Source organism: Siphateles boraxobius, unplaced genomic scaffold (assembly GCF_051911475.1).
Source record: "Siphateles boraxobius isolate OS27281-9 unplaced genomic scaffold, OSU_SipBor_1 3, whole genome shotgun sequence".
Classification (NCBI taxonomy): Eukaryota; Metazoa; Chordata; class Actinopteri; order Cypriniformes; family Leuciscidae; genus Siphateles; species Siphateles boraxobius.
Window position 1 is genome coordinate 11,435,848 of NW_027508919.1, and position 124,087 is coordinate 11,559,934.

The window sequence follows — 124,087 nt, forward strand, 5'->3', positions numbered from 1 at the left end:
AATGCAGAGAAAGAAGGACATCATGTCAATTACAGTTACTGTGACTAATACTGAATATGTAATGCAAATGTAAAAATAAAATGGAAATGCAAATACATTGTTGAATGATTATAAACATGGTATTTTGCCTGTTAATGCCTGCAGTGCAGTGCAGAAAATTATATGACAACAATAAGGTCTATATGTAACTGGCCCCTCTAACAGTACAACTGGCCCCAGCTTGGCCCCCCCAGTTGAAATGGTCTAGAACCGCCACTGGTAAGAACGCGCTGGCAGATGCGGGTGAACGCTGGCCAGTAATCGGATCCGCAGCACGGGTTGTGAGTAACCGTACGGCGCCGCGTTTGATCGTGATTCAATCTAAACCGTAAGTCACCTCTCCCTTGTTCACATTCGGGGTTCGGGACATTTAAATTCACTGGTGTCTCGTTATTGAAGGTCAATGGAGAATGGATCATCGCGGTTTCTCTAGCCAGAGTGGGGAATGCTGCACGTGACGCCGCTGCTGTTTTGCTTCCCGGCAACGTCTCCTTTGTTTAATTGGTTTACTTTTGATCAGTGTATTTATGCTACTGGATTAACGCCTGGTTGCCTACCAGGGTTATTTGGTTTTGTTTGCATGTATAGTTTGTTCTTTTTTTTGTTTTGTTTTGCCGGGTTGGTTTCTATTGGTTCTTGTGAATTTTGTTTTGTTTAACAGTGGGTTTATTTTGTGGGAAATTCTGTGGGAAATTCGGTCTTGCCTGATTACTGGTGGGCATTTCTCATGTTTGTATCCCATAATTTCAGTTTGTGAGTGTTGTTTCTCCTGCATCCCCGGTCCTGTTCGTTTGGTGCTACTAGTCGCTGATTGTCAGCCCTAGCGGCAGAAGGTACCGGTCGGGGGCTGCAGTATTATAGCTGCCATATTTGGTGGCTGTATTCTAGCTTCCCTTTTTTTATTATCTTTTGTGATTTTGTGTGATTGTTAATGCGAGTCCCTTTCTTTTCTCTCCAGGAGCCAGTGAGGATTTGGTGTGGAACGGGGGAGGCTAGCCGCTTCACTTGAGTGGCGTGCGACACCGTGGGCTGGTGGTGTTTCTCGGGTGCTGACGAAGCATCCTTATGGTGTGGGTGTGCTGGTTTGATTTGCTGTGAGTTGAGGTGGGTTTGGACCACCTCTGGAATTGCAGCCGGCCTGCCCTGTTCCCGCCAACCTTGGCTCGGAGGAAGTATTTTGTTATGGTGTGAGTTTTATGAGTGTGGATCAATTTTTAATAAAGTATTTTTGTATTGCCCCTCACGTCTCCAGTTATCTATCTGTCCAACTGGTAGCACTTACCTGTGTGTCTTTCTTGGGAGTTGTTTCCCTGGCGCCCCCCAGGGTGGCGTAGTCGGAGTAAGTTATTAGGGGTGAGCTGCATAAATCAATCTGGTCGTATTGCCACATTTGGCGTAGTCGGCAGGATGGCTATCGGGTCTGGCAGGGATTTAAGAGAGACGAGGGGGGTAATTTGGTGTTTAATGTGATATTGGTTGTTTTTTTGTTTTTTCTCTTTTTTTTCAGAAGCAAAGCAGCAGCGTGAGTCCCGACCCTTTGGGCAAGTGGTACTTCTTTATCGTGGCCCTTTTCTATCTGTGGGGTGAGTGTAGCTATGACCAGTATGGAGGATGAAATGCGGGAGTTGCGAGAAATAGTGGCGCAGTTGAGAGCAGATAATGAACGTTTGCGTCATGAAAGGGAGCAGAGGCTAGGTGAGTTGCCTGGTCCTAGCTCCTTTCCCGTGGTTGCCCCTGCAGCAGTGCCTGACCCTCCTCAGCCAGTCGAAACTAGTTTTGTCATGCCGGAGCGGTTGGTTTGCGTGCCCAGGGACAGACGATGCCCGAAATTTAGTGGCAAGTCCGGCACCAGTATTGACGAGTGGGTAGAGGAGGCTGAGGCCTGCATGAGGATTTGTTATTTGTCTAAAATAGATAAAGCATTTTTCCTTTTTGACCACTTGGAAGGTGAAGCGCGGGAGGAGATTAGACATCGCCCCAGTGAAGAGCGGGGAGACCCGGATAGGGTTATTACAATTTTGCGGGAGTTGTACGGTTGCTCTCAATCATATGTAGCTCTTCAGGAAGCCTTTTTCTCCAGGAGGCAGCAAGACGGGGAATCTCTCTTAGAGTTTTCCCTGGGCTTGATGACCCTCCTGGAGAGGGTTAAACAACAATCACCCAATGCCATCCCTAACGCTGAAATCGTGTTACGCAATCAGTTTGTAGAGTATGTTGCCGATAGTGCCCTCCGCCGGGAGCTGAAGCAGTTCGTTCGCCACCGGCCCGCCTCCAGCCTTTTGGTAGTGCGTGGGGAAGCAATTAGGTGGGAGCGGGAGGGAACACCAGGAGGGGCAAGAGGTAGGAGTCAGTCTGTTCCAATGGCCTACGGTATCCAGTATGGAGTACAAGGGCATTCTCAGTTAGAGTTGAGTGAGCTGTGGGAGATGTTAAAATCACAGCAGAAACAGCTAGATCAACTCACTCAGAGTGTTGCAGGTATGCGTTTTCCCCCGAGTGCCCGTCGACCTTCCCTGACCGAGGCATTACTCTGTCGTCGGTGTCAACAACCAGGTCATTTCACCCATGAATGTGATGGAGAACGTGTTCCCCCTTCTACCTTAGGTCGGCGAGATTCGCATCCTGGTAGGAGGGCTGGTCAGACTTCTTCCCGGCCGACGGAAAACTAGGTCCCGCCGAACTGCAGAGTCATAGTTCGGTAGGGAAAGCTCAAGACTCTATGATGTTGGGCCCCCTACCTCGTTTGATGGCTTCATGTCCTCACCTCGTGGGTTTGTATGGGGGGTGTGCGGGTGCCCTGTTTGATTGATACTGGCTCCATGGTGTCTACCATTACGGAGAGTTGTTTTTTAGAACGGTTCGCACCATGTGGCCAGGGTCATCTCAGGGCATGTCAGTGGTTGCAGCTACAAGCGGCCAACGGGTCGTTGATACCGTACGTGGGCTATGTTGAGCTGGACGTGGAGCTGTGTGGTCAGGTAGTTCCAGGGTGTGGCGTGCTGGTTGTCAGAGATCCTCCTGGTGGCACCGGGGCTCAAGTCCCTGGTATTTTGGGGATGAATGTGTTGAGCCGTTGCTATAAGGAACTCTTTGGGCAGCATGGTCCGGCCCTTTTTGATGCACCATCGTGTCCGAGGCCTCAAGGCAGGTGTTTCAGGCTTTGAAACACTGTCGTCGGGTGAGTGCTATCCCGCAAGATGGCCAGATAGGCAAGGTCCGGTTGAGGGGCCGTAGGGCATGTCGTATTCCGGGCGGCACCAGGAAAATCGTGTCCGCCACTTGTTCAGGACACTTCGCGGGGGAAGCAGTGCTTTTTGAACCTCCGGAAATTGGTTTACCTGCGGGTCTTTTGGCGTCATCTGCATTGATGCGGGTAACCCGAGGCACTGTGTACGTACCCGTCGTCAACGTAGGTAAAACCGATATAATGCTCTTTCGTAACTCTGTTCTGGGCACTTTGCACCGGGTATTCATCGTGAGCCTGCCCCAGGGTGTCTCGGAAGTTAAATCTGTTTCGGCGTCCGTGAACCTTCAGATTCCCACCGTTCTCCCTTCAGTGCAGGAACAAATCAAGCATTTTGATTTGTCTGTGTTGACAGCGACTGAACAAGAACAGGTGAGGTCTCTGTTGTTAACCCTCTGAGGTCTAAGGTGTTTTCTGTTTCCTGGAGGTGTTCTGACATGCTCTGACATCTGTGCTTTTTTCAGTTATTTATAAACATGTTAATGGCAAAGGTGTAAATTCACTCTATATGGCACAAACGGGGCTACCGTAATATGTGAGCAACATGTATGTACATGTTTGTATTTTTAAGATAATAATGTTTATGCATGGTTTGTGAAAAAACAAAAAACAAATGTCCCTGAAATAAGGTCATAAAACCCATAGTGATTATTTCTTCACAAGACTTTTGAAAATTGTATCATGTAGCCTAGAATATTTGCTCCAAAACTATGTGAAAATCATCCTGCATACTCATTTAGATAAGACAATATATTGATTTAAAATTTGTATGACGTGTTTTGTGTGAGAAAGCTTTATGCGAGGAGGCGTGGATCTCTCATTAATATGAATGCATTTTACACCTGAGAAAGACAAAGACCCTCCACTAATGGCCCTATTAGGGGCTATCAGGCCCTATCATCATGAGACGCCTTGCACAAAGAATGAGGAGAAATTAAAAAAAGATTTGTCTGGATTTATTTACAACACAACATACTCCAAAGATACACAACAAAGGACAAAAAGCACATTAGTAAACACACTGATGTAAAGACAAAGACTTAAACAGTCACACACCTTTGTGCCATTCCTGAAACATAGTAGCCTACCTACCTGTCATGTCCAAGGTGTTTGACTTTTCATTTAACCATGTTCATGTACAGAGACTCATGTGAATGTTGAAGTCAGCAGGACTCATCCAGTGGCATCTGGTCCCTTTCTGAAAAATAAATAAATAAACACCTGTAAACATGTTGATATCAAGACAAACTATAGGGCTGCACGATTCTGGGAATACATTTTAGATTTTTCACTCACACACACACACACACACATACATATATATATATATATATATATATATATATATATATATATATATATATATATACACACACACTGCCATTCAAAAGTTTGGGGTCGGTATGATTTTTAATGTTTTTAAAAGAAGTCACGTATGCTCACAAAGGCTGCATTTATTTGAGTAAAAATACAAAACAAACCCAGTAATATTGTGAAATAATATTTCAATGTTAATCAGCTGTTTTCTATGTAAATATATAGTAAAGTGTAATTTATTCCTGTGATAATTACTCCAGTCTTCAGTGTCACATGATCCTTCAGAAATCAGTATAATATGATGATTTGATGCTCAAGAAACATTTTTCATTATCATCAATGTTGAAAACAGTTATTTACATTTTTATTTCAGGATTCTTTGATGAATAGAAAGTTCAAAAGAACAGCATTTATCTGAAAAATAATCTAATCATAAGTGACTTCTTTTAAAAACATTAAAAATCTTACCGACCCCAAACTTTTGAACGGCAGTGTATATATGTATATGTATTTTGTAAATATATATACGAACACCTAGTTTGTTGTGCCTTGTATATAGGCATGTGTAGGGCTGCATAAAATAATAACAATAGCCTAGATAGCAGGCAGCCTATAAATCATTAAAAATGAACACTTTTCAGTAACACTACACTAGACAAACATATATTGTTTAACATATGTCACTTCAAATATTTCTATTCGTTATGAAATGAGATGAGTTTGTCATGAAGCCTAATGTGTGGCGTGTTTTGCTTTTCAAACACACAGCGCGATTCAGACCCAAACTCAGCGCGTGCAGCGATCGAGCCACTCCAAACTATGAAACATTGTTGTTACATTATACATCTACGTTTGAGCAGATATCCACAAACACAGTATTTAACAGTAAACACAGGTCTAAACATTAAAATATTCACCATATTAGAATAAACACTCATACTAGCATTAGGGATGGGCATTCGATTAAATTTTCTTAGTCGATCGTCGGGAGAATTAACGATCGACTATCGATTAATCATTAATATTTTTATATTCAAATTCATTATTTATTTTTATATTATATACTTTTTATAAATTAAAAATGCAATGAAAATACACAAATACAGCGCGTTTTTTCCTCGATTAGATCTTTATTACAAGATGATCAACTTGTGGCAGTAAAACTGGACGTTCGGTTAGGCTAAACTTGAAGATATATGCGCTGCGGTCCTCGGAAGCAACGGAACCTGCAGCTGCGAGTTGGCGTTCTTAAACAGAGACCCTCGTTTGTTCCAAAATAATAAATAATAAAAAAAATCATGTTAAACAATAACTTAACCAAAAACATAATAATACTTAGATATGACAGGTTTTGTCAAAATGTAACTCAGAACTATCCAAGAACGGAGTCGAGAAAGAGGGTGAGAGAGATTAGCCTACTTACTGTAACAATCAATTCGGCTAGGCTACTTAACAAAGCCTCATAAAAAATAACTAGTAACTCACATACAACTTCTACACCAGTCTACTGATTTTTGTTGAGAAAGATAAGCATGTTGATGACATGATCTGAGGTCAGACGCGACCGCAACCTGACCGTCAAGCCTCGTTTACACCTTCGCCTGGCTCTGCAGCGCGAGTCTCCACAGACTGCGCGCGCACCTCCCCAAACAGACGAGGCGTTTTTACTCGACGCGCTCGCCTGTGAAACACCGAATACCGCAATGACGTCATTTTTGCCGCGCTCACCTTCGCGCTCGAGCGGACGCGTCGAGTGTTAACAAGGCTTCAGTCCAGCCGCTGAAAACACCCGCTCTGAGGGGACTGACGTTGCCGGGATGCACAGGTACCTCCGCGCTAACTTGACCAACCAGCCCGGGGAACACGTTCACTTTCCACTCACACTACGCAACGCAGCAGCATTAGTTTAATGATAATCGATAACAAATTAACGTGATCGACGAAATTCTTAATGATCAATAATCGATCGTCGATTAATCATGCCCATCCCTAACTAGCATAGGCCTACTTGTATCTCATTTCATAACATTTTAGGCTGCACAAGTTTGAGTTTAGTAGCTACAATGTAAAGTTTATGCAACAATAAAACACTTACTATTATGTCTCTTACCTTAAAAATTGTTCTCATAATAAAAATGTGTCCTTCTTAGGTAAATCCAAGGTAAATCCACAGCACAAACTGATGAAAAGCAGAGAAATACTGGAGTCGCTGATTCTTTGTTTAGAGCTGATGAGGGCGTTAACAGCTCTGCGTTCCTTCACGTGGATCATTTGAATGAGAACAGCTGCGCGCGTGGGGGTGTGGTCAAATTAAAGTTAATGAGCTCGGGCTGGAGAAACTGTACATGTCGTTGCTTTCATACGGATTTCTTAAACCGAGAATATTTGTTTTTGATATGATTTACTTCATTTAAAAAAGGAGACTTCGAACTTTGTAAAGACATTACTTTCATGTGTGGGTGGCAAGTATTGGCTGAGTTACAGATCAAATTCTGTCGCGTTTCAGAATGAACTTCACATTGAGAGAGAAGAGAGAACGTGCATCATGTTTTTTTTCTTTATTTTACGAAAAACACAACTTTTTGTTTTTATTATTAGTGTACACACAAAAAAAGAAGACATTTAACAGTTTTTAAAAATGTATAACATGTACTTGTCTCTATGACAAAAATCGACTGAGTTATTTGAGTTTCTTTTGCACTGATAAGAAAAAAAGTGATACTATCGCACCGGCGCGATAGCCGACCTCAGAGGGTTAAAGTTTCATACAGTATTCTCTGCGTACGACGGCGAGTTGGGATGTACCCAACTCCTCTCTCACGACATCCCTTTGACCGATTCGGTCCCAGTTCGGCAACGGTATCGACGTATACCTCCGTCGGAGTACGATGTGGTAAAAACGCATATAAATCAGCTGCTTGATACTAGCATTATTAGGGAAAGTTGTAGTCCTTACGCCTCCCCCATCGTGTTAGCAAAAAAAAAAGGATGGTACGTTACGTATGTGCGTAGACTATCGCCAGCTGAACATAAAAACCCGAAAAGATGCTTTCCCTCTGCCGCGTATAGAGGAAACCTTGGACTCACTGGCAGGGGCCCGGTGGTTTTCAACCATGGACCTCACCAGCGGGTACAACCAGGTCCCGGTTACGGAGGGGGATAAACACAAAACCGCCTTTTGTACCCCTTTCGGCCTTTTCGAATGGAACCGTATGCCATTCGGGCTCTGCAATGCCCCAAGCACCTTTCAGAGGTTGATGGAGAGGTTGTTTGGGGACCAGCAGTGTCAGTCCCTTCTCTTGTACTTGGACGATATAGTGGTGTTTTCATCCTCGGTGGAACAACATCTAGAGCGGTTAGAGGTAGTTCTGAGTCGGCTAGAGCGAGATGGGGTTGAAGGCCAAATTATCTAAATGTGCGTTTTTCCGACAGGAGGTAAGTTATCTGGGACACATAATCTCTGCCAAAGGAGTATCGACAGACCCAAGCAAGATAGAGGCAGTGAAGCAATGGCCGTGCCCTAAAGGGGTGACGGAGCTCCGTTCGTTCCTGGGTTTCGCCAGTTATTATAGGCGTTTTGTAGAAGGTTTCGCCAAGTTGGCGGCTCCCCTGCACCGGCTGGTAGCGTGGTTTGCTGGTCGTAAGCCCAGGGCCCGAGCAGCGTTAAGTTTTGGTGCAGCATGGATCGAGCAGTGTCAGGTGAGCTTTGAGGAATTGAAGACTAGGCTCACCTCTGCCCCGGTATTAGCCTATGCTGACTTCTCCCTTCCTTTTATCTTGGAAGTAGACGCTAGCCATGGAGGTTTGGGAGCGGTGCTGTCCCAGGAACAGGGAGGGAAGGTGCGTCCCATAGCTTATGCTAGTCGCAGTCTTAGGCCCACGGAACGAAACATGTCAAATTACAGCTCCATGAAATTAGAGTTTTTGGCGCTTAAATGGGCTATGACTGAGAAGTTCAGAGAATACCTGCTGGGGCAGAGGTGTGTCGTATTCAGCGATAACAACCCCCTCAGCCACCTGACTACCGCCAAGCTCGGGGCCACAGAGCAGCGGTGGGCGGCACAATTAGCGGTCTTTGATTTTGAACTAAAGTATCGCTCTGGAAGGAGTAACCGGAACGCGGATGCTCTCTCCCGGCAGTACCCCTCCACTCAGAATGAATTGCAGGGGTTACTTCCCGGTACAGCTCTCCCCGCCATCATAGGACAGTTGGAGAAGACAGAAGTGGGCTCTCAGGCAGCCGTTACGGCGCTTCCTGGTCTGGCCGTAGACATGCAGTCATTGCAGGAGGAGGACCCCGCTATACGGGAGGTGGTGAGGTTTTGGAGGCGGGGGATTCCTCCTAGTGCAGAGGAGCGTCAGCAGCTGCCCAAATCGGTGGTGACCCTCTTGCACCAGTGGAGTCGGTTGTGTGAGCAGGGCGGAGTATTGCATCGCCGAATTTTCCGCTCGGATGGGGGAGAAGAGTCCCTACAGGTGGTTTTACCAGCACAATTGCATCACAAAGTGCTGATGCTGCTACATCAGGAGCATGGGCACCAGGGGATAGAACGCACAGTTGGGTTGTTGCGGCAACGCTGCTATTGGCCCGGCCTGGCGTCGGATGTAGCACAATGGTGTCAGGAGTGTGAACGGTGCCAGGCCGCTAAAGACACCCATCTCCATCCTAATAGTTTCATGGGCCATCTTTTGGCTTTTAGGCCTAATGAAATAGTGGCCATAGACTTCACCGTGTTAGAGCCGACTCGGTCAGGGCTGGAGAACGTGTTGGTTATGACAGACGTCTTCACGAAGTATACCTGGGCTGTGCCTACACGAGATCAACGGGCGGAAACAGTGGCCCAGGTTCTGGTGGTGGAATGGTTTTATAGATTCGGTGTCCCCAGTCGAATCCACTCTGACCAGGGCCGAAATTTTGAGTCCTCCCTAGTACAGCAGCTTTGCGCATTGTATGGGGTGGAAAAGTCTCGTACTACCCCTTATCATCCGGCGGGGAATGGGCAGTGCGAGCGTTTTAATAGGACCTTGCACAATCTTCTCCGTGCTCTACCTTTGTCCAGGAAAACCGACTGGGCGTTATGCCTACCACAAGTGCTGTTTTGTTACAACACTACCCCTCATCAGGCGACAGGTGAATCCCCATACCTTTTAATCTTCGGGCAAGAGCCCCGGCTCCCCGTGGACTTTCTCTTGGGCAGAGGACAGGAGGTTGGGGTTGGTAGCGTGCACGAGTGGATGAGGGAACATCAGGTTAGGCTTCAGGTGGCTTATGAGGGGGCAAGAGGAAGACTGGACGCTGCAGCTGGTCGTCGCAAGGCGCAACATGATGCCCATGTCCTTGATGCACCGCTGGGGGAGGGCCAGTTAGTATACTTGCGTGAGTATGGCGCTAGAGGTCATCATAAAATTCAGGACCTGTGGAGCCCGGTGGTGTATCAGGTCGTGAGGGCACCTATGAAGGGTCGGATGGTATATACTATTGCCCCAGTGGGAGACTTGGGTAAGTTTAAATGCGTTCATCGCTCAGCCTTGAAGGCCCGGATCCGAAAGGATGGTCCGGTCCCAGCTCCCCTAGATCCCCCAGTGGTGGAGGAAGGTGAGCTTCTTTTAGAAGTGTCCTCTGAGGAGAACGATCTGGTGATGTTGGGTTCGGAGACGCCTCAGGTAAGTCAGGGCCGGGTGTCTCAGGCTCCTCTGTCGCCGGCTCCCTCTACATCGCAGGGTAGACCTGTAGATACTGGGGAAGGGACACCAGTAGTGGGGGGCTCTGGGGCTCTTAATTTGGTGTCCGGGGGAATGCCAGGGCCTGATAGTCTTCCGGAGAGCCTTCCGTGTACAGAGGGTGTCCCCTTGCGGAGAACGGGTCGTACTACGGCAGGCCACCACTCAAATCCGCACCGGTTACCACGTGCTATCGAGGAGGGGGGCTTGAGTGCTGCCGTAATACCTGCCCCTACGTCTAATAGTATCTCTATTTGGTTCAGGCCGTGGGACATAGGCCAGGAATAGGGGATTAGTAGGCCATGACCGAGGGGAGGGTCTTTGGGTTACCGTCGGGCCGCCGAAAAAAATAAAGAGGGGTAGAATGTGGCCGGATAAGTGATTTGGCCGGCTGATTGGTCCTTGTTGAGCGGGGCTTTGATACTCCAATAAGATGGAAGTGGCCGGAATATTTAAGGACTCGTATTTTGACGGGGGTACGGGTCCTCGTAGTTCTGGGTTCTTCCCTTCCTGGCGTTTCGGTTCTCGCTCACCGTTAAGGTATGTTGACATAATTTCTGGCGCTGTGGATACACGGATTACTTTAGTGATGTGCTTTATTTTCAGTTTATTTATAGGGGGCTGGTGGCGATGGCATTGTACTAAGATCCTGACGAAATTACTTTCAGGTATGTTGATATGTACTTCCAAAGTTCTAGCGTGGGTGTTGGGGGTAATTATAATGTCACGTTTAGCAGTAAGAACGCGCTGGCAGATGCGGGTGAACGCTGGCCAGTAATCGGATCCGCAGCACGGGTTGTGAGTAACCGTACGGCGCCGCGTTTGATCGTGATTCAATCTAAACCGTAAGTCACCTCTCCCTTGTTCACATTCGGGGTTCGGGACATTTAAATTCACTGGTGTCTCGTTATTGAAGGTCAATGGAGAATGGATCATCGCGGTTTCTCTAGCCAGAGTGGGGAATGCTGCACGTGACGCCGCTGCTGTTTTGCTTCCCGGCAACGTCTCCTTTGTTTAATTGGTTTACTTTTGATCAGTGTATTTATGTTGCTGGATAAACGCCTGGTTGCCTACCAGGGTTATTTGGTTTTGTTTGCATGTACAGTTTGTTCTTTTTTTTGTTTTGTTTTGCCGGGTTGGTTTCTATTGGTTCTTGTGAATTTTGTTTTGTCTAACAGTGAGTTTATTTTGTGGGAAATTCTGTGGGAAATTCGGTCTTGCCTGATTACTGGTGGGCATTTCTCATGTTTGTATCCCATAATTTCAGTTTGTGAGTGTTGTTTCTCCTGCATCCCCGGTCCTGTTCGTTTGGTGCTACTAGTCGCTGATTGTCAGCCCTAGCGGCAGAAGGTACCGGTCGGGGGCTGCAGTATTATAGCTGCCATATTTGGTGGCTGTATTCTAGCTTCCCTTTTTTTATTATCTTTTGTGATTTTGTGTGATTGTTAGTGCGAGTCCCTTTCTTTTCTCTCCAGGAGCCAGTGAGGATTTGGTGTGGAACGGGGGAGGCTAGCCGCTTCACTTGAGTGGCGTGCGACACCGTGGGCTGGTGGTGTTTCTCGGGTGCTGACGAAGCGTCCTTATGGTGTGGGTGTGCTGGTTTGATTTGCTGTGAGTTGAGGTGGGTTTGGACCACCTCTGGAATTGCAGCCGGCCTGCCCTGTTCCCGCCAACCTTGGCTCGGAGGAAGTATTTTGTTACGGTGTGAGTTTTATTAGTGTGGATCAATTTTTAATAAAGTATTTTTGTATTGCCCCTCACGTCTCCAGTTATCTATCTGTTCAACTGGTAGCACTTACCTGTGTGTCTTTCTTGGGAGTTGTTTCCCTGGCGCCCCCCAGGGTGGCGTAGTCGGAGTAAGTTATTAGGGGTGAGCTGCATAAATCAATCTGGTCGTATTGCCACACTATCATAACAAACCATCAATTGAAAGCTTTCAGGTGATGAATAAATAAATAAAAATGACCCATGTGACTGGTTTTGTGCAGGGTCTTTTTTGCTTGTTTAGCGGACATTATCTCATTATTATGGCTTTTTATCAGAATCAGAATCAGAAAGAGCTTTATTGCCAAGTGTGCTTGCACACACAAGGAATTTTCCTTGGTACTGAAGCTTTCAGTGCACATATGCAAATACAGATACAAAAAGAAACATAGTAATACAAATTCTACAAATAAAATTATAAAATAAATATGAAAATACTATAAAAATATATGGTCACAGTTGGGTTTTGTCAGAATAAACATTTACAGATTATGAACATATTTACAGTATTTTGAATAGTATGAATAAATATAAATAAATATAAATATCACCTGAATTTTTAAGATATTGCACTAAACAGTGGGAGTATTGCACTTACAGGCATATGCCTTGGGAGGAGTGTTAACTGTTCAGAAGGGAAATGGCCTGTGGGAAGAAACTGTTCTTGTGCCGTGATGTTCTAGTGGCCAGTGATCTGAGTCGCCGTCTTGACAGTAACAGTTCAAACAGGAGGTGTCCAGGGTGAGTGGAGTCTGTGATGATTTTACCTCCTCTCTTGCTCACTCTGGAAGAGTACAGGTCCTGGAGGTTTGGCAGGGGGGCACCAATGATCCTCTCCGCAGTCCGGACTGTCCGCTGTAGTCTCCTGATGTCTGATTTGGTAGCTGAACCAAACCAGACAGTGATGGAAGTGCATAAAACAGACTCAATGACGGCTGAGTAGAACTGAGTCAGCAGCTCCTGTGGCAAGTTGAACTTCCTCAGCTGGTGAAGGAAGTACAGTCTCTGCTGGGCCTTTTTCACAATGGAGTCAATGTGATTATCCCACTTCAGGTCCTGAGAGATGGAAGTGCCCAGGAACCTGAATGACTCCACTGCTTCCACAGTGCTGTTCATGATGGTGAGTGGGGGGAGTGCTGGGCTGTTCCTTCTGAAGTCCACGATCATCTCCACTGTTTTGAGCGTGTTCAGCTCAAGGTTGTTATAACTGCACCAGACAGCCAGCTGTTCAACCTCCAGTCTGTAAGCAGACTCGTTACCGTTTTGAATGAGACCGATGACAGTGGTGTCGTCTGCAAATTTCAGGAGCTCGACAGTGGGGTCTTTAGAAGTGCAGTCATTAGTGTACAGGGAGAAGAGCAGTGGGGAGAGAACGCACCCTTGGGGGGCACCAGTGCTGGTGGTGAGAGTCCTGGATATGTGTTTCCCCAGTCTCACTCGCTGCTGCCAGTCCGTCAGGAAGCTGGTGATCCACTGACAGATCAAGGATGGTATGGAGAGCTGGGTCAGTTTGGCTGTGAGAAGACCAGGCATGATGGTATTGAAGGCCGAACTGAAGTCCACAAAGAGGATCCTTGCATCCCTCGTCTGTCGAGATGTTGCAGGATATAATGCAGTCCCATGTTGACTGCATCATCCACAGACCTGTTTGCTCTGTAAGCAAACTGAAAGGGATCCAGCAGGGGTCCAGTGATGTCCTTCAGGTGGGCCAGCACCAGTCTTTCAAATGACTTCATGACAGACGTGAGAGCAACAGGTCTGTAGTCATTAAGTCCAGTGATTTTGGGTTTTTTGGGGACAGGAATGATAGTGGAGCTCTTGAAGCAGCAGGGAACGTCACACTGCTCCAATGATCTATTGAAGATCTGCGTGAATACCGGGGCCAGTTGTTCAGCGCAGGCTTTTAAACAAGCAGATGAGTCTGGGCCTGAGGCTTTCCTAGTCTTCTGTTTTTTGAAGACTCGGCTCACGTCCTCCACACAGACCTTAAGCTCAGGTTGGATGGTAGGAGGGGGGAGTAATGGGGGTGCAGGAGGTGATGGTGAATGTGTGAAGTGCAGATCAGACTGGTGTGTGGTGTGAATGAGGGCCTTTCAAACCTGCAATAAAATGAGTTTAAATCATCAGCCAGGTGTTGATTGTCCACAGATCGGGGGGATGGTGACTTGTAGTTGGTGATGTTCCTCAGGCCATTCCAGACTGATGATGGGTCGTTGGATGAAAACTGTTTTTTCAGTTCAAAAAGTTTCAAAAACTTTTTCAGTTTTTCAGAGTAGCTTCTTTTAGCAACTCTGATCTCCTTTGTCAGCCTGTTTCTGGCCTGGTTATACAAGATTTTCTCCCCACTTCTGTAGGCATCCGCTTTGGCATGACAAAGGTGTTTGAGTTTCCCAGTAAACCATGGTTTATCATTAGTAAATGATAAGAATGTCCTGGTAGGAATGCATGTATCCTCACAGAAACTTATATATGATGTTACAGTATCTGTGAGCTCATCCAGATCGTTGGTAGCAGCTTCAAAAACAGTCCAATCAGTGCAATCGAAGCAGGGCTGTAGATTCTGCTCTGCTTCATTAGTCCATCTTTTTACAGTCCTTATTACAGGTTTAGCTGATTTCAGTTTCTGCCTGTAGGTCGGTATGAGATGAACCAAACAGTGATCAGAGAGCCCCAAAGCTGCCCGTGATACGCATTTTTTATTGTGGGTTAACAGTGGTCCAGTATATTACTGTCTCTGGTGGGACATGTAACGTGCTGTCTGTATTTTGGTAGTTCACGGGAAAGATTTGCTTTGTTAAAATCCCCAAGAATATCTCTTAACTATGACTTACTATCTCATTATGTGGACTTTTTATCTTTTTCATTTTACTTCTGGGGCCAGTTGCATAACTGAGCCATTATGTTAAGAGTGTGTCTTAAGATCAAGTAGCCTATGACCCAGCAGTTAGTCAAGGGAAAGTTAGTCTTACTTTTCAGTATCAAATTAGGCCAATGTACGTTTTTATGTAACAGACTTAAAAAAGATATGAACATTAAAAATTCGATGGCTAACTTGTAAGAGTAGTTTAAGCGGTTTATGGAACCGCCCCCTGTTGTTTTCATACAGAGCTGAGGATGTTTTCGACCATTAAATCTAACTTTCACAGAAACTTTTTTTTAATTTTTATTACGCCAAAATATATTTATTAAGCTGTTTTTATAGCTGGTCCCCACAATGTAGATGATCTCAGGATCTAGTACCATGCTTGTCGGGTCATTTGGTCCCCCTAGTGTTACACTGAACCACACATACGGTACAAACACAATCATAGAGAGATGATGGGTATGCGGCAGGACCAGATGACCTGAAAATAAACTGAGGATAAATAAAAAATAAAATTCCCTGCCGTATTTGAGATGGCCTGTTACTCCTGGTGCGTGTCATCAAAGAAATGGTTCTAAATAGTGTTTCTCAGGGGTCACTGCAACTGCTCTCATTATGTTCAGAATGCAACAATTTGGACTTCAGATCAGGAAGACCTTCAGCTAATGTAACAGTGAATGTCTTCATAACATTCTTCCTCGATATAAAGGACCCACCCAAAAATAAAAATAAATCTCAACCTTTACTCACCCTTAAATCATTCCAAACCTGTGTGACTTTCTCTCCTCTGTGTCAACACAAAAGAAGAAAATAAACAATTAAAATAAAGAAGTCTGTTTTGACCCTTTTAGTTGCATACATCATTATGGTACTTTTACTGTAACACATTTACATTTTCCATTTTACTTAAAGGGGAATTAATCTGTGCTTTCATTCAAACAAAGCCTCTTTTCATCTTTTTAAGTACACCAAGAGTTTACTGTCTTTATTGCACTCGTCAATCATGCACTGCAAAAGGACAATTCAGGTGTGTAGATTACACAAAAGAGCTGGCGATCAGAACTGCTTTCCCATACTTCAAGATACAGTACAAGATTGCACTTTGCAGATTATTTAGCTATGGTCCTTGTAGATTCAACAGAGCCAGTGCATCTTACACAGCTGACACTGAAGTTTTCCCCTTTCTGCCCAAAGCTTTGAGGCAGATTTTACACCACTTCCATTTGATGAAATGAAACCAGTCACAAGTTTAGACCATGCCTGTACTCTGCATGGTCCTTTGGATTATTAACCTTCATTCTTATGTATTTTGAAGTTTTATATGAAAATGGTCTATCAATTAATCACGTTAAATCACATTATTGATAAATATAGAAAATGATCATGATGGAAATGTTTTGCTTTAACAAATATATTGTTTGACCAAACTTATGGCAAAAATACTAGGGTGAGTCATAATTCGCTAGAAAATGCATATGGGTGATTTTGATCCCCTTTACAGACTTCTGGGGTAGTGGTACTAATTTTTCATAACCAATAAATCTAGGGACCATAAGAATGTATTTATTTATTCATTTATTTATTTATTTTTGTAATAAATTAGAAAGGACGCATTAAATTATTCAAAAGTGACCGTAAAGCCATTTAATCCACAAAAATATTAAGCAGCACAACTGCTTTCAACACTGATAATAATAAGAAATGTTGTTTGAGCACAAAATCAGCATATTTTAGTGATTTCTGAAGGAGGATGTGACAGTGAAGACTGGAGTAATGGCTGCTAAAAATTCGGCTTTTCCATCTCAGGAGTAAATTACATTTACAAAATATCTTAAAATAGAAAACAGTTCAAACAAGCCTTGGTGAGCATAATGTTTTTGCCTTTTTTCAAAAACAAAAACAAAATTACTGAGCCCAAAATTTGAGTGGTAGTGTACTGCATGTACATGACATCCATACAGGACTCCTTTTAAGCATTCTTGGATTAAGAGCAGTTGTTAATGTACTAAACAGCTGCATAAACAGACAGCAGGTATTTTGTCTCATTGACCACCATGAATACCCACAGTTCCAAAGCTCAGAAATTCTGATTTTGCCCCAAGCAAAATAAGAATGTATCAAAAAGGGATACCGTTGTCTAGATAGTAAGAGTTCAAGAAGGAAAGAACACAGGATAGCAAATACAATCCATCACTTTTCCCCCATATTCGTCTATGCAATGTTTTGATGGAGATGCTCATATTCAGCATCCGTTTCACATGGGGTACAGATGCACGCTGCTCCACAGAGGATAGCATAAACACAGAAATGCAAGGCAGAGAAAAATGCACTCTTTCATCCATACAGACATTTTGTTCGCTCAGTCGCTGACACAAAGAGGGCAGAGAGCACAGAGGATCAGCTATCACAGCCATTATCAGGACGCCTCTAGTTCTTCCTTGTCTGAATAAATGAAAACACACCCACACATTTGTTATGTATCTCTTTCTGTTGGTAATAATCTATGTTGGAAAAAAGGAAAAGGAAATAATATCTGCTTTTTCTTGGCACACACATATAGATGCACACACACACTCTGTACTTCCCACGGCGCTCTGTTTCTCTCTAGTGTAAAGGAACAAAATACAATAGCACGCGTCAATCATATAAATAGGGCAGAAATATGTCAGCTTGATTATCCTTTTAACAAGCACCACAATCACTCCCTTGTTTTCTTCTATCGGTGTGAAACTCCAAAATGTCAAATTACCATACATGACACAATCAAAATTAATATTGTGAGGCCTGGGTGGATTTATTTGTCTTTCAAATGAATGAGCAGCTTGCATTGTTTGATTTCTTATCATCTGCAGGTTGGCAGTAGGTATCATTGCTTTTTGCTTTGCTTTTGATCGGTGTCCCCATTAACTCTAAAGACCAGAAATGCTGCAACTACGTGATATTGCTCATTGAGTGACTGCTAAACATATTTTGATACTTTGGGCAATTTTGGCAACTCCTGTCTTCACAATTGTTGGATTTGATTTTTACAGTTTTTAGTGTCGCTTAGAAGTGTCCAAATACTTACTGTATCAGCACCAGTTTATTATGAAAATTGAAGTGTTTTACACTGTGGGCTTCATTTGACTGTTGATTTGTATAAATTCAATTGCGATTTAGCAAGCTGTACTTGTATACACTCAATGATTAAAAAGTAGAGATGCACCGATTACAATTTTCTAGGCCGATTCTGATTTCCGATTTTTCATTAGTTTGTCCTGCCGATACCGATTTTAGCCGATTCCGATTTCATTTTTTCTAACCACTTTACAGCAAACACAAATATTTATTTTCTAGCTTTTCTTTAATAGAACATTTTACATATAACATACGTAGAACATTTTTTGGACAAAATAAATAAAATAGAACTATATAAATTATTACTCCTGGTGTGGGAAATTCACACATATCTAAGTGCTGTGTTATGGTATGGAAGAACCATTTTCATTTCCATATATTCAACTAAAAAAATAAAAGTGATATATTTACTTATTTAGGAAACTAAACTTCTGTATGAAAACAGGTAATGGCATAATGGCAAAATAATATATAAATAGCAAATAAAAATAAAATATAGCCTTGCAGTATAAAGATGTTTCTCAAAACACACACACACACACACACACACACACACACACACAGGCCTATTGCAATCACTTGTACATCAATGGCAAGTTTATTTCACAAACAGTTGTTCTCTCGTCTGCCACATGTCCAGCCAGGCTAAACAATCACTTTAATTGAGCGTGAATAGTGCAGCAAAAATAGACACTGCGCCGAAACCCCGCTTCACTGCTGCTCACGCGACGCTCCTGCTCGACGCTCACGCGCTGCTCCTGGTCTCGGTGTGAATGCACTCATTGATTAACATGCACGCCGGGAACTCCACTATGTTTTGGATCATCTGAGAGGAGCTCGAGCACAGAAAACTCGCCGTTATCTCTGCATAAAACTGATGTGTAGATTTCTCCTTGTGTAACAGACTCAAGTGGCATTTCTTGATGCAGACTGTGTTCAGTGACAATAGTTATTCAAAGTCCTCCTGAGCACATGTGGCTGTATTTAACAGAGCAGCATGACGGTTTCTCATGCAATGTCATCTGAGGGCTCAAAGGTCAAGCACATTCAACATAGGTCTCTTGCATTGCCCTATGCACTGAGATTTCTCTGGATTCCCTGAATCTTTTCACAATATTATGAATGGTAGATGGTGAAAGACCTAAATTCTTTGCAACCTTGCATTGAGAAATGTGATTTTTGAATTGACAATTCTCTCATGATATTTGGCACAAAGTGATGAGCCATGACCCACTTTGCTTACAAAGACTGAGATGCTCAAATGTAAATGCTGTAGATGTAAATATAACACCCTTTGACATACTGTCTTCCTTTCTGAGAGCTCATGAATGAAACCTTTCAAATATTGCGCTTTTGACATTAACATGAAATGAAATATATGCCTTAGATCTTAATTTGGCTTAAGTGTGTATCAGAAATGAACCGTAAATATAGGAAAAAAGAAAAGAAAAAGTTTCAGCAATGTTTGAAGAATTTTACATTTTCATTTAGGATTTTGTAAAATGTCACAGTGTATATGTTAGGTGATATGCTTATTCTAGGAACTTTGGTCACCCTCATGTCGTTTCAAACTCATGCAATTTTCATGTCCGTATAAAACAAAACTTCAGTTGAACTGAATCATAATTCGCAATTGAATCATTCAGAACCAAATCGTTTTGATTGCTATTGACTTCCGTCGTATGGACTGGGGAAAAAAACATATATGTATGAGTTGCACATCGTACTAATCATGGAATCACCAGGGAAAGTGTGTGTAAACACGTGTCTGTGTGTCTCCATTGTGCTCTCTCTTCTATTACACTGTTATTTTGAAAACTGGGAGTCATCTCATAATGCTGTTCATTAGTGTAATGTATTTAATGACACGGCACACTTTCCTTCCTTTTGAATCATTACCATCCTCTGAATCCACTAAAGAAGCTTTACGAGTTCACGAAAAAAACTTCTTGATCAAATAAGCAATGCAGTTTGTTCATTAGGTGCTTGTTCAGATATTGTCCTCTTGTATATTTCTCTGTTCATCTATATTTTTATTAACATCTTTTTGTCACTTCTCTACAGTGGTTCTCTTTCTAAAATGGGAGGAATGACCAAAAATTGCAGGATTGTTGCCCATGACAATAACAGACCCTTTTACACGTGAGAAAGATTCAATGTACCTTTTGAAAGAATAGAAATAGCACTAAATTCATGGATAAATCATTTATGAAGTACCTAGGAATCTAACTGTGATCAAATATAATTCAGTGAACTTTTTTGACCAGTTAAACTGATTCACTTCAGGCAGAAACTCAAGAATCAGACTTCTCCGCTAAAAATTATACGCTCAACATGAATCAATTCGATTTATTCAAATTGAATAGAATAATTGACTCACTAATCAGACATCACTTTATTATAAACCTGGTTAAAAACATGACTTTTAACCAACAAGATGCACCAATTAATGAATGCAGATTAATGATAGTAAGGGTTGATTGCAAGTATGATGCTGTGTTTGTGTTTCAGGAGGTGATGAAGATCTAAATGGCAAAAAAAAAAAAAAGTTTATGAAACCATATTAGATGTATACTGAAGATACTTTATCTTATATTTACAGGGGGGCATAAAGTTGTTCTTTATATAATCAGAGTATTTTTTACTTTGTGTAATTTTCTGCAATAATGCATCGCTAAAATTCTCTTTTTCTTTCTCTCTCTGATAGACCTGCCTTGAGGTATTCTGTAATAACTGAGAGGATGAAAAAAATGTGAATAGGGCACCTGTGCCTGTTTTTTTTTTATTTATTTTTTTATGCACTGCTCTCCTTTCTAGCATTCAGTTCATTTCAGAGGTAATGATCCCTCCTCTTCACTTTAAAAGGAGAGACAGAGAGGACAAGAGTGCTCTGAGCTCGTAGGGAGGGCAGGTTAGTGAAAAGACCTTATCCTGTTTTGTACGGGAGGAGAAGAGGGGCTGCATCTGCTCACATTCGAGCATGTCCATCCTTATTTCCCTGCCAGCCCATGCAGCAAGACTCCATTAAAGAGAGGGGAAGGGGAAGAAGAGAGAGATAAAAGAGGTGATGTGAACATGATGTCCTTGCATTCTCTAAGTGATCTCTGGTGCCCGTCTTCTCCTCTTCATACCTAGCCTTAAAGGATAATAGCATGCCTCTGACTCAGTGCCTGAGAAAAGAGTTTTAGAAAGAGACCGGAAGGATAGGTAAGGTCAATGGGATACCTATGGCTCAGGACGCCAAAAAAAGGCAATTTTTAAAGCTGAGTAAAAAGGAGATGAATAATAGAAGTCCATGCTACCTTGTCCTATATAAAAAGAAAGGAATTGCAGAAAGTATGTTGCACGTGTGAGGTGGTGATTGGAGAGAATGTATTGGAGGATAATCTCTCACCTCTTTCTCTTTGTAAAACATTGGAGACCAGACTCTTCTACTGACACTGGCAGGTCAATGTCCAGTGCCCCTAACTCTCTTTGAAAGTTCTGTGTGTGTGTGTGTGTGTGTGTGTGTGTGTGTGTGTGTGTGTGTGTGTGTGTGTGTGTGTGTGTGTGTGTGTGTGTGTGTGTGTGTGTGTGTGTGTGTGTGTGTGTGTGTGTGTGTGTGTGTGTGTGTGTGTTTTGTGCATTTTGTTTCACGTCTTACCTTGTTCACCACTGTGCCCAGGACGCTTAGACGAGGAGTGACAGCTGATCGTTTCCGCGCTGTTCTCTCTCTCTCTCTCTCGTCTCGTTCCCTGTCCAGGGTGGGCACTGCTTCAGAGGTGGTCTTCTCAGCCTGTGTGTCCAAGGAGCATTACGGACAACTCTAGAGATCCCTCACTTCACCTTACCATTTGAGCACTTGTGTCACTAACCTTTGAGGTTGTATTCTCAATGTTCTAATAAACTCTGTTCACCTTACCTCTGCGTTTGAGTCCTCTGGTCAGATCCCCTTTATACATTTAGCAGACACTTTTTATCCCAAACAATACTTTACCACATCAGTAGAACAGAGAAGGAGTGAACTGGAAGCTTTAGCGTTAAGTTCTGAAAGGAAGACTCAATTGCTGCGTCACTTATTACCTTCTCATCTATCCAATCATGTCTAATACTTGTGGTATAAAAGACCGGTACTTACACATGTTTGAGTTCGCAGATGCTGACGCTTTCATTTCATTCTTTTGTGGTTTATGTCAAGAAAAAGAAGTTCTTTCATTCAGGTATCTGAATTTATTTCTCAGAGAATTGATTTGGTGTCAACGGGTAATTCATTTTGCAGAAAGAATAAATGTTCAAGAAGGCATTTAAGCTTTTTACAATTAATAATTATGTCCTGTATTTTTTCCTTCTTCTTCTTTCGGCTAGATAAAATGACATCTGCACGAAAATTAGGAAATAATTTGTATAGTTTTTCAGTTAAATATAGCTTATAAAAATTGACAGATTGATTTAATGTCCTACAAAGGGGCCAAAGATGTGGCAAAAAAAAATGTTTGTTTGTTTGTTTTTCAGGCCGAATCATCACAATTCTTTTTCATTACTTTTTCAAGACATATAAGACTTCAAGAATATATCTACAGTATATATTTTTTAAATATAAGTATAGTTTTTAATGTTTTTTAAAACTTTAAGGCTCAACATATTAATAAATTATTTTATATTCTACAGAATTTTTTCCTTAGATTGGTTCGAGACAAATGTAGGATTCCTTTTTGGAGTACTAGTTAATAGCACTAATGCTAATCAGCAGCAACTGACGATTCATTCAAGAATTTAAATAAAACAATAGTTTTAAGTCAGTTGCTCATTGGGAGGGCGAACCATATTTGAGGAGCAATAGCAGAGGTGTAAAGAGTACCCGAAAACCCTACTTGAGTAAAAGTACAGATACAAGTCACCTATTGCAATACGACTTGAGTAAAAGTCTTAGAGTATCTGATTTTAATAGTATAGTATTTTACTCGTACTGAACATAGGCTCAAAGATGCACTAGGCCTCAATACCTGCGAGACGTGCCGGTGGGAAAAAAAAGAAATAGATCATTTGTGAGGTGAGCAAACAAATGTTTATTTCCTGAAATCAAAATAAAACTGAACACTTTAAAATTGCAATAAATCAAGGTCGACACAACAGCCTCTTAAACATCTACAAACACTCAATTCTCAGTTAAGCTCAAGTGCTCAAAAAGATCATAAGTAAACCAATATCCTTCAAAAAGTTCTCTTCAATATAAAATAAAATATGAGTAATGCAAATTCAATAGTCAAAGTCTACTTGCACGTGCTGATTTCAGCTTCATCGCCGGCTGCAGCCATGACCGCATCTCATAAAAAAACACCTTAAATTCAGCAAATATCTCCTAATGCACTCAAATTCATGTAAATGTCACCGGGTCGGGGGAGGAGTGGACGCCAGATGACCGGCCGTCCCAGCCCCCGACTCACGTACCACCGCGAGGAGCCAACACCACAGAGGACACAGAGGCAAAGTAATGTAGAAAAAACACAGAATCTTTATTGAATAAATTAAGTAAAAACAACCTCAAGCCAACTGGAGGAAGGTGAGGTTTCAGCCGTATAACTGGTCCTTCTCAGGACTCTGGCAGGCAAGGAACAGGTAAGAATTATCAGCGGAACTGCTTCTCTCGGATTCACAGCAGAACGGTCTTTCTCTTCACAGGATTCGGGTGGACGGAGAGGAGTACGGAATCAGCACAGAGTTGGCTCTTTTCTCGGGGCACAGGCAGGCAGAGAACCGGTAAGAGTTATCAGCGAAACTGTTTCTCTCGGATTCACAGCAGAACTGTCTTTCTCTTCACAGGGCCCAGACAGAGAGAAGATGAGGTTTCCACAGCAAAGCTAGTTCCATTCACAGGGCTCAGACAGAGGGAAGATGAGGATTCCCCAGTGAAGCTGGTTCTACTCACAAGGCTCCGGCAGACAGAGAGAGAGAAGATGAGGATTCCACAGCAAAGCTATCTCCATTCACAGGGCTCAGACAGAGAGAAGATGAGGTTTCCACAGCAAAGCTAGTTCCATTCACAGGGCTCGGACAGAGAGAAGATGAGGATTCCACAGTGAAGCTGGTTCTACTCACAAGGCTCCGGCAGACAGAGAGAGAAGATGAGGATTCCACAGCAAAGCTAGCTCCATTCACAGGGCTCAGACAGAGAGAAGATGAGGATTCCACAGCAAAGCTAGCTCCATTCACAGGGCTCAGACAGAGAGAAGATGAGGATTCCACAGCAAAGCTAGTTCCATTCACAGGGCTCAGACAGAGAGAAGATGAGGATTCCACAGCAAAGCTAGTTCCATTCACAGGGCTCAGACAGAGAGAAGATGAGGTTTCCACAGCAAAGCTAGTTCCATTCACAGGGCTCAGACAGAAAGAAGATGAGGATTCCACAGTGAAGCTGGTTCTACTCACAAGGCTCCGGCAGACAGAGAGAGAAGATGAGGATTCCACAGCAAAGCTAGCTCCATTCACAGGGCTCAGACAGAGAGAAGATGAGGATTCCACAGCAAAGCTAGCTCCATTCACAGGGCTCAGACAGAGAGAAGATGAGGATTCCACAGCAAAGCTAGTTCCATTCACAGGGCTCAGACAGAGAGAAGATGAGGACTCCACAGCAAAGCTAGTTCCATTCACAGGGCTCAGACAGAGAGAAGATGAGGTTTCCACAGCAAAGCTAGTTCCATTCACAGGGCTCAGACAGAGGGAAGATGAAGATTCCCCAGGGAAGCTGGTTCTACTCACAAGGCTCCGGCAGACAGAGAGAGAGAAGATGAGGATTCCACAGCAAAGCTATCTCCATTCACAGGGCTCAGACAGAGAGAAGATGAGGTTTCCACAGCAAAGCTAGTTCCATTCACAGGGCTCGGACAGAGAGAAGATGAGGATTCCACAGTGAAGCTGGTTCTACTCACAAGGCTCCGGCAGACAGAGAGAGAAGATGAGGATTCCACAGCAAAGCTAGCTCCATTCACAGGGCTCAGACAGAGAGAAGATGAGGATTCCACAGCAAAGCTAGCTCCATTCACAGGGCTCAGACAGAGAGAAGATGAGGATTCCACAGCAAAGCTAGTTCCATTCACAGGGCTCAGACAGAGAGAAGATGAGGATTCCACAGCAAAGCTAGTTCCATTCACAGGATTCGGACAGAGAGAAGATGAGGTTTCCACAGCAAAGCTAACACTTCACAATGCCCCGTAACTATTAAAGAGGAGAAAAGGAGAATTTCACCACTAGATGACTTCTTCCAACGGTCTCCATCCAATGAGTCGCGGACGATGTCTCCACAGCCAGGACCGCTTCCCCAATGTCACTGCGTTACACCTCCACTCGTGCTCAACTGCAACTCGCACAAATCTGCACACGTGTTTACATTAATGAACAACACTGCAAAGTCTCGTCACTCACAAACTAGGGCGGAGACAGGGGGTCTGGTCCACTGCACCTCTCTCAATCTCTTGGACTTTTTCCAATGGAGCGTGGGGCATTCAACTTCCTCCAAAAAGACAAAATTACACTTCATGCAGCCTCATCACATCCTCCAAACAGATTTCTCATATCACAGTCCTAACATCAACAACACTTATCTTCTCATCACGTCCTCCACCAGATTTCTCATTTCTCACTCCAAACATCAACAGCACTTATCTCTTATCCGTCACAGTTCTCCTCTCCACATCTCCAGATTCACCCGAATATCTCCCGCCGCTATTCCTCTCTCCTTCTTCCTTCATTGAAGATGAAATGTCCTTTTATCCTTCCCAACTGACAACGCGTCCCAATCGCGATCGCAATCATCCTTTCCCGCACCTGTTTTGTATCAACTAATCATCCTCCGTCTCTGCTCGGAGTTTTCCGGAACTGGAGTCTTCCGGGTCCCACACCGGAAATCCCTCCCCTCGGAAACCCAGCTGTGATTAAAAGGTTCCGCCTGCCTTTGTCACCCCGGTGACATCCCCCCCTGCCATTCGGGACTAGTCCCTAGGACCGGGAAACTTCGGCCCACTCGCCGTATCGCTGGGGTGGCCTCCCCTGGTTGTCCCTCTGGGAACGTCGAGGTGGGGATAAGGGGACTGCTCTTACCGCCTCGATTTCGGGGCCCCTTGGGACCACGGCCCATCCCACTGATGGAGCTACTGGGGTCATAGACCGTTCAGGGGCCTCTTCCATCGGGGCCAAATAATTTGGGCAAGGACGAAGCAAATTCCGGTGGAGTACCCGCTCAGGGCCTAGCCTTCCTTCAGGGCGAACGGTATACACAGGTAGATCAGGCCTTTGTTGGCGTTCCACCACATACGGTACAGTCTCCCAACGGTCGCTGAGTTTGCCCTTCCCTGGGCGTCGATTGTCTCGCACCAATACTCGCTCTCCGGGCAGTAGGGGGGCTTCTCGAGCTGTCCGATCATACAACCGTTTATTTTTGGCTGCTGCTGCGCTCAGATGGTCCGTAACCCGACGGTAGGCGTAATGGAGCTGCCGATGATGACGACCCACCCACTCCGTCGTACTCTGAACTCCCTCCGTAGGCTTAGTCCCCAGCAACAGATCAACCGGTAACCGCATGTGTCTCCCAAACATCAAGAATGCCGGGGCATAACCTGTGGTGCTGTGTACACTGTTATTATAGGCTTGTACTAGGGCAGGGAGGCATTCCTCCCACTGACTCTGTTGGTCGGCTTCCAAGGTCCCGAGTAACCCCAACAGGGTCTGGTTGAACCTCTCGCACCCCCCGTTACCTTGGGGGTGATACGAGGTAGTGCGAGTCTTCCGGCACCCATAAAGGCGGCTCAGTTCTTGTACAACCCTAGCTTCAAAGTTCGGGCCCTGATCCGAGTGAAGAGTCTCGGGGCACCCGAAGGGCTGGATAATAGCTCGCCAGAGTACACCGGCAGTGGTAACAGCTGTTTGGTCTGGGGTAGGAATAGCCCATGCGTATTTGGTAAATAGATCAGTTGCTACCAAGATGTTCTGGTACCGATCCGTGGGCCGACCCAGCGTTAAGAAGTCCATCCCCACGATGTGCAGAGGTGCTCTAGGGCACATGGGGACCAAGGGAGCTCTTGCCTCTTTCCTGGTCTTAAAAAGTACACACCGGGGGCAACTTTGAACGAACTCCCTGACCGTCGCTTCCATCCCTGTCCAGTGAAAATACCTCCTTAACAGGGATAATGTCCTTTCTTGTCCTTGGTGTCCTGTGTGCGTGTGGTAGGCTTCCAGCAGGGCCAAACGCTGTTCTTCTGGCACCACCACCTGGTATACTGCCTCCTGGTTTACTGGCTCTTGAATAAAACGACAGATCACCCCCTCTCTCAAACTGAGTCTCTTCCACTGCCCCATGAGTTTCCTTACTGCCACGGTTTGAGTCTGCCTCTCTTCTACCCCCGGCCTAGAACCTTGTTGCAGGTAAGCATGCACCCTTGCCAGGTCAACATCCCTCTGCTGTAACTCTTTCCACCGGCCTGGGTCCCATCCCCAGCCAGTGGGTACTCCCTCCAACCGGATTCCGGGGGCTTCCACCACTCCCACTAGCAGTCTTTCCTCCGGTTCAAAAGTAGGGGGTACGGTTCGCCCACTCTCGTTAGGCACAGGGAGTCGGGACAGCGCATCCGCATTAGTATGCTCTCTACCTGGTCGATATTGAAGCTGGTAATCGTAATTTGCCAGCTGGGCCACCCAACGCTGCTCCACCGCTCCCAATCTGGCTGTCTGCAGATGAACCAGGGGGTTGTTATCGGTCACCACCATCACCTTCGCTCCCCATAAGTAGTCTTTAAATTTTTCCGTCATCGCCCACTTCATTGCCAGAAGTTCTATCTTGAAAGAGCTATAGTTGGAGGCATTCCGCTCGGCTGGATGGAGACTCCGGCTGGCATATGCAATAACTCTCTCCTCTCCCTGCTGTCGTTGTGCGAGTACAGCTCCCAATCCTGCATTACTTGCGTCGGTGTATAGGATAAACGGCTGAGTAAAATCAGCATACGCCAGGATCGGGGCCTGAAGGAGTTCCCGCTTGAGTTTTTGGAAAGCCGATTCACACGCCGAGTCCCAGTCCACGGAGGGAGATCCCCGGGGTCGGGAGCGTCCGGTACCTTCGAGGAGTCGATTCAGGGGCTTGGCAATCCCCGAAAACCCCTTGATGAAACGTCGATAGTAGCCTACAAAGCCCAAGAAGGACCTTACTTGCCGGACAGTTTTTGGCACCTCCCAGCCCTGGACGGCAGACACCTTCTCCGGGTCAGGGGACACCCCTGCAGCGCTGACCCGATGGCCCAGAAACTGCACCTCACTCCTAAATAGTTGGCATTTATCCGGCCGCAACTTCAATCCATATTTTTCCATAGCCTGGAACACACGTTCCAGGTGGAGCAGATGGGAGGCGAAGTCTGGCGAGAATACTATGACGTCATCGAGGTAGACCAAGGTTGAATCAACTAACTGCCCTCCCAAGCATCGCTGCATTAGCCTCTGGAAAGTCGCAGGGGCATTGCACAGCCCAAACGGCATCCGCTCCCACTCAAAGAGCCCAAATGGAGTGGTAAAGGCAGTCTTCTCCCTATCCCTCTCGTCCACCTGCACCTGCCAGTACCCACTGGCCAGATCTAACGTGGAGTACCAGGCGGCCTGAGTCAGACTAGTGAGGGAATCCTCAATGCGTGGTAAGGGGAATGCGTCCTTCTTCGTCACGTCATTCAACTTCCGATAGTCAACACAAAATCTCCAGGCACCGGTCTTTTTCCGCACTAGCACAATTGGGGCCGCCCAAGGGCTACTACTCTCCCGTATGATTCCTCCATCCAGCATCCCCTTCAGCAGGGTGCGAACCTCTGAATAAAGCGTCGGGGGCACCGGCCGATACCGCTCTCTGCTTGGTGCCGCGTCGCCTGTAGGAATCTGATGTTTGACAATCCCCGTACAACCATAGTCTTCATCGTGGGTAGAGAACACATGTTGCCATTTCGCCAGAAAGTCTCGGAGTTGGAGTTGTTGTTCCTCTTCCAGGCCCTCTCCTTTTAAGGAATCTCCTGCCACATGATCCGGTATTCCACCTCTCTGGGGGTCATTCCTCGGCTCTACCGATCTAACAGCCACTTCCACTACCACAGAGCTCACTTGACGGAAGCAAACGTCTCTCTCTTCCCTCACCTGGTGGGAACGCACCGCGGTGACTCGGACCAGGCGTTGATGGCGGCGAAGGACGACAGGATACGGGTTAACGTTCCGTACCCGCACCGAGACCCGGCCCCGATGGACCACAGCCAGCCCTCGGGCCACTCCGATGGATTGGCAATCCCAATGTGGTTCGAGGAGGACCCAGTCGTCCGCGCCATAAGACCTTGGAGGCAGCCGAGCCCATATCACTGCCTCGCTTCGTGCTGGCACTGTCAGGCCAAACCGGCAAATTACTCGCCCAATGCTTTCGCGATCCTCCTCGCGGTTAGCCGCCTGAATCCTACGGCAGTCAGCCAGAATACGCTCCCATTCCTGTCGCTCTGGGACCGAAGGGGCCTGGGCCGGCCGGTTTCGGAACAGCTCTTCCCAGCATTCCGAAATGACATTCATGCCAATCAATGCTCGATGTGAACCCAAGCAGCGGTCTCTAACGATAACAACTCCTTTTTGTCGTACGGGGACCCCTGGAACATGGAAGTCCACCATCACATAGCCGGTATAGGGAATGTCTAGCCCGTTTGCTCCTCTCAACACAAGTTGTGAGGACTCCGCCTCCTGAAGTCGTCGGTTTTTAAAGAGTTCCCTGGACAGGCTCTCGGAGAATAACGTGACTTGGGAACCGGTATCGACTAAACCTTCAATCTCCACCCCATTAACCTGAATCTTCACGGTTGGACAACGTCCAACCCAGTCGTCTCGGAGGATAGGCATAGAAAGGGGGTCATTTAAGGGGGTCCCGGCCACTTGACCCGCAGTGGCCGGCACAACTAAAAACCCTCTTGGGAACTGCGTCGGGAGCCACACTGACGGCTATAATGTCCTGATTCCCCACAGCTGTTACAAATGGGCCTGCCCTGACCATCCCACTGGAACCTCGGATTAGCCGGTCGTCCAGGGCGCCGTCCGGGCTCTCGGCTCCCCTCGGAATAGGATCGATCCCGGCCACTGAGCTGTCCCCGGCGCAGTTCTTCTAGGAGGGTCCTAGATAGTTCAGCCATCTGTCCTTTGACGTCCTCCAACAGTTCTGCACGCAACTTCTGTTTCCAATCTACGGTTGGAGTAGAGGCACCACCAACAGCCATACACACCGGTGGGTCAGTTGCCTCACCCTGATCCATCTCCAACGCCAAGGCCTCCTGTCGGAGATCTTCAAAAGTTAACGCTGGGTCTCGGCGGAGCTGGAGCTTTATACTCTGTCGGATAGGCCCGTCTCGGAGCCCCAAAACGAACTGATCTCGCAATAAGGAATCTCCATCACCCAGACCATGATCGGGTCGCCCTTTCAATCGAACAAACTGCTCACGTAGCTTCAACGCATAAGCCCGTAAGGCTTGCCTAGGACCTTGTCGAAAGTTGAAGAACTGAGCCCGAAGGGCGGCCACGGGGGTAGTATCCCCATACAGTTCCGCCAAAAAGTCAAAGATGGCCTTGGCGGTGGCTCGTGCAGTGCTGGGTGCAGCAAGAACTTCCCTCTTTGCTTCTCCCTCCAGGGAGCCCAGAACAAACTGTATCTTCTGTGCATCACTCAGCCCCTGGAGGCCAGCCAGGTATTCAGTTTGCGTCCTCCAGTCCTGGAGATGTAGTTCTGATCCCGGTCCTCCATAACGCTGGGCCCAAGGGGCTCCCATAAACACGGGCATGACCTGCGGTCTTGCAGCCACCATCTCTTCGTCGGCCATAGTGAACCTGTGGCCGCTTCAACTCGCGGTGGCAACAATCCTGCCGACTACGCCACTTTATGTCACCGGGTCGGGGGAGGAGTGGACGCCAGATGACCGGCCGTCCCAGCCCCCGACTCACGTACCACCGCGAGGAGCCAACACCACAGAGGACACAGAGGCAAAGTAATGTAGAAAAAACACAGAATCTTTATTGAATAAATTAAGTAAAAACAACCTCAAGCCAACTGGAGGAAGGTGAGGTTTCAGCCGTATAACTGGTCCTTCTCAGGACTCTGGCAGGCAAGGAACAGGTAAGAATTATCAGCGGAACTGCTTCTCTCGGATTCACAGCAGAACGGTCTTTCTCTTCACAGGATTCGGGTGGACGGAGAGGAGTACGGAATCAGCACAGAGTTGGCTCTTTTCTCGGGGCACAGGCAGGCAGAGAACCGGTAAGAGTTATCAGCGAAACTGTTTCTCTCGGATTCACAGCAGAACTGTCTTTCTCTTCACAGGGCCCAGACAGAGAGAAGATGAGGTTTCCACAGCAAAGCTAGTTCCATTCACAGGGCTCAGACAGAGGGAAGATGAGGATTCCCCAGTGAAGCTGGTTCTACTCACAAGGCTCCGGCAGACAGAGAGAGAGAAGATGAGGATTCCACAGCAAAGCTATCTCCATTCACAGGGCTCAGACAGAGAGAAGATGAGGTTTCCACAGCAAAGCTAGTTCCATTCACAGGGCTCGGACAGAGAGAAGATGAGGATTCCACAGTGAAGCTGGTTCTACTCACAAGGCTCCGGCAGACAGAGAGAGAAGATGAGGATTCCACAGCAAAGCTAGCTCCATTCACAGGGCTCAGACAGAGAGAAGATGAGGATTCCACAGCAAAGCTAGCTCCATTCACAGGGCTCAGACAGAGAGAAGATGAGGATTCCACAGCAAAGCTAGTTCCATTCACAGGGCTCAGACAGAGAGAAGATGAGGATTCCACAGCAAAGCTAGTTCCATTCACAGGGCTCAGACAGAGAGAAGATGAGGTTTCCACAGCAAAGCTAGTTCCATTCACAGGGCTCAGACAGAAAGAAGATGAGGATTCCACAGTGAAGCTGGTTCTACTCACAAGGCTCCGGCAGACAGAGAGAGAAGATGAGGATTCCACAGCAAAGCTAGCTCCATTCACAGGGCTCAGACAGAGAGAAGATGAGGATTCCACAGCAAAGCTAGCTCCATTCACAGGGCTCAGACAGAGAGAAGATGAGGATTCCACAGCAAAGCTAGTTCCATTCACAGGGCTCAGACAGAGAGAAGATGAGGACTCCACAGCAAAGCTAGTTCCATTCACAGGGCTCAGACAGAGAGAAGATGAGGTTTCCACAGCAAAGCTAGTTCCATTCACAGGGCTCAGACAGAGGGAAGATGAAGATTCCCCAGGGAAGCTGGTTCTACTCACAAGGCTCCGGCAGACAGAGAGAGAGAAGATGAGGATTCCACAGCAAAGCTATCTCCATTCACAGGGCTCAGACAGAGAGAAGATGAGGTTTCCACAGCAAAGCTAGTTCCATTCACAGGGCTCGGACAGAGAGAAGATGAGGATTCCACAGTGAAGCTGGTTCTACTCACAAGGCTCCGGCAGACAGAGAGAGAAGATGAGGATTCCACAGCAAAGCTAGCTCCATTCACAGGGCTCAGACAGAGAGAAGATGAGGATTCCACAGCAAAGCTAGCTCCATTCACAGGGCTCAGACAGAGAGAAGATGAGGATTCCACAGCAAAGCTAGTTCCATTCACAGGGCTCAGACAGAGAGAAGATGAGGATTCCACAGCAAAGCTAGTTCCATTCACAGGATTCGGACAGAGAGAAGATGAGGTTTCCACAGCAAAGCTAACACTTCACAATGCCCCGTAACTATTAAAGAGGAGAAAAGGAGAATTTCACCACTAGATGACTTCTTCCAACGGTCTCCATCCAATGAGTCGCGATCGATGTCTCCACAGCCAGGACCGCTTCCCCAATGTCACTGCGTTACACCTCCACTCGTGCTCAACTGCAACTCGCACAAATCTGCACACGTGTTTACATTAATGAACAACACTGCAAAGTCTCGTCACTCACAAACTAGGGCGGAGACAGGGGGTCTGGTCCACTGCACCTCTCTCAATCTCTTGGACTTTTTCCAATGGAGCGTGGGGCATTCAACTTCCTCCAAAAAGACAAAATTACACTTCATGCAGCCTCATCACATCCTCCAAACAGATTTCTCATATCACAGTCCTAACATCAACAACACTTATCTTCTCATCACGTCCTCCACCAGATTTCTCATTTCTCACTCCAAACATCAACAGCACTTATCTCTTATCCGTCACAGTTCTCCTCTCCACATCTCCAGATTCACCCGAATATCTCCCGCCGCTATTCCTCTCTCCTTCTTCCTTCATTGAAGATGAAATGTCCTTTTATCCTTCCCAACTGACAACGCGTCCCAATCGCGATCGCAATCATCCTCTCCCGCACCTGTTTTGTATCAACTAATCATCCTCCGTCTCTGCTCGGAGTTTTCCGGAACTGGAGTCTTCCGGGTCCCACACCGGAAATCCCTCCCCTCGGAAACCCGGCTGTGATTAAAAGGTTCCGCCTGCCTTTGTCACCCCGGTGACATAAAGTAGCCTTGTGGAGAAGTTTGGGTAAGAAAGGGCAAAATACACAAGATATAGTACCATCACTGCCCTGTAGACGGTGATATCACTTCCTTTGTGTAGAAATAAACTGCTACAGAAAAAGTTAGTTGCCATGCAAAATGAAAGAAGTAATTGCGTTACTCATTAGAAATGTATTGGAGTAAAGAGTACACTTATTCAAAAATGTTGCCAACTAGAGAGTAAGGGGGCTTTCACACTGGCAGTTTAGTTCGGAACAGGGCACGGTTCGCCTTGAAAAATCGCTAATGTGAACGCTGTCATAGGACCCGGGTGTGCACTGGGGTACCGAACCCGAGACTACCTGGAGGAGGTGGTCTGAGTTCGGTTGCTCCCGAACAGTGCTGCGATTCGCGTGTATGTGAAAGCAACACAGACTCGGGTGCGCACTTGTTTACCTTGGATACGAGCAAGAGTGAGTCTGCAGTGTATTCACGCATAGTGCGTGCAATCAGGGCAACAAATTAATGGAAATCCACGGTCTCCTCAAAAGAGTCCATTTGCAAGCAGCGGAAAGACAGCTTATGCGTAACACACACAGTTAACCTGCATTGTTTACTCAGCTATGAATAATAGCACCAAATTAATAAAAAACACAATATATTGACCCGCGTTGTGTTTTCTATCATGCGCCGTGCACGTTTACAATGACGTAAGATGCACGCAAATGCACCAGAGTTCGATAGAATCAAGTTGAGTGTGAAACCAGACCAACGCTGCGGGGGGCGCCGGGAACAATCACGCCCGGGCTCGGACCGCAGCAAACGAGCCCAGTGTAAAAGCCCTATAACTTGAAATATCTTTGCTACTCAAAGTAGCCAAAAAGATACTTAAGAAGAAACTAATTTACTCAAATCATTTACACCACTTAGCCATGGTAAACGAGTCTCCTTTAACTACTTTAATAGTGATGTCAAAACTGACTTTATTGGTCTTAACTTCATTTACAATGCTCTTCTGACAAAACTACAGATATGGTACAGGATAGAGACATTTTTACGGATTGTGCTTTAGAACTAGACATGTAAGCACTGGTCATGCACACATTCACACTTAAATCCCCTTTTACTTGATTATAGGTAGCATGGAACTGTGAGATTGCATTAGTAAATCACATTGTCTATGCTCTTGTGTGATATAAGGCAGCACTCAGAACCCATGGAGAGCATTATTGCACATGCTTAGGGCACACATAAACTACCGGCACTCACCATGTTCTATTTCAAAACTAGTCCAACTGTGAGTGACTGTGGGAAGGTAATAACAGTCAGGCTTCATAAAAGAGCTCGGTAATGTGCTGTATAAGTCTTCATGAAGTCTTGAAAATGAAACCAGTAATGTGTAACATATTTCCATGTGAGTGGTGTCCACAATTGCAAACTGTTTCAGTGGGCCATCTGACCTCCATCTGAATCTTTAAGGTTTATTTTCTCTGCACACACACGTGCGCTTAAACACTCACATGCGCGTATACGAATTCGTAACAAATGTGATGCCATAAAGCTAGACAAATAATGGCTAAGGCAAAGGCAGAAAGCAGAATGAACAGTGGGCTTAAATCAAAGCGGTCTACGTCCCTTGAATACAGATTTTCTTTCAATCCCTGCAAAGAAAGGATGAAAGATACAATCCAAACTCAGTCTGGCTTCCAAAAAATATACATATGAATGGACTTATATCATGATTAGATCTCACTGGCACCGAAAGGCGTGTGTGTGTGTGTGTGTGTGTGTGTGTGTGTGTGTGTGTGTGTGTGTGTGTGTGTGTGTGTGTGTGTGTGTGTGTGTGTGTGTGTGTGTTTGTGTGTGTGTTTGTGTGTGTGTGTGTGTGTGTGTGTGTGTGTGTGGGTGTGTGTGTGTGTGTGTGTGTGTGTGTGTGTGTGTGTGTGTGTGTGTGTGTGTGTGTGTGTGTGTGTGTGTGTGTGTGTGAATGCTGGATGGTTTGTGGGTCTGAAATAGCAGTGCCGCCTGAGAAAGGCAAGCAGAGTTTATAGAGTGATATTATCAGTTTACGGCTGTACATCATCTCCCAAATCAAATCACCCCCCAGGGGGCTTTTCCTCGGCCTGCTCCCATCACCCGTCCCCCCTCCCCCACCCTCACCCCCCGCCTCGAGCCCCACTCAGAGATGGAGCTTTTTCATTTCCGTAATCGCCTCGCTGCCATACACCGCCTCAGCTGCCAAGAGCCCACAACTCCATTACGGCGGTGACAGTGTGTATATGCGCAGGTGTGTATATGTATATGTGTGTGACCATCAGAGAATCAGTCCCACTGGAGAGAGAAGTGAACAGTTTATGACTTTAGACACCTATAGAGAGTGATTTTGTGAGACGTGAATGTGAATGTGAAGCAACATTCCAAAAGACAATGGCTAAAGTAATAGTTCACCTAAAAAATGAAAATTCTGTCATCATTTACTCACGCTCGTGTCATTTCAAACCCATATGACTTTATTTCTTCTGGGAAAGGTGAACATTTTGCAGACAGTTCTCCATGCTAAAGGACACAACAGCAATTGGTTGACATTACATTAGAAAAGTAGTCATTTCCTGTTTGTGAACAAATCATTCTTTAATTTTTTTTCATAAAATCAGTTGATCCAGTTCACAAGAGTGGTTTGACTTAAATTCCGGCCTATTTCTCCCAGTGATATCTTATCGGAATACTATTACAGTTTTTATTAATGCTATGAATTAACGTTAATTTTTGTATTTAATTTTAGTTTAATTCTTATAATTTTGTTGTACTTTTGCCATTTTTATACATGAATAAATAGGGTCAAACTTTAGATTAGGGTTAGTAAATATTTAATAAGGCATTTAAATGTGCTTTATAAACAGCCAATAGTACAGTAATATGAAGCAACTAGTTAATAATGAGAATTGGACACTAAACTATGGTGCTACCATAATGAGTTAATTTCATTTATTAAAATGTTTGTTTTAGTTGTATTTCCTATTTTATTTCATTTAGTAATTTTAATACTTTAACTTATTTCATTTAGCATTTCTAATTTGTATTTATTTATTTTTCTATATATATGTATTATATTTATTTGATTTATTTTTCTCTTTTAGTTTCAGTCAGTAATAACACTGTTTCTTACACAAGAAACAGTTTAGCAGACTTAGAATGTAGAACATTGTGTCCTCATTCATATTAAATGCATGAAAAATAATGACCTGTATAATCTTGCAAATTTCTTATTTTGATTTCTATGGAGGAAAGAAAGACATGAGGGTGAGTAAATGATGACAGAATTTTATTTCTGGGGTGAACTGTTGCTTTAAGGACTTTTGTCTCTGTTTCTTTATTTGGAAAATCTCATTTGTGTGTTACTAATCTTGCAGAAGAAAGAGTTCTGTTATTCCCAAGTGGAAGTTCCTGAGGTTGTACAACACTCTTGGGTATTCAGGCAGCCTCCAAATCCAAGAAAGACAGATTGTGTCTCACAAACAAATGCTCTGAAGGAATAATCCATGAATTAAACAGTTTAATATATAATGGCAGAAAGTGCAAAGGTGTGGTGGAATCAAACTTTGAATTAAACTAGTTTTTCAAACGTTGCACAGTAGCTTTTAATGGAACGAGCTGTCGTGTCCTTGCGACACAAGTATTCTTCTCCAGCGCTGCAGAATTGTTTTGCAAGGGTGGTCCGAATGAAGATGGAGTGTTGTGTCAGATGGAGCGCTGCCTCATTTTTAGGGTTAGTAATTCTTATGGAGATGAAAATGGCAGGCCTTTCCCTTTCCTCTTTATGGAAAAGAGCTCAGATAAACTCAAAGTCATTTCCTTTCATGCTCTAACGCAAAAAGCTAACTCCACACCTCCATGTGGTCCCTGAATCATAAACGACCTTTCTCTGATGGGTTTCTGCATGGCTACTTTTCTTTCTGATTTTCTATTTAGATGGTAAACTTAGTAAATGGGAAGATATACGATTATAGGTGGTTAAAAAAATCCGTCTGTCAAGATGCAAGATGTCATGGTCAGTATGTGTTTTTGCATTTTTATTCTTTGGACAAACAGTCTTAAATTCAAATGTGCTTATGGTCACAATGAATTCAAAAAGATTTACTAGATATATTATTAAATTAATAATATTATTAAAAACTTGTTAAAATAAAATAGCCTATCACATTATGAATTCAAAATTAGTTAGAAGAAAAATAAAAAGACAACAGTGGAGTATCATATCTGATCTCTTTTCTCTCATCGATATTATATGTGGTAGAAACATTTTGGCAATGACAAATGTGTCATTTTGAACATGGTAATGAGGTTTATAAAATTTGCCAAAAGAGAACATACCAACAATGTAATAATGACGCTTCTGCAGCATTTTGAAAGTCATTATTTTTACCTCAGAAATAAGATCTTTTTTTAAGTTTAAAATTTGCAACGTTGTTGTGCTAGCTATCAAGATTACTGTGTTGTTCTATGATTTTACTGTACTTTGAAGATGGATATTTTCCTGCTGTGCTTTTTGACAGTTATTTTCACAGTTGAACAATGTAGTTATGTGAGTAAGGTTATTGCGGATCAACCCTGTCAGCTGTTAATGCAGAAAAATCGCTGTCTGTTTTTGGAATATTGATTCTCTTCACTGTCTCTCAGTGATTACCACTCATCACGCTTGGTGGCTGTCTTTACAAGTACACATGCCGAGCCAGGCAAGTGACAGTTGAATATTACTATTCCATGAATGTGAGGAAACAAACAGCAGCATTTTTGTATGATAGAAGATAACATAGTCGATTATAGCACGTGGGCTGTTTGTTGGAGAAACATCTCTCTTGAGTGTCCACTGGCACATTGGATAATTAGCTGGTAGCTTGACTTGGTGGGTTGTGCACTTCAGTCCTCATTACATTACAGATTCAGATCTTCGAACAAACAAGGTCTTTTACATATATTTGACCTCTGTGCAAGAATATGTAAATCTATTATCTGCAGAAATCGGCTCTATGCTGACTGCGTGGCTAAATTTTAAGTTGGGAGTAAGCGTTCTTTGATGTTAACAAACTGTAAGCAGTCTCCCAAGGTCATTTGAGGGATATCTTGTCTCATGAGCACATTTATTGTATAATTAGGTGTTGTTGTTTTTGTTTTTCTTTCTGACAGTCATCAGCAAGAAAACGTTTAAGACACAGCAGGCGTGAAAACAGTACTCGCTGACTACCTAGAGACATGAAGCGGCTGACGATGAGGCGTTTTATCTTTTAACATTACTTGCAAGGCTTTTTTAGAATATAAGGCATGATCATTTTACTTTGATTGTACACCAGGGTAGTCATTACAGTGGCCCCCAGAGAGAGAATGTAAGAACGTAAGCAGACAGTAGCTGGATCAAAACCATTCATACATAAAAAATGCCGCAGCCAAAAAATAGACACATAGATACAAAATACAAAGATATGCATTCATAAATAAGAGGCTGAATGACATTCAAATGCATTGACAACAAAACAATAAGATTGCACTGTGTATGTGTACAAAGAATCGTCCGGCATAAATGTGGCAAACAAAATAATAGAAAGATGCTGTTAAATAATTTTTTTTTTTTTTTTGATGGGTTAAATTGGTTGAAGCTCGGGTAAACATTCTTTTCATTGTAAAATAAAAAATAAAACTTTTGTATCGGTGACAACAAATAATCTGATCTCATTTATATTCACAGATATTTTTATGTTGTGGTTCTAGCACTCATATATTTTCAGAGATACTGAGACGTACAATTTCAGTGTATTAACAACTTTCTTTTACATATAAATAACTTTAGAGATGCACACATGTTTGTGAATCTTACTTTATTAATCTATATGTTATATTTATTATAAAATTAAATTTGGTAAATGATATGCCATTTATTTAACCCATTTAGCTAGTTTCACATTATAATGGTTTAATGATTGTGACTATTGTAAACATACACACACAAATCTGTTCATTTTAATGTTACCGCAACATCAATGATGTGTTATAGTTCATATACGTATATAGTTATAGTTGCAATTAAAAATGTCTTTCTGGGGCGAATGTTTCTTCATCATTTACTCATAAATGAACTCTGTCACCTGTTTTGTTACCAGTTCTCTGAAGACTGGCTGTAAAGGTAAAGATTTGTAAATTTTTAAAGTTGTTCATACGTAAAATATTTTTTGATCCTGACAATATGGTACTGTAAATTTCAGTGTCTAGTCAAATGTACACTTTACGTATAAATAAGAATTTAAACAAAGTGATTAATTTGTACAGAAATCACACCATTGCAAGGCACAAGCACATATACACGTGTACACAACATATGCATTTCAATACTCAAATGTATCCGCCACACATATTGAAAGTGATTGATCACTCATATGCACATCACAACAAAGGAGTGTCTCTGAATTGATTAAGGGCTCACCAGCATGAAATAAGAGACTAATTTGGTTTCGATATGAAAATCACGGTTACCATAATTATGGCAGAGTGAGTAATGGAGTGTGTTGTGATTGGGAATTGCTCCACAGCTGCAGAGTACCTGCCAGGTCTCTGAATACTGTCAAATCAACCAAAAAACACAACACACATTATTGCTGCAATTATGAAGAGCAATCACTGTTATACATCAAATTATTCATGAATCCCTAAATGAGAGGACATGTCGATCATGTTCTTGTTGGGTCTTTCCTTATAGACACTTGGTCTCTGAAGTAATTTGTCAACATTAGTGTCAAAAACGGAATAATGTGTGATGATATATCCTGCATTTTACACTGAAGTATTCCAGGTTTAATACAACTCAAGCTCAATCCACAGCATTTGTGGTATAATGTCAGGATTCCACCAGCTTCTTCCACTCCTCCCACTCATTCACTCACTCCGCACACTCGTTCATTGTCACCCGAATTCTAATCACCATCACCTGCACCCCTTCATCACATCTCCCTTTATATTCAGCTCCCCTGCACTCACTCATTGTCTGGTCATGACTCACTGACTACGTTTACATGCAGCCAATAACCCGTTCAAAACCGGGATATTAGCAATAACCCGGTCACGCACGCCCATGTAAACACCGGCAAAAACCCGAATATGCTCATATCCCGGATTTTAAAAACCGGGATATGATACCTGGGGTACCCCTTTTCTAACCCGAATTTTTGGTCATGTAAATGCGTATCGACATATCCCCATAATAATTTGTGTTGTGCGCATGTTCTATTCGCAAGGAATCTTGGTCTTTTGAGTAGAGGAACTTCTCTGCGCATACAAAAACCCGCGTGCAGTATACCGGAAGTAAACATGGCGAGACGCAGCACAGCGTACTTTTGGAGCGAGTTCAGTACCAGCACCAAAGCGCAAACAAAGGCGATCGCTATCTGCCCCAAACTATTCATTATCCGCATGCTGCTGCTGTTGTTGTTGTCTTTGGATACAGGAAGAAGAATCGGAAATGATGCATATTGTGTCTTAAGTTTGTCCGTACGTCCAGATGCTAACCGTGCGTCGCCGTTTACATCGGGATATTGTATTCCATGTATACAGGAGTAACTCTCTCTGCTCACACATGTAAACGGGTTATTCCTAATGTTTCAGTAACCCGAATAGTGACCTTAACCTGGCCATAACCCGAAAAATTGGCTGCATGTAAACGTAGTCACTGACTCTCTTATGCTACTTACCGGCACTTACCTGCCTTCCGCTGGACCTTCATGCAACCCTTGCCCTCAGAACTCTTCCTCAGTCTTCAGCCATCCGTCTGCATCCGTGCCTGGGATCTTTCACCTGCATCTGCAATAGAGACTCTAGTTAATCATCAGCTAAGTTACCATTCAACTATCATCTGTCTATATACTCACCATATCTCTGACTGCTTCTGCAAAACCTGTAAAATAAACTACTTCACTTACCACCAGTCTGACTCCTGTTCCATCCGTGACATATAATGTGTATTACCACAAAATAACTTTGACAAGTCTGTTGTTTTCTTTCAAAAATCAAAGTTACATTGAGACACTTACAGTGGAAATGAACGGGGACAGTTTTGTAGGAGACTTATGTGTAAAGCTGTTTAAATAATTTTTATTTTTTTTGTTTGTTTCATAAAAAATATATAGTATTGTAATATTTCTTTAAACAGTATCCCATAGATTAAATATAGCTCCTCCTGACCACAGATAACAGACAAACTATAAAACAAGCTGAAAATATTTGAAACACTCAACATTCACCCTCCAAACTGCAAAATTGAGAGGAAAAAATAAGTTGTAGAAAGTTCCAGAGCCAGAGAACTTTACTTCTTCCATTTAAAACAATAATAGACCTCCTAGGTTGAAGGAGGTAAAGTTCTGACCTAATCTGAAACTAGTTGAATAGTTCATTAGGTTTCATATTAGGCAAATTGGGTTTGTTCATCTAATTTTGGAGCTTCAATGAGTAAAACTAACCTTGCCCTATATAGGAATCCGAGTCAATGGCTGTTTCTCAATTCCAAGAATGCAACGAAACTTTTGAAAGAAATGTGCTGCGATCTTGTTACGCAACTGACCATCCCAGCATATTATAAGTAGCGGCTAATGCACAATTAAAACATTTCTTTTATAAATTACAGATATTATTTTCATATAATTTTATAGCTTTTTTTATCGCATGTAGGCCTATTTGTGAAAATCACTAGTCTATGTGTTACCTATGCTTTGTCAATGTAATGATTCTTTTTAACATGCCAATAAAAATAATGCATGCTTTCTATCACTTTATTTTTTATCACAGTTTTTTTATCACTTTATTAAAATTTAGCAAAACAAATAGAAAAACGTTTACTTTAACGACCCGTCATGTATTTGCGAGCTTGCAGCAAGAATCTCTTAAGTGAGAAAGAGAAGTTTAAAGCGTTGTCTGCCTGAAGCGTCTCCTGGGATTTCTAACGGTTCGATTCTCTCAAGTCTGCATTCGATGCATCCTCCATTTCAAGAACACATATTGTACACACTCTGTACTTGTGTTCTTGAGTGCTGGATTTGAACTTTGATGGTTGATGATGACGATGTAGTACGAGAACACAATGACGCAAGATCGATTAAAAACGCATATTGAGAAACGGCCAATGTGACCTTGCAAATCAGAGACAATGAATGACAAACACTTGACAGAGCGCACAGAACCACTGTTGGGGAACAAGCCTGGCGAAGGGGAAAGAATCAGATTTATAATTTCATTAGAGAGACGACGAAAAAAAAAGTTTATCTTGACATATTCCCAGAAAACGGACTGTCATTAAGATAATGGGAATAGAAAGTAAATCATTTCAATCCAATATAGATTCCAGTCATTTGAGGTGAAATGGGGTGTGCAATATGATTCAATAAGTTAGTTTGTGGGTCGTGTCCGTGTAGTAGCATATGTGTGTTATGCATGGAGAGTTCAGGTGCTGAGAAGAGGAGAGGAGGTCACATTGTCCCAATCTAACAGCCATCAGCCTAATGTGCTATGAGACATCATTAAAAACCCATCCTAGAGGCTGTCAATCATACCACTAACGTGAGAACGAGGAAGAGAGAAATAGAGTGGGAAGGAGAGAAGCTTAGGGAATAGAAAAGAGAAAAGGAAAGCAGTTTGAGAAGGTTAGTCTCCTCCCCTTCACTTCCTGAGAAATGTTAGTGTGATGGCTTATGGCTTGAGTGGGCTGATCATCAGTCCATGTGAGAGACTTAAGCCGCCATCAAAGAAACAGACTGTCTTAGTCCTGATCTCTTCACATTTACAGAAAAACACAGTAGATGCTTCTGTTCAGACTCTTACAAAAAATGTACTGCAGTTGTAGCTTGCATAATCAGTGATGGTATCAGATAGGAATATAATGATAGCTGATATATGACGTTGTATAGAATTACTTCTTTATTCATAAAGCATTTAGGGTGCTCCAATAGAATCACACTAGCTGATATAAATTACAACAAAATTAGCCTTTTCTGAAAGAAATAGCAGTGCAGTCACAAGAGAGAAATTTTTACAGAATTGTTTGTTGTCAAGAGTGAAAAAAAAAACTTTTTGTCCATCTATAGAGAATTAAACAGTACGAATTAAACCGTAAAATGTACTCTTGTGATGCATTGTGAATATCAATAGGTCATGTGTTGTTTGTTTGTAGGCTGTTTTTTGTGTTTCCCTCCATTGCGCTTTCTAAAGGTGGTCCTTCACAGAAGTTTTGCTCTCTGTCGTTAAAGTTTATCTGCTATGTAATAAGATTTATTGAGTGTGTAATAAGTGTGTATGTGTGTAAGTGTGTGTTTGTTATGAGCTGATATTGGTCTCATTTCAGCATGGCTGCTAGGAGGTGTCCACACTGTCACCTGTGAATCCCATTAACTTCTTATCATCCAGTGATTAATGTTTGCTTTCAAGCAATACAGGGATGTTGATATCCACGTTATCCGCTAAATCGCACAATATGTTGACATCTTTGACATTCTAATAAACAAAGCAATTACATCTCTGTCAGTCTATGTATTGCTTATGATGGGATCCAAAATGGGGATCGGGTCTGCTCTTCTACTCAAATGGCACATCATAAAGAAGTTTAGAAATATGTGTGTGTGTGTGTGTGCAAGAATGAGGCCAAGAGAAGGATGGAGAGACAGAGACCCTCAGCCATGGACTCTGGCATTTTAAAGGTCAAGAATGACATCATTGATTAGTATCATCTGGGGAACGAGATGCTCCAATGCAAAGACAAGAAAATCTATGACGAATACTTGCGCAATGAAAGCCAAAGAATTTACATAATCTACCGAGCACTCACTTCTAAACCTATTACTGTCAATGTAGATGGATGTGCAAACACTCATGTTTAGTAAGATTAGCTACTGTTATGTTTTAACTGGCGAGGCACAAAAGAGGACTATAATTAGAATGACAATTCCATGAATCACATAGAAATTCTAGAATGGAATTCATTAAATAGGCTATGCAGGTTAGCAGGCCATAATTAGATGTTTTTCAAACTAACTGATAGACTTAGCGCTTAAGACACCTGATCAAAGCTGCTATGTGTTAGGTACTAACTGTTACCGACCTCCCTTTTTTAACAGACATGAAATATTGAATAGTGTAGGAGGAATTAACCCTTGCAGAAAGTGCAATGGTGTTAGACTGGTCAAAATGCTCCTGAAATAATCTATGACTTTGGACAGTACTTTCTTTTTAGGCTTGTTTTATGCAAACTGAAGCTGGTATTGCGTCATACATGATATGAATTGCATCTTGTTATACCTATAAATCATGGATGATGCAATCATAATGATGCTTACATTACTCTGCTGAACAAATTGTCCTATATCAGCTCTAGCAATCCTAAAGCAGGGGTGCAATACTCAGTTCCTGGAAAGCCACAGCCCAGCAGAATTTAGTTCCAACCCTGCTCCAACACACATACCTGTGGTTTAAAAATAAGCCTGAAGGACTTGATGAGCTTTATCAGGTGTGTTTAATTAGGGTTGAAGCTAAACTCTGCAACATGATGAAGAGTTCAAGGTGTTGCCCTGGCCTCCAAATTCCACACATCTCAATCCAATTGGGCATCTGTGAGATGTGCAGGACCAACAAGTTCAATCCACGGCAGCTCAACCTACAGGACTTGAAGGATCTCTGCTAACGTCTTGATGCCAGATACCACAGGACACCTTCAGGGGTCTTGTAGAGCCCATGCATCGCAGGTTGGTGCTGTTTCGGCAGCATTCGGAGGACCAACAGCATATTAGGCTGGTGGTCATAATGTTTTCGCTCATCTGTGTGGTCTAGCATAGGGTGAGAATACATCATGGTTAATTCTTTTCAATGGAATTATGTTGCAGAGATGGAAAGAAACTTTGCTTAGAATGTCTAGTTTAGCTTGCAGTGTATCTGGTCGTCATAACAACTTAAACTGTGTGGGAGTGTAGAGAGCTTTTAACATACTGGAAGGAAGTTTTTGATTTGTTATTTAACTGGAGAAATTGTTCTTGTGGACGCCAAATTACATTTATTGCATATATACCCTGTAATTTGAGAGGTTAATGGAAGAAAGCGCAAGGTAATAGATTATTTGTTATATATACCAAACGTGTAATTGCTTTAAAATAGAAAGATATCCAAAGACCTTAATCTACTTAGTGGGTAAAAGAAATGTCTTGCTGTCTTGCCTTGGAAAAGTGGGCATAACGTTTGAGGGGAAATGGATGAGTTTTACAAAATATGGACTCCTGTTTGCAATTTATAACCACTTAGATATGACATTCAAGATAATTTGTTATTATTTCACTACTAATACATATGGCATTGTATGGCTTAGAGTAAAACACTTTTACTGATTTTGTTCATGTTTATTTTTATTCAGCAAGGATGCATTACATTTATCAAAATTGAACGGAGAGACTTTTACATTGTTACAAAAAAAAATGCTATTTCAAAGATTTACCCTTTTGGTCACACTTTCGATTAGAGTCCAATTCTCACTATTAACTATGGCTCTTGTCTCAATAAACTCCTAATAACTGCTTATTAATAGTTAGTAAGGTAGTTGTTTAGTTTAGGGATTGGGTAGAATTAAGGGATGTATAATATGGTCATGCAGAATAAGGCATTAATACATGCTTTATAAGTACTAAACAGCCAATATCCTAGCAATATGCATGCTAATCAGCAACTAGTTAATAGTGAGAATTGGAACTTTCTTCTGAATTTTTTTGTTTTTTTGTTTGTTATGCATTTAATTGTCAAATATACCTGGGTGGGTGAAGTTTGAGATGTTCTGTGTGTGTTCTGCACTGTTTATTTTTTAATACTACTTGTTTATCTTTCAGTATAGAAAAAATAATAATAATTTGGTACTATACTGTCATTCCTATCATTAAGTTTCATATCTGCTTAAAATAGTTTTGTTAGTATATGCTCCCTCACTGTTAGCCCGAGGAAACCAATAAAAACAGAAGCAAAGTCTTTTCCCAGAGAAGTAGAGAAAGATAACTTCTATTGTGTCTACTTAGAAAAATAAGTATTAGAAGTGTATAACTTTCAAACTGTCTAGGGCAGAGTATGTGTTCACTGTACTCTTATAGTTTCATGAATTTTCTCAGTAGAAACACAGACAAAGTGAGACTCTAACCACAGGAGAGAAAAAGAAAAGCTTTTCCAAGCATGTTTCACTGCACCATACAGATATATACTGCAGAGTTCAGTTGTCTCTCTCTCTCTCTCTCTCTCTCTCTCTCTCTCTCTCTCTCTCTCTCTCTCTCTCTCTCTCTCTCTCTCTCTCTCTCTCTCACACACACACACACACACACAATCTCTCTCTTTCTCTATCTTTCTCTCTCTCTGCAGGGTAAATTAAATTTTTGGAATGAAGGGGTGTGAGAATAGGCCATGCGAGTGGATAGGGTGATGTCGAGTGAAATGATGCAGAGCGGAAAGGCAGAATGGGATGGGAATTACAGCCGGACTTGGTAATGGGAAGCCTGGAAACAGACCAAGTTAATAAAGCCACCGGCACTCTGGCCTGAGCTTGAGAGTGATTCAGGCAAACTGCCCAATCCAGTCATTAAGCTGATGATACAAATGAGAAGCGAAAAAGGAGTGTGCTCGTGCGTGAATGGGATTACGCTGTGTGTGTGTGTGTGTGTGTGTGTGTGTGTGTGTGTGTGTGTGTGTGTGTGTGTGTGTGTGTGTGTGTGTGTGTGTGTGTGTGTGTGTGTGTGTGTGTGTGTGTGTGTGTGTGTGTGTGTGTGTGTTTGTGTGTTTTAGAGGGACACCACACAGCAGACGGATTGGTGCCTCTTCAGCGTGTGGAAGAATAGTCTTGATTTTGGCTCCTGTCCTTGTCTTTAGCTTGTGCAGCTCATGATTAAAACCAATTACTCTCTTGAATCCGAATTCCTCCCTTCCAACATACATGTGTAAATGTCAAAAGAAACAAAAATCTTTCACAGATATTCAAGTATTAGTGCACTTTATTTTTTTGTTTTGAGTGTTTTTGAGTGTTTTTTTGAGTGTTTTATTTATTATAACTATAAGCTTTTAAGTGTTTTATTTTTTTTTTCCTATTGGTTCGGTTTGTTGTTATTTTGAACAATAAATTAATCAGCATCACAGCATTACTGCAAGTGTGAGATTGCTTTTACAGAACAGTTACTTAAAAAAAGAAAATCATATTGAGCAGCTTATATATAGCAGCTTATAAAGACAATTATCTGTTCCCTTTCGAGGGAACTCGCAATGCGTCAATGACGCTTTGGGAACGATTCCAGCGTGAATGTGCCTGAAGCATCTATAGCTGTGTTTACACTTGGCATTAACATGCGAACTGTATCTGGATGTTGTCCACACATACACATTGAAAAGACAAGTGTAAACGCGCTTCTGATCGGAATGTTATCGAGGACGCATTGTGATCGGATCTCAGTGTAATGTAAACGCAATCCAGCCATCGTGTCTGCATTCACAGGTTGAAGTCAAACAAAACCCCGCCCACTGTCATTATTCCCCCTCCTCTCTCCAGGAATCGCTGCACATAGCTGTGTGGTTTTGCGTTACAGTCGAGTGCGAAGTACATCGCAAATATACTAAAATATTTGCTTTCGCACCCTAAAGTTGCATAACCATTAATTTTCTGTAAAGAACGCGCATTTTTCCCACCACAGCTGGCAACGTTCTCGGATATGTTTCTCTGTACCGTTTCCATTACGTCTATCCCATAGACTGTAAAAAAAATGGACAAAGCGTCTGTGACGTCACCCATAGACTATCTGAATAACGGTTTTGAGGCCGTTTATGGGGGGTATGGGCGGCGCCATCTTTTAAAATCTTGGGAAATCCTAACCCCGCCCACCTTCTGGACAATCCATATGGGTAAAAGGGCAGGCTTTGTGTGAGACTGAGCCGGCCGTGGACGCGCCTCTTTAGCCAAGCAGCGGCAGCCTCAGCTAAGGATGCGTTCACACCGAACGCAAATTGAATTATTTGCACGAGTAGATTACATACAAACTCAATGCAAAGACGCATCATTCGCACCGGGCGTTGTGAATGTTGCGAATTGGGCGACGCGTTTGCCGTGAACGTCTTCCGCACAAGTTGAAAAATTTGAACTCGAGCATATGTTCAAGCGTCTAACTGGACGTGATAGACGCGTATTTGACGCTCTATTCGCGTTCGGTGTGAACACACCATAACGTTATAAGATCGACTGGCAGGAGTCTATGGCTACTACATTCACTGCAAAGCTGCTGAAGAGTACAACCCAAAATATATTAACACTCCAATTTGGGACATATCAGTCTATTCTAACGCATTCTCATCCTTTGGCGTCATATAGGTGACGCCATATGACATTTCGTCGAAATCTTATGCACATGGCATCCTTTAGCGTCAATATAACACGCACTGTTATGGGTAGGTTCAGGTCTGGGGTAGGGTACGGGTATGACGCCTTGGGATCTGCGTCTCATATTCACGCTAAAGGATGCCATGTGCGTTGGATTTAGACGAGCGTCACCTGTATGACGCCTTGGGATCTGCGTCTCATATTCACGCTAAAGGATGCCATGTGCGTAAGATTTCAACGAAATGTCCAAAGCGTCACATGTATGACGCCAAAGGATGAGAACGTGCTGTCTATTCTTATGTTACATTTATTCATTTGGCAGACGCATTTACAGTGTTTCAAACGTCAGTTATAACCATAGGTAAAGTACCTCAGACGCTAACTTATCTGAGGCGATTTAATGCTAACCTCAGACGCTAACTTATCTGAGGCGATTTAATGTGGCACTGCCCACAAACATTGATGCTAAATAGTGCTAACTATTTTTTGTTCATGATCTGATTTGTTGTGTCAGATCACAATCAAGCTGTCAATCAAAGTTAACCACGGCCTTATTTGTCATACATTTTATATCTAAATACGATCTAAACTAACGAGTTAGAAAAATAATCACCCCCTCACAGTTGTCAGGCACTCGGAACCTATCGAAAAATACAATAAAAGGCCATGGGACCAACCTGTAAAAACATGAATTTATGCTGTGAAAACGGACATTTTAACATGGAGTCAATGGACATTTGCTCCCTTTTGGGACCTGCCCCTAGCGGATTTTCGATGTATTGCATTTTTTTTCGCACTTCCGGGTGGGCTTCATTTTTCAGATTAGAATGTTGCCCCTTGGTCTATCCACATTATTAGTACTTGCAGCAGTGGCGGCTTGTCAATAGAGGGCGCTGGGGCGCCACCCCATCAAAATTCCAGAAATATACAGTACATGTACACAAAAATGATATAAAAATGAAATAAATAAAATAAATAAATAAAATAGTTTACTCATATGATGTGCAGGCTGGTAGTAAGAGCCCCGAAATAAATAACTGGCTTTAATCGGTTAACTATTTTCTATGTTTTTCAATATGTTTCATGCGGTTTCATGGGCGAGGGACGCCGGACAAATGGATGTCTATCTGAGTCCTTAAATTTTCGGGCAGCATGTGACCTGAAGCTGGTCTCTAATTGGTTTCTTAAAGATTCTCCTCCGGACGCAGGTCACTGCGTCCCTGGCGAATCAGAATTGGATACATGTTATTTTATCTCCAATCCAATCTCGTCACCTGTCGATGGCATAGATGTTCTGTTTATTTTATCATCTATCACTTTAAATGCTCAAGCTTTGTAAAATTGGGGGGATTCTTATTGTCAGCTATCAGCTGTAATAATAATAATAACAATAATTCTGAAAGTCATTTCATTATTGTTATAGCTGTGGTGCGGACTTCTCTGTTCTCATAGAATTGGATTAAAACTTCAGTTGTCGTAGCCCTTTAATTGGTGAATGAAAAATTCCAACCACACAGATATAGCATTAGGTAGACTGTTAATGATAAAAATGATGATGGCACTTAATGAATTAACATTGTAATGCTCAAATGTTGAAATAAAACAATTTTTTGTCATTTTTATGATGTGCTAACCATTTTATAAAAGCAGATGAGAGATTTATAGATGAGATAAGTCTGTTTTGTTTGATAGATGTACGCAAACTGGCATCCTGCTGATGATTTTATGCACTGTGGATCTGTGCTCAATATGGTTATTTGACAAGTAGGAAGTGCTTTCTATCCAAAGTATTTTTTTAAAGCAAGGGCAGTCCCCTCAGAACAGCCTGGGGTTAAGTGGGCTCAACAGTGAAAGAGGAGCTCAGCAACTCTTCATCTGACCTTTAGGTTACAAGCTCAGACTTTAACAGAAGCCCTTTTTTGCCCCAAAAACATTGTATTGATTCCTCTCCCCATGGCTGTTTTGTTCACTGCATCCAATTGTATGCGGATGCATTCAGACACTGTTAAACAAAACATTCGCTTTTGATATTTAGCAGCACACCATAATTTTGTGTGTTTCTTTGTGTGTAGGTGTATGTTTGTTCCTATGAATGAATATGTGGCTCTGATCCCAAATAATATCCTGTTGTGGGCCTCAGACTGTCAGGCAGACTAATGGTAACCTAATTAAGTTTCTTTTACATGTTTAATTTTGTTTTCTTGCCTCAGCAGTTGACAGCTGCCAGCATGTTTGATTTCACATTTTGATTTGATTTGCTTTAACATATTACATCTAGACTGCTCAAGGAACTTATACACATGCAGTCAATTGACAGGATTGTTTATGTCAATTTGACAACACCACCACCCAGTTAGTCTTACTTTTTTATTGCTTATGTATTATTTATTTGCCTTTTCAAACCTACATCTTGGCGGAGCTTATCTGTTCCTATAACCATTATAACCGTCCCCAGTTGAAAAAAAAAATATTTTAACACTTTATTTTGATGGTCCCTTTTGAACATTCTGTTGACTATAAGTAACTGCATCTAAATTTCAACTATAACTCTCATTAGAGCATTAGTAGACTGTCTGCTTAATATATTTTAACTCTTTTATTGTGATGGTCCTCCAAAAGGCATAATACTGACTATAAGTGTCATGAACTGCTCGGTGGAAACAGACAGTGGTGATCCAAATGCAGGCTTTATTGAGAGGAAGATCCAGAAACAGGTACGAGAGAACAGGCAGTAGTCAAAACCAGGTAAGCAGTCCAGATCAGCAAACATACAATGCAGGTTTGAGGCAAACGGGAAGACTAGATGCAGGCAAGGAGTTCAGGAACCGTGAAACTGGAAAACACTAAGGAACTAGGCAAACACTTGATGCAGTCAGACACTTACAATACTGATCCCCGAACCAAGGGAAAACTCAGGCTTAAATCAGGGACGCTAAATCTAAAACAGGTGCAACAAATAAACCATAATCAGTCCAGGGTAAAACATAAAGGAACCAATAAACTAGGACGGAGTGCCCCCCAGAGGCTCAAGCGGGCACTCCAGCCGCAGATCGTCACAATAAGTAACTTTGCAAGTACATGTAAACTTATTCTAACCCTAACCCTACCAGTCTCTTAATACTCTACTAAGGATTACACGGTATGAAAATTTCATATCACGATTATAGTGACCAAAATTATCGTGATTATCAATAGGCTATTATCACGGTTTTGTTAAAACAAGATGAAAGTGTTAAAAAAGAACTGATGCTCACACTGAAAACATTTCAACAAGTTTTATATTTGAGAATCAACAAACAACAAATAAAACAAGCAGCTCTATGCACTTTTTAAAGCAAGAATCTGTGGCATTTCCTTCCTTATAATGACCGTCGTCAATAGCAACACATTATAACACAGCGCACATCCATGTATCACAACGCACGCGCTCCTCATTCCATTCAAATAGCCTACAACTTGCCATCTCACGTCTCCGTTTTTGATTGTATTGAAAATGAAATCAGAGTTGATTTATTGTTTACAGAATTTGATAATATTGTTGTGATCATCTGTTCTGGACAAGTTTTGTACGCTGTAGGCCTACAAAATGGATTTAACAGGTAAGAATATAGACAATCTCTATTCAATATGTCCCCGTAATTATGTGGTAAAAAAAAATCAGTGTAACAAGTGTACACTGAATATACATTATTATGTCTTAAATGTCACTCTTAAGGCCCCTTCACACCAAACACAATAACTATAAAGATAACGATAAAGATATAATTCAAAAAATCGTTCTGCATATTAAAGAATAACAAAGTTCACACCACATCTATAAAGATATGAGGAACGATATCGTTGGGATCACTTTCAGAATGATTTTTTTCCAGCTGTCGAACGATAAAACACTGACAGCCAATCAGAATCCATTATAATTTTAAGGTCTCGTACATTTAAAATGGCAGATGACATTGCAGAGAAGTTAATCGTCAAGGTACAAAAAAAAATCCTCCACTGTTTGACAAGTCAAACCCCCTTTTCAAGGATACGTTAAAAAAGAGGGATATATGGAAAGCAATCGGTCGTATCCTGGGAATAAATGGTGAGAAGTATTAACGATGAGATATTACGCAGTTTAGCATAGTTTAGCATAGCATAACAAAATTACCTAAGGTAGGCTATCCAGCGCTAGTTTTGACAACATTGCTTAAGTTGTAGTGAAAAAGGCGTTGTATACATAAAGGTGTTGACTAGGCGATGTTTTTATCCCATTGTAAGGAACTCAGCTTTTTGGAAATATTAATAATCAATAATATCTTGTTATTATTAATTATAAATATTTGGGTCAGTTAATTGGATTAACTTGATGTGGCTGAATTAATATTACAATCAATTAATCAGTTCTTCCAACGAACTCTTTTGATAATTAATTTATTCTAAGAAAAGGGTATCTTCCATGACCACAGAAGAATAATTATTTCTTCGCCTGTACAGTACTTTGAGCCAGTAGCAAAAACCGTGATCGTAAAGTGACTTGTATTGCAAACAACACAGAACCAAATACATATTATGTACAAGTTTTATTAACTAAATATAGATATTTATATGGATATAAATAAACTAAACAACATACACACATGAATACATAAATAGGTTAGTGATAGGATGAAATTGGAAACCGGAAGAGGGTCTATGAGAAGAACCATCAGAATTTCATTTTCACATTTCATTGAATTGAATACTTGCATTTGTCATGGGAACAATTCTTGAAGTTGTTGAAAATTGAAGTCGTTGATGGTTCGGCAGTGTCAAATGGAAGTTGGTTGAGCGTTCTCTTTCTCCAGGAACGCATGGCTGGTTTGGTCAAGGCCTGGGACTCTGTTGAGGCCACGCCGAGCACCCAGGAGAAGGGAGGAAGTCGGAAGGATGGGTGATTGGAGTCGTTGTTGGTTGGAGTCTTTGTTCCAAAACTCTTGAGATTGTCCTTGGTTCTTTGTGAGAGAGTCATCTCTCTCCTGCCTGAGCCCATATCTTGTTGGAATCGAGGCCTGCTGGGCCCTGGGGCCCCCGTGGAGGGGGAGGGGGTTCCCCAGAATCACCAGAACAGTGTTGTGGCTGGATGAAAGAACTAAGAGAGGGAGGTCACATGTGGACTGTCTCTAATAAGGCCTGGAAAAGATCCTCCCCTAAGGGTTGAACTCGACCAATCAGAAAGGTGACATGTCTGAGAGGGAAAGTGGCTCTTAGTTGATTTACGGATCTTTGTCCCTAGCATGATTATACCTTCATTAATGCTCAGATAGCTATAACACATCCACACTGCATTCTAGAAGAAGGTGATGTACATCAAAGTGTGAGTCATTAAATGAGGATTAATTCGGTAGGAGGCATGATACAGGTGAGGTTACATTGATCGTTAGTTGGTTGTATACCAGGATACATACCATAATATATACCTAATAGTATACGAGACAGTAAACCATTTACACTGTTTCTTTCACAGTTTTATGCATGTTCATTTATAGATCAGTTAGTCTATGATTAATGCAGCAAAGTGTGTACTAAAGAGGGTTTCTGTTTCATAGTCTCTCTCTTGAGTATGTGGCCACATTCCTCGGAGGTGGTAAAATCTCCTTCTCATGCCCTGTAACATGACACTGTTTCTGCCCTTGTGTTTGTTCATTTGGGCTGTGTGAGGAGTTTCATAAACCTTTGTATATAATGAATAATTAGTATGTGTCTGATTGGTCCAGATCCTACACCATGCAGGCTTGACTTCGTCAGCTAAATTCACTGTTAGATTAGATCGATTACACTAGACTTGCTAGATTCACTGTTTAGATGCGCTCGGAACATAGCATGCTGGCTGAGGACATCTGCTGGCAAAGACGTGTAAAGGCAATAAGAACAGCAAAAACATATTCAATGACATGTTGTAAACAACAATTATAATAAAATTCGGATTCTCCCAACTCCTCTCGTCTTTTAAGGATATCGTGTACCCAAAAGCGCCTGTTTTTCTTTTGATATTTTTTTATAACGTAAAGCAGCAGCAGGTCATCCATTTTCGCTACTTTGAAACCGAAGCGCAGGCGCGCGCGTGCTTAGAATAAAAAGACTGTTATCGGTCGTTGGTGTGGACGCATATATAGTTATCTTTATCTTTATAGTTATCGTGCTTGGTGTGAACGGGCCTTTAGTCTTGTTTGAACTTGTTCGTTCGTCTTTGGCTCAAAGCCATTTATTGCTGCGAACTTTTCTTCGCGGAAGCTTCAAGTTTATTTCGAGTGAGATAAAATATTTCAACTCAAAACAACATTTTGTGCCCATTTATTTCCCAGACGTAGTTTTAGTATTGAGATCAAAGTTAACTTGCCTTGTGTTCGCTATACAACAGTGGGTGATGGTCACAGGACGACTCTGCAGATTTGAAGTGTTTACCCCTATCGAAGCGACTTTTTTTTGTGCATGTTCTGCAGACAGGGTGACCACCCTCGATTAAGTTTCCCTCAGGACTTTTGTAAAAGCCAAAATATGACCACACCTCAGATTTGGTCCTCTTAAAAGGCTGAAAAATCTCCCGAACACGGTCACTGCCTTTCGTCATTCCTTCTTGAATAAAAAAAAACCAACATTGCGCACCTGCGTCAGAATGTTGCTGACTGGACAGGATTTATAGTGAGTTATTAAAATCGCGAAAATCAAACACGGTTTTAATGATAATTGATTTTAAACGATAATACTAACCGTCAATACCTTTTATCGTGGTTTATAGTGAAACTGGTAATAGTCCCCTCCCTACTACTCTAATGAGAGTTAGTAGACATGTAGGTGCATCTTACTTAAAGTCAACAGAATGAGTTAAAGGGACCATCAAAGTAAAGTGAACCCCATCATTTTGAGTGGCATGGTGCTCTAAGACCAAAAAGGCCTACGGTTTTAAGAATGGAACGGAATGGTTCCGATTTAACATTAACTTACTTTTTTATATCATTGTTGATAGCCTACCACTAATAAGTCCTTTCCATAGCAGTTTTGTATGTATAGAACATTTAGACGTGCAGCTACTGTAATATATTGCAAATTTTGTTTTAACATCTACAAGGGCAGCCAAGTCATGATTTCTGTGAGATTTCATCTGACAAGGTCAGTATCCAGTGTTGTGATTCAGCCTTTGAAATCTCCCTTTGCGTCCAGAGAAAAGACAGATGCCACAATGTTAACCTATGAGCGATGGCCATAAATAATTGTCTTTGTCAACGCTCACACAAGAAAACTGCTCAGCAATCGATTTTTGAAAGCCAAACTTTATATCCTGTTGCTGCTCCTTTTGTGTGCCTATATTCTTTTTGAAAGCAGTTTTTTCTTCAGCCATTTTCTGTACATTGCAAATATGGACCTTTTTTGCACTTTCCTTGAAGCTACAATCTTGCAATAAACACGATTTAAATAAATGTGACAGTGCATTGCATTTAATGTCTGTGAAGTGAAATCAACAGATAATTGTTGGTCTTTATAGTAGAGAATGGTGAATGAGACATGTTTAAAGGGGAATTAAGACAATGTGATGTGAAGTCATCTTAGGTGGACGTTTCTCGTAACTCATCTTATTTCACTCCATCTTTTCAAGTATGCAAACCTGGTCTCCTCTATCCATCCAGGTGATGGCTATCTTACATCCAAAGTCACCACTGCACATTCATTCGACCACCAAAAACGCATTCATTTTGCATCATGTGTCGTATATTGCGTCAAGCTTCTCTTTTTTTGCGGAAAACTTGCCTCTTTTTACAAAACTCCAAAAATGTAACTAGCAAAAAATTCACTTCAGTACCCAGCTGAAATGATCACTAGAGGAGGTGAAATTGCAACAACCTTTATCCTTTTCACAAAGATTTTGGGGCAGATTATCGATTAAGAAAGACTTGTGGTTTCTTACATAGTATTATGTTATCACTTCAAAACATCTATACCAATTCATGATTTGTAAACTAACACATTTTGATTTTTCACCACATAGTAAACTTGCTTGGTATAGCTTACTTGGACTTTTGCTTGGTTTTCAGTCTTTTATGTTTCATTTTCAAGGTGGAAAGAACTTAAAGGTTTAGACCTGGAGATAACTTCACATTTCAGTGTACATGACCAACTATTTATGGGGATTTTGAGTCAATCTTTATCTCTCTTTTCTCTTTATGATAAATGGCTTGAGGTAAAAAAAATAATAATAATAATAAAAAAAGTGCATTCTCTTAATGAGATTTACAAAGCTATTAATCTAAAGGATCTCTGGCATTTTGTCCTGTGAGTCTCTGTATTGTGTTTCTGCTTTAGAACATACTGGTATGAATGCCTAGTTGTGCACATGATGTCTGTATAACTGAAAAAGGTTCAGAAGACTTTATGAACACTCCGAAATCCACATGGACCAACAGTGCCATCTACTGGTGTGATGATAGACTATAAATTGTAGATAAAGGCACTTTCTGCTGCACAATTGTCTTTAGCTTATTTTGTGGTTTTACCCCTGTTGCATCATCTATTTGTAAAAGAGATTTTTTTTGCTTTATTTTTATTCACCTCTCACTTGTCTCATCTGTTTTTTTCCCTTCATGTAAAGCCCAGTAGTGAAACACGCATTGCCCAGTGTTGAATAAATGAGTGGTACTGTGAAGAAAGACACATTTTTCAACTTTATAAATAACATGCACAGAGGGGGAAAAAAGAGGACTTTTTTTTTTTTGCACAAAAATGATTGCCTATACTGAACATGAATAAGATAAAATAACTAAAATCCTTGAGGCATAAGATTAGTTAGTTAAACAGACCACTGAGTTATTACAGAAATGACTGTATCCTCATGCTGATCACCAAATTTTAATGTCTGTAGCTGCACCTTTCACTACTATGCATGTTCAGATGGCCCTCGTCTCATTGAAGCACTCAGAACGAGCACTTGAAATTTGCCAAATGCTGCACTTAGTCCCATTATACAAACCAGTCATAATGAGTTTTTATAATGGAAGTGTCAACTGGAGAATGAACTTAAAATGGCCCACTTGAGTTATGCCAGCTATCAGGTCAAGCGCATGGAAGCTCTTGAGTTTAAAATCACTGCATGCTGCTTGGACTCATGCACATTTGTTGAGTGTTTCCTTTTTTCTTTAACCAGGAAAGAGTGATTGTGTGCATGAACGATGGAGCAAGAATGCAGATACAGCAAACAAGGGGACACATGGACGTTGAGGATAAGAACAGTGTTTAAATGTGAGTGAGAGATCTTCTTCAGAAACTGGTAAAAAAATAAGTGGATCAGAAGTTGAAAGGCAGAATAGAAGGCTTATCAGCAAGCGATTCTCAACATGAGGTAGATCAGGGGAAGGAAAGGTGTAGATGGAGGACACGGGAGGGGGTTTGTTGGGGTTTGAGATTAAAGCTCTGTAAAGCTCTTCCCATATTTGCCTCTATCATACTTTTACTTTCTGATGGACAGAGAGAGAGTCACTTGTCACCTTTGAACCCAGCATGTGAAGATAAGACTATCATGCATGAGAGTGACTCTTGTATACCAGAATTCAAACATACACACACACAGGATTGCCACTGTCCTTTTTTTCTACTTTTTTAGGATCGTAAGCATGCAATTTATTTTCTTCCGGTTTTTTTTTTATGGATTCTACATATATTTATATATTTCTTTACATACAAACATATATATATATATATACAGTATATATATACAGTATATATATGTATGTATGTATGTGTGTATGTATGTATATATCTTATTTCTTAGTTTTGAACTTTGTCAAAGAATCATGAAAATAAAAATGTAACAGTTTCTGTTATTATTTTACCAAATCGGCATATTATAATGATTTCTGAAGGGTCATGTGACACTGAATACTGGAGTAATGATGCTGAAAATTCAGCGTTTTCGTCACAGGGATAATTCACATTTGAAAATATATTAAAAAACAATAGAAAACAGTTATTTTCATATTATTTCACAATATTAATGTTCTTTCTGTATTTGTATCCAATAAATGCATCCTTGGTGAGCATAAGAGACAATTGTAATGTGTTAAATTTAACAAAAGTGTGTCCAGGTGTAGCACATACAGAAGCATCCAACATGTTATGTTTCAGTTTTCTTTATACGTGATGAACAGTGTATTTTGATTAGAGCATTTTCTGTCTGGCTGGACTTTTGCTTTTAAACATGCACAGACACACACTGCAGAGATTTCAATTTTCAAGCCTCTCTTATCTGCGCTTCAAATATCTTAACCTGATTTAGCCTGCGTTCCCTCTCTTTTCTCTGTCTCAAGTCGAGAAACGTGATGCTTAGATGTTTTTCCACCCTTTTTTTAACAAATAAACACTTCACGCGTCATTGCGTCAAATAAGTCATTGTGGGAGAGAACATTTCATGCCATCTCATGCCATCAATCAGTTGTGCACTTTTAAAAATGACAGTGGCTCCTGTCACAACCACAGCCAGGACTGCTCATTCTCTACAATTCACAACATTAGCCCACATAGCCCAGGTAGAAAGATGCCTTTGTCTGGTGATTTTCGTCTCTTTGATCCAAGCTTCTCTCTGGTGGTTAGTGGGAACTCTGTCAATATTTACCAATGCTGTGACAATTTGGATCAGTCTACAATCAAACCCAAGGTTTTAAATGCCTTCACACTGCTCAAATGATTGTGTTCACATGCTAGTCTTGACATCATCTTTTCAGTGTGTCTATGCGCTGTATTGCGGTAGTTTCAATCGAACATGTCAGGAGAGCAGACAATTCCTTTCAGCGAGTGTCAAGTCAGCCTTGTGTGATTTGTGTTACTGAAAAACCTCTGCAAAGCTTTTTAAACACCATTGTAACTGTAAAAACACCAGACAATCAAATAATAACGTGTTTATAAGGCGCTGCGCCATGCAAGCACTTGCTGAGAGTCGTAAAACTCCAAAGCTACAAACTTTTAGGCTATCCAAAAAGCAAGAGGAGAAAACTGCATGAGACCAGAGAGGAAATGAGCCAGACTCTCCTATGGCTACAAAGCACGTTAAATCACCTCCCACCATCAGACTCCAGAGTGGGTGGATGCTGAGGACGTCTACATCCCAGATATCTGAGCAGGACTGCCAGGGGGCCACGGGGGTGGTTGGAGACCTATGTGATGTTTCTCATCCAGTGCCAGATCGCTCTGGGAATCCGCATCATGTGCAAGGGAAGGAGGAGAAGAAACCATAAGCTCCCCAGGAGTTTCTGCACACCACAGAATCTCATTTTTGATTCATGAAGAGATTGCAGTGACAAAAAATTGCACAGCTATACAGAGATAGAAATGGAGAGAACCAGTTGGAAATAACAGTACTTGAAAAGTAAGCCACAGTTGTGTATGTATGTCTTTCTTCAGACATTTTTGAGAATTTTAAAATACATCTAGATAGTTTAATTAAAAGCTCTTGAGGACACTGTGTCTTTTGATGGGAATGGAATTCTGATGGAGATTAGAGACATCAAACATACTTAGAGTACCATCTAGTGGCTGAGAGGTGTAATAAACTGTAAACCAAGCCTATACTCTGCCTGGAGATTAATGTGTTAGGCTGCATCCAAAATCGCATTCTTCCTTACTATATACTGTAGTAGGTGAGCTACTACTTCCAGCGAGATTCTGAAGTGTGCATGTGATGGACACTTTATTTTCCCATGAGGTCACAGGAGAGAATTTGCGAATGGCGAGCAATGTAACTGATGCTGATGGATCACATGATAATGACAACATGGTGAATGTAGTACGTCCAGATTACATTCATACTAAACACATGCATACTATATAAAACATGCTTTTTAGCAGCCGTGAAGTAATTGCTTGTTGAAAATAAGTACCTACTCGTACTCAAGAGAGTATGTGATTTCAGATGCAGCCATAGTGTTAGGTTTGAACAAGTAGGCCAAGAGGGTCAAAGGTCAGATGGTAAAAAAAAAATTAGGGTCTAATGAGCCACCAGGGTTTACCTTTAAATATGTATAAATAGTAAGTTTAAGACGTTTTATACATGTTTAAAATGCAACAAATGTTCAGTCATTTTAAAACAGTGAAGCAGTTAGTATAAAATTAAGTTTTCATTAGAGCACAACATTGAAACATTATTTGCTTCTTGCTACTTGATTACAGGTGGTATTAGGGTGTGGGACCTTCTAATTCAAAAATTGGTAGTGCAGCTTTTATATTTATTTGTTTGTTTTTTGTATTAATTATTTGGTAAAACTTAGAAATTATATTACATAGTTCTCTGTAATCCTCTGAGTTCTGTAATCCTCTATACATTTTTAACGGATTAGTGTTGTCTCTACAGGTTGTGTTGGAGTTGCGTTGTATCTGTCCGCATACAGGGGGCGCTCGAGTGTAATTTCTGCTGGTCTCCAGCTGTTGGCTCGAAGGAGCGCTGCTGTGATTCACAGCTGTAGAGCTTCAGTTCTCTCCACGGTCAGGGATGCTGACGGGTCATGTCAAGAGAAGAGGCGAGTGGAACCTAACTATTCCTGAACTTCTCTTCTCCTGGACAATATACTAATAAATCGGAAGTCATTCCAAAGAAGACCTTGCTGCTCAAGAGTGATCGTCTCATCTTTCTATAAGAAACTGATAAATTCGCAATATTAAATCCCTTTCGCCGGACGTGTAAGTAGTTAATTACAGTAACACTGCATATATAGATTAGCTGTTTACTTTATTAGGTTATAGGCAAATTGAAACACATTTAATCTCTAAACGAACGCAATGACACGACGCGACCATTATTATTAGGAAAGTTGCTGTTGAGTTTTCGCCTAATTAGTCGCGTCGCGTTGCTGGTAGTGTGTATGTCGTGTAAAACTCCATCGTTTTGATTCTCATTGTTTCTTTTAGTGGCGTGTCATCAAAAAATGTTTCCAAAGAGAGGAAGCTTGATTTTTCTCACTGGGATTTTGATCGTGGCGCTGTCATGTGAAGCGAGAGGTGAGTCGTGTTGTCTGTTACGAGTATTTTATTCATTCATTCGATTAGGGCATCAAGAGAGATTTTCCTTTGACGATACAAGCAATAGTTAGCCGTCTAATGAAGATTTTATATCATTGGCTCATAAATAACAGCTTTCAATGTGATTTTTATAAGTTTTTGAAGACTTTTTTTTCTTTTTGAACCTTTGCTCCGTATCTAAATTTAGAAAGAAATTCAAGGATAAATGTTCAAAATCAATTATCACAAATAAATAAATGCACATGATTTTCCATTTTACACATGGCTTTTTTATGAATTGTGGGTGTATTTTGCACTGTAACTTTCAAATGTACCAAAATCACTTAGTTTAATTGCTGCCTTAATGGGGTTTTTTATAAATGAAAGTGATAACCTGCGGAGATAAGTTCAGTGCACTTTTTTCCTTTTTCAGCCTCTTTGAATTGAATTGCAGAGTTAAATGTTTATGCTGAAATTACTGAAGCTACTGTTACAATTTAAACTTACAAGCTCAAATATGATGTTATATCATAACTACAAGAAAATGGTTACAGTGGTACTGAACCTATTTTAGTTTGTTATAAGGCCAAGACATTAAAAAGCAACATTTTGCATCCCAATTTGTTCATTGATTACTTTAAGCACATTACGGAACGGCCCGACCATGTGTCGTGTTTACTGACACAGTGACTAACCTCACACACACATAAAGTCATTCTTTTGAAGTCCTACATCTATATCTGCACTGTGGTGTCTCAGACCAGACAAGAGGTCCCTGTTCCTAGAACTGTAACAGAAATTTAGAGGTACATAATTCAGTGTTCCCTGCCAAGTTGAAAAGCAATTTACATAACTCAAACTAATGACACCTACTGTGCTGGAGATTGTGTATCGGAGAGTTGAGTCAGAAAGGTGTTGAACATCTCCACATGGGCCATCACCCTGCTGTGAGCCCAAAGGACATTTTTCTGTCTCCCAGAGGAAATAAATGATTGTGTTTGAAAGATAAAGCCATTTCTATCTGTTATGCTAAAGATTAATCATGTATTTTCCTTGGTTAAAAGTATTTTAAACTGAATATATTAATTATATAACTAATGCTGGGAAAACAGACATTTGTATCCTTTATGATGGCTTAGCCATTTATGGTCTATTATGCTCTATATTTATGGCCATTTATGTCACTGTTATCTAAAACAACATTATTGGGTCTAGCATAATAAATCTGGATGAGTTAACTCTGGTATTTACTCTGTTAAAGTTGATTACTGATTACTATTATTGCGCCCATAAGAATGCCAGGTTAACCCACAAGTCAGAGCCTGACCTCTACTAAGTAAACAATCCATCGTCTTCTGTTTATTGGTCCATTTGTTGACTCTATTCCTCATTGTGTGCTATAAGCCCTTCTTGAGGAGGGGTTCCCAATTCGTGTTGTCCTTGGATTGCTCTTTTTTTCCCCTGTCAGCCATTCTTGGAATGCTGGATCCTTGTTCTCCCACTATCTGTGTGTTAAAAGCAGGGGGTGAGGAAACAGGAGTGCGATATACGGCATGTGTGTAAACAGCTTCTCTTTGGCTGAGTTGAATGAGGTGTATGTTGGTAGAATTGCTAAAACCGTGGCATTCTACAAGCTTTAATATTAAATAAACAATAAGGAAATTGCTTTTCTGAAATTGCTTCAATAGATTGTGTCAGACATAAGGGCACTTGGTTCATTTAAGAGGGTTCATTGTTGGGTGAAGTGACTATTATGCTGTAGAGCAACACAATATGGAGCTTAAGGCAAGACCATTACTGGATGTGTTTCCAATGAGACTTTGGTACAATGTTTTAAGAGCATTACACTGTGACACAAACACTTGTTTCCCTAGAATTCTGGAGGAGCAGAGGCGTGACTTCACTGTAGAGAAGAAAACAGATTGATCAGAGCAGGTCTTGATTACTTACATTCACCTTTTAATATAATTTATTTGACAGTTTTCTTTTACTTTTCCGAAGTTTCAATAAAAGTTTGAGAAACTTAGAATTAAAGCATCAACTCTAGCATCTTCACGTAAAGTTTGCAAGACAGCGCAAAAGTTAAGATACTGATATATAGTAGGATGTAATAGTATGTAAGATATTTGTTTTAATTATCTTACTAGTAATTATGTGGATTTTTGTTTTACAATTTTTTATTCTTATTCAATTTTATTTTATTTCAGGCAGAATGTCAATCTGTGTATGAAAGAGATAGTTCATCCAAAAAAATTAAAATCTGTCATCATTTTTTTCACCCTTGTGTCACTACAAATCCATAGGACTTTTGTTCACTTTGGAACACGTGACATTCTTCATGTATATCATGTGTCACATTTTCTTTCCATTGAAAGTATATTCACCCAAAACTCTGATGCTGCAAAACATTCATAAAGAGATCGTAAAATAAATCCATATGAATCAAGTGGTTTTATCCAAGTCTAAGGAAGAGACACAATAACTTTATATTATGAAAATATTTAATTTAGGCTTTTATTCAAAATTAAACATTGATCAGCGAACAATGTTTACAACATTAAATATTCTAGTAAACGGAAGCTGAAGCATTGCTTGCTTGGCCTGTGAGAATCAGTGAGGCTCATTACGACAATGTACAGCATGTACGGTAAATGATATCAGGCATATTTTATATTCAGCAAAAATCAGATTAGCTGGGATAAGTTTTAGAGAAGCACCTGCTTCAAACACACGATCAGCAACCAGCCAGTTTTTACTTTTATTTTGGCCGACCTCTTCTCCAGACAAACTGCACTGCAATCATTTCCAATAATGTCAGTTGTGTGGAAATATTACGAAGTCTTTAAACAGGATGTTAACTCAGGCCAGAGATGGGAAATGCTAAATTAATATAATGATAAAGAGGAGAACAGAGATGTACCAGCAGTGAAAATACTGTACCAGGCACAGCAATAGTGTTTTTAAGCGCACCGCTGCTTTATGTACAGCTGTACCCTAAGAAACTGCTTCTGTTCCATAAGCGCCACCTACTGTCAGAGAGTGAATTTGCATTTTTATTCAGTTCACCTGCTGTTCTTGTTTTGTGCAGGTGTCTTATGTAGCATAATTTCACAAAGCTAAAATCAGACCATTCTGCTTTAGCTTTAAATCTTAAATTATACAATCTAATTTAAATAAAAAACAACTGTTCATGCTACATGTGTGTATCATCTTTGTTTGGATCATGATTTAAATGCAGTGGTTTCCTCTAATTTCAAATGGCTACAGATTTTTTTTTTTTTTTAAGGCCTGTTATAGAGCAAATAGCCTTCATCTTTATTGTACATTAAGTCTAGGCTACTTGTTTAAATCTCATTAGTTTCTATGAGTTTGGACAGCTTAGGTTAGCATGACACTCCTCCAGCAAGCAACCCGTCCCTTACACACATAAACACACTAGTCATCTCAGACAAAGTGTGAACACAGCAGTCCGAGGAATGCTCTTGCTTCCCTATTCTCTTGTGGTAAGGTATTTCCTGTTTCTCACTAAGCTTCTTGCTGGTGAAAAGAAGCTGACTGCTTTCGCCCAAGAAAAAGTTTAGGTTCCTGTGGCACCAGGCCTGGCCGTTATGAGCAGCGCAGCTTAATGTTTGGCTGTTTTTTTTTATGTTTGTTCTGATCTGGCAGATGACTGCAGCTGCAGAGCATGTACTTGAAGTTCAACCGAAACAAAACTATCCATGCTAATAAATATAGCTCTGTGATTTATGCATTCTACCGGTTGTAGAATTTGATGAAAGACAGAAATGTGTATCCAACAGTCGTGGCAGTTACTAGCTGTTTAGAGTGGCACATGTATCAAAGCCCTGGGTTATGCTCTTTAAAGAGGTCAGATACAGTAACACGTGGTATATTTTTTTATTTGTTGCCACAGGAAAAGACTTTCACTCTTTTGTTTAATGGTTTCTTTTTTCCTCCCCTCAGATATTTAAATCAGTTCCAGATTCTGGGTTGTAAACTGGAGATGTTGGCCCTCATGCTCCATTTACCTCAATGATCTACCTTTTAAAGTAGAAATAGCTTTGATAAGAACAGGAAAAACAGGCTTCAGTTATGCAGCGATCTCTTTAGCTGGCTTCTCAGCAGGTGCCAGGATCTCGGGGTTTATTAGACAGATAATGCAGCTCTGCAGGCAGGCCCTGCTTATCAAACAAATGATAATGGAGCAGCTCTGTTGGAGCCATGCTGTGTCTGTGATCTGCCTCTGCAGGACAACGGTAATGCAGGCGTCAGTCTCTGGCCGCTTTGGTCAAGTTAAAGAGAAGCCAAATGCAATGGAAAAGCATTGGCTGCTTCATATACTAATCTTTGAATGATTATTAGGCATGTGCCTATATTATAATGGAGAGTTCTAATGGATATAATTTGCAAAGTTCTACAAATCCCCTGCAACTTATGAGTTTGCTTGTGAAATATATATTTTTTTTTTTGTTGCATATTTAAAAAGTGTGAAAGATGTTGCAAACCTGGATGATTATATTCTTTGAATAGTAGTGTCATAGACACGAGGGTCTTTGGGACGCTGCTTGGTTGTGACTTACTTTTTGACATACTTGTCAATCTTTCTTTTTTTCCCATACTATGGAGGTCAATGGGGCCCCACATTCTGTCTGGTTACCCATATTCTTTAAAATATCTTATTTTGTGTTCAGCAGAAGAAAGAAACTCATACAGGTTTGGAACCACTTGAGGATGAGTAAATGATGTTGAAATTTTCATTTTGAAGTGATTTTAAGATTTGAGGACAGGCCATCAATCCAAGGTATTTTCCCATCGCTGCTACCTGCGACGCTGGGATAGTTACAGCATTGTGGAAGTTTTTCAGCAAAAAAAACATAAAGTTGGGTCTGCTCTTCACACATATATTGTGTGACTTTAGAAGACATGGAATAAAGATTACTTATTTGTTATACTTAATGATGTTATGGTGTTTTTGGTCTATTCTGGAGCTTGACAGTCCCTGGTCACCATTAAAATGTATTGCATGAAAAAGAGCTGTGAAGAACTTTTATTTGCATACTATAAGCTGCAAATTTATGCAGTTTCAATGAGCTACACTTTTTGAGCTCTGCATCTAACGTGCCCTGTGTTAGAGAAATTATGTACCTGGCACGGAGTTGAAAATGCCTAAGGATACAAACAGCTGTAACCAGAGCTGTTCTTATCTGCCTGCTGTCTGCGTGCACTGGAGACAGAGTTATTGTCTGCCTGTCTGTCGGAAAGAGCTGCAAACTCTATCAGCTAAACGCACCACTCTCGTTGAAGAGATCTATCTGGAAATGTCAGTATGAAGTTCACAGACAGTATGATGCTTTTGAGAGGAACATTTTGTTACGTGTGTGTTAGCATGCATGTGTACATGTGTTTCAAATTTGGCTGAGATTCAGAGATAGTTATGATGTTGACTGCGTTGATTTCACTATTAACACATTTTCTTGCTGAACTTTGTCTTGTTCGAGTCGTTTAAGTGTACCTATGTGGCAGTTGAGTTTTCAAAAAAAAAAAGTATTTAGCAAATACCTCTATTTGCGTGTTTGCGCACATGCACATGTGCGTGTGTTCCTTGGCATTGTAAATGCTGAGCAAGTTAACCAGCACATTTCAATGGGAAATAGTGCAGTTGTTAAATGTGAACATGATGTTCATAATATTAGTTCCTGCAGTGAGTCCAAACACACATGCACACGCTAGAACATTATTTTCAGGGCAGCATGAACCCAGCCTGGCAAAAACTAATGCTGTATTTTACCCCATATTTTTAATCCCAGATGAAAACCAGAACCATTAGCCCATTATTCTCCTCTGAAGTCTAAGGGCTTTCTTTGTAGTTCGTGATCTATGTTAACTGTGTGCTCACATCACAAACGCCATCGGGTTTGTGGGTGAAAAGTCAGTTTACGTAAACAAAGCAGCTAATGAGCTGCATTTGTCGGTGCTGAATTGCGTCGACGCGGCTCTTTGAGTGTCAGTATTTATAGAGGAGGTATTAAAACTCAAAGGAAGCGCGCCAAGCCTTTGAACGTTTTTTTATAATCTGAGCTTAGTTAAAAGTTTCAGCGCTTGAATAGTTCTCAGAGTTCAACCGTGTTTCATCCCCTGCTTGTCTATGTACCTGTGACATGCCGAGTTAGAGTGTTTGCACAGGTGGGAGAGGGCAACTCTGAGAGAGACTGAATAAGAGATTGAGAGCTGCCATCCCACTTTTGTTCTCTCCATTCCAGTGGACTGAGCTTGTCAGAGCAGTGTCCTCATGCAAGACCAGGCCAATGCGTTCGTCATGTGCAATTTGCTGTGAATGGGAGGTTCCCTGTTTCAATATAGGAGGCTTCTTGGGTGTTTCTTTATCCCCTGTTTTAAAGAAGGATTAGCTTGCGTTTCACAGGATTACAGGTGTCTAACACAGCCAGGATCAACCTCTCAATGGCAGCTGTGAGAGATGCACTTCACTGTCGCAAAGTGAATCCAACATCCCATTTTGTGTGCTCTAGCATTCAAGGAATTTAAAACCTGGATGGAAGGGCCTCTTTTCTCACCCTTATTGGTAACTCAGGTCCACTTTTCCTTGGGTCGTTGCAATAGGTCAAAGCCCAAGGATAGAAAAAGCACAGAGAGGAGGATTATAAACAAGGATCGTTGTCATAAAACAGGCCTTAAGCTTATTTCTGCATCTGAGAATGAAAAGGGAAGATAAAAGTAAATGGGTGAACTTTTTGTGTTCTTAGTGTAACATAGGGTCAAAAGTGATTAATAGCATCAGTTTGGCAAATGCGTTTTGTGCAGTCTTGTCTTTTTGCGAACAGCTGTGTCTGCTCTGGCACGCAATTCTGCCAGTGTCATTGCTACAGCAGTAGCTCACGCTGCAAGGCATAACTCAATAAGTAAACACTCATGAGAAAGAAAGAAGAGAGAGAAATAGATTCTTTTTAAAAAAGAGGCATCAAAAAGAGAGCCAAAGCAGGATTAGAGGCCTTGCGTGTGATGGCTGTCGGCTTGGGATTTTTGACACAAAGGCCGAGTTTAATAGGCAGGTGCTCATTATAGTGCTGGAGACCAGGTTACTCAACATTACCCCCGAAACCCTGCAGAGCTGCTGGTCTATTTACGAGGGCGGGCTTGGCTCGCTGCATTGCCCTTTCCCTGTGGTCTAAATTGCTGGTGGTCCATATGAGGGGGAAACAAATAGGGAATGCTGTCCTACGTTGAAGAAATTGGAGATGGTGTCCTACATTGGGTTTCTGAGGTTGTTAGATCGCACCCTCACTTTGGGGGGTCTGGAATACTGAATACCAAAGCAGAAAACCATCATAATTTCCAACAGCATGAGCGAGATAAATCTCAGATATGCTTTGTATCTATAATGAATCGTAATGCATACTGGTTCCTTGTAATTACAGTAGAAAATGAAACACCAGTCATACTTCAATAGGGCCTTCTATGTACATGCCTTTGCAATCCGCAGTTTGAAATTATTGGCTATATTATAACATATCCTCCATTGTAGATCATTTCGTTGAACTGCGGACTGGAGTACCATGGCAGCTTGATGACAGACAGGGACACTTCGTGCATTAACACAAATGCATTTGTGCATTTGCTTTGTGAAATGCAGCAATTTTTGTGCATTTAGAGCAATGGATGCTACTTGTATCTCATCTCAAGCTCTCAAAATATCTCTATCGGGGTGAGGGTTGGGCGAGGTTGATGAAGCTGGACACTCTTGAACCAAATGCCCCATCTGGCAGTTTAAATGTCAGTGGTTCATCTGAAATCCTTGGCATCAGCCCTTTTCTAGCAAGTGGGCTTAACACGATTATTATCGTAAGCTAAAGTAAAGCTATCATTAGTTAACTGAACTAAAATCAGTCATACTGTATATTATATTATATTATATTAAATAAATAATTGAATTAAACATTTTTAACCAAAAATCTTCATATGATATACGTGTAATAGTATTAAATTATGTTATACTATTGTCACATTCAGTTTGTTTTTTTGTTACTCTTAGTTTGTAGGTTTGTATTTCATGTGTTTAGTTCCTGTTTTCTTTGTTCCCTTGCTAGGCTGCTTTAATGCCCTGTCCCAAATGGAACCCTAAGCCCTCACGATCTTCCTCCGTTCAAACTTTTGTGACGTAATGCTGCTTTAAATGTTGTGTAGAAGTCTGCTGCAATATCGGCCGCAAACCTAAAATGACAAATAGGAATCCCTGCATTCTTGTGTCACAAGACCACAAGTGCAGATGAAGTGTGCCATTTGGGACAGGGCGTATGTCAATTTTTTTGCACCCTTCTCTCGCTAACTTCCCTCTTTCTCATTCACTCGGATGTACGTCATTGCTTGCGTTGCATGAGTGCCCACTACTGGTTGAACCCTTGCAATGGAATTTAAATGGAACAATCTAACGGTGCAGATCAATTTGTCCGACACGACTGTCGCGTGGTGTCGCTACACCTCCCCCACATTTGTACAATGATGGGCGTTCCTCTGATTACCGCTATGGGCGTGATTTTGACCGAGCGGGAAATGTTGTGTATCAGAACAGAGGACCTGCGAGAGACTTCCCCCCATCTACATATGCTCTACTTCTATTGGATAGTCGCGTCGCGTTCAACGGAATTCATTTGCATAAAGATTGGCTTCGGCCAGCTTTTTGACGCGCGACAATTTTCAAAATGAAGCGCCCCCTTCCCGAATGCAGGGATTCCCGGAATGCTTTGCCGGCACGACTAAGTCGCTTGACGTCACCCATTGGAATAAAGTGGAGTGCGGCGCGACAGAAGTGTCGCACGGACAAGTGGATCAGCACCGTAAGCCTTGATCTTTTGGAATCCGCTATAGTGCTGATTTATAATTTACAGGGTTTTTTTTCCTTATGATTTTTTTTTACTTACAATTAGGATATGTATGCTTGAGATGTTGGATAAAATATCAATAAAATGCACAATATGATAACAATACAAAAAACTATAACTGAGTAAAAAACAGTAAGCTAAAGGTAGCTACAAGTATTATGCAGTTAAATGTTCAAATAACTGAAATATCACACACTAGAGTTGTGTGGTGTGGGGGTAAATTAAGTTTGATCTGCTGTGACGTCACACTCATGTTGTATTGTGGTCTATGGTCTATCGTTTTCAAAAATGTGCACTTTGAAACCCGTTTTCAAAAGTTTGCATTTTCTGTCTGATTCTTCCAATCTTCACCTATGTCTTGTTTAGTCCCTCATTTACCTTTGTATATAATATCCTCAGTTTCCTTTGTTGGCTATTGTCTTTGCTTTTGTGTAAAGTTGTCATGGTTACGATTGTTTTGGATTTGTAAAATAAATTAAAAGTGCGCATTTAGATCTACTTCTCCTCTCATTGCCTGCCTTATTAGTTTATATCTTTAGTTTATATTATATTCATATTATTTATATAATAAATTAATAAATTTAAAAAAAATCAATGTTTTCTTAACCATCAAGCATTCATAATATTATGTGCAGGTAATAGTCTGATTTGTTTGTCTGTTTGGTTTTGCCAGAAGACGCCATCTGCAGATGCCGTTTGACGCAAGTAAGATTGCTGGTACTGATTTAAAGTTCATCTAGCTGGTTTTGCCAGTTTTAAGGCAGTCTTAGTGCAGTTATTATCCACATTCATATTTTACATTTTATTTTCTGTTTTACCTACTCAATGCATTTAAATAGCTTAGCATTTAAAAGTCTTTGTAAACCATCTTTTGTCTTATATATGCCATGCCTTTTGTGAAAGCTTTTTGAAGATGTAGCCTATTTGATTCCTTATCTATATTAATGCCACAATTTTGTAATTTTCAACATTAATAATAATAAATATTTATTGAGCATAATAGAAAGAATATTAGAATGATTTCTGATCATCTGATCATTTGTCATATGACAAAATTACATTTAAAATGTATTAAAATATTTCACAATATTACACAATAAATAAAAAAGACTTCTTTTTAAAATCATTTAAAAATATTAGTGACCCAAAACTTTTGAGCGGTAGTGTACATTTGAGGTTTGTACGTGGCTTTAAAATAAAACAGGAATTTGCATGTGCAAAAATTACAGCCTCTTGGTGCTTAATTTGGTAAGATGTAGTACATGTACAAGAATTTCGTCAAGATTAAGAAAAAGAAAGACAAGGGAGCCTGGGCTTTGCTGTGTTTAATTGAATTAATGGGTCATTGGATGATAGACAGCTGCTCTACATCCTCTTGAGGGCACAAAGAGCAGCACAAAACCCACAAGGAAGTCTGTGTGGAACTGCACACATGATGTCAGACTTCAGCAGTGCCTTATTGAGTTAGCTTGGCTCCAGAGGCAGCAGTTGGTCGAGTACAAAGTCTGGCTCAAGATCTGATTACACACAGTAGAGAGACAGCTGTGAGCAGTGGCGGTGACAGAACCACAACTCGGTGTTCAGATTACCAGAATTAAAAGTGAGGAAAGGTGTAAGTGAACCTGTTTACCTAGTTCCCTCTGTTTGTGTCGGAGTAGGAGGTTCTGTGCAAACAGCATCAGGCCTCAATCTCTGCCATTATCTCTCTCCCTGATAAAAGTCACATTCCATCGCCAAGACCAGCACTGCAGTGTTTGGTCTATCTGTCTCTATCATTGATCACATGCTGAGTCCTATAGCAGCTCTCCTCCGCTTTTTCAGTAGATTCAACATACTGTAGTAGATAAAGCTACTGTCTAGATCACATGGCAGTGGTAGATCAAACTCTAGATGACCTGGCAGAAGCTGCCATCTGATTGGCTGCCAGTGCTATTTTTATTTTGTCATAGAGGGGTGTGTTGTATCAGAACATCTAGATGCATCATGCATCTTCTTATGTACTTTCTTCTATATTTTGTGAACTTTGTCCATACTTTGAAAGTCATTGGGATAAAATTTAGATTGTACCCCCAACTTTCTTCAAATATCTTCTTTTGTGTTCCACAGAAGAAAGTCAGAACAATGTAACGAGAAAAATATGTCAGAATTTAAATTTTAGTGGACTACAATGCATTATATATTAATATATTAATCAAATGTGAAAAACACTATCATATAAAAATGTTAAAAAACAATATATTTAAAAGAGTATAAAAAAATCAGTATTTTTTATTTGTGTTCATAAAATACTAATTAATTTATACAATTACACTATATATATATACACTTCTGTTCAGATGTTTGGGGTCAGGGGTCACTTAATACTTTTATTGTTCAAATAAATGCTGTTTTAGTGTACATAATAGACTTCTTTTAAAAACAGTAAAGAATCTTACAGATCCCACACTATTGAATGCAAGTGTAGATATTGCATAACATTAGTTTAGATTAAATTCTGTAAAAGCATTGTTCAATTTTAGTTCTTCGTGCCTAATGCATTAACTAATATTAACAACTTAAACTTTATTATAAAGTTATATGTTCCCTGGGAATCAAACCCATGACCTTAATGTTAGTAGCATCAAGTTAAGCTACAGGAACTAAAATGCTGTTACATGTTTTCCTCAATTCCTACCAAACAGTTTTTAATATAAAGTCATAAGCTATCTTGAGCAGATTTGTATCAGGGGCGGGAGATTTACAGTTAATAATTGCCCAGAACGCTGATAGAAATGTGCAGCGCAGGCTCTTGATGTCACTATGGCTGGACTGTTTTGGATGTTGTGTACACATGTCTTTTGACAGCACCAGTTAGTTAACTGGCTGCTGTGCCTGGACTCTTCGGTGTTACTCCTGCACCTTCTTCTCTTACACTGCCCTCTCTTTCTCTCTCTTTCCATCTCTCTGGGCCTTTGATGGTCATGTCACTTCCTCCATTCTAATCATTTATCAATGCAGCATGCTGTCAAGGTCCGTTTGAAGCTTTTCCTGTGACACCAGTGATGTTCATCTAAAGCTGTGGAGGCTGCTGAGGCTTCAAAGTACTTCCACTGCGGTCTGTAAGACCTGTTCATAAATCCTTTGAGAAATCAAAAAAACACATCAAGATGTCTGAGACAAAACGGGCCAGTGAAGAAGTGGATGTTTGGTAGCTTGTAATCCATAGTTAGGATTTCTTTTTGACAGTAGAGATTTAACAGGTCATGTGTCTAGTCCATATAGCTATAGACAGTAATTAGCCCAGTGATTTATGCAATTGTAGTCATTTATTATACAGTTATGGTGGCAATAAATGTATATGAACTTTATGGAGCATCAATCCATTGATCGTGTCTTCAACATTGTCTCGAATGTGCTGAGGTTGTTTCCTGGGAGGTCTATCAAAAACGCATTGCATGCGATGCCTGCACATGGAGGCAAGATGAGGTGTCTCTTTTTCTTTGTTCCTGTTTTTGTCTTGCTCTCATTTTCTTTGTCTAGATACTATAGTTTGACATGCACATTAATGTCGCTAAGCTAAATCTATAGGCACTCAAATATTTTGCAAGTTGCAACCACAAATATTGGGTAAAAGAGTTTAGTTTTAATTAGGTGTAACTATTTTTGGCAATACGTTTTTTGAATAACTACAAATAGTTTTGTATAACTACTCAACTCTGTCTGGCATATTTTTTTGTTTGTTGAAATAATTCTCAGACTCTCATGAAAGAAACATCTGATATAGCTTAGAATTTAGCCAAAATTAAGTATCTTTCAAAAGTGTTTGGTTGGTTAGATTTTATAATGTTTTTTATGCTCACCAAGGCTGCATTTAAATTTGATCAAAAATACTGTTGAACAGAAATATTATTAGTTTTGTAATAGCTAGATTTTTTATTAACTTTCCACAGCCATTACTCCAGTGTTTAGTGTCACATGATCATTATACAGTACATTTTTCAGGATTTTATTGTTGAACAGCATTTATTTAAAAAAGAGAGTTTACTGTCACACTTGAACTTGTACTCGATTGCTACTCGTTCATCCAGATTTTTTTGTTTTAAATAACGAAATAAACAAAAAAAATAGTAAGCTTTAATATTATTTTTTAACTGTGGTGCTGCAAAGGCATTGCATTGAGACATTTTACCTAACATTTTAGGTACTGTCAGCATGCTAAACAACAAATCCTTAACTCAACCGAAAATACTTCATTCTCTGCCTAAATATCTGCCTTTGAGGTAAACTCTGTTTCTCAGCACACAGTGATGTTACTTCCAACTCAGAAAGGAGATTTCTTTTGCCACCCTGTCTGCCATCAGCTTCAACCATACATGTTTTTGATGTATGGTGCGTGTGTGTGGCCCCTGTCATCTTTTGTCTTTTCCACTGTTATGGGCAATATTTGTCTGTCAGCACGTATGACGCCTCCCTCAGCCTCACATCAAAGCTTTTTAGTCAGCTTAGACAGCTCTGTGACAAATATAAGAGCACAATGTAAGGAAGTCTCAAGCGTTCTTTCCTTGAATCTCTCTGAGTCACATTTTTCTTCTAACACATTCTTTAAAGAGCTGCAATTTCATTAAGAGTTTTAAATCACAACTGAAATATTTTCTGAAGACCACTCAAATCTGTACCCACTGACACTGATGTGGTGCTGATAAAATGTGTTTTGTGTATGTGTGAGTGTAGGGGGTGGGGGAGTGTTATGTTTTTTTTTTTTTGTTTGTTTTTTTTGGTAAAGGGGGTCTGCAGATGTAAACTGGTACAATGCATCACATGGTAACATTTATGCTTGAAATTGTACATGGTCCGTAACAAATAAATAGATTTTTTTTTAAAAACTAAAAAAAAACATGTGTGTGATGTACAGTATGCCGTGTGTAAAACGTAAAGGGAAAGGAAATGGAATGCGCTATTTCAGCTTCTGCTCTATGGTATTCACTAGGTTATTAATATTCTTAAGCAAACACTCAAGAGTCACCCTCTTCATTCAGCGCACCAGGTTTATAAGATGGTAAACATGGTCACATGGTCCGTGCAATACCCCTTATCTCTTCTCCGCTAGTGAAAAGACCCATTGTTTGTTGAGGATCCCACCAATTACATGAAATCTTCATTATAAACACACAACTGTTTTCCTTTCCAATGCCTCCCAAATGTTTATTAACTCACCAATTGTTTTATACACTTACATTTGTGAATTAGTTGCATGATTCATCTAACATAGACTTCTCTCCAGCTGTGATGTTCATTTCCACCTTTTTTCTGCTCTATTTCCAGAGAGGAATTTTTCTGCCCTTCTTAGTCTAACATTCTGGAATTTACTGTAATTTAATTCCAGCACCAAAACAACCTTTTCTTTTCCCTCCCGTCTTTTCTCATGGCACTTTCCTGGATGGCAACCAGCAACTTCAGGTGAAAACACTTCACTCCAGCAGAGAGACTTGAAGGAAAAAAAGAGAGAAAAAAAGTACATTTAGGGCTAGTGTCATTTTTCAATTTATAATCTTAGTGGTTCTCACAGCAGCTGCTAGAGCAGCAACAGGATGTGACAGTACCAGGCATGAATGAGAGGTGCCTTCCAACGTACACACAAGCCAGTATGAAGGAAATGGAAAGCAAGTGCTCATGGGAGTCTTCACAAGCTGCAAGGAGGGGATGAAAAGGACCTTGTGCATGCAAGGAAAGAAATTCCCCCTAAAATGCTTGTGCCTAACTTCCCCTTGTATAACATTTCTTTGTGGGACATGGTGTATTAGGAGCTAGAAAAAAATATTTTCTTCATGTCAGAGAACTTTTTTTTTTTTTTTTTTTGCCATGATATTTTTGGCAATGTTGACTTTGCGCTTCTTGTACCCTAATGCCAGCAAAGGAACATTTCAGTCCACAAGGCTATGAATCTTTTTTTATACTTTGCTAGTCTTATAATACTCTTATAACAAAATTAATTATAAAAGCAAAATGCACCATAAAATACAAATATGTTTTAATAATAAAAATATTATTATTATTTGTTTTGATAATATATTTAATAAAATTGTTAATTTATTAATATTTATTAAAGAAAATGCACCACAAACAATCAATGAAAATATTAAATATTAAAAAATAAAAATGTATTTTATAATACTAAATTTAACTTTTAAAATTCTTTATTATTAAAGAATTTAATACATTTATTAAAGCAAAACACATTACAAAAACATTTAATTATAATATATATGTGTGTGTGTGTGTGTGTGTGCGTGCGTGCGTGCGTGCGTGCGTGCGTGTGTGTGTGTGTGTTTGTTTTTGTGACTTGTGAGGACACAAATGTGTATAATGACATGGGTATTACACTGGTATTACAACTTGAACGTGATTTATGAGGACATTTCATGAGTCCTCATATTTCAAATGGCTTTAAAAACATACTAAGCAGTGTTTTATTAAAAATGCATAATGTCTCCTGTGATGGATAGGTTTAGGGATAGGGGCAGTGTAAGGGGATAGAATATACAGTTTGTCCAGTATAAAAACCATTACGCCTATGGAATGTCCTCACAAATCACAAAAGCAAACATGTGTGTGTGTCTGTCTGTGTGTGTGTGTGTGTGTGTGTGTGTGTGTGTGTGTGTGTGTGTGTGTGTGTGTGTGTGTGTGTGTGTGTGTGTGTGTGTGTGTGTGTGTGTGTGTGTGTGTGTAATATATTAACATGTTTTTGTAGTGTGTTTTGCTCAAATACAAAACTCTACAAAATAATAATACATAACATTACATAACAAATAATAACCATCTACCTAACATATGAAACAAAAATGCACATTCAAATAAAAAAATAGTGTTTTAGTGTGTATATATATGTGTAAATATACACTAACACAATTATTATTTTTTTGAATGTGCATTTTTGTTTCATATGTTAGGTAGATGGACATTATTTATGTAAATTTAACAAACACTGTTCTGTTACTTAAGACACTTTTTTTTTTTTGCACCAGGTCCTCCATGGGTGAGTCGTAAAGTAGAGGACAGACAGACTGCAAAACTGGGCCACACGGTTCGTCTTCCATGCCCTGTGGAGGGTGACCCCCCTCCGCTGGTCCTGTGGGTGAAGGATGGGCGGAACGTGAACTCAGGCTGGAGCCGCTACAAGGTTCTGAGGAAGAGTCTGAAGATCAAAGAAGTGGAACTGGAGGATGCCGGAGAGTACATCTGCCGCGTCACCAATGGATTTGGCAGCCTCGCCCTCAACTTCACACTCATTGTAATTGGTAAAGACTGCCTCCCACGCCATACACCACAACCCTTTATATCTCAGTTCTTTATACTTTTGCACACCCAGAGCATTTGTAGGCCACATCAGTCATCCGGGCTTAATCAAATCCTGCATCGTTGCACACCCACTACAGTCTGAGGTAGTCTTTTAAGGGGATAGTGCCCCAACTTGACAGATGGCATCTCAAATCAGCAGTACTGAAGCATTAGTTTTCAACTGAAATCAAAAAAGAGCAGGGGATCTTTTAGATGCCCTCACAAAAAGCTAATGGGTGCACAGGAAGGCAAACGGTCTCATATAGCTGCTCCCAAATCATATTTGACTAAACTGACGTGACTGGCTAGGTACTTTAAAGCAAGCATGGTTTCATGTATAACATTAACTGGAAAAGCACAAGAAAGCATTGTACTGATTGAAATTTATGACTTGTTAGCATTTGTTGGAGCATATGGCACTAATTCCATTTTGCATTATCAAATCTAGAGAACAAAGGATGGTTTCATGTCGTCCGTCACACAATACCTGCAGTTGTTTATGTAGGCCGTAATTTAATGCCATGTCCATACTTTTACCCAGGTATTTGAGACTTTTTTTCCCACTAGAACCTGACAGGCAAGGAAATGAATACACACCTTTTTGGATGGATGGATGAAAGGAGAAAGAAAATGAGGTGTAGAGAGTCATGTTGCTGTTGTGAGACTGGTTGGAGCAATGGGGGGTTTGTGCTGGACCGTTGCAGCTCGGAGCGTGTGGTTCTCCTGATGACTGCTGAGGGACTGTGGGGCAGGCATTTCCAGTCAAACGTTCTGTACAGGGAGAGGAGACAGAGACGGCCTGCCGCCTTCTCTGCCATAAATCTGAACTGGTCCAACAAAGTTGAGAGGCCTTGAGTACCCAGAAGCCCTCGGCTCTTCCTGTACAGCTTACCACTTTGGGGAGGCTACCGAGGCAACTAGTGTGCGGATGTAAAGGATGACTATTCTGCTGAGCGAGGCAGCTGCTTAATTGGCCGAGCCAGTGTTTTCAGGTTCCCTCCCCTTCATGTCTTTGCTCTGGGCCTCCTTTATGGGGAGTGATGGCGGCCTGCTGTTTTCCTGTTTCGTCCCCAAGAGCTCTGTGGAACTCAGAGTTATCGTCCACTGGACTGTTTCACTCCCTTTGGAATATGGTTGTAGAGTTTACTGAAGTCATTAACTGCAATGACCAACAGCCCCAAAACAAAAGGCCCATTAGACCCTCCTGGTGCAGTGTTTGAGTGTTTAAAGCTGTGACTTTTGCTGGAGGGAATGCCACTATTAATTAACTGAATAAGCGCCATTGTTTTTCAGTAAAGAGTAGTGGGCCCTGCCTGAGAAGAGTTTAAGGTATAGTTTTCTTTTAATTTTTAAGTCACCCTCATGTTGTTTCAAACCTGTATCAATTGTTTTTCTTCTGTGGAACACAAAATAAGATTTTTGTGTTCCACAGCAGAAAGACATACAGGTTTAGAACAACGTTAAGGTAAGTTAAAAAAATCATTTTTAATTTTCAAAAGCATTTATTAAACTAGTATTCTTTCAAGCAAAATAAATGTTTGCTATTTATTGAGCTCTTGTGTGCAGTTGTGAAGGACATTAATGAGAATCAATTAATTGGTTGCTGTGCATAGGTACTAAATCATTATCACTACTCTTTTCAGAATATTATAAATTATAGAAATTACATGAAATTACAAATTACACCCTGGCAGGTGTTTTTTCAGAGATCCTCATGTGAAGCAGCTACTTACAGTTTTTGCCCATTGCTTGAACACATTTTGCAAAACCTAACAATCCTTTGTCAAAATGTCACATTTTGATACCCACTTGCATCATATGAATACACTTTCAGATCAGCAGCAACACACTAGTCTACTTTATATAAAACACTGCAGTCTTTTGTTTTCACTGTTTTTATTCAGTTCCACAGAGGGTATGGTTTCACAACAACCAAAAAATTAAACACTGAATTCAAAATCATTACATTAAAGTAGTATATTTTACAGTAGAGTTAATTCAGTTAAATCAAAAATACAACAAACAATACACTACTGTAAACACAGAAAAACACAATTATGACCCTGGATCACAAAACCAGTCTTAAGTAGCACAGGTATATTTGTGGGAATAGCCAACAATACATTGTATGGGTCAAAATTATCAATTTTTCTTTTATGCCAAAAATCATAGGATATTAAGTAAAGATCATGTTCCATGAAGATATTTTTTAAATTTCCTACCGTAAATGTATAAAACATTTATTTTTGTGAGTGAATGCAGCACAATCGCGAACATAAATGGACAACTTTAAAGGCGATTTTCTCAATGTTTCGATTTTTTTGCCCGCTGCCCCGGGATGTGCACAATTTCCCTTTGGCCAATTATATTACGTCCCCGTCGTCTGTTTTTGATAAGGTTGAATCCAGCCTTGTAAATGTAAATACATTCATGCGGCTGGGCAGCTCCATCCATGTCCAAGATTCTCTGTAACAAAAAAAATACATATTGTGGATGGCTTTACTCAAAGCACACACCAACACTACTACACATACAGAACCGACCCACCCCACTACACAGGTACCTGTATAGCTTTCTGAATGTATCTATGTGGTACTAATCCAGTGGTACATATTCATCTGTTATTGGACTGCACCCATTCTGTACTGTAAATATAAAGGACTGAAACACTTGCTGGTACATATTCATGTCAAAGTTCTTTGACCCTGACAGTGTTCTTCTAAAATGGGACCCTGTACAATTACTTCATGGTCATGTAGTGCTTTACCAAGATGCGTCTGATAGTGGTAATGCTTACTCGATTTATGTTGTTGAATACTTGCCTATCTGCATGTATTTGTTGCTGTAGCTGGTGGAGACGGATTGCATTGTTTGCTCTGACTAGGTTCACTATGGCAAGTTCCTGCTGTTGGGTGAAGAGGCGTTGGCGTCCACCCCCAGTAGGTCTTCTAGCAATTCTGTAGAAAAATGTAACCACAAATTGTTCTCGTTTGCTTCTTTTTTTACAGTACTGTGTATACTGAACTTTACTGTATTTACCATACACAGTCCTGAAACATCTCAACACGACGTTGTCACGGTATGTTTCACAAAGCTACCACTTTTGTTGGAAAAGGAGCATTAGCCACCCTGCAATACAATACATGTGATACGGTAACGTGATATGGTACAGTACTGTAAATACTGTAGATAAAGTCTGAGTAGAGTAGAGAGTTGAAGACATACCTGTTTTCCAGTCAGAATGTCCTTATTATAGATGAAACTGTGAAACGGCTTAGATTAGGGTGGACTCTGCCCAGCTTCCCTCATAGTCAGGCCATGGTTTATGACATGGTCCACCAAAGTTTCTCTTATGGCATCCAAAATAATGGTCCTTGTTTGGCCTCTTCGACCACATCCTCCTCTCTCTCTGTCTTCCTTTTCCTCTAGCTTTCCCTGCCTCCATGCTTGCAAAGTTCTCAAAATGGCTTAACTGAGGCCTTTTTTGTAGCTGGCTGATTGGTGTTCAGTTTTGTTAGCAAATATTTTCAGGTGTGTGTCTACGTCTTTTCAATTAACCAATGTGTGTTGTAATTTGAATAGATGTGTTTTCTCAATGGTACCCTGAGATTTCATTTTTGAACTAAGTGTCTTATGTATGAAATAGTGTGTAGTGTCTGAGCAAGTGTGTTGCAGAAAGGAGCAAGTGTGTAACAGAATTGCAACTAAAGTGCAAAGCAGCACTCTTGTTTAAGGTATGGTTGCACTTTGTTTATGGTATAGTAACAACAACTTCAAGTTATGTTACTTTGGTTTAAGCATGTGTCTATAGTGTTCAAGAAACGGGCACAAACTGTAATGTAGATTAATGTGCTGTTCACCAAAAACACAACAGGGAAACTCCAGCCTGGGCTGATTGTATCAGGACTGAGGAATTTAGTGACATTAAATAGCACCTGTTGTCATCAGAGCGGATCTAATCTGCACCAGGATTTGCACTCACTGCAAGCATGGGCAGGACAGTGCCCTCATATTTTAATGTCTGTGCAATCTATACCCCACATAATTCCTCATGAAAGTGTAATTTTAGCTTTTAGTTGATATTGTGCCCCTATCAAACCAGACAGCTGATGGCTTGGTGTAATCAGTTGGCAATAAACCTAAGCTGAGGTAACGGCTATAATTTAAGATTTCAGTTCTTCCTGACCACAGTCACCAAAAAGTCTTTGTGCTTTACACATGTGTAAATAGAAACACATTTTTTTCAAAATCTTGTCTGCAATTGTACATGAGAACAACAACTCAAGTTTTAAATATAGACAGAGATTAGCGCAGCTTTACAGCTTTAAGGCATTTTAATAGGATCGTTAACTTGCTTTCCAATGTTGCTCACATATTCAGTACTTTTTTGCAATCTGGCTCGAAGAACTCTGGGAATGTGGGTTTGTAAGAATGGCATATTGGGTTTTAAGGTCAGAGTAAAGGTGTTGTTTACCAGAGGGTGTTGGACGCCGTTGAAGAAATGCTTCACCATCATCTCACGCTGACCATTCCCACATTCAATGGCGTGTCATGGAGTCAAATAAATCAGTCTCCGTGTCATAAAGCGCTGTACTTTAAAATGTCCCACAGCTCCTGGGCCTCTCCCTCTTTCCCCCGCGGTGGTCCCAGACCCTGCACCCCTGCTGTTTCTAAAGTGCAACACACACTCCCAGCATTGTTTTCTCCCAGCGCTGCTTTGCAGGAGTCCAGGGCGAGGGATCTGAGGCTTTTCTCCACAACCTAATTGTCTATATTGTGAGAGTTTAAATTAATGTTGGATATTTGTCTCCGTGAGTGGATTTGAAGATCTCAAGTTTGCCTCCAACAGTAACTGAGTCTACACACAATTGCGCTGTTGTAGAGTCCTGGTTCCCTGGCTTTGAATCCCTCTTGCCTGATTTTCTCACTTATATCGTATAGGAGGCCATACTGTATACGGACGCAGTGGGGAGAGAGTGTGGCTTCTACTCAGACGGTGGTTTGGGCTGCCTGTTTTATGAGGGGACTGGTGGAGAGCTTCCAGCAGTGGCCTTTTGTTCTTTGTTTGCAGGCTACGGGTTACATGTGTTGTAGTTTAGCCAGCGTCCTCCTCACCTAAATGGATAATTGTATCAAAATTACACTCGTAAGCCAACCCAAGACTGCGGAGGAACGTGGTAGGTGGGATACGGGAGGGGCAGAAAGTTTGGGACAGCAAGGATATGCCTTCCAGTCTTTGGGTCATGTTACCTTGACCAGGTTTGGCTTGAGTGGGACTTACAGCACTGACGTTCATTCATTCAAGATAATTTGCTCATAACCTTTCCCACTGCTAAACTACAGAAGCTCTTTTCCATTCCAATAGACATGCGTTTACTCGTTTGCTTTGGCTGGCCTGAGAGCAGAACAGCCTCACTGCTGCAGTATTTATGTTTAGTCTGATTTACACCTATTCTCCACGACAGCTCCTCTTTTGGGAAATGCTTCTTTCCAATTTAAACAGTCCAAGGGGGAAGAACCATGAACTGGGTCAGTTTATAAAAAATATTCTAGTTAAATATTTTGATTATTTTAAGTTGTAATATTTCGCAATATTATATATGTTACTGTATTTTTTATCAAACAAATGCAGCCTTGATGAGCATTAGAGATTTCAAATAAAATATTTTACATAGACACCAAACTTTTGAATAATGTATACAATGGGTTACACTTTATTTTAATGTGTCATTGTTACAGTGTAATTAAATATTTAAGTACAGTGTAATATTAATTAACTACATGTACTTACTATAGGGTTAGGGTAGGATTAGGATTTGGTTGAGGGTTAATTGCATGTAATTAGGCATAATTTATTGTTATTACTGTGGTAATTGCATGTAACAAGGACACTGTAAAATAAAGTGTTACCCAATTTTATTGTATACAGCTTAGAACTTTGGATTATATGTAAGCGTGAACTGATCATCTAAAAAACAAAATTTTGTAAGTAAAGGAATGATGGAATTTGATCATTATTATAATATCAGAATTGTATTTTATCATTAAATCAGCAGAAACCATTTCCTCAGCCTACATGTAATTAAAATAGTTTTTTCTGCCCTTCTGCTGCAGTTACAGAGTTTTTTTTTTTTTTATCAGTTATGCTTCTCACTTCCCAGCCTGAACTCACTCTTATATGCCTTTTATATATGTCTTACAAACTCTGTATGTCTCTCTCTGTTCAGCTTAATTTCATGTGAGTCCAGACTGGTTTCAATTCCATCAAGCATCCTTTCATCTTTCCCTTTTTTCATGTCTTTTCTTCTGCTATTCACAAGCATGAATTCATTTGTGTCCATATGTGTTTGTGCTTTGAACTTGCCCAAGCTTATTTCCCTACAATGAAAGAAATTAAACAAACACACTCTTGAGAGCTCAAGTTGTGAAGCTCCGTGTCACATTACAAGTAATCATAATTAGGAATTACATCAGTATTAAAGTGACCCATGATCAAAGGGGTGCTTTAAGAGCATTTTCCAGTGCTTGTGACGGTTTTTGGGATGTGTTTGACATCAAACACATAAATACTACTGTATTCCGGTCTATTCTTTAGATACTAATAGTCTTTTTGCAAAACGGGTGCCATTTGTTTTATATACATTTGTCTACAAAAACATGACTTCATTTATAATTTAGGTAATTATAAAAATCTATAAATAATATTTTTTTTTAAAATCATCCTTTCAAGAAGTGATCCTTTAATTGATTATTGAAAAGTGGAAATCAGAATTAAATTCCAACTTTTTAAGGAGCACCTTTTTAAAGTTATAATATTTTGTAAGGGCAATCAGACACATACACTATACTGGACAAAGGTTTGGAGTATGTTTTTGTAACGACAGTCTGTATCTTCAACAGCAGAAAGCCAGAAAACATTTATTGTTAATATAATTTTAGGCTTGTGGTGAGGATGGTGACATTGGGGTGGGCAGGACATTCGGTGGCACTGGGTCATCCATGATGCAGAGTGGTGCTCAGTATTATATAATTTGATATAATAATATTTATCGTATTTCATCATTCCTTTACTTGGATGAAACATTTTTAGCTGTTCATGCCTAAAGTGGAGTCTAAAGTTCTAAATCCACTGGAGAGGAGTTCCTGGAGCATAACCACAAGGCGCACTGGAACGACAAAACTTTGAAACATCTCCTCTAGACCCTGGATGGGCCAGATGCTGCTATTGGGGGAGGATCACCGTCCTTTCATAGAGTTCATTGATTATGCCTTATGGGTGTGCATATCCTCCCTCAACGTGGGATGATGACGACACCATTAAATCCGACTCCCCAAGACTATCAACACCTTCAGCAGCCATCTCTCTGACTACTCAAGAAAGGACACATCATCCCAGCCCGGAGTGTCCCAGTAAAGCAGAGAGATCCCCCACGACCGACCCAGAGACAAAGCCAATTCCCGCCATGGAACCAGAGCCCGAGCCTGCCTCAGACCAAGAGCTTAAGCCCCCTCCATCCTCGGAGACAGACCCAGCCACAGTGTCCACCCCGGTGCCAGAGACATTCGCCTCATCCGTCCCAAGAATGGAGCCCATTGATGGGTCTACTGAGGAGTTAGCACCAGTAAGAAAGTCCACCGTTGAGTCAGTAGAGGAGCGCTGGCTTATCAATTTTTCCACTGGGCCAGCTCCCATCCATGTCCTCACCCCTGAGCACGTCCATTCCCAGCCCACCACACTCTGCATCATCGATGACCCAGTGCCACCAAATGTCCTGCCAACCCCAATGTCAAAACCTTCACCACAGGCCTGTCTAATTTCCTATGATTACCTGCCCTACTGGTGCCTCGCAGGTCCTCTGCTCTTCCAGCACCACTGACTCATTCCAGCTCGTCAGCATCACCTCACCACCAACGCAACGCTTTGAGTTGGATACCCTATCTTCACCCCCAGCCTCCAGTCCCATTACTCCACCTCGGCCTGTCAGACCTACGGGCTCTGCCTAGGCTCTACACTCCCTCAGCTCCACCGTGGTCCGCCATCACTAAGAGCTCCACCGGGCTCCCTAGTCCTTACTCCTCATTACCGCAGGTTTCACTGCAGTATCTACAGGGCTCCTCCTTCCTTCTGGTTGCACCTTAGTCCTTGCCTCATCCACTCAAGCCGGCGGCATCGTCTGGGACGTCCTTGCCCATGATGTCGCACTGGACTAGGGCTGGGATAAATGATTATTTTTTAAACGATTAATCTAGCGATTATTTTTCGATGCATCTGAAAGTTGAGACTTTACTAAATGTTACCTTCTTGGTCCTGTCTGTTAGCTCGTTGTCAGTGTCCTCTATATGTATTTTCCACGACAATAACTATAGGCGCATACTTGCAGCAGTCTCGCACTGAGCTCTTGTGAATTGCACGTATAAAATGAACAACCTCGATCCATCAGGAAACGGCACATAGGTCGCTGCATTTCACTGCGCTTCGTGACATTTTTTCCTTTTGAGCGAAGAAGCAGTTCGCCGGAGATGTGTTAAAAGACAGCGGAGTGCATTCATGACCGGGTCTGAGTGAGTAATTTACTCTTTAAAATAAAATACTTTATTTTACTCATTTAAGACTGCTCTTATGAGGACACTCGACAAAACGGACAGTTTGGCATAATTTGTGTGTATGGTTCGTTCAAGCCCGAAAGAGAACTCGATACTGACGCACATTTTTCTGTGGGGTGTGTGTGTGTGTGTGTGTGTGTGTGTGTGTGTGTGTGTGTGTGTGTGTGTGTGTGTGTGTGTGTGTGTGTGTGTGTGTGTGTGTGTGTGTGTGTGTGTGTGTGTGTGTGTGTGTGTACTTTAGAGGAACGAGTGCGTGCCTCCTTGCACTTCTGACGAATCGACACGCATATTTTGCGTCAACGTATTTTTTGCGTCAACGTAATCGATGACATCGACGCGTTGTCCCAGCCCTACACTGGACCCTTCAATTCCGCAGGAATCTCCAAGGTTGACAGCACCATTTCCATTGGTCGGCCCCAAGGTTCCCCCTAAGACGTCCGTCAGGGCTCCAACTTGGCTCCTCCCTCATGTCTGTTCCACATCTTCCTCAGCCTTCTCCAATATATATACAATTTTAGACCCCACTTTTTCAAATTATAGCATCCAGTAAATACACTAAATATTTTGACCCTGGTATTTCCCTGATGCATCTCATGGCCACCCTGTTTTTTCTTCTATGTGCAATTCAAACCAGAACCTAATCACATCATGGCTTTGGTTTCATGGCACACAACTGAGCCTTCTTTGAGCTGCAGGGGTAGCAAAGGTTTTAATTAAACTAAAGGGATGCAAATTACCCACCTTCATCAGAGAGCCACATTAAAGGGCCTTTCATCCACCTCATTAGAGGGGCCAGAGGCTGGGCCGGGCGCTCTGTAGGATGCTCCGGGCCCACTCCACTCACAACAGAAGAAAAGAACACAGGCATATTAGGTTTGGCCAATTTCCTCCCGAGTCGCCATATGACTGTTGCACCAAACCACTTATGGCTCTATAAAAGACACAAGGAGACTTATAATTACCCTTTCTCCTTTTGCTTCTCTATGTCTTTGCCTGCTGTGAATGTACCAACAGTCTCTAATTTGCCTCCAGTCAGCACTTATAGAGATATGTCATGCCAAATATACAGATGGAAATGAGGTGTATTTGTAAAGCTAACAAATCATATTGTTTAAAAGCATGAAAGCTTATCTACATTACCCATCTGATTTCATTTTTTTTTTTTTTTTTATTGGCAGGAATAAGCACTTGCTTTTATAACAGCTGTCTATTCCTTTGTGTTTCCCTCTCATCTCTCTCCAGTATTTTTTAATACATTTGAATACATGAAAACACATAACCGCGCTTCTTTCAAGGAAGATTAGAACTCGGTAATGTTTTCATCAAGAACAAAATTATTGGAAAGAACTCAAAAGGGCTGGAAAGCACTCCAAAGTGTTATTGTACTTAAAAAAAATACCAGTTCATACCTCTTCCATTTCTAGTATTATAATCTGACTATGGTAAACGGCATTGGCTGTGTTTTCTTTTGATTTACTGGAACAGACATGGTTTCAGTTAGTGATAGGCTATTACCTTAAAAACACAGCATCCCTCTCAGTCAAACGACTCAGTGAGTTTCTACACCAACTTCAATCTTCATTACAACCTTGATAGAAAAACGGTAACAGGACTGTTTTTTCCTTTGATGTTTATTGTATTTAGATATCGCCCTTGTTGGTCAAAATCACTAGAAATGTTTCACCCTGCTTTCTATTCAATGTTTGTTTTGCTTTGATTTTTTTTTAAGCATGTGGAGCTCTATATGACAGATCTACAGGAATGTATGTTTGCACACAGGTATGAATGGAGAATGAGCCTTTTTGAAGGTGTTGCTTTCAACTTCATCCCAGTTGGAAAAAATAATATGTGAGCCTTATTAACACTGAGTCCTCATGAAGATCATTTGTAAGCTGAGCTGTGGAGCTGCCTTTGGACCTTGACTAAGCCCACCTTCTTTGGGCACCCCCTCTCTATATGTATCTCTAAAGGGCTGCAGAGCAAAAGGAGCTGCCTGTCCTTCAGAGCTTCAGAGCTCCTTTGCCAATTTTTTTTTTTGCCTCACCAGTGCAAAAACATCACTGAGAGTAAGTGAACCGTGAATTCACTCCATTAGAAACATGTACAGTAATACTCACAATGCCATACAGCTCTAGAATGCTGTGTCAGGGAGACATCTGTCTTTTTGGACACCTGTTTAGAGAACTCGCCGTTCACAATCCAGAGAACTAGAGTCTGGAGTTGGGCTCTCAGTAAGACCACTTTAGCCCACATAAAGCTCCTCTGATTCCACTCTGCTGGTGCTGAATAGTGTGAATGGCTTACTTTTGCTCCTACACCCCAGGGCCAAAGGTAACAATGGACTGAAGGCTGGTGAAAACACTTCTGCTAGCTTTGGCTTGAATGTCTGTGTTGAACATGCAAGGCCTGTGCTTGGCATATAGGGGTTAGCAGGGACAAAGGTGCAGTGCAGTCTCCACAGCAGCTACACACACAGCCTTGGGACAGCATGAACTAAAGAAAAACAGAGAGCTTGGAGGCTTTCCTAGCTGAAGAGACACCAACCTTTCATCGTCGTGTTCAGTAATGTGAAAATAGACTACCATTCAAAAGTCTGGGGCCATTAAGAATGTTTTAAATAATCATGTAACACTGAAGACTGGAGTAATGATGCTGAACATTCAGTTTTGTCATCACAGGAATAAATTACATTTTAAAATAGAAAGCAGTTAGTTTAAATTAACAATAAATTTATTGTAATTTAAAAAAAAAATGTTGCTATATTTTAAATAAAAAAATAAATGCAGCTTTGGTGAGCATAAGAGACTTTTTTCAAAAACATTAAAAATTACTGACCCCAAACTTTAAAGGTTGTATTGTTATTATTATTATTATTATTACATATGTTTTTAAAGAAATTAAAAGCATATGTAGAAATTATTTTATTTACATCAACATAGTTTAAGATCATGGGGAACATTTCAATCATATTATGTGCTTAAACTTATGACTGGTAGTGTATTTGAAGTATGGGATTTATCTGACAATTTTTATTTCATAGATTTTATGCACTTAAAAGAAAAGGGTGTTTTTCTTTTTGTTTACAAGGAAATGTATAACATATAAAAAGAAGATTTTTACTATTTATTGCTTATTTTACAATACCACCAAACAGTATATGTTGTATCCAAACTGGTACCAGAATCATAGTGAGACTGTATGCTGTAGGCTTTGAATTATGTGTCGTGGAGGGGGGAAAGTAACATTGTATACAGTTTTTTTCGATTGCTAAACGACATTTAGCTCAACTGGAGCTATATGTGCAAAACTCTAACTACAGTCTGCACTTCCAACAGTCACCTGAGCTAAACAGTTCACATCACCTGCAAAACTCATTCCAAGCAACACAACTCTTAACACATGGCTCAAAACAGGCTCAGTGAGCCAAACACTATGCACAACCCTCACTGAGATAACACACACTGTCACTCAGAACACACTGAGAGTAAAAACACTAGCATCAAACACCAATACAGAAAATACAAACTTTTCATCTTTACAGTTTGAACAATTTCAGTGACTTCATACAAAGTCATATTTTCTTCAAAGAAAAGAGTGACATTCTTTCACATGATTTATTTACATTTTTAGAACATAACAATTCTTTAAGGTAAATGAAAATTAGCAGGTTGCTTCAATAGTCTGTAGTACTGTAATTTACGGAATTACAGTAATGAGAAAAAAGGTAGAAACTAAAAGTACATACTGTAATTCTAACAAATAATTGAGGGGCTAATCCTGCCTCTCTCTAGCATCAGGCCACAGGTTTTCGTCAACATCACATCTAATGTTCTCTCTTGCCATGCACCTGGGGAAGAACCTTCTGGAGTGCCTTATCCATCCCTGGCAGTCCTCTGGACTCGTGGCCTCACATCCGGCACGCATGGCTTCCAAAAGAGACATTTGGTCATGTGGGTGGTGATCAAACACTTTCCACCTCCAGGCAGAGAAAAACTCCTCTATTGGGTTGAGGAAGGGTGAATATGCAGGCAGGTACAAAATCATAAATCTGCGATGTGCTGCAAACTAATCTGTGACAGCTGCAGAGTGGTGAAAAGCAACGTTATCGCAAACTATGACAAAAACTTGGGGGTTTCTTACTGGCTCCCCTTGTTCTGCTGGCACTAGCTGAGCATAGAGCTCTTCTAGGAAAGCTATAAGCCTTTCTGTGTTGTATGAGCCAAAGAGTGGTGTGTTGAGAAGCAAACCATCATTGGCCATTGCAGCACACATGGTGATATTTCCCCCCCTTTGGCCTGGAACCTCCACAGTGGCCCTTTGACCTATAACATTCCTTCCTCTGCGCCGTGTTTTGGCAAGGTTAAATCCAGCTTCATCGATAAATACAAATGAATGTGGTGTTTCCAGTGCTTCCACCTCCATTACTCTCTGAAAAACAGTAAATGCACAGTTTACGTAAATGTAGTAATGCTAGTGTTTTTTTTTTTACTGTAAATATTTTTACAGTAATAGCTGTGTATGTAACCTCAGACGTCTTACCTGGACATATTGGTATCTTTGCTCTTTTACCCGTTCACTGTTTCTCTCGAACGGTACAGTGTATAACTGTTTCATTTTAACTTGGTGTTTCTGTAGGACTCGACCAATAGTTGTTGTGCTGACAGAATTAACATTTTCAAATATATCATTATCAGCCAGCACTCTATCTTGAATCTCCCGCAGTTTTATTGCATTGTTGACAACAACCATGTCAACAATAGCATTTTCCTGCGCATCTGAAAATATTTTTGCTCTTCCTCCTGTTGGGGGCAGCCTTTGGGTCCTGTTGTAAAAATATATCTGCATTACAGTATGTATATATCTGTGTAAATATTCTATAATTGCAATACAAAATAATTTCCTGTAATGTTTTTATTTATTGTAAGGATGTAACTGTCACCTGTTTGTACGATGGAAAATTCGCATTACAGATGCCACTGTAGATCTTTGCAGATTGGGTTGCACCCTCAACCCTGCCTCTCTCAATGAGAGACCATGGTTCACGACATGGTCTATAAGTGTAGCCCTTATTTCATCTGAAATAACAGCTCTTTGTCTTCTTTGTCTCCCTCCACGAACCCGCCCTCTCCCTGCCACCCTTCTCCCTCAACGAACCCGTCTTCCTTGTTCCATTTCAAAAATTAGTCTTTCTGAGCTCTACCTATATATATATATATATATATATATATATATTTGTGTGTGTTCACTAACAAGTCTAAAACAAGACACCTGCTTAGCCTTTCAGCTGAAATTGCAATCAGCAGTGTTTGAAAGGCACAAGGCTGAAATCTATTCTGTTTTGAATGTGTGGTTCACAGTTTTGACAGCAGTGTGTTAGCATTTGAACAAAGTGCTGTAAATCCACAGTGTTGTGCAGGTTGTGGTTAAAGTCATGGGATAAGTGTGTAGAGTTTTGAAAACTGTGTTCAAGCAATGAAAAACGAGCTAGAGTTTGGTCCACATGAACTGCTGCTGTGCAGACTGTAGTTAGAGTTTTGCACATGTAGCTCCAGTTGTGCTCAATGTCGTTTAGCGATAGAAAAAAACTGTAATATAGGGTTCACTTTCTCTTCTTAAGTGAAGTACTAGCTGTACCAACCACTGATGACGCTGATTGAACAGAACTATGGAAAGAATTCAGAAGGCATTTTATTAAGTAGTTTCGTCACCTTCCTATGTGAGAACCATTTGTTGCCACAGTGTTGATTCGTGGCTTGTTGATTTGGGATTGCCCAGAATAAGTAACGTGTACTTAAAGATGTTGTGCTCGGTTCATGTACACACACTGTGTGTGTGTGTGTGTGTGTGTGTGTGTGTGTGTGTGTGTGTGTGTGTGTGTGTGTGTGTGTGTGTGTGTGTGTGTGTGTTTGTGTGTGTGTGTGTGTGTGTGTGTGTGTGTGTGGGTGGGGCCTGGTAAACCCTACATTATGGGGATAAAATGTCCCCATAAGGATGGCAATATATCTGAAATCCTTGTTCGTGTGGGGACATTTTTTGGTCCCCATGAGGAAACAGCTTATAAATCATACTAAGTGATGTTTTTTGAAAATGTAAAAATGCAGAACGTTTTCTGTGATGGTTAGGGTTTAGGGGTAGGGTTAATGTAAGGGAATAGAATATACAGTTTGTACAGTATAAAAATTATTATGTCTATGGAAAGTCCCCATAAAACATGGAAACACTACACGTGTGTGTGTGTGTGTGTGTGTGTGTGTGTGTGTGTGTGTGTGTGTGTGTGTGTGTGTGTGTGTGTGTGTGTGTGTGTGTGTGTGTGTGTGTGTGTGTGTGTGTGTGTGTGTGTGTGTGTGTGTGTGTGTGTGTGTGTGTGTGTGTGTTGACGATCAGTTTGCTGTGGATTCAGGGGAGTAAGAGGGTTCTCTGTGCAGTCCTGTGAGCCAAGCCAGAGAAATTCATCCCAAACAAAGTAGTGCTCTCAGCTCTGTCTGCACAGTTTAGGTTAAAGTCAGTTAATTGGTTTCCTGTCCAGGGTTAAGTCAACACAGTATTGTGTCTTAAACAGTGTGGAAACCGGAGAGAAGAAACAATATAGCAGTGTTTGCTCACCCCCTGCACACAAACCCCGCCAAAATAATAAGTCGGTTCAGCCTGGTTATCGTTCCCATGGAGTTCTAAAATGTCACTGGTTCTGAAACAAAACACACAATCCTTTACCTCACAGTCCACTGATCTCCAAGCGAAATCTTTGTTTTGTTTTGTTTTGGGGGGTTTTGTTGTTGTTTTTTGCACAGAGGGGTTCTGTTGGCTCTCAAAGCAGTACAAATAAATCTCACCAAGTGTTGGCCTTTGCATTGACCCGCTCATTCAAAATGATTTACATTACACCAATTGCAGACATTAATAGTGGGTATGAAGATGAAAGAGCTCATATTGCTAGAGCAACATCTGACTGGTGATTTATGGACCAATATCTGAACTATCCCATAGTTTGCCTGAGAACTTGAGGATTTTTGAAATGACATGTTAGACTGGTTCTTAAAAAAAAAATTAGGCTACTTTAACTTGCTTTAAAAACAAAATAGTTTCATTCTGAATTTAATCCACAGATACTGAAACAAGCTGACATTTAAATTGTTATCTGAGTAGCAGATATTTGCTTGAAATCATTAAATCAAGTAAGTCCTATTTTATAAGAAAGTATTTTATATTAATAATGTCAAAGCATATCACAATCGCGATAAATGCATGTCTGGACCAGTGGTGGCTGGTGAAAAATATTTTAGGTAGGGCTGTGCCATATTCAGTCAGTTTCAATAGTAGGTAACTATGGGTAACATAGGTAAATATGGGAGCTATCAGGTCTTTTAGCATTGTTGCTCTTCCTCAAGACATCCGTCAAGCATCCACCCTTCTCTCATTCAAAAACCTCTTAAAAACAGATTTTTTTTCTCTGAATAAAACTCTTCAGCTCACAGTCTGTAAATTCTACCTCATTATATGTTGTTTGTTTGAATCCCTCTTTGTTTGTATCTTTAACCTAACTTTGTAAGTGACCTCTATATTACTTTCTGCCCTTGGTATTTGTATTGTTGATTTTGTTCTATTCTCTAACCCAGTGGTTCTCAAACTTTTTAGAGTGTTGTACCCCATGAGGCTTTTAACATCCATGCGTACCCCCTCTCTGCAGTGCACATGGGGATGCAGGCTTGTTCCCCTCACTGCAAAAAAATTAAAATCTAATTATGCAAGTAATTATATTATAGTAGAAGTCTTGTGGGTCACACACCCAAGACTTTCACTTACAGTTATATTTGCATATATGTTTGCATTGTTACCCACATGTCTTTCTTGTTTTTTGGGTTTTTTTTGCAGTGAGAGGAACAAGCCTGCATCCCGATGTGAACACTATCCATCCTAAATTAGTAGGCCTATATAAGAAAATACAGAATATCTTTTTAGTATGATAGTTGTTTTTACAGAAAATCTCTGCTGTGAATGTTTTTGTGGACTTGAACTTAAATTGAGGTGTTCAATCCATTAAACATAAACATCTTCCACCATTTATTTTTCCTCTTCCACAGTTGGTGATGCAGGGAGTCTTGTGATTGGTTTTCAAGCCAGCCAATCAGAATTTAGCAGCCTCATCTCTGATTGGCTGGAATTATGGCATTGTAACAATGTTCAGGGAAGAAGGAGGCGGGAACCGGCGAACATTTAACAAACTTTATTTAAAATAAAATAAACAAACTAAAATACCGCCAGCAGCCCCTCGCGAACGACTGCTGGCTAAAATAAAACACAAATACAAAAACCAGAACAACTAAAATCAGGCCTGTTCCTCTCTCTTCCCGGGTTTCGGCACCAGTGTAACAATGTTCAGGGAAGAAGGAGGCGGGAACCGGCGAACATTTAACAAACTTTATTTAAAAAAATATATTTAAACTACAATACCGCCAGCAGCCCCTCGCGGACGACTGCTGGTTTACTCAAAATAAACATAACGGCCAGCAGCCCCTCGCGGACGACTGCTGGCTAAAATAAAACACAAATACAAAAACCAGAACAACTAAAATCAGGCCTGTTCCTCTCTCAATCATTAATGTCGTCGCTCCCCCTTTATGCTTCCGCTCCTCCGTGAGAGATGTGAGACCGGTGTGCTATACAGGTGTTGCTCATTAGCAATCGCACCACCGGCCTCGCGCCGTTCTCTCACGTCCCTCGGCCGTCCCTCGCCACAGGCATATTGTAACGCTGGGTTATGTTGAGCAAGCGAGCCCTCTGCACTTACGGCTGGTATGAAAGGAGCAAGAAAGTAAAACTTTGCACATGCGAAAGAGAACGTCTGCGCACATCCAAATACTTATTTTAAAGGCATAATTGATTTTCGTTCGCTCAAAATATTTTCTTATCTGCAAGACGAACATTTCTCTGCAAAACTCAGGTCACGCACGTACGAAATGCCCTTTTGTGTGCTCAAAATGTGATCTTGCGCGCGCAGAATTGTGACCGAATTCTAACCCCATACAATTGACCCTTCTCTAAGCCCCGCCCTCCCTAGTTACTGTTGCTACGCCTGTCAAGCTTTCGCGCCTGGCACTTCTATTACAGTGTGTATGCACAGGTGTCAGACATTCCCAATGAGATAATTAGTAATTTTTGGCGAACATGTAACATATCTGAGAGAGCAAGACAAAAGGGACTGCAGTACTCATTCGAGGGATATATCCACGACATAATATGCAACCGATTAGAGAATAATTCCATAAAAATTTAAGCTAAAGCTTATAACGTCAGTCCCAGCGCAAGCAGCAGCCGTCTCATATACGCTGACCATTCAGATGGGAAACACATAAATTGAGGAACAGCTATGTTCGTGCACAGCAGGGTAAGTGAAATGTGAAAATAATCTAATAATTATAAATGAAACAGTTTATCCATAAATCTTGTGGAATAACACTAACACCGGGAGAGCCGCGTCGGATTGGGTTAAAGTTACTCAGTCAGGGATAGAAGGCCGTTGATTAACAAAATGCTGAAATATATTTTAAAGTATGTCAGCACATCATTTCTCCCCTTGGCTTTTAGATTTTCGGGAAGGAAAAAAATTCCAAAGTGTTTGGAAAAATTCCGGGGAAACGTTAGTGAAGATGTACTTAAAGATGTTGTGCAGAGCAGAGCAGGTTGTTTTTGATATGAAACAAATCATCAGCTCTTAGATTCTGTCAATTGTATTACGAAATAAGTAAATGTGACGTGACAGATCCTGGTCGTGAACCGAACGTCTCTTAACCTACTAGTAAATAAACACGAATGAACAATAGGCGTGTTGAAAGATACAGTAGTGTATCGAAATGCTTATGCGTCATACATAATATCCATCAATCAGTGTTTTTCAACCGCGGAAAGAGGTCAATAAAACAGCTGGATAACAATAGGCTGTCACATAACGTTACCTCAGGAAAGCCATTGGATAGCACGTTAATTGGCTAGACAAATTATATAGAGAGAGGAGTATTTTGCTAAATATGTACACTATATTAAATAGGCCTATTTGTTATATTTTTACTTATATCATTAAAATATTGTAATGTTGATATTATAGCCTAGTAAAAAAAACTAATTATATTTAATTTGAGTTGTTATTTTTAACCTTTAATAATAATACTAGCTGACAGGGCTCTCTGTATGTTTACAGCATTAGGTGAGTTTTTTTTTTCTTGGGAAAAATGAACATGTATCTACTGTACTTAATATTTATCCAAATGAATCGACATTTAATCAAATCACAAGATCAAGCAATAATAAAAACAGTAGCCTACCAGTCAATGTACCATGTAAACATTGAAACAGATTGTCTCTAAACTTACCAAATTTCTGTTTAGTTACCAAATTTCTGTTTATTTACCAAATTTTTTGACAATCACAATACACATCCTGCTTAAATGTCACTGTTTGTCTTGACAGAATGTTCAAAATATCTTATTTTCATGATTATACAAATGCTCTTATTTATTGTTCTATTTATTTTATACTATTGTACTATTAAGACATTAAAAAGTTTGCAGTAATGCAAAGATATCTTTATTTAATTTTGTAAATATTATTTTCATTAGAAAACACTGAGTTGAGAAATACACATATCAGCATTATCAGTAATCTGTGTGTGCATTTTCTAATTGCCAATTTGTTCAGTATTTGGTATCTAATGCAGATACTTTTTTTACGTGTACAAATGCTTTAATGACCACTGGGTAATTTCATGTTATAATAAGGTTTTACAGAAATGCACAATGATTCATACTGATAAATATATTTCCTCCTCTCTGTCACAGTTTGCTGTATGAAGCACACAACTAACAACATTAATAACAAAAACAGTCTTTAATAAAATAAACAAGGAATACTCAAGAGATCGTAGGAGAACTAACAAACTCAGCCATGTTAACATAGACGATACCAGACAAAGAAACACAGGAAATTCAAGGATTAAATACACTGGGATAAATAACGTAATTAGGGAGAACAGAAAAACAGAAGAAAAAAACAGAGCATACAGTACATGTGACACACTCTTCCTAATAATTATTTGAATCTGCATGTGTAGAATACTGAAGTGAAGCATGATGAAACAGTAAAGATTTCTCATGCTTCATCACTTTGGACTGTGTCTTTCAGACGATGCAGCTGTGACACAGAACCAGCCTCCGCCAGACGAGGCAGAACCTAACGCAGATCTCACCCTGCAGGACCCCACCGGAGAGCCATGGGGTGAGCAACTGATACACAGCCTCGTCACCTTTTACTCGGTGTTACTCAACAGCATGGGCCTTGTTTGTGCCAGCATCCTGAAAGAGCTTAAGAGAGATCATTTCATCACTGATGTGTGACTATCTAACAGAATATGTTTTGTCATCCGGCCATAACCTCATGCTGTAAATGTTTTATTTCCACCGCAGTAAAGCCATGCTTCAGTCAGCCCACAAAGATGCGCAGGCGTGTGTTAGAGCAGCCTGTTGGCAGCTCAGTGCGTCTCAAGTGTCTGGCCAGTGGCAATCCAACACCGGTCATTACATGGTGGAAAGACCAGAGCCAGCTGCCCAGCCCTCAGCAGAATAAACGGCCACAGTGGACGCTGACTCTGAAGAACCTGCAGCCTCAGGACAGTGCCAAATACACCTGCCACGTGTCCAATGCAGCTGGACACATCAATGCCACTTACAAAGTGGATGTAATTGGTGAGTTTGGTAGCCAAAGTGGACTGTTAGCAGCAATGTTATCTATTTGTTAGTAATATATACAGTAAATATTTAATTTTGAACTTTTTTTATTATTAAATAAAAATATATCTTATTTTATAATAATTGCAACTTTGTTTTTGTTATCCAGTGCAAAGGTATTAATGGATTTTAATTAACTAAATATTTGTGTCTTAAATTTCAATATTATACCTATATTGATTTTTGTGAAATCTTTTTTCTTGAAAATATTTTTAAAAACAAATATTTTAAATAATTATGTATATATATTACTAATTTCAAAATATATTTAATAATAAAAAATGAGTTGTGATATCTAAACTGAATGGTTAGCATAGCGTGGAATATATATTTATATATACATTTTAAATAAAAATATATAAATATTTAAAATCATATATAAATATTTATTTTTCATTATAAAATATGTATTAATACTTTTTGCCAGTTTTATTGTTATGGATAGTTCAGAGGTGACTGAAAATGATTGGTAGAACAGGTACTTATGTTACGCATTAGCACCACAGCTCAATAGCTAACTGCTATGCCGTGGTTCCGAACACTGTTTCTGTTTACCATTACATTATACTCAATTTCAAATGTGCAAAGTGGTCTAATGGTAGTTCAGACTGAATATTCAAGTTACTTTAAGTTTTGATCGGTTTTCTCTACAGAGCGCACCAACTCCAAACCCATTCTGACTGGTACCCATCCTGTCAACACAACTGTGGAGTTTGGAGGAACAGCCTCGTTTCAATGTAAAGTCCACAGTGACGTGAAACCTGTAATCCAGTGGCTGAAGCGCGTGGATCAAGGCACAGAGGGTCGCTATAACTCCACACTGGAGGTTGGAGGCCAGCACTTTGTGGTGCTGCCCACTGGAGATGTGTGGTCCAGACCTGACGGTTCGTACCTCAACAAGCTGGCCATCGTCAAGGCACGCGACGAGGATGCTGGAATGTATATCTGTCTAGGGGCAAATACCATGGGCTACAGCTTCCGCAGTGCCTACCTCACCGTTCTCTCAGGTCAGTTCCTGTAACTCTCCCATCCAAACTAAGTGGCTTTATAGCACTAATATTGCAGTGAATAAGTTAGGGTTGTATAATATTGGGAAAAAATCTGACTGCGATATTTTGGCTTTCTGTGATATATATTGCGATATGAAAAAAAATACTGAAAGTTTCACCAAATGATTTGAATTGTTCTATTCGGAAAGAATGAATAGTTCTAGAGAGCAGAGAAATTACTTCTAAGTGCGAAATCCTTTTAGGGCTGAATGATTTAGGAAAAACTTGAAAAATGTAGGTGTTCATATCATAGACTGTAAAAAAATATGGACGTAGTGTCCATGACGTCACCCGTAGGTTTCTGAAGAGCGTTTTTGAAGCCTAAAGTGGGCGGAGTCGCTCGTCGCCATCTTGGAAGCGCGTCACAGTGCGTCACTCCCGGATAAACGAAAATGGGCAAAAAGGCGGGACGTTGGTGGAGTTGAGGTGCCTGGATGCTGAAACTACGCCCGCCTTGCTCGAGTTTGCTCAGGCTAAGAGCTAATGTGCTACTGGCCTCGCGCTAAAGTGACAGCTGACTTGAAGAAGTAGACCGGTACATGTTCAGTAAGGCTTTTAAACAGACTTTTTAGTTTTAATTGTAAAACAAACAAACAAACAAAAACAAACAGCGAGACCGCCAGACATTAACGAATGAAAGATGCAAGTAGGCTAAATTGCCTGTTCGTGGTCAGTCGTGGTGTCCAAGTCTGTAATTAAAGACTAAATGGCAGCGTCCGATATATTTGTATAGCGATTTATTTTTTACAGGAGTGCCGTGAGGTATGATTTCGGCCTCTGTGCTCACGCTGGCCAGTGGAAAAGCGGCTAATGGTGAAGATGGCATGAAGAAGACTACATTCGCGAGAGGGACGTATGCGCATTAGGCTATTCGTTCTGTGTTTTCTTTCTAAACAGTTAGGCTATGTTTATGTGGTATTTTTCATGTTTTCATCACGCAATCATGTTTTTGATGCCGTGGTGACGCGTTCATGTAAGGGCGGCGGCGCTGCCGATAAAGCACCTAAAAGCTGTCACAAAGAACCGGCAAAAGCAATGATTATGAATATGTCAAATATAGCAAGGAGACATGTTGATTGTTTATTAATAAAGTCAAGATGAAGTTGACGATGCTGACTCGCGATCTTCGCAGTAGGCTAGTGAATGCACCAGAGAGAAATGCACATTTCATTTCATAACCAGAGAGCAGTCTGTTTTCTTTCGTTTTGAATTGTTCTGTTTACAAGTAGACATTTCAATATAGATATATTTTTCAGGTCCGTACAATTAATACAAAACGAAATTCACTTTAAAGAAAGGCTTCGTGTCTTCTGTGTAAGGTGTCTGTGAAAGTTTTAAAGCAGTCTTTTAGTGCCGCTTCAGAGCGGTCGCGTCCGTAACGGAGAACTGTCACGTCTGTAGGCTAACATTGTTTTTTCCTCATAAATGCGAACACGAAAAATAAAATAAAAAGAATATTTTATGTTCTGTGGAGAGCCAACCCTTCTCCATTAGATTTGCGCAGTGTAATTCACAGAATTACAACAAAAAAAATCGTTGCCTCCTAAAAGTTAAAGATTTTTTTTTGTCACACATGACTGTCGATTTCCCTAATATTAAATATAAAACGCATGTGTAGACTGATATTTTTCTAATGTCTGGACTCCTTTCTGGGAGGAGCCTATGGATAAACAGACGTTTCAATATTTTGGTATTAATGCATTTTCTGAGAATTTATATAATTATATAAGTTTTGACTGCAAGTCTGCAAATGTCATGTCCATAACGCTGGAATTCCTAAATTTTAAATAATTTATCCTCAACTAGTTTTGTGGTGTAGGTCTACATATTTTATAATGTTAAGTTAACTTCAAATAATACTAATAGTAATTTAAAGATGTGGTAGCATTGGATCTGGACGGTATGGATAACGCTGGGAGTTGGAAGGGGTGTCGCCATTCTGCAGGTTCGTGGATCTGAGTGTCGCGATTTCGGTTTCATATCGCATATCGTTACAGCCCTTGTCATTTTAGAATGTTAAGTTCTACTCCTGTATAGTTATTTTGGTGAAAGTAACTCAAAAGTAATACAGGAGTAATGTAACGCATTACAATTCTGAGACAGTAATATTGTAAGGTAATGAATTACTTTTAAATAACAGTAACAAGTAATATATAATGTATTACAGTTTGGAAGTAACTTGCACAACACTGATTGTGATACATTATTATTCTCATGCAGAACTTACAATATTTGCTCTGAGCGTGTGTGTGACAGTGATGCGCATACATGTCAGTCAGCGCGGCATCGCACATCAAGTTCGAGAGCTTTATTCAGTCCATTTTAAATTCTGATAGATATTACCTAGTAAGAAGTTCAAGTAAATGCACTAGAAATACGCGCTCATTTAAGGAACGAATAGAAAGCACTGACACCTGCAGGATTTAATCTGACGGTACTTTTTATTGAACACTAAACAGTGAAATAAGCATATTATAGTCTATCTACTCCGTAAGATCAACGGTACAGCAGAACGAGTGTGGCCTCTATATCTTAGATGTTTTTAAATCTGAACTCCAAAAAGCAACGATATTGTCAGACATCCATGAGTGCATGTTCACAGAGGAAAACAACTGAAGAGCAGCGAGTAGACAAACGGCTAGTAACAGCAGCGGTAATCCACCTGTCACGCAAGTGGCCACGCCCTTGATTATGCAGCATTTTTAGGCTTAATATAATTTAAACGGATGAGTTCTAAAAAAAATTCACCCCCCTCACAGTTGTCATGAAGGGTAAAATTAGCTGTATAGACCAAAACAACTTAAGACACCAGGCTGTAAACATTTTTTCTCTGCTGTAAAGTTGGGCATTTTAACATGGGGGAGATACAGATTTGGCTCACTTTTGCAGTCAGCTTCAAGCGGCCAGGCGATGAATTGCAGTTTAATTCACTTCTGTGTTGGTTTCAAGAGAGAGACAGGGAGGTTGCCGCTTGGTTCATATTCATACTTTGGTTTACTCTTTCCACTTGAATTTTCATAGGCCACATTCACACTGTGTTTGACCATTTCAATATGACTATAGAAGAGTGGATATCAACCTTTTCAACTTCAATGCCCCTCCATTGTCCACTACAATATTTGCCCCCCCCCCCAAATAAAATATTTTAGAGCTTGACATACCTAGAAAAAAATATTCAAACCACATCTCAATTTTTACTTGTTTTAGATTATTTTTATGTTTTTTTTTATTTTGAGGCCCCCTTGGAAGTATGTTGAGGCCCCCTGAGAACCACTGCTATACAATAATTTCTAAAAATACCATTAAGCTTTTTAACGGGTTGCTAGCACGTGTTGCCAGCAAACAAATAAATGCACTGCCGGTTTCAGAGCGAAGCTCGGTTTCAAAATGAAGGCACTTTATTTACACGCGTGAAGCTCACAACGTCTCGGAATGGCTACAGTTAATAAACCAAGCTTATATGTGGCTATGGAACACTATATCATGAACTACACATGTGTAAATTACATGCTTCTCTCTGAAACCAAAAGCACGTATATTTACTTAATTAAATCGCACTAAGCCATATTGTGATATCAGTTTTATTTCAATGTGCAGCCCTAGAATAAATGCCAGTGTTTGTTTACAGATCCCAAGGCGGAAAAAGATGTGATTCCACGCCACATCAGCCCCGGTCTTCCCTGGCCACTTATCATTGGGATCCCAGCTGCTGCCCTGCTCATCGTAGGCACCATCGTGCTCTGGTTGTGCCACAGCCGCAGACGCCAGAGTGCTTTGCCTCCCCGACCGACGACCTATCGAGACCATCACATTCCTGACAAGGAGCCCAGCATGCAAAGCTCCATCAACCCTGACCTGCCCAACCAGAGACTTATGGCAATGGGGCCCCCAGCTCTCAGCGGTCCACCAAAGATTTATACCAAGGTCTACACAGACATGCACACCCACACACACTCCCATGCACACGTGGAAGGAAAAGTACATCAGCATTTCCATTACCAGTGTTAACAGGTTACCATCAGGTGACCAATGCTGCTGCCTCTGTTCTCATGAGCTAAGGGCCACCACTTGAGGACCACAACCGTACTGTAGAACTGCGCGAGGATGACCCGAACACAAGCGTGGAAGAGTTCTGATGGAGCCCGTTTACCTTGAAATGTCTCAGGTCAAGGAAAATAACTCGCACTCAGTAGAGCTGCAGTGGACCTCAATTCTCCTTTAGGTTGTTTGGAGTTCAAAATCAAATAACAGTGTATCAAAGCAACCCGAGCAAGTGCTAACAGTCCAAGAACAATACTTAGACCCTTTTGCTATTCCAAAGCCAAGCATTACACAGGAAGTAGAGTGGAGATGTTTTATTTTTGGAGAAACTGTGATGTGTGTTAAAAATACTGGTGGCCCTGTTTACAATGTTTTCTGAACATTAATGTCAGTAATTTAGCTCAAATGTGGTGTTCACTCTTTTGTTGTTTGTTTTTGTTTTGCAACATTATATTGTGAAGAAATTATGCAAGGAAATGTCAGGGACACTAGATGGATGACTAAACGGAAAGGGGGCAAGGCCTTCTATTGTATTACCATTAAAAAGGTACTTTATGTGTATGTATTCAGCTCAACTTTCTGATAATTACAGTATTACGGAACGTACCCTCTATGTCAATGCAATCTCAATGTTTGCTAGTTACAGTCGAGGAAACTATTTTATTTCCAACACATTGTATATCATTGCAATTTATAGATGAGCAGTTAATGGCGTTATGATAGGCTAATATATTTTCAGATTCAAACTAAAGCTATTAAGTTCAGCAGGTCTTTAGAAACCCCTTGTGAGCCAATATACAAATCTCTTAAACTAAAAATGTGAGAATATGTTTATCTGAGATAGGCTACTCTGCATGCTGCGAGTTTCACTTTGGTGCTCATGTAAGTGTATTTTAATATTTTTGTAATAAATAAATACTTTTCTACAGTTTAACCCTCAAAAGCCTGTGTATTTTGAGTGGGAATTGAAAATTGGATGCCACCGCAGTGGCTGTTGACTCTCGGCGCCCTCCCTAACACGGCCTCAGACCACTGTTAGTTCAACGGGCTGAGGAATGCAATGAGAAAATCAAGTTATTCTTTTCGACACCAGGAAAGTAGGGAAATATTCCCAGCAGGATTTGATGGGTATTAATATTCGGATAGGGTTACAAAGAGGGGCTACAGTTCTTAAGGCTGTTTCCTCTGTGCTCCCTGTGGATGACAAAGGCAAAAAGAACCTCGCCACCAAACGCACCAGAGGTGAGCGCTGACTGAGCAATGGACATTTGAACGTTTACTAGAACAAAAAAGAAAAAGATTTAGACTGCTTAAATGTACTGGGAAAGTTGCATTGATGGAGGAACTGTCAGTTCCTGCCAAACCGTACGGTTAATGTAGACAAGAAAGGTTAAGGTGCCATCTAGAGGCCATAATTGCTATTACCAGTCAATGTGCAATGCCCGTTTCAAAACACTATGAAATGAAAATGATTAAAAAATGAAAACACTTTGTTTTTGTTGTTTTATGGAATGTTGCAGTATTTATTAAAAATGAATTATCCGGGCACATCATTGTTTTTTCAAATTCGTGTGCCCTCGTAATCTTTCATCAAAATAACTTATTTTGCAATTTCTTATCTGATGATGTCAACCTGTCACTCGCATGACATCAGAGCGATAGCAAACCACAACCAAAAAGTTATAGAGACCTGTAATGTGATATTTAAAATGTTAACTAAAGCTGATTATCCATAATTTGTGTGTGTGTGCGTGCGTGCGTGTGGAGAGAGGCAGATAGATCAATATCTTGCATCTTTTCAAGCTTTTTGATCTTGATAACATGCAACAGGAACAGCTTATTTTTTGTGGCTATCTGCAGATGCAGATCTTTGTATTTGATTTGGCATTTAAAGACGGACTATCAGTGCTCTGACAGATTTGAATTGCGTCTAAACATGTATGGTTTTTATGGTCATCGCATTTCAAACAGGATTACAGAAAAATACTGGTTAAAATTATGTAATATACAGATACCAACAAATTAGAGTAACAAGAACAATAAACAAAAAAAATCCAGAGACATGGAAACGAGTTTAAAGTTTTTCATTTATTTAGAGCTGCAAAAGAGCACACAAAATGAGTGGTCTCAAATGGAACGCCTGTTATCTAAAAATAAAATACATTTCATGCTTTCAGGTAATGGGTGATCATATCATATCATCACACAACATCCTTTTTGTGGTTTTGATCAGTCCTTTGTCAAAGTGACCATTGAAAACATGTCTTGCTGAACAAGCATGTTGAGCAGTGACGTTTTTGGTATGGTACGAAAAATGTGTTCATATTATTAAATTTGCATAAATATATTTATTTCTGTCTGTTACAACTAATAGTCACATGATGCTACATTTCATCTAAATTGGAGTGGAAAAGGGAGGGTCTTCAAGTTGTGTCTTACATTTGGACACCAACGCAACACATCTTAAATATGAGACCCTTCTATGTTCTTCTACTTTTGAGCTTTTTTTGTAAGTATCATTTTAGAGTATTTTACAGAGTATTATTATACATTGAGTATTTTAGGCCTACTTGTGTGATGAGGTAATTATAAAGATTTACTGGTTATCAAGATACATTGTTATGATTTTGTGAGGGGGGAAAATGTGCATGAGAAATTATTTTCCTGAAAAGCAAATGTTTCTTTTCAGGCTCTCAGACCAAAGGCAATAATTCCAGTGAAGGTAAGGAACTTTTTAACTCTACAATATTTATTAAAAGATCTATAGTATCTATCTGCATGCCTGTGTGTCTATCTATCTTAACAAACAAGTGTAGATTGTGAGACAGGTCAAGAAGGTATTATTTTGCATCTATCTTGATGATGTGTACGAATATTACAGTCATTTCGTTGTGGATATAATAAGGTTATTTTTGATTGTGTGAAACTAACTCATTTTTTAAAATTCTCTCAGGTTATAACGGAGACATACTGATTCCTGTCATCGTGATCCTCTGTGAAGCCTTGCTGCTTTCTATTGCTGTAAATGTCTACTTTATTTGCATGAAGAGATATCGAGAGCCGTGCCAGAACTTTTACAGTAGGTAACTTTTATTTCATTACCACTAAATGGCATTAGTCATTTCATTACATAACATTGTAGCACTGTACTAAATGCAATTTTGTCGTCTTATTTTTATTCAGCAAATTATATTGCTGTCAGCTGTAGTTGTGGCACACCAAATCAGCCTGAGCAAACAGATGACCAGGTACAATTTTAACAGATGCAAACATTTGAATTATAATATATACAAAATAGTTTCAAAGATGATGTGATTGATGAATGTGAAATATACAAGGTATATAAACAGTTCTCTACTGAAAGTATATCATATGCAGCCATTTACTGGGTTTGATTTCTTTATGTATTAGCCTATATTAAAGCCTCACACTGCTGAACAGATTTTATATTTACTTGTAGGTTCAAGCTGACACACAATACTCTGCAATACGTCATTTCAGTGAAAACAGGGAGCATGAGGGACAATCAGAAGAGAGCCCCATTGAGTGTGTGTACTCTGATGTGAAACACTCTGGAACAGAGACCTCATCATAAACATATGCTAAAATTGCTTATACTGTATATTCTGGGGGGGGGGGGGAGGGGTTCTCCTGTCTTTGTTGTTTTGCATTTTAGTTTTGATTTAACATTTTTAATGTGTTGTTAAGCAGGTCATTAAATATTTCAGAAAATATGTTAATTGGTTTTCTGAATATTTCTGAATGTTTTTAAGTTTGGCAGTTCACTGGTGTATAAACAAAAATGTTTTGATTAAAGGGTAGGCAATGTTTTTATACAGTGTTGGGTGTAATTAATTACTACGTAATCTAATTATTGTAATTTAATTACAGTAAAGTAAGTAGGGATTACTCCTAATTTTTCTGTAATTACAGTTACTTCTGATGTAATTGCATTCAATTGTCTCTTATAGACAACAATTTTATATAAAACAATAGTGGATTTAACATCAAACTTAATGTTAAAATCAATATTTTAATGTAACTTTCTCCCTTTACAAACTTTGATATGTTCAAGAATAATTTATAATCATTTATGCAATGTATATTGTTATTAAACAGTTATTAAAAGTGTAGTTCTGTGTCTGTTCTTGTACTGTTCAACTTGTAGAGGTTGATATGGCATTTATAAAGAAAATTAGTAATAAGTAATCCAATACTTTTTGTAGTTAGTAATCTAATTGTTGAAGATGTAATTAGTAGCTCCTAGATAGTAATTAATTATTATTAGAGTTTTTTTAGAGTAACTTACAGGCATACCGTTTGAAACTCCCTGTATATCTTCTGTGGAAGTCTCAAGACCCCTCAAAAAAATTCAGTCCAAATGCAATAATAGGATGTCGTACCTGCCTGTCAACATATGTATTTCCATACCTCCATATCACATCCTGCATGCAAAGACATCACACGTCATGCGTGTGTTCCAGAAGGCTATGCAGAGTTGTAGAGACAAACCAAAATTCATGAATAAAAACAATGAGCTTGTGCTACGTTCACACCATAACTATGATTAAAGCCCGTCTACGGAAAGCCTGGCCACTCCCTATTAAGGCCTATTGTACCGAATTTTGGTTGTAGTTCCACCATAGTTTCACTGGAGGGCAAACGTCCGAATGGGAGTCTATGGGGCTAGGCGGTTAAATTTGTCTCTTTCACCCGATTGCCGTTGAGAAATCTCAGATTTGAATGTAGTTTTTGCAAGTTCAACATGGGTTATAGGTCAAAAGTTGAATGAACGAGTACTTATGTCCTTTTGATTTCTTACAGGTTGAATTGTTGTTGCCCATAACACGCTAGCATTCTGCAAATGGATGCTGATTGGTCAGTGAAGGTCACTGATTATGACCGCCAGATGGCATCGTGGCATCCGAAGCGGGACCAGAATGTTAAGGTGGACTTAACTCTTTTAGCACGTGTATTTACCTGTGTCAGCTGTGTTGTCGATGCCTCGAGAGAAAAGAAAGTGCAGATTGCGAAAGCACCAAAGTGACTGAGGGATTGCCATAAAGCAGTTCTCTGGTCGTACGATGTGTATGACGTCATTGACATTTTAAAAGACTTTTTAAAGCAAATAAGTAACTCTAAAACCCAGTAATCTGTAATTTCTTTGCATCTCCTTTCGAATACAACATTCAAATTACTAGACAAAAAATTATATCCTGAGAAAAGTGGATTTTTAGGGGTAGGCCTATATCTCCATAGACCTCCATTCATTCTGCACTCGTCCTGTGAGCGCTCTCATATGGAACCAGAGTGGAACTGCAACCAGTTCAGAACCCGGAAGTTTACTGCGAGTGAAAGTTCACCCCATATTAGACATTCTCTGCTATGATTAAAGTGCAACCCTGTTCACGTCCTCACTCTTTCTGACAATGGCTAAATGGATCTGCAGCAGTCAGGTGGTACAGGTCAATGCTCTAGTTGTTTACGTCGTTTATTATTATTGTAATGTTATGTGCTTTGAGACATAATGAGGTAATTTATGTAATGCCGTCTCTCGTGACACTTTGCAGACTGTGCGCGTTCATGTTTTGGAGGAGGCGTGACTTTGGAGATGCTCTGAAGTGAGGGTGTGGGATCATGTGATTCTAAATCTAGCTTGCTATTGCTTACTTCTGGGAATTTTTTTATTAGTTCAGGCCTTCACAGAGTGTAATGTCAAATGATGATGTTTATTTAAATTACCATTAAACTGTTATATTTAAAGCGCTTTAAAACTGTAGAGGTTGGGAATTAGACGTATCACCGGTTCATTGGTTTGTCATGACCTGCAATCTCAAAGTTCACCTTATGAGGGCAGCAAAACTTACAAAATGAAAACCGATTGGGAAAATATATAGTGTGTATATATTTTATAAAATGTGCAAAATTAGATAATAGACAATAATTTAAATTGTAGGCTATTCCTACAATATGATTATGTGAAAGTTTATTTAAAATGTTTTACACTGGAGATTGGATGGGCAAAATGGTAAAAACATATGGGTGATGCAAAAATGAAAAGATGCATTTGACAGTTTCTGCACTTCATAATATTTCCAGAGCATTTTCAGATGAATTATGAAGCTATTTTTCCACTGAACACTGTAAGATCTGCCACACCGGATTAACATCACAACCTGCTGAACCTCCCTGGCTCAGACGGCAGCTTCTCATCCACTGGCCTCATACATGAGTGTGTTCTTTGAGGCTGCTGCATGACTCATGGTTTACATGCTTGACCCCAGATATGCCCTTAACATGACAAATGGTGTTAGCGTTTGCATTACCAGTGGTCAACACCAGTCAAGACAAAGGGCCTCTCTAGTTTTACTTTTTATTTTGCCTTTTATTTATGGACACCCTGTAATTTGTGCAGATATATCAGTTCTATATCGGTATTCTTTTTTACAAGTCCATTCCTAAACATATAATGGCCTACAACACATTCAACTTTTTCTTATTTTTTTCATTTTTATTTTTATTTTTTTAACAAAGATTATGTTGTGTGGTGGTATTTAAACTTGTGTTTCTTCTCAGTGAGGTAACTGAGTTCCATTTAATTTTAACTTCATACATTAACTTCATATATCAGTGCAAGGTTGAATTGTAAAGAAAACGCTTGGCCTTTATATTTAATAATATATGTGCAATGGAAATGTGTGGTTTCCTTTGAACACCTCCTTCACACTTAGATCAGTGGCCAATGTCTGCAAAGATCTCTCACAGGTAAAACAGGATGTCCACAGCAGCAAATGAATGCGTTATATGTCTCATATTACATTCTATGATTGAATGTATGATGTTTTTCCAGATTATCCAGACGGTTGTGGTGCTTTATCTTAATATGTGTAAGTGTAGTTTTACTATTTAAATATGCAGTTGTACAGCAGCAGTAGACTGTGAAACCTGAAAAAGTGGCATTATGAATTTTACCTCTACACTGTAAAACATTTTATGATCAATAAGTTGACAAGTTTTTACATTGCTTTAAGTCCTCAAAATAAGTTTAGCAATTTTAAACTTTTTTTATGTTATACAAGATTCAACTGATTTTTTAAGTCGGTTTAATGTAATTTAAGTTTAAATGACTTAAACATCCAAGTTTGTTGTATTTGAGTGGCTTCATTTTTAAAGGTACTGAATGTATAATGCTTGTAAAGCTTGTGTGAATGTTTTTTAATTTGTTTGTTTCAGATTTTACTCACTGCACGGTTCTCCATCAGCCCGACTCAGTTATCACAGTTGAATCTGGTGCCAATGTGACTCTGCAATGCTTTTTCACTAAAAACTACACTATCTGTGACATGTTTTGGTACAAGCAAATTAAGGGCCAGCGGCCATGTGCTGTCGTTATGGCGAGAGCAGTTGCTGATCCCATTTTTTATAAAGGATATACAAACACTCGCTTCAATGTCAGCAGATCAAAGAAAATACTTTCTCTTAGTATCATTAACATTAGTCATTGCATGGGACGAGGGGGTCTATTACTGTGGAGTGGAGATTTTCTTTGATATTGAGTTTGGAAATGGAGTAATTTTGGCATTAAATGTATCATCCTCTAACTCTACAGGTGAGTTATTGTTCTTTAGCTGAAATGAAATTATTTCAGATTTTTAAAAAATAACATAAATTGACACTGTTTGTACTGAACTTGGCAATTGATTAAAATTAAAACAAAATCTATATTTACTAGGAGTGTTTCAATATATCGTGTCACAATATATCGCAATACAAAAATGCAACAATATGTATTGTTGATACATAATATTTATTTATATTTCACCCACAATAAAATTTCTGTTTGAGGAAAAAATTCAGGTTCTCAGAGTTTTAGTGTCAGTAGACTACGATAATCTTGAATATAATATATAATAATGCAATGGGGGAATATTTGTGGGTCCTGATAATTCCAGACATCTTATGTTACCAGTAAAAATTACATTATTTTAAGTATATCTAGTGAGTGACAGAGTGCAAGCATATTCATCTGAAATAATTCTGTATTTTCAGCTTCAGAATCATGAATATTTTTATTCTGATGTCGCCATTGTCCTGTGCATTGGGTTACCAGCACCAGGTCCAAGCTCATTCATTTACACCTACAATGTAATACCAAATTTAGCATTTTAATCATCAGTACATTTTTTGTTAAAGGACAATTCTGGCCAAAAATGAACCTAGGGCTAAATAACACATGAGTACCGAGTCAACCGTTCTCTTGGATGCGTTTTCATGATAATCAAATGTACCCATTTTTAACGTTATTTTTAGTTTAACCCCAGATTATCTTATAACGCTAGTGTATGGGTAAAAATCGCTAGTTAATACCACTAACAAGGCTCAAAAAAGCCCCACACTAACACAGAAGCATAATGAGGGTCCCTACCTGCGAACCGAAGCATTGAGAACTTTGTAAGTGTGCAGACAGTTTAATAAGAAGATACTTTATAAAGACAGTACACTTCACGTATACAAGCAGGAGCCATCTTTGGAAAACAGTCTCGACCAGTCGAACCACGAACGCCGTTCTACGTCCTGGTCGATAGTCACAGTTCAGTTCAGTTCAGTTCACATAGCACGGCCTTCGTGGTTCAACTGGTAGAGACCCTAATTATGGTACCGTGTTAGTGTGGGGCTATTTTGAGCCTTGTTATTGGTATAAACTAGCGATTTTTATTTTTACTTATTCAATGCCCCATACACTAGCGTTATAAGCTAATCTGTGGTAAAACTAAAACTAACGTTAGAACTGGGTACATTCGATTTTCATGAAAACGCATCCCAGGGAACGGTCGACTCGGTACCCATGTGTTATTTAGCCCTAGGTTCATTTTTGGGCAAATTTGAAAATTTGGAATTTTCCTTTAACCTTCTACCATGTCTCACAATAATATCGTAATGTGAGTTAAGTATCATGATATATATCGAATCGTGACATGAGGGTATCGTTACACCCCCAATATTTACATTGATTAAGTGATTCAGTGTGCAGAGTGATTTTTAGTCATAAAATGAATAATAATCATAATTGCACTGTTCTGTTTGTTTTTCAGCTGTAAGTCCAACAGAGAGTTGGATCGCAGTTGTCATCTTTCAGTGCAACATTATTGGAAAATGTGCTGTGTGGATAATATGTCTCTGCATCAGGATAAGACAAGAAAAGGGTCTGTATTGCAATATTTAGTATTATACATTAAATATGTGACATATCTTTTGAATACTATTCTTTACTCCTAAAAACTCAAATATTATATCGGTAAATATAGACCATATTTCGACTAATGATGTATGAACAGCAAAGAAATGACAAATAAAACATTATGCTTATTAGACATTGTTTGGCACTATCCTCTGCAGAAAGAGTAATGTCATTTGATTATCTTAAACAGGATGCTTGCAGTAAAAGTACGAGTAATGCTTTCAAGAAATTACCTTTCAAAATAGGAGTAATCGTTGAATGTTATACCAAACATTTAACTACATAAAAGGCAGGTAAAAAGCCAGTCCTTAGTCACTGATAAACAAAAACTGATAAATCTTTGTCTATTTATAGCTTTATCTTCCATTCCCTGCCGGCCTCATAGAAAACACATGTCCATCCATATTGAAATTCCTGATGCAGAGGTAAAGTAAACTTTTTGTACTTATCAAATCTCTGTTTGAAAGACTTTTTCACAATACAAATTTTTTTTATTTCAAAAAACAAATGTTTCGAAGAAGCTTGTCATTTTAACCTGTCAATAACATCACAAAAAACGCTACTAATGTACTTCAGTGTTTTTTTAATCACTATAAAATCACACCATAATGAGAACTTTCATTTGAACAGAATTGAAAATGTGTCCAATAAAATAGTAATTCCAAACTCTGCACTAACTTATTTTATCTATTCATTTATTTTACAGATTCATACATCCAGTTTTTGAAGCTAATCAAGATCAAATCCTGAGAAGAAAGCTTGCCCTGTCAACCCCACATTAACTTCTTCCTTCTACAGGATGTCATGATGTTCCAAATGTATAAAATGTTTTCTTGTTACTGTTTAACATTAAACTTCACAGGTCTCATCAAAAAAGGATGACCAGCCAGACAAGCAGATTATGTTAATACATGTTGTCACTAACAAAAATAGTTAAGGTCTCCTTTAACAGGTGAAAGCAGCCAGGAAATGGCTCACTCCACAAACAAGGTCCAGTGGAGTGCGGTTGTGATCTGAGGGAATCTTGCAACTATTAGCAGGTTTGGAGAGCGTGATACCTCCGTCCAAGCATCTCAACTTAAGCTACACCAACTAGCCTCAACAACCCCAAATGCCGACGAAAACGCACAGCGTGAAGTGGGGGATCAAGGACGTGCTAGTAACGTACCTCCCTTGCCAACGAGGGAAAGCCCATGCAGCGGTTCGCAAAGAATCATTCTGGCGAAGATGGAACGTCCGTGGGACAACGAGATGATCAATACACCCGGACCAACTAATGGTTTAAGCTTATTTGTGTGATGTTTATTGATGTTTTTTTTTATTCAATCAAACTGTATGACTGAGTATTGAGATAGATCTCATGATTTGATTAATTACTGATTAATTTGAAAATATTTCAGGTACACATAAGTTAAGAAGAAGAAAATCTTTTAATTTTGTAGATTATAGGGACTCTAACTAGGTACATTACTGAAAAAATAATAAATAATATTGGGGCTAAACTTGAGGGCTTTAAAATTCTACTGCAGACATCATAGATACTTATCTATAGTGATGAATGAATAATAATATTAAATATATTTTAGGTGTTTACAATTGCTAAAATAGAAAAAGACTTTCAAAAGGGGATAGACTATGATGATGGATGCATTTCAAATGAAGGGGTGTTGAATTTTTTTTCTTTCTTTTTTATGTTTTATAGAATAATGCTTATTTCCTTAAATAAATTTCTGTTTTATTTTATTTTCAAGATATGAAAAAAGGGTGGAGTGTAAGATAAATTTTTATTTTAGATATTATATTAGATGTGTTCTTAAGAATATAGATGTGTTTAAAGAAACTGCAAGTTGCATCATCTTCTATACAGTAGAAGAACGGGTCAAAGGGACGTGTGCAGAAGAACAGCACGTTCTGTTCTTCTCAAAAATAGATAAGCCTGCTTGCACCAAGAGCAAAACATATACGTATTTAGTTGTTTTTAAGAGGTTGTTTTTGAAATGACATATATGTGTGTATATACTTAGATAAGAAGTGTTAGAATATGTGGAACTAAGAAATGTGTACATGCAAGGGGCCTCAGGCTATGAGAAAAGATGAGCTCTTGAACAAAGATAAGCAAGGGAGGGGTATGTTTTTGGGGACGTTCTTATGTATATAAACTGTAAAACTCTGCAAACTGTGCATTTCAGACTCTGTCTGTGTGTGAACTGCCTTTCTTGCAAGGAATAAAGTACTTGTGATTTTCGAGATCTCCAGTTGTCTTTCAATTGTTATTTAAGGTCTAGAAAAGAATTTCCACGACAACAGTGATGCCCAATAAAAGACAATCATTCTCAAATGAAACATCCTGGTCCAAAAAAAGGAAAAATTGGTCATTTTCTACAATTCTACAAATATTGAATCTGCTGGTCAACTGTGTTTGTGTAATTATTGTAATAGCAATAATTAATAGTAATAATTGTAATAGCTGGACGATGACATCTTTTTTTGCAGAACGTCCTGGTTGCGTATGCAACCCACCGTTCCCTGAAGGAGGGAACGGAGGACGTAGTCGACGTCTACTGAATTGGGATCACGCTAGGGAGCCTATCATCTTCGATTACTATTGAACGAGCCAATGGAATTTGGCGTGCGTGATTTGCATCACACACTCCGCCCCCGCGGCGCGGGTATAAATAGGAGGTAACCCAGAGGAAGAACAAGGGCGGGGCCCAGAGGTGGGGACTGCACCAACGCTTTTGACGAAGGCGAGTCTAGATCTCAACACCGAGGATGGTCATGTTCCCGCAGTGAGAACATGACTCATCCACGAAAGCTGCCTCAGCATGCTGTAAGCCCAAACATGCGACACAACTTTCGTGACCGTCAGAGGGGGATAGTGCCAGACCGCACCCAGAAACGCACGGATGGAATGGCATCTTGAAAAAGACGCACTCACACCCGTGTTGCTCTTTTAGGAAATGGGACCGTCACCAGTGCCGGAGCACACAGGGAATGACCGCGGCAAACACTGAATAGTCTTTCAACTAGCAGTAACAGTGAAGCACTCACTTCTCGCCCTCTAACCAACCGTCAACACACAAACAAACAATAGAAATTTGATGCTGTTAAAACAGCAGTTGAGAGCTGAGAAGCTCGCGATCACCGCTCCACCACGCTGTAGAACACCAACACTGGAGAGGTCTTCCCGTAAGAACACCGACACACTCGCTCATTGAACACAACAGCACTCTTCAGAGACATCAAAGACGAACGGCTCCGAAGCGAAAGGCAACTAGTGCGTGCATCCACTTCCGTATTTATACCCGCGCCGCGGGGGCGGAGTGTGTGATGCAAATCACGCACGCCAAATTCCATTGGCTCGTTCAATAGTAATCGAAGATGATAGGCTCCCTAGCGTGATCCCAATTCAGTCGACGTCGATTACGTCCGACGTTATCGACTGAAAGGGAACTGCTTTATAGAAGAAATTAGCTAATTTAATAACGGCTGATCTTTCCAACGGAACTAAATCAACAATGAATTGACTTCAGCTGAACAACAGCAGAAATGCATAATTATTTTCCAGTTATCACTGTAAAGCTGCTTTGAAACAATCTACTTGCACTAACTATAAATAATGGTGACTTGCCCTACTTATGATTATGATTCATAATAGTTATGATATGCTCCATTAAAAGGATTGCAATATGTATTTATTTATTTTATTTTTATTTGGGGGGGGGGTAAAAATATTTGTAATATAATATAAATATAAAGTTTGAATGATCACAACTGTGTGAATTTAAATATGTTGTGTGTATTTTAACAAAATTAGATTCAGTAATAGAATTTGTAAAAAGTTAGTAAATGAATTTCTAATTTATAATCTACTTAAATTTGCTGTCTAATAAATTCTAGATATTTTTATACTCTACTATGGTCGGTGGGGTTATTGATTTGGTTGAAAACACTGTCTTGAGGTGTTTCCCCCTTCCTTCGGACTCTTCTGTTTTTTCCATCCTTAAAATGCAATGCAGCATAACTTAATTCCACTGCATCATGGTCCTATGAGAGCCACAGAAAGAAAGATTCGATTATAGGAAAATGTGAAAGTGTGTGTACATGTTTTTCTATTCCGGTGTGGACTTCACCCTGAATGCACACAGACTCATAAGGACTTCTGTCACCGTGGAGACCTAAATTGAGATCCCCATGAGGAAACAAGCTAATCAATCATACTAGAATGATGTTTTTTTGAAAATGTAAAAATGCAGAAAATTCCATTTCAAAAGCTACTCTCAATGCTGTGCTTGATTTTAAGCTCTATGCGGAAAACGTCTTCGTTTGACTAGTTGTGAACATGTGTGGTAAACACAGCAAAAAAATTTGGCTTAAATAACCTCTGATGATGACGTCATCGGAATGCACACGTCAGAGGCTATAAATAGATGTGACCGGTGCGCTCGTCAAGTTCATTTGTCTCCAGAACCGCATTGTGTGCCGTCTGTGCTATTCAAACCTCGTCTCAAACTATCCCTTTTGCTAGAAGTTAGTTTTGTCAGGCAGGAATAAAGCCTTTCTCACTCTCTTTCTGTACAACGAAAAGAAAGAATTCTCTCATATTGAGAGAATGGCGATTCTAAGCACTGTGAGTTGCCCTCCATTAAAGTGTTTCACACTAGTCTCACATATCTCCAGCCAATCTGGCTGAGGAGCAGGAGATGGGTCCTTCCCGTTCTCTCCTTCTCTCTTCAGATCGCGTTGTCCCCCCATCCACTGCTGAAGCAGGCCTCGGCACTTCTGCAGAGCGGGCTGAGGATGTAGGTTCTCTGCCTGTTAAAAATCAGGTTCTTCCATTCAGCCTAGCCTTATCACCCCACACATACACAAAATGCATGGATGCTACTTTGGCTCCATTGTGATGCCAGGACATCCCCATTTTAAATTACATAGACGACTGGTTGATTTTGCCCAGTCCCAAAAGTTTGCGCTCCAACATCGGATGTCGTCTCATCTTGTGTACTTGGGGTTGAGACTCAACGCCAAGAAAAGTGTTCCCTCTCCGGCCCAGAGAACTATGTATTTAGGAGTTGTATGGGACTCGGTGACCATGCGGGTACAACTGTCTCCGTCACGTATCGAGTCCATCTTAAACACCCTGAGTCCTGGCTAAGGTCCATCAACAAGGGTCATGCCTATTGCTGATATCGCCTCGTTGGCCGACCAGAGTCTGGCTCTCAGAAATAATATCTCTTCTTGACAGCTCGCTATGGGTGATACCGAACAGGAGGGATCTCCTGTCTCAGGCACAGGGGACGATTTTCCATCCCCGGCCCGAGTTATGGAATCTTCATGTTTGGCCCCTGAGGGGGACCGGCTAAGAAATGCTGGACTTCCAGCGGATGTAATAGAGACCATTCCGAGTGCTAGGGCTCCCTCCACTAGAAGAATGTACGCCCCTTAAGTGGCGTGTCTTTTAAAGATCATGCAGAACCAGTCCACTGCCAGATTGTCCATGTGTTCACAACCGGTCAAACAAAGACGTTTTTCCCTTATAGCACGTCAAATCAAGCGCAGCATCTCGTTCCCGCTTTTTCAGGTAACAGGGTTACAGTCAAATAAGTTTAGGTGTAGGGTTGTAAGGGGATAGAATATACAGCTTGTACAGTATATAAACCATTACGTCTAGGTAAAGTCCCCATAAATCATGAAAACCCAACATATGTAATGTACAATTTGTACAAAATTAAATTAAATTAAATTAAATTAGAAAATTAAAATGAAATAAATGCATAATAAAAAAAATCTGTAACACTTTACAATAAGGTTCCATTTGTTAACATTAGTTAACTATGCTAGTTAACATGAACTATAAAAATACTTCTAAATTATTTATTAATCTTATATTAACCTCAACATTTACTAATACATTATTCAAATGAAAAGTTGTATCTGTTCATATTATTTAATAAACATGAGCTAACAATAACAAGGAACAGCTGTCCTTTTATTAACTAACGTTAACACATGTAAAAAAATACTACAACAAACTTATTGCTAATTTTTAATGTCAGTTTATTGTTTATTTTTCAATGTGAGTTAATGCATTAACTAACATTAATTAATGGAACCTTATTGTAAAATGTTACCATATTATCTTATTAAATACATGAAACAATTAATCAAAATTAATTTATGATGCACACCTGACTGGTGGGGTGTTCTTTTTCAGTGTCTTTTAGCCCTTTTTCTGGTTGAAAGATGAAAAAACAAATGTTATAATGGAAGCCTGTGTAATAAAAAAAAGATTTGGCTGGATGTTTAGAAAAAAACTTTGTGCCATGTGGTAATATCCAAATAAAAATCTTAATAGGTCAGATCAAGGAAAACACTTACTACACTTTTGTTTTAGTCATTATTCCTAATCATTTTAAGAGACACATTAAATCAAAATGCTCACCTTTGTTGCAGTAATACTTTTCCTTTTTATGACTTAAAATAGCTTGTGCAGTGATCACAACCACACAAACACCCAATAACACACCCAAGATCATCACCAGAGGATCCACTGGCTTTACTGTAGGACAGTAAGACATGTGGAGATGTACATTTATCATTTATATTATATATTTAAAAGACTTGCATGAATATAATATTACATGCATTTAAATATAAAGTTTGCTTTTTGGTATACACAGACATTCCCCATATTTTGTGAATTGCCATAGAGAGATGCTCTCTCTCTATTTTGTCTGTTTTCTTCGTCAAAGTGCACTTGCAAAAATAATATTATTTAAAAAGAGCAACTCAACCATTAACTTTGAAACTAAATATTATAATGTTCCCTACAAAATATTAAAATGCCTGAAAATAAAATAATTAGGCACTTACCCATATTTAATTTTGTCCCATTTCCAAATATAATTTTTCCACAAGTGGCTACAGCACAGAAATAAGTGCCAGTGTCCATTTGGCTGACTATGTTCTTGGACAGACTGAATGTGCAGGTCTGAGCAGAATCAGTCTCACAATGATTGCTCTGATTCTGAGTGTAGAGGATTTCTGATTTTCCAGATTCAGATCTGAACCAGAACATTCTGATATATGCGGTGTTGTATTCAGACAGCACAGAGCACATCAGGGTCACGGTGTCTCCAGAGTGGACCGTCTCTGATTCGGGATGCTGAAGAACAGACACGTTGGATTTATATTGGTTGTTTTGTGACCCTAAACAGACATGGAGACATTTTAGGCAGAGGACTATATCTGAAATATACAAAGTCACATGTTAAATCAAAGGCCTTATTTTTCTGATGATTTTAGAATATAAAATAATTTAGAATATAGTATTGCAAATAATCATATGTAACAAATAATCTCTCAAATAGACTCTGTTCACAGTATCAAAAATGTATTTGTTTGGATTTTTTTTCCCTTAAAATAATGGTTGTAAGAAATACAATTTAAAAAAGTTGACTACATCACATTTGAATCTTCAATAAATTTACTCGAGGATAAAAACACAAACCTTTTAAAGCTAAATATGTGCCTCCAGCAAAAATAGTTTCATAATTTCTCCAGCCACAGTAATACATTGCTTCATCAGATGACGTGACATTTGAAATCGTTAAATGACATTTGCTTGAATCTGTCTCAATGCTAAAACGTGATGATTGAAAATCGTTGAAAAAATGCGGGGTTTTGGCTAATTTCTGCACCATTGCAACAGCTTGTGGTTGGTGTCCAGAATTTTGCTTGTACCAAGAAATTGGATCACTGTGATCTATCAGAATAAAGCAATGCAGAGTAACATCGTCCCCAATAGAGACCAACATTACTGGATCGGGTTGAGAAACAACCTCTGAATGTGTTGAGTCTATAGGGAGAAAAAGAGTAAATAAGAAAATAATGTTAATTCGTCTGAGAAAGCTTTACATATGAGCCTCATACTTCAGAAAACCGTGTGATTGTGAATACTTTAAAACATGTATTCCAACTTAAATTTAAATTTATAAAGCCCCAGAAGACTTAAACTATGGAATTAATTTATGAGATGCTTCACATTTAATTTTTTCAATAGGCAAATAAATACAATAGGCAAAACAAAAACAAATAGTTTAAGGTAATAAATTCTTTGAATAAAATCATTGCGGAGGACAAAATGATTTTGTAGAAAAGTTCTATGCAGGGATAAAATAGCATTTAAATAAGTATCTGAAAATTGGAGGTGACTTAACATTGTCTATTAAAGAAAATAATTTATAACGCATTTAGATACAGTATTCTACACTTACACATCTCACTTAGAAGCATTACAGGAATCCAAATAATCATCATCTTCTCCGCAGTGTTTGAGTGATTGTCTGCCTTGATAAACCACTGCAAGATTATACTGCAAGATTATACTATACACCTCTGTCTTTCTTTTTGTGACATCACAGGCTTCCTGTAACCTTTTCTTGAAAACATTTCCATAGACCACAACAATCGTACAGCACTATTTAATGGTAAAATAGTGGATAACTGCTAAATTAAGAGATTCAAACATTTGCAAGTGTTTATTAAAAAAAATGAATGGTTACACTTTATTTAAGATGTCCTTGTTTCAGTGTAATTATACATATAAGTACTGAGTAATATTAATTAACTACATGTATTACCGTTAAGGATTAGAGTTCGGTTTAGGGTTTGTTGCATGTAATTATGCATAATTTATAGTTATTATAGTAACTACATGTAACACGTTACAGGGACACTTTAAAATAAAGTGTTACCAAAAAAATCAAGACGTAATGTTTGGAGATTACATGCGGTCACTTCCCTTTTTGCTTGCAAACTCTTTTTGGTGCACACCTTCCACTAAATATACTAGTAGTCTTCTTTTCTTTATATTCCTTTATATGACGTAAACACGCATGGACGAGTGGCCAAAGTTTGCAGTTTCCCATAAAATCCATCCTGTAAGAAAAAATTATGTGGACGTCAAAGATCTCAAAAATTAAGTTTATCACAGCACAGCAGTGGCTAAGCACACAAAGCACTTTGGATTCACTGGTGTCAGAATGAACAGAATAATCTCTGCTCAAACATTTTATTAAATCCATCTTCCCTCTCAGCATGTAAATGAAGCTCTGTCTTAGTCTTAAATGTAAACTGAGGATAACAATGAAAGTGATAGCCTTCTGTTCCCACATATTTGATATTCTTTCAAATAAGAACAGCCAAATGTTAAGGTGATAAGATTGTTTAAAATCCCTGTATTCATGATATATATACATAACATATCCATCCGGTGATACTATTTACATATTACTGAGATCGGAAGGAATTGTCTCTATGATAAATACGCTCTTTTTAGGGAAGGAGCATATTTAAATGTTTATATTGGAGTGGAAGTTGGATCACTTACAGTCTCAACATCTAATTATAAATAATTATTTTAAGCTTACCACGATTATTTAAGGTAAGGCCGAAACACAGGTTGAAAGATGGTTTAATAAAAAAGTGCAGTGTAAAAGTGTTAGTGTAAAAAACATCATGTAAATGGGAACCTTAGGTCATAAGAGAAAGTGGTTTATTACTTGAGTTTCTGCCAGAGAACACTGCTTGTTGTGACATTAAATGCGTAAGCGACCTTTTTAAGGGAGTGCACATGTGGGAAAACGTAGGAGAATAAATAGGGTGCTTCTCAAACGGAACCTTATACATTATTAGCAGTTGTCACAGGAGGCTGTAGTCACAACTTCGTACGATAAAGAAGATTAAGGAAATAATAGTCTTTAATAATGAATACAACTCGGGAAAACACAACCACAACAAACATTGAGGATACAGGACAAGGAACTAAGGATAACTCAGGGCTTATAAACACAAGAGGTAATCAGGGTTGGGAACTATAACAACGAACGAGACTAATTAATGAACTAAGGCAAACGAAATAACAGAAACTGAGCATACATGTTACACAGTTAAGTAATTAATTTTTTATGCATTTTTTACGCAAAATGGGCTGGCAAGACCTTTGGTCAATGGAAGAGAGTAGGATCAGTTTCCTTATTAGGTCAACATATGATGTTCTCCCATCACCGCAGAACCTAAACCTATGGGTAGGAGAGGATCCCTCTTGTCCTTTGTGTTCATCACCTGCCACATTAAGGCACATTTTGACAGGATGTAAGGTGGCTCTTAGCCAAGGTCGGTTTACTTGGCGCCATGACCAAGTATTGCGATGTTTGGCTTTAGCATTGGAAGGCAAGCGTAGTATGACCAATAAGTTGCCGCCTGTTCAAACATTACACGCAGAAGACAATATTCCTCGGCCCAGGCGAGCAACCACCAAGAAAAGGTGCTAACATCAATTCTCGCCCAGGACAACTGGAAGCTGCTAGGGACTGGAAGATGCTGGCTGATCTTGATCAACGGCTTATTTTTCCACCTGAGATTGCCACCACTAACCTATGACCAGATATTGTTTTGTGGTCTGGATCAGCACGCATTGTTCAACTGATAGAGTTAACAGTGCCATGGAAGGATGCGGTAGATGAGGCATATGAGAGGAAGAAACTGCGGAATAATCATCTGGCCACTGAAGCAGAACAGCGAGGATGGAGAGTCCAGGTTTATCCAGTGGAAGTGGGTTGTCGAGGTTTTGTGGCACACTCTACAACCCGGCTCCTCAGAGACGTCGGATTCAGTGGCCAAGAGTTTCGTCGCACAGTAAAGAACTTATCTGAAGCAGCAGAAAGGAGCAGCAACTGGCTGTGGTTGAGACGGAAAGATTCTAGCTGGCTGTGTACAGGCCGCCATGCTACGGCTGGGACGCCAGAGTCACTGTCGAGCCCTCTTGAGGTGTCGTGGGCTAGTCGACGAAACACTGAGGACGGAAGGTGCCCACTTGAAGACCCTAGAGATGTCCCCTACTCAGCTCAATCCAGACGGTTGTCATGGGGGGACAGCACTGTGGTTGCAGCCGTTGTGTGTGCTGACGCGTGTTAACACTAGACAGAAGGAGATTTACATCACCATATGGAAAGAAGCGTAAATGGATGGAGAAGCATAGGCTACTGTAAAGCTATGTCTTAGTTGGTGCTTATCTTGGCGAAAGCCGAGTACAAAACATCATGAAGTTTTAACATCTACTCTCGTGTAATGGAAATCATGATCTCAAACAAGCTCGGTGCCGACCTGTTTTCTGTCAGTTATTTTTCATGATTTGGAATGTGTGCACAAGATGGTGGGTGATTAAAGGGAGTGAAGGATACACTTGATT

General features: G+C 40.2%; 3 protein-coding genes and 2 long non-coding RNA genes across 5 annotated transcripts; 3 read left to right on the forward strand and 2 right to left on the reverse strand.

Moving 5' to 3' along the window:
• The first annotated feature begins 61,365 nt into the window (after window positions 1-61,365).
• Window positions 61,366-104,541, forward strand: fgfrl1b (fibroblast growth factor receptor like 1b). Its single transcript, XM_077247822.1, has 7 exons — window positions 61,366-61,604; window positions 61,833-61,922; window positions 77,818-78,090; window positions 97,907-97,999; window positions 98,188-98,466; window positions 99,162-99,515; window positions 103,186-104,541. Exons 2-7 carry the CDS (start codon window positions 61,850-61,852, stop codon window positions 103,563-103,565), a joined length of 1,452 nt encoding a protein of 483 aa, XP_077103937.1. The 5' UTR covers window positions 61,366-61,604; window positions 61,833-61,849; the 3' UTR covers window positions 103,566-104,541.
• LOC143756941 (uncharacterized) lies at window positions 90,338-91,564 on the reverse strand. Its single transcript, XR_013210356.1, has 2 exons — window positions 91,274-91,564; window positions 90,338-91,162 (listed from the first exon to the last, which is right to left on the reverse strand). It is a non-coding gene; the product is annotated as an uncharacterized LOC143756941 (long non-coding RNA).
• A 181-nt stretch (window positions 104,542-104,722) lies between the features above and the next one.
• Window positions 104,723-107,207, forward strand: LOC143756660 (uncharacterized). The gene is made up of 6 exons (XM_077247220.1): window positions 104,723-104,840; window positions 106,288-106,320; window positions 106,415-106,435; window positions 106,552-106,677; window positions 106,782-106,846; window positions 107,059-107,207. Exons 1-6 carry the CDS (start codon window positions 104,723-104,725, stop codon window positions 107,191-107,193), a joined length of 498 nt encoding a protein of 165 aa, XP_077103335.1. The 3' UTR covers window positions 107,194-107,207.
• A 3,687-nt stretch (window positions 107,208-110,894) lies between these two features.
• Window positions 110,895-113,594, forward strand: LOC143757110 (uncharacterized). Its single transcript, XR_013210405.1, has 4 exons — window positions 110,895-111,207; window positions 112,691-112,801; window positions 113,191-113,261; window positions 113,543-113,594. It is a non-coding gene; the product is annotated as an uncharacterized LOC143757110 (long non-coding RNA).
• Window positions 113,595-116,639: 3,045 nt separating this feature from the next.
• Window positions 116,640-121,328, reverse strand: nitr13 (novel immune-type receptor 13). The gene is made up of 6 exons (XM_077248082.1): window positions 121,113-121,328; window positions 120,347-120,694; window positions 119,710-120,045; window positions 119,279-119,395; window positions 119,025-119,068; window positions 116,640-116,883 (listed from the first exon to the last, which is right to left on the reverse strand). The coding sequence occupies exons 1-6, from the start codon at window positions 121,153-121,155 to the stop codon at window positions 116,743-116,745; spliced, it is 1,029 nt and encodes a 342-aa protein (XP_077104197.1). The 5' UTR covers window positions 121,156-121,328; the 3' UTR covers window positions 116,640-116,742.
• Window positions 121,329-124,087: the final 2,759 nt, after the last annotated feature.

Coding starts and splice junctions, on each gene's coding strand:
- LOC143756660 (XM_077247220.1), top strand. CDS start 104,723: ATGGGTATTAATATTCGGATAGGGTTACAAAGAGGGGCTACAGTTCTT. Junction 106,321..106,414: donor AGGCAATAATTCCAGTGAAG/GTAAGGAACTTT, acceptor AAACAAGTGTAG/ATTGTGAGACAGGTCAAGAA. Junction 106,436..106,551: donor TTGTGAGACAGGTCAAGAAG/GTATTATTTTGC, acceptor AAATTCTCTCAG/GTTATAACGGAGACATACTG.
- nitr13 (XM_077248082.1), bottom strand. CDS start 121,155: ATGATGATTATTTGGATTCCTGTAATGCTTCTAAGTGAGATGT. Junction 120,695..121,112: donor AATGCTTCTAAGTGAGATGT/GTAAGTGTAGAA, acceptor TTCTCCCTATAG/ACTCAACACATTCAGAGGTT. Junction 120,046..120,346: donor CACATATTTAGCTTTAAAAG/GTTTGTGTTTTT, acceptor ATGTCTGTTTAG/GGTCACAAAACAACCAATAT.
- fgfrl1b (XM_077247822.1), top strand. CDS start 61,850: ATGTTTCCAAAGAGAGGAAGCTTGATTTTTCTCACTGGGATTTTGATC. Junction 61,923..77,817: donor GCTGTCATGTGAAGCGAGAG/GTGAGTCGTGTT, acceptor TTTTTGCACCAG/GTCCTCCATGGGTGAGTCGT. Junction 99,516..103,185: donor CTACCTCACCGTTCTCTCAG/GTCAGTTCCTGT, acceptor GTTTGTTTACAG/ATCCCAAGGCGGAAAAAGAT.